This window comes from Ischnura elegans, chromosome 9 (assembly GCF_921293095.1).
Source record: "Ischnura elegans chromosome 9, ioIscEleg1.1, whole genome shotgun sequence".
NCBI lineage: Eukaryota > Metazoa > Arthropoda > Insecta > Odonata > Coenagrionidae > Ischnura > Ischnura elegans.
Window position 1 is genome coordinate 104,234,691 of NC_060254.1, and position 144,179 is coordinate 104,378,869.

At 38.5% G+C, this 144,179-nt stretch overlaps 3 protein-coding genes and 5 long non-coding RNA genes across 8 annotated transcripts in view; 7 read left to right on the forward strand and 1 right to left on the reverse strand.

Moving 5' to 3' along the window:
* LOC124165162 overlaps positions 1-2,327 on the forward strand; it is a 14,312-nt gene extending 11,985 nt beyond the window's left edge. Inside the window, exon 6 of the long non-coding RNA XR_006866137.1 lies at positions 2,223-2,327. This is a non-coding gene — a long non-coding RNA (uncharacterized LOC124165162). The remainder of the gene's footprint in view (positions 1-2,222) is intronic.
* Positions 2,328-31,112: 28,785 nt separating this feature from the next.
* On the forward strand, positions 31,113-32,709 carry LOC124165163. The gene is made up of 3 exons (XR_006866138.1): positions 31,113-31,171; positions 31,538-31,752; positions 32,460-32,709. It is a non-coding gene; the product is annotated as an uncharacterized LOC124165163 (long non-coding RNA).
* A 6,111-nt stretch (positions 32,710-38,820) lies between these two features.
* On the forward strand, positions 38,821-64,194 carry LOC124165167. The gene is made up of 3 exons (XR_006866140.1): positions 38,821-38,872; positions 39,952-40,004; positions 64,114-64,194. It is a non-coding gene; the product is annotated as an uncharacterized LOC124165167 (long non-coding RNA).
* LOC124165166 lies at positions 53,528-55,828 on the forward strand. The gene is made up of 3 exons (XR_006866139.1): positions 53,528-53,615; positions 54,189-54,324; positions 55,746-55,828. It is a non-coding gene; the product is annotated as an uncharacterized LOC124165166 (long non-coding RNA).
* On the reverse strand, positions 53,538-57,150 carry LOC124165164 (putative nuclease HARBI1). Its single transcript, XM_046542464.1, has 7 exons — positions 56,916-57,150; positions 56,414-56,650; positions 56,143-56,339; positions 55,560-55,692; positions 55,337-55,478; positions 54,369-54,755; positions 53,538-53,625 (listed from the first exon to the last, which is right to left on the reverse strand). The coding sequence occupies exons 2-6, from the start codon at positions 56,648-56,650 to the stop codon at positions 54,376-54,378; spliced, it is 1,089 nt and encodes a 362-aa protein (XP_046398420.1). The 5' UTR covers positions 56,916-57,150; the 3' UTR covers positions 53,538-53,625; positions 54,369-54,375.
* Positions 64,195-72,188: 7,994 nt separating the features above from the next.
* Positions 72,189-85,893, forward strand: LOC124165168. Its single transcript, XR_006866141.1, has 4 exons — positions 72,189-72,205; positions 73,684-73,754; positions 77,528-77,694; positions 85,717-85,893. It is a non-coding gene; the product is annotated as an uncharacterized LOC124165168 (long non-coding RNA).
* A 1,753-nt stretch (positions 85,894-87,646) lies between these two features.
* LOC124165169 lies at positions 87,647-97,943 on the forward strand. Its single transcript, XM_046542465.1, has 2 exons — positions 87,647-88,440; positions 97,632-97,943. Exons 1-2 carry the CDS (start codon positions 88,017-88,019, stop codon positions 97,658-97,660), a joined length of 453 nt encoding a protein of 150 aa, XP_046398421.1. The 5' UTR covers positions 87,647-88,016; the 3' UTR covers positions 97,661-97,943.
* A 43,319-nt stretch (positions 97,944-141,262) lies between these two features.
* LOC124165170 (zinc finger protein 593 homolog) lies at positions 141,263-142,327 on the forward strand. The gene is made up of 3 exons (XM_046542467.1): positions 141,263-141,395; positions 141,482-141,582; positions 141,662-142,327. Exons 1-3 carry the CDS (start codon positions 141,273-141,275, stop codon positions 141,894-141,896), a joined length of 459 nt encoding a protein of 152 aa, XP_046398423.1. The 5' UTR covers positions 141,263-141,272; the 3' UTR covers positions 141,897-142,327.
* The last annotated feature ends 1,852 nt before the right edge of the window (positions 142,328-144,179 follow it).

The following is a 144,179-nucleotide window of genomic DNA, read 5'->3' on the forward strand; positions in this document are numbered from 1 at the left end:
TCAGTACTGATTTTGCTCAAAGACTTCTGCGACTCTTGTTTCTAAGTGGAAGGGGGGGGGGCAGCTGCCCCACCCTGCCCTTTGCTGGGTACGCCCGTGTTCAAATTGTATTAGTCATAGAAAGTGAGAGAATCTTATTTCTCCATTTCATTTTCTCGTAGAATGACAGAAACTCAGAGGAATGATCCATGTACGCCTGTGAATCAGTTGGAAGTACATATTCATGCCTGAATGAATGAATGATTGCCTGTGCAGTGTGCATACATCAGTGCATCAAGCAAGAATGTCTTCTGTGAATGGTATAGTCACCTTTTCCCAATGAAAATAAAGGAGATGGTGATGAGTTGCAAGAAGTCTTCGACCAAGGCTCCAGTCTGGCACAGAAAAAGATTGTTTGTGGTGGTTTATCAGCCCCGGATATGAGTGGTACTTATAATTTTCATCCAGTTCAAGTTGTTCTATGTTATTTTTTGTAAAGTAGTGATTTTATCCAAAATTCAAGCACATCATCTTTTATTATCATTCAGGGGTGAACTCAACCAAAACATGGTCACCTCTTAATGTGAGATGATTTCCATGCCAAACATTAATTAAGTAATGTGTACTGTCCATTAAGAGTCAATTCTCTGAACTTAATATTATTCAAAAACAGATACCTAATCTTTATTCATTGACCCAAGTAATACATTCTCTACTGTATACAGAGATAAAACATATCAAGCCTTTTACTTCTTTTTCACTTGGTTATCATAATCATTTTTTTTTGCTGTTCATACCTAATGCCTTTTCATTTCCTTGTAGTACATCAGACTACATGTGCATATTTTCTGTAATGATACATTTAACACATTCAATGCGGATGATATTTTTGCCGAAACCTCCAGTGACGGATGGGTGATTTTCCTTCATAATGGTGGTCTTGGAAGTAATACAACAGAATTTGCAATTTTTTTTGTTTCTATTTCTTGCAATTTGTAAAAAACGTTAATGACATACATGTATGCCACCCGTCACCAGTAATTGACAATTCACGCAACTCACATTACACACATGCAATTTTCCTTGTATGAAGGAGTGAACTTTTCATATTTCCGTTTTTAATACTTCTTCTACCGTTGATTCCTTTGGTTAATGACGAAAATATCTTGGAATTAGGTTTTACGTGTATTTTTTTGTTTCAACGGCCGTAGATTTAATTTTTACGAGTCACAGAAGTAGAACACACAATGAACGGCAAGAAAAATATATATTTAAGGAAGACACATCTTTTTTTATCAAAGCAAATCTATGTTACCTCAGAGTTATTGCAACATTGAAACATTTCAATAAAAATTCTCACAAATTTTTATGATGTATTTAAAAGCAAGGACTTAGACAGAGCCCTGGTTGACCTTCACATTCTGGGCAAATCGTAGTCACTGTCCTACGGATGCCTTCACGGTTAGCGGAGAAATGAAGAGCCTGCATCATTCCTAAAAACCTATCACGGCACATTTTCTCCCGAAAATCGGTACTCGCACTAATTCTGACCTCCAATCGTTAGAAATCGTGTTATACCTAATTGCGCCCCTGTGGAGAAGAAGGCCCAGCCAAGTTTCCAGTTCTCCCTGCCCAATGGCTTCCAATCCATTATGCCCTTAGTGAAGGACCTTGGTGAAGGATTTCGGATGAAAATGCTTTCTGCATTTTTCTCCGTCTATGAGAGGATGAAAAAGTATCGCTAGGCACGCTCGGAGCACCCTAGTGATCAGTGGAAAAACGAACTCCCGAAGACATACATTTATGTCATGCGCCTGAGTGGAAAAGTCCTCATGACATATATATATGTCATCCGCACATAAAGTGTTAATTTCTTGCTAACTGTGCTGAAAGAATTGAATTCAAAATTATTTTCTCTTTTAAAAAGAAACATTACATACTACCTATAGCAACATACTACCTACACCTAAGTATTGCTTACACGACACTGTTACTGGCAATTGGCTCCTGAGAATACCATTCAATTTATAGTGGTACATCATTCCTGTCTGAATAAATTGAATACATAGGTCTGAAATGTGAAAGATGGAGAAGCAGGTATGAAGTCTTATTGCTAGAAATTATTTGAAAGTGTCCATGATTGAATGGTATTTAGTTTTTTGGTCCGAAAAAAGGTTCAAAAATTTTAGTACTGTATTTCTCCGAATATAATCCCATGTCTAATTGTGGTTTCTATGTGCTAGGTGTAGCGTTCAAATCATTTACACTACCACGAAAGACAGCACCGCCTGGAGGGAGACAGGTGAAGGACCTTTGGCGCCAGCAGGGTAATGGTACCCCGGGACAGGGATTTGGCACCCATCACCGGGAGTAGCTTACCTGAGCCCACACGATTTAGACCTGCCTGCTGTAGCGCGGAACTGGACTGAAACAGCGGCCATCGCGGTTCGCCGATTCTCTCAGTGCAACTCAATTGTATTGCTGACGCAATAAATTGATAGTTGTTCATTGTTACATAAGGCGTAGTTATTTTGCACGAAATAATCCCTATAGACCCTAAACTTGGCATTGAATTTATTGACAAATATCTCTAGGATTGATGTGTTTGCTCTTAATCCTGGAGAAAATTATTAATTAAAGCACATATTACCAGTAAAATATTTTGTGCTTACATCAACATTTATTTATGAGTAGGAAAATCTTTCAGATTAGTCATCTGTTGTTTTGCCAGAGTAGACAATGATGTGAATGCATTGATGGACTTGCATTTACATGCTAATCAATATCAGTCATATTTTCTTTATCAATTCCATTGGTTGTATGGTATAGCTAAAAAAAAAAGATATCAATATTTTCTCCCCCAATGCATTGAAGGGAGATTGTTTTATTCTTCTTTTCTGCACAAAAGAAGGCCCCCAAAACACCCAAGTACAGCTCAAAGACCTTTTATCTATTGATCCCAGGCTGACAGGGGGGATGGGAATGACATAGGAATTTTTATCAAACTTGCATTTCATTCATTGATTTGAAAGTACATAATTGTCATCGAGAAATATCAGTATAGGCTAACCCCTTACCAAAAAAGCACCAACTATCCCAAGCAAAGTTCTGCCTGCGTGTCTACACTACGTGTTCACTTTTCACATTCAGTAGAAGGAGAGTGATTGCATGAGAGAGAGAGAGAGAGACAGCTTGAAAAACTTTCATTGAGCATATCTGAAGCTTCTCCCTCAGCTGAATGAACTCACTGCTGCATCTCCTCGCTCTTGGCTGAGCCATGGGGGAGAGAGTGAGGAACCCAGGGAGGAGGAGAGAGGTGGACAAATTCTCTCTTACTTTTCCAAAGAGGCATAAGTGTGTACCGATATTATAACGGTAAAGAATGATGATACATAACATGATAAATCATATTAACATAAATAGAGCAAAATTTATACGACATGACAGCTAGGCACGATGGAATCTCTTTAAATTAAGATGAAATAATATAAATTACTTCTTTTAAAATTATTCAACTCATAGTTACTTCATCACTATTCCAATTCGTTCCATATATTCAAAGAGATCAGTATTTAAATCATTAAATCTAGCTTCCATTAATATTGGCTATGTAAGGTTCCGCAAATGAAGTAAATATAAAATAGTTACAAATGAACTTTCATGATGAAATAAAGCTGATGTATTGGAAGAATTTAACCTTTGCGGGAGGGCTGAGTTCTCTCCTTAGCATGACTGCTGGACTGAGTCCCAAGAGACCATCTCAGCAGGGACTCCACATTATCTAGGAATCCGAGGTTATTTGGACTCCCTGCTTTCCTGGTTTAAAACCCTCCTGGGGGCATTGGTTTGCTTTGGATTACCACAAAGAGACGTAATGTATGAGGAGGGGCAGAGGTATGTACCAGCTCCCAAGGGGCAAGGTGCCAGAAATACATTTATGGCATTCATTTGTTGGCATAGAAAAATCTCTGATAGACAATTCCATCATTTGTCTCCCTGGTCAAGAAACGTAAAGTCGTATATTTCTTGCGTTACTATTAGAGATGGGTCGAATAGCAGATTTCTAGAGCTCCAATATCGAATTTGAATATTATTTTGTTGAATACTTTAGTTTCAATTCAGTAAATTTTTCTTAAAGACTTTTGCGATTTTTGCTTCTAGGGGGGGCAGCTGCCCCCCCCCCTGCCCCTCACTGGGTATGCATATGTTTACATATGACAGTCTTAATCAATGTATTTAATACGATCGCTTCTTGCTTAATCTTGATTTATGTAACTTTTTGCACACAGTCAAGGCTATAAGATGCCTTAGTTCATCGCAAAAATATCTTTTTTTAAGTCTATAATCATTTTGTCCGCCCAGCATCTTCACTTTTCAGCGACTTTGCAGCGGATGAGCGTTAAAATATCTCAAGCGCATATACAGTATATCTTCTGCATTCCCAGCCGTGACGTCATGCTCCCTTATCCCCCTCACTTTCCCACTGTGCAATGTTGGCCACGGCGTTCCGCCCGAACGGTGGGTCTACTCGCTTATATGGTCTAAGTTTACGATAAACCAGGTTTTTCTCCTCGCCGATTTTTCGAACACATTGAAATATAAATCTAAGGGTATTCTTAATCACGCTAGCGGTCGTCGCGTTATTACTTTCGATACTATACCAATTGAAAGTTGAGGCAATGTGCCAAAATAGAGCACCAACATTTGCGTGATGTTTTTTGAAATTCGGTCGTAGGCTATCTCGAGGTAGGAATCCCAAGCCGCCTAAGCGCCGGTGAGCATGATACAGTTCTAATTAACTCCAAACAGGGGCGGATCCAGGATTTCTTCCTTGGGGGGGGAGTCACAAGGATACCTTGTAATACAGAACGGGGTACGTGCCCCCGTCTGGATCCGCCTATGACACCAAATCATTACAGGCAAACTCAAGGCCGTAGCCAGGAAATATTTTCGGGGGGGTTTTATGGAATAGTAGACAAACATAAAATTATTTAAATAAGATAAATAAAATAGCGTATACGGTTAGCTATATACGTATTTATTATAAACCCTTAAAGGATAATATAAACATATTATTAAATAATTAAATTTAGCCTTCTAGATTTCTTTGCAGCAAACAAATTAATTAACTCCTCGGTGTCGATATACACTCTGCGGCAACGCACAAATATATGGTATTAAAATATTGAGAAATGATAATGTGTCTTTGTGATTTTGTAATCTCGACGTAAGCTCATCAATGAAATCATCCAAAAGTGGAATCATTATAGTAATTCTAAAATAAGTCTCAAGCTCTTTTGTGTTGTAGTTCAACCTATGCTCTTGGCGGGCTGTTATTCGCGGAATTTTCATTTCCTCGTAAATAGTTCTGAGTAAGTTCTCCACGTTCATGAAGAGTTCAGCAAATTTTATATCAACATTTTGACAAACATCTTCAATAGTCTTAATAATTAAATCGACATGTTGTAAAGCTGCTGCCAAATCGCATAATGGAGATTGGAGTGTTCAGCATAGCGACAGTGTGTAAGGGAACAACATTCCTAAGCAATATAAGCTCACAACAAAATCACTTGAAATGACTGATCTTAGAAAAGAATCAGCCTTTAAAGATGTTTCAGAACCCATGTCACTGCATAAGTTGTATAGTGTACGCACAATTGCTTTATATATTTCTTTAAATCTTAACAACCCATCATGATTTTCAACCCGACGGGCCTGGCTCATTGCCGCAAGGCTTTTCATCGCGTTTCGGGGAAGTTTTTTTCGATATTCTGTTTTAGGCACTTTGATCATTTTTCCTAGGACTAGATAAAATTTCCAATCGATTTTATGATTCCAATAGCATTTCGAATAAGCTGAACCTGGCAACAGTGATGCAAAGCTAAATTCAGATCCGATTTTCAGCTATTTGCGCAATATCAGGTTGAGATTTAAAAAAATAAATATTTATTAATTTTTTTCTTGCCATTTGAAATGCTGAACAGACCTGAAAAAATCAAATTGATTACGTAATCGTCATATTTTCGAAACTGAAGCTATGATTTTAACTCTCGAGCGAGAGCGCTATAGCACGTGTTAAACACGCCAATCATTGAATACCAAGGATTTCAACATTGTACGTACATTCTGGGTTAGAATGGCCTCGTTCATTAGTATAATGTACTTTGACGGTCTATATTGCGACTCATCAAAGCTCGACGAAGTATTGCAGGTAATTTATTTTTAGATCGGCAATAGAGGAACCGACACCCGTGGCGTTCAAATTACGCCGCACGACCGGCCGTGTACATCGTTCATCGCTTTTCTTGAATGGTCTCGTGTATTCATACAATGTTATTTTCACTATCTGCAGCGTGATTTTTTTAAGTACAAATTATTGTAGAAAAATGTTTATAGATCGGCAAGAGGGACCTGACACCCGTGACGTATTAAGTATGCCGCGTGACCAAGGGTGTACCACCTCTACCATCTGAGTGCCCTTTATATGAATATCAACTATAAATGTACTAGCCTGAACTAATTTCTACAAATAAAGATAAATTTTAACAATATTCGAGAGTTATCATATAAATGCATCTATCGTGGACAAAGTACGCCACACGCCCGGTCGTGTATAAATATCAGGCGCGCCCGCTCGGTAGTTAACAAATCCAAACACAAATATCTACATACCTTCAAAAGTACGTGCCACTAAAGAGTCGTGATCCTTTTTCCAAACTTTTCTATCTCCGAAACGGCTTGTTTTATTTAATACAGTGCCCTAAAAATACAATGCCAAATTGAAGTACCTACCGATTCGTATATTAAACAGCTTGATATTGATAAATTGATAGGCATATTACACTACGCAAGCTTCACTTGCAGTGGCGCCGACTCCATGGGGCCTGAGGGGGCCCGAGCCCCCTTAAAGATTCGTTTGGGGGGCGGAGCCCCCTCAATAATTCAAGAAAATAATTTAGTTATATAATGCTTTGTGAAATCACAAAAATATATTGGTATTTTTTATTCCCCATGCTTGACGATAGTTACCTTTTAAAATAAATTCAACAATGAGTTAAAACAAATCATAAGGTAGTATGCAGGTTAACTGAAAACAAGTGATATGAATCATGATAGTGTTTCGGTGCTGAGACACACTTTGAATTTAATCTCTTCCCGGAGCAAGACCTCCGATATGGGCCCCCCCCATATCGGAGGATATGGGACGATATTTTTTATAAGTCGACGCCCCTGTTCACTTGGTACTGACTCTTAAAAAATCATAACTCACTCACCTCTGTTATAATTCACAGGACTATTATTTCACACACTGCACTGCAACTAAACGGACTGCACCTACAACTTCGCTTTGATACATATTGACTTAAGTCGCATTGGATCACTTTCCAAGACGGAACTGCCTCTCCGTGCTTGGCGGCGTGCTTATTTATTTCGTAGACGCGGCACCACGAAACATCGAGAAAAATCTCTAAGCCTATCCAATATTCCTGAATACAGCTCGAACACGACTCCAAAGTTTCGTTGCTTCCTTAGTTGGCGTAGTGCATGCTATCTAGTGACATTTAGTAGTGAGTAGTTATACTAAGTAGTATCACTACCTCATGCCACTGCGCCGCAATAACATTGTCGTGTGAGCACCAAGCAAGCATAAAGTCGGTAATATCTGTTTAATTTTTGTTTTCATTTCGGGGGGGATATATCCCCCTTGATCCCCCCTGGCTACGGCCTTGGGCAACCTGCGATTTCAGTTTTTATGTTCACACATCATAGAAAAATCAGGATTACTACCTCATGACCAAGGGTATGTGAAACCCAAATGTTACGTCACAGTTGCTGCATCTAATAGAAATGTTAAGCGGCTATTGAAATAAGACAATCTTCATAATAATGAATTTACCAAAATATCAAATAATTTAAAAATCTGCCACACTTTCAAGAGAAAAAATCATTCTCTAAGGCTGTAGGAGAACTATTTTTTAATTTTTTAAATCCTAATTTGATGGGGTATATTCAGATTTTTCTTATTGAAAGGATTCACTTGATATCTCAGAAGTTCATAAGGGCGCAGCTAAGAATTAAGGCTGGGGGGGTTTAGGCACAAATAATACTTATGGGTGTGGGTGTATTGCATACCCGCCAGGGTAAGCAGGATTGGCCGGGGCCCTCCTCCAGAAAATTTTAAGAATAATGGTTCAAAATGGCGACTTTTACAGTTTTCTGAGGGATATTTGATTAATCCTAACACTATTCTATAAGTAATCCTAATCTAATTACGTAAAATGGATTTAACTTAAATATTTGTCCGAGCTCTAGGGGGGGGTTTTATCCCACAAAACCCCCCCTCGCTGTGCCACTGCATAAGGGGGCAGCTTGGACCTTGTTACTCTTCCTCAGCACTGGCTACAACCAATGGTTTCCACTTTCATCGCTGCAACTTTCAAGGAGAGCCTTTGAAACAATCTCCCCACCACGAAATAGATGATTCTATCGTACCCCATTCCAAGACTTTCACATTGACTTCTTGAAGCTATTAGTTTTTGCCGGGAAGGGCGGATGAACGGGAGAGGGGATCACGCAGTCAGCGGCAGATCCAGAGAGGGGATAGGGGTTAGGTAGGATATAGACCCCAACTGTGGTATATCAATTTTACACTAGATAAATTATAATTTTGTTCGGACCCCCCACTACTGCTGGGAGGTTCCCTCAGGCCCCCTCTTCTAGTCCCTCCTTGTAGGGGCTGTCAGAGGTGGTTGGGGGCCCTCGGCAAGGGCTCCCCTTACCCGTGGAATCGAGCCCATCCTCCCCCGGAAAAATTTAGGAACTGCATGCTGGGAAATGGATTTTGTTTCTATTCTGGATCTTAAAAATTGGATAAAAGTTAATAAAAATAGTAATTTCATAATAAAAATAATATGGAAGATGAAAATTTCACTGCTTATAAAATTGAAAAATATATGATGCTCCTATATTATCTATTTTGTGAATTTGTTCCTTGAAACCGCACTGACATCTGAAAACCGCGTAAAGTAACCATTTTGAATAACCCTTCAAAAAAGACATACAGGTTGCTTTTTATCTTCTAACACCTTTGCTTGCCCTGTTGCGAGATGCAGGGGAGCAGCCAGGAATGAAGACAGGAGGGGGAGGGTTTAGGTGCAAATAATACTGAGGTGTGTGGGGGTATTGAATAACCTCCAGGATACGATGTAGGTGCGAGATTAGTAAATTGCAGATTTTTAAGATAAATGGTTCAAAATGGTGAGTTTTACAGCTTTGTGAGGGGTACCTTATTAATCCCTACGCTATTTTATTGGTAATATCAATCCAATCAAGTATAACGGATTAAACTCAAAAATTTCTCTGAGCTCTGGGGGGGGGGGTTATCCCCCAAACCCCCCTCCCTCTCTATGCCACTGGCTGGATCAGCTAGTATTGTATACTTTGTAAATATTTTACACATTGTATATAGTGGGTATATATTCTGGTTCATTTATTATCTTGTAACCACATAACACTGTTGTTCCTAATGTTCACATCCACTTATATTCCTTAAAATTCATCTCCAGGCTTACCAAGTTGAACGTTGGCCATTGAGGGTATCAGCTCAAACTCCTGTTTCTTTAGTTTAAACCTGAAGTTTAATGAAATTAATGACTATGTATTGAATTATAATGCGAGAATACTACCTTGTCTTTTCTTCAATCAAATTAAGAGTTTAAGTCAGGCACATTCTGATAAAAAGAAATTGAAAGGCAAATTAAAGAACCTCTCTATCGAAACATATGCTTTATTTACAGTCCTCACATTACTTCAGATTACTCCGCCTGTATTTTTAGTTTATTCTTAAATAGAATAGAAAGCGCTTTCGAAGATTGAATTTAAGTTAAGTATCTTTAGTCCGTCAAACGGTGGTTTTTAGTTAAATATACCTCAATTAAAAATGCGAATACATGAGCACATAATAAACATCCGCATCGAATCCTATGCTTATTTTCTTATCTTGGGTCATATATAGATAGACGAAGAGTATGCATATCCCACCCAGCATGCATATATAGAGCAAAAACATAAAGCACTATTAACAAGAGGATGGTGATAAATTCAAAAAATATATAGCCCCCAAACCAAAACGTATGGAAATTAAGTGTCTTTATTTCAAAGAGTTTATCACTCTGCAGTTGCACTATTTGATAAATCACATCATCATGAATGTAAACCTCAGTGGACACTCCTAATCACTCTTTATTTCCCCATCAAACTCGGATGTATATGTCCGTCAGCGACGTGAGTGGCGACTTTAGTAAACCCATTTAAATTCGCGATGGGTGGCAACACAGAGGACAAACAGAAGATCCTCTTTCTAATATTCGAGGCAAAAATTTGTGATTTTTTTACCTTTAATTATGACTTTCAGATATATGAATATTGATTTAAGAATCAGATCCTTCATTCATCAATTCATTTTATGAAAAATCCCAAATGCCGAATTAGGAGTGAAAGCACTGCAGCGCGTAAGAAAGGTGAAATGTGAAAAAAGGTGAAACCGCTGCAAAAAAACCATACCTGCATAGCATATAGTCATTCAATAGTCCAAGACTAGGGTTGACACCTTGCTTGTCCAGATACTCCACCTCATGCGTCAATAACAAATGACCTCCATATAGTCGTTGGTGGTGAACTGGGTGATCTGAAGACCTCGTGAATAACTTTTCCAAGCAAAAAGGCTATGGTAAGTCAGTTCGGCTGCCCAGGTAGAGCAAATTAAACATCATAAATATTTGCTGCACGCATGAACCCTGGCGATCACAAGTTGACAATATCGGTATGTTGACTTGAGCACACTTGGAAACTTGGACATCTTAGCAACCATACTGCTTATGCAATCCCTTTGACATCGGTGGTTACCACCCCTGGGTCCTCATTAGGGCCACGACAGTCCTATTTGATTAAAAAGTAGTGTGTTCATTTTCTCAAGACCTTAAACCGCGGTTGTGTCATTTTCACCAAGGTATTCAGAAGTTTTTCAATCTCGAAATTTTTTAGCATGCAAAACCCATGCAAAATTTTACATTTGGACCCACATTGTGAGGTCAACAATATTCTAACTTCTACTGTGTGGTGTTAGTGTAACTAAAATGAAAGCCAGGAGTAAAAATACAATTATAAATTTTTCACCAGTAAATGAGACAAACATAATCTTACAATATTGATACTCTCAGCGGAAGCCGTCAACATGGATGGCAGGTTAGAAACCCTGACTGGGCACATAATAACAGCGTCGAAGAAAAGCCTAACAAAAAAGGGATTCAAAAAGCGCAGTACTTCAAATTTTTATTAATTCAAGCTAATTCTACTTATACTTACAAAAAATAATATGCACAAAGGTAATAGAAAAATTGTTGCCATATTTTAGCATGTAGCGACAGTTGAATCATGCATTTTACAAAAGATCCCCAGTACCAACGAAAAGGAGGAACAAAAACGTATTTTACAAAGAATATGCTTAAATGGGAATATATAAGTTAATATTTAATTTTATAGAATATACCATTACACAACACAACATTATCAAGAGCAGTGAAAATGAATGAATACAGAAAATAATTTTTATAATACTTTAGTTCCTTATAAGAACACAGTAATACTTATTCACCATATCATAGTAATGAGAAAATATTAAAAAACAGTACCAAAAATTGGTGGATAAAATCAGCTAAAATAATAAAAAAGTGAATGAAAATAAATCAGTAATGTCACCATGAAGCATATTTCAACCAAAAGAATAAAAAAATGAAAACATTATAAACAGAACAAAGTTACACGAGCCAAAAATTAGATAACATTCTATCACTTCAAACCTCCTAAATACAAAGCACAAATACAGAATTTGATTTTGCACTAGGATACCATACTGCTTTAGCCAGAGGATAGTCCAATGCTGTAATTCAAGCAGGAGATGACATAAATAATTCATTAAAATCAACAATTGATTGGACAATTAGACTTTCCTCTGTTTATCCCCCTCCCCACGTAGAGGGAGCAGTTTGGATTTTGAGGGGGAGGGAGGGTGGGGAGGGATTTTTAGTGAAAGGAAGGGAGAGTTAGTGTCAGTATTGCTACTAACACTACCATTAGTACCACTACTACTACAAGCACACACTCACTCATAAAATCACATTCCATTCACTCATTCATAAAATCACATTCATCCATTCATACAGCCCTGCCTACCTAAATGCTACTTTATACGCCTGAGTTAATCAAACGCCTAAATACGGAATCGTGGCCACGATACACGAAGACCTGCCTAATCTGTGTTATTTCTACTCGACGGTAGGACGCAATATAAAATCCCTATTCTCCTGCCGCAAATCCTAACTATAGCTGGAAAAAAACATGCATTAATAAATAATATACAAAGACCCTGTACAATAATTGCAACAAAAAATGCAAAAAAACAACTATCTTCAGGCTTGGTGTCTTCTTTCTTCCTATCTTCATTCTTCATTTCTTCACGATAAAATCCTCAATTCTCTATTTGTCGGCACAGTAACCTTCAGGTGTCAATTTCATGGACCTGAACAGTTGTCTCCAAAAGCAATCGCTGTCGTTGTCCACAAGCTTGACCTGTGGTAATATAACAAAAACATTCTCATAATCCAACAAAGGAGAGACATAAAAAGTTGACTCTCAGCTCAGAAATATCATTTCGAGAAAGACGTTTAGAAAATATTAATTTTTAAGCGTGTAGAAATTTTTAAAATTAAAAAAATGCAAGAGTGTGTAATTCCAAATTCTTTGACGCTTATCAAATCGGCGATATTTCAATGTATTTTCTTTATTCTTTAAAAATTTTAAAGATATATTGGGCAATATTAAAAATTTTCCCGGAAATCATAACAGTGAGCTGAGTGTGTTATTAATATAACTTTTTTTACGACTTACTTGTACTTCATGGATATTACTAAAAATTGATAGCAAAAATTTATGTACTATTTTATGAAATGGAAAACAATAATGAAATTATAAAAATCAACACGATGAAATTATTTAAAAAGACGAAAACAGAAGTTACAAATATGGCATCCTTATTAAGGATAAAACAGCTATCCAGGAGAATGTATTATAATAATTTCTTGTGAGATGTAATTTAATATTTAAGTCTAATGATACGAAAGAATTAATATAATATATTTCTCAAGATCATGCAAAGAACCAGAGGTCTAAGTAATCACATCAGAAACAAAACAGCCGAAAAAAATGAAAAATATATACTCAATTTTCTGACACCATTGGCTTAATAAATATTTGACAGCAAGGAAAAAAGCGTCAACGGAAAATAGGTACCCAAAAATGAACAAAAATGAGTACCAATACATTATTTTTGCGACTTTTTTTTAAAATATGTCACTTATACTCGGAATATATAATTCACGGAAAAATTCAGATAGGTAGAAAATATGACCGGAATCTCATGTTTCACTCAGATAGGGTCTCCGAGGAAGTTATTACTTGAGCGCGCATGACGGATGCTGAGTTACTAAAAGCAAGGCCAATATGGAAGCCTCGACCTCGGCATTACAATGAAAAAATTAAACAGCAAAGTAAATACTTATGATAGATTCACGACAATTCCCATACCTGTCCTTCATTCGAATTATATTATTTCACAGAAATGAAGTTTCAAATCGAAATATATGAAAGCGAATGCTATCGCCGTCGCCAACCAATCAATGCCTTGAGATTCAGCGCAGGATTTTAGTTTTGTGAGTGTTACAAAAAAAGCGCGAAATCTTAATTTTGGGTGCGGTTGAATTAAATATTTTCGCGTAGGAAATGTGAAAATATTAATTTATTTTCTCAAGCAATCGTTACTTTTATCATCGAGGTTCCTGAATGTAAAAATCATAGTGTACCTATGTGATCATTAAATATTGGTTCTGAACTGAACTCAAAACTTGGAGGAGGAATGAATGAAATCTTACCGTCTGCTTGCGGCAACGAGCTGTATTCTTTCGATCTCTTTGCACGTGCTTTCATCGAGGCCTCGAGTAGTCAACTCACACAATACGATCCATCGAACTCTGTAATTGAAAAAAACGAACACTCATAAAGAGACAAACCAATACGCTTGAAAATCGGCTTCATGGCCGATTCAATCGATAAATTTTCTTATGGCGCATGGACGTCACAGTGTGAATAGGCTCACCTTTGAATTAGGTTTAAAAAACTTGTGTGAAAACGTTGAGTGAAAATAACATTTCCCGTATTGCAGAGGAAATCAAAATAACATTCTATTAATTAATAATACTTATTATTATAAAATGATTCCAATTAAATGGAACTATATCTCCCTTGAATAGGAAAAATGAAGGACTGATTTTGAAATGGGTAACCTTTCACAGGACAAAAAATAGTTAAATAACTCTGATTCAGAATGAAAAATCATGATGGAAAATAACATTTGTAATGAATAAACAGATAATTAGATACTAATTACAAATAAAAGTTATTCGGACTGCTTTATAATTTGAAAATATTTTGCGAAGACAGGTAAGGGAGGTGATATTTTGACTCGAAAACATTTGTAAAGAAAATACGTTGATGTGTTATTTTAAGTCATCCAGAAAAAAGTTGGCACAAAAAATATTTTGCCCATTGGAAATATTTTTTCATAACTTTTCAATTCAATTCAAAGTTAGTATAGATCCATGAAATTATATCACTTCCAGTCACTAAGTACCAAGTACAATTTTCAATCTGACAATGAGTAGTGAATGACTAAATTGAGGAGGATATTAAGTTCATTTGTTAATTTTAATGGCATTATGCGCAAATTAGAAGTTCAGTGTAAGCACAATTGAGTTCCGTTAATGAATGCAATATTGAACATTCTCAATCAACTCGTTAATTAAAAAATTTATATGGGAAACATAAACCAAATTTGAATGAATATTATGAGATCATACCGCTCCTTATCTGCTGCAACTCATGTAGAGCCGCAAGAAGCCGGCTCGGTGAGGTGCACCATCCCATCTTCTTCCAAGTGTCTTCTTTCTCCCTTTAGCATACCCAGAGATGGCTTGCGGACCTAGGGAGAGAGCGGGTTAGTGCATACACAAATAAATAACCCTTCCGAGGATTTGCACCACTCCAAAGCATCACACAAGAACGAGACAATGGAATCGATAGGAAATCATGAATTTCCTACTTAGTCACAGCCACATTCCTGCATGACGCAATGGAATTTGTAATGCAAAACCACGGCACAAAAAACTAAAGCTAACGCACGGAAAAAACGCCTAGCCTTACGCAAATTTATGTTCATCGGCCAAAAGGGCCCAAAGCTAAGATGTCACCTTCTTCTGGTTCCGCGATGCCATCCTATTCTGTCTTCTATTCTTCCGATGAATCTTCATTCTTCTCTTCACATCCAGCGATTGCTTGCGGACCTAGGGAGAGAGCGGGTTAGTGCATACACAAATAAATAACCCTTCCGAGGATTTGCACCGCTCCAAAGCATCACACAAGAACGAGACAATGGCATCGATAGGAAATCATAAATTTCCTACCTAGCCACAGCCACATTCCTGCATGACGCAATGGAATCCGTAATGCAAAACCACGGCAAAAAATAACTAAAACTAACGCACGGAATAAACGCCTAGCCTTACGCAAACTTTTTTTTTCATTGGCCATAAGGGCCCAAAACTAAGCCGCAAATATCGCACACGTCTTCTTACGATGCTTCTCTTCTTTCTTCCTTGAATACTTGCGTCTTCAATCTCCTCTTCTTCGTGCAGTCCTCACTCTTCCCTCCTTGATGTCCAGCGATGGCTTGAATCTGTGAAGAGGTAAGATTAGTGCATGCACAAATAAATAAATAACACTCACATGCAAGCCCTAACGCGACGCAACGGAAAAATACTCGCAGCACACGCAAATATAAATGATCACACGCAGAAAAATATCACACGAAATCACACGATAGATGAAAAAACACACGCTCTCGTATTCTTGCCGTTCTTCGAGCTCAATTTGATGTCTTCAATCTTCATGGCTGGAAGGGAAGGAGTTACAGACATGTTACAATTAAGTACAAACAAAGTAAACCCAGTTCACGCGAGGGATTATCAATGTCCACTCATTCCCGATATGCACACACATTATCTTCCCTCTTCATTCTTCGAGGCCCCCTTCGATGTCTTCAATCTTCGGGGCCTCAGCTACGTCTTCATTCTTCACTCCTGCAATAAATGCTGTTAGTACAAAACCCACCCAAATACCTTAAAAAAAACTACACACAAAAATACCCACGTGGATTTCCTGCCTAAGAATGCATTCTATGTCTCCTGGGACCGGTCTCATTCGTAGTAAATAACTTGAAAGTGCACTTTGTGGTACCTTTGTTTCAGCGCTGTTTCGAAACCTTTTCAAACTTGCTCCTTCGAGCCGTTACCTTTCGTGTACTGTTGATACCTAGAGCTCGTGCTTTGATAATCGAGGGTGAATTCACTTTCCACCAGGAGTCTTTCAAAACTCCTGTTGTGTGGTTTAGGTCGGCCCTATTTTACCATTTCACGTTCTAGATTACCTGATGTAAACCTGATGAAAATATACGGCAATGAACAGCGCCCGAGGAAAACTGCACTCTTATCAGCCTTCAACTCAAGTCGATGAATGGTGTTCATACTCTTCAATATTCATTCTGAAATTGAAAGAGCAAAAAAGAGGATTAAAATTCGAGTCAAATCTCTCTGAATAACATAAAAGGAATTAGCATTGGATGTCCCGCGAGGCCATCGTCTTCTTCTCTTCTTTATTCTTCCTGCTCCACCTTTCATTCTTCCCCTCATGTCCGGGGATTGGTTGCACCTAGAAGAGAGCAAAAAATTAAGTTAAATTCGGGGGTTAGATTATTAAACATGGGTCAATCCACCTTAATTCAACAAGCGTTTGTCCCTAAGAGACTCAGATTTTGATACCTGTATGGGTCTTCATCAACCACACACTAAATACCGTGAGATCTTTTTTTCATATGTGGTTTTAATGTACGTTATCAAATATTTTCCTAAAAAAATTGCGCTAAATCATATAAATCCAACAATTTAACTATCAAATTGTCGTAGAGACATTATTTATTGCTTATTTTACTGATAAGTCCTCTCGGTAGTCACTTTGAGTAAAATATTGCTAAAGTGCACTTATCTATTATTGTTATATCTAAATATTTAAAACATTGTTCAACAAATCAACTTTTTTCAAATAACCCATATCTCGGAAGTGGCCCAAGCATTTAATCTTTAGAATGCAGGCTCAATAATTTCCTTAGAATAACAAAAATTAAATTTAAATCAACTCCTGAATGATATTTTTTGGAAATATTTGAACGTTTACTTTTTCTCCCGTGCGGCTTTCCGATTACTTTTAATACTAGTCTATGGACGTGTACTCATAGACTGGTAGTCTATATCATAGTAATATGACCCACAGGTTCAACGGTAAACTATCAACCATGAATTCATCAAAATCTGACACCCTACGGGACAAGCTTTTTTGAAATTGAGGTGGAATGACTCAAAATATTATACCCGCCTGTCTTTATAAATCGTGGAAATGGATGCTAAAACAAAGGCTGTTTATTTAAAAAGAAGGACACCCAAAAAATTCAATGGAAATTCGCATATTTGTTCAGTGACTTTTAAACAACAGTCTATTTCTTTGGGAGCTTTCTAAAGTGATATTGAATAGGGTAGGTATATTAAAATATCTCGTAACAGATGAAATCATTGTACTTTAATGTGGAATTCTTTATATCCACTTTATTTTAGCAGTGAAAGATTTGTATACATATGTAAACTGACTCAGAAATATATAACTTTAAGTATTATAATAGCAACACTAGAGAATTCGTAGAATAAGCAGTACCAAAGAAATGCATAGCAAACAAACATTTTGGGAATTATTACACCGTATCAACTTTTTGTTTTAAAAAATAGGCAGGCAGCAAAATTTAAATATATAACTAAAAAAATTGATTTTATTGGCCACACGATATAGTATAAAATTACAAGTTGAACATGATTCTTTGAATTCCAATTTGTACAAATCCAAAGTTGCTTTGTTCCACCGAGATCACGATTTAACTTTATCTAGTTTATTTTGGATACGTTTATTTTAGATAAATTAATACGGAAGATAATTTTTAATCAATGATCAGAGTCAATATTTGCATAAAAATTTCCTTCTCTCTTCACATAAATCGTTGAACTTGATACTGGAAACAAAGGAGGCAGTCAAGCGAACCTTATTTCTATATTTCACGGGTTATCTTAGTGGTAAATAAAAAATCAATAACTTAAAACGATGACCCATATCCATGCGTTATTATCGCGACAGAATTGAAAACGTATGTTTAGTGTAAATACCATAATCTAACCTTCATTCGTTAGATTTATTAAAAAGCAATGTTTTATCATTTTTTTAGAAAAAAATTACGTGATACTTGCAAGGACCCCCTGATCCCGCACGTGAGATTGGGTGAGAATCGACTCGACCCTCTCGCCCCTCCTAAACGCCACATCTAATTAACCCTTTCGCTACTAAAAAAGTAAATATTCGCCCGGACGGTTTTTGACACGGAGGACGAAAGCCGCAAATATTCGTCATATATTTTCCGACGCAGGCCAAGGAATGCCGTAAATATCCGTATCGTTGCCCTTTTATGCCGGTCGAGGCTACGCGAAGTCTTATCTGGACCATCAACATATAAATTGTTAATGCATTAAATCCGTTAGTTAGGACGGCAGAGCTCCGTTCAAAAGTTGACAATGCACTGAAAAAAAACCGAGGAATTGAATTCGAAGACTGCAACATACGGGCAAACAACAATTGTCCATGTAGAAAATTCACATAAACTAATCATGAGTTGACCCGGAACCAATTCTGCTACTAGGGCTATCAACCCGGAAAGGAGGAAGACCAACTATACTTTGATCCCGAGATAATGCGGAAAAGTCGAAAAAGATTAGCGCTGAGGGAGTGTGATTATCCGTGAGACCCTTCTTAACCAATGTCCTGCAAAATGGTCCGTACAGAGGGGACGGAAGGGACCCTTGGGGCTCAGTCCAACAGTCATGCTAAGGCAACAACACCACTGTGTCGAAAGGGTTAATGGATACCCCCAAAGATGTAATATTCGTAGGAATTGGCTTGTTCGATACAGAGTAAATATATAGTTGACAGACGAAAGTGGTATATTTTGCTTGAATGCTGAAAAAAATGTGGAAATAAAATCCTTTGGAAATCAGCAAGGAAAGTGGCCATAGTTATATCATCGTGTGCATGCGACCAATATCTGTCAATCCTCGATTGAGTTAAATTCTTACGCTTAATATCGACAACACGCATTAAATATTCTATTCTTACTATGCGTTCTTACGTACGATGTATTCTTAGTTGAAATAGTTTTGATGATCCTAGAGGAGGAGATATAGTATATATCTATAACTACAACGCAAAGTATAATGTAGTAGTTATACATAGACGGTAGGTACAAATACTTTCTAAAGAAAGGAAAATCTAAAGAGAGGAAATTATTCGCCACGGAGCCCGAAAGAAAACACTTCCAAGACTCTTCCTCAGTGCATTCCATTTGCTGTAATTAATTCCGATTTTTCACAGACCCGGCTCCATCAGTTAAGTGGGGCTCGTGGGTGGCTACATGCAATTGAAAACTCAAATGTACAAAGAGGAGAGTTGAACATGGGCATATACTCATCACTCAGCACAAATAAATGGAGTGGTAAACGCCCTGAGTCACCGCTCCAACACAATAATCGACCAAAACAACTTTGCCGAAGAAAGGCGGAAACTAGAGGCCTTTCTGCGGGGAAATGAATTCGACGAAAGAATTATATAACGAGCACTGGTTAAGGTCATGAAAAAGAATGTTGAGGACAAAGCAGACACCGCAGAAACAGCGACCTCCTCAACAAATAACATCAGCGACCAAAAGAAAGTCTACTGCATATAAATAGGACAACGGACAGATTTGGAAATATCCTAAGAACATATCACATAAGGACAATCTTCTCTCCTCACGTGCAGATAAAAAATCTCTTAAAACCCGTCAAGGACAGAGCTCCACTACAAGTCGAAGGAGTCTACCGGATCCCTTGTCAAACCTGTGGGAAGAACTACATTGGCAGATCAGTTAGAACACGCCAGGAGGAACACGAGAGAGCAATTCAACTGGGGTAGTCAACTAAGTCCACGGCAGCCGAACACGCAGCGCTGGGCCACGCAATTTACCTTAAAGGAACAGAAATTGTCGCCTACGTGAAAGGCTTTCAAAAAATACTCGTCAGAGAAGCCATCGAAATAAAAAAGTGGAGAAGAACAATCTTAACAGAGACACCGGCCTTAAAATAATTCGTACTTGTCAAACCATAATTCGGAAAAACACTCAACAACCTACTCCTCCAACTCCCATTCCCCCCCTGAAACGAATACCAATAAATATATATGAATAAAAGTTTTTAACTGATTCTTAAATAGCCGAATTTCTTTTTTTTCACCAATACCTGGCTTTCTATCTGGGTTCACTACCAATAAATATGTATGAATAACAGTTCCTACTTCATCTGATTCACTTCAATAGGCGACCATCATTCTTCGGGATATGTTAGCGCCACCCGAAAATTGACGCAGCGACATAGACTTAAAAGTTTTTTCGTTGGCATAGTGATTATCGCTATCAATTTGTTGGTGGGGCTGTAAAGTATTAATAGGTTGAACTTTGCTACACCCTAACGGAAGAAATGATGGAAAGGATTTTAACGAAACATCCGAGAGTATTATTAAAAAAATTGATACTTTACTCACTACAGGCGCCGTAATGTCAATTAAATGCCTAAAATACTGCGACGTAGAAGGGTAGGGTCGACCACCACAACTATCCCTGTATGTCATAACTACGAATCGGCGAAATACAGTTGCCCGGAGTGGGAGACTTGTGGAGTGCAAGCTACAGATTAATACACGAAGGATCGCTAAATATTAATGCTGTAATAAGTATAATGCTTATCAAAAGCTACAATTAAAAAGCCACCAAATGTATGATGAAAGGTAGGTAATGGTTAAGATATAAAGCAAAACCCATAACTACTGCATCTCCGAATGTTTGTAAACCTAAAAAATTGCTAAGAAATGCAGAAGTGGAGTAAGTGAATCAAGATACAGCGGGAATAATAATGCAGATTAAAGGTGAAGAAAATGTAATAATTCTCGGTGAATTTAATGCCATCACTGACGAATCGAAGATGCGAGGAAAGCCGAGAAACAGGGATGATGTAAATCCAAAATGAAAGACTGACAAAGAACACAAGCTAGTGGTTTCGAATACAAAATAAAAATGATCACAGTCGAAGAAAAAGAGGAAAGTGATAGTGGACTTGATATATTCTAAGTTGATTAAATTCTACGAAGATGAAACGATTCATCGACAATAAAATGGACGGCAAAAGTGACCCTTAGACTTAAAACGACCGAGACTATGCCTCAATAGAGATGTTATATCACCAAAAATAATAAAATAAAAACATAAGAAAGCTGAGAAAAGTATTTGGTAGGCAGAAAATTAAGAAAATCGATATCAAGTGTAATTTCAGGAGGTAGAGGAGAACAAAATAGCATCGGATATGACCGAGAAGTCAGAGGAAGAGAGTCAGAAACATTATCACCATAAAATATTACAGTGTAGTAAAACACAAGGAGTCAAGAATGGCATAAAACCAGGGAAACAAACACTGGTAGCAGAATAACCAGGTGTAGAAACAAAAGAGAAATAACCAGTAGAACAGCCCAGGCGAAGCGATTATAGGAAAAAAACGACTAACGGATGATACGATAGCGAAAATAAAACAATTAAAGAACTAGAAAATTGACGGTAAAAGTTACCTTAAGGCTCTCATCAGCGACAATGCTATTTCACCCAAAATAAAAAAAATTAAAAACTGAAGAAAGCGGTGAAAAACATTTGGCAAGTAAAAAATTAAGAAAACTCGGTATCAAGTGTAATTTGAAGACGCAGAGTAGACCAAAGTAGCATCGGATGTGACCGAGAAATCAGAAGAAGAGAGTCAGAAACACTTGAGCAGTGGGCTATTGGAAGCAGCTGAAGAAGTTCTTGGGAGAAGGATAATCATCTGAATGGATCACGCAAAAAGTCTCGAATCTAACTGAGGCACAACTGAAGTACAAGAATACTTAAGCCGTGGAATTTCAAAGGAGAATAAAGAACGATATTTGACATGAAGTCAAGGAGGCCAGAGAAAAGCGGTCGAGGAATATGAAAACATCGTGCGCAAGGAAAACTAGAGGCTCGCTATGGGAATCTCTTCAAATTAATGAGCGTATGATGAATACCGTAAGTGACAAAAACGGAGAACTTTTGACTGATGACTAATAAAAACGAAGAGATGGATTGAATATCTGAATGAGACGTGTATAGAAGGGCGACTAACTAAGTACGAAATCAATTTAAATGAATATCGAATATTATACATTAGAGTGTAGCATAAGAATAGCATTAAACTAGGGAAAAAAACATTGGAAGAGGTCGACCAGTTTCTCGCCAAATTCCTTTAGTCTTTTTCTTCCTTGAATAATTTCACGCAGCAGTGGTGTGGATTAGAATTCCATGCTTATAATTTTGAATGAAGTTAATTAACAATGGCATATGAATGATCCACAATTCGTTTAAAAACACCAAGTAGGGGTAGGGCCAACATTATAGGGCCCAGCTATGAAGAATCAAGTATTGGGAGCAAAGTCAAGTGATCTGAGGCGGTGTTATTTCTCCCGTAATTTTCATAGTTTACAACTAAAAAGGCACCGATTACATCCAAGAAAAAATTGGGAGTTTACATGGATGAATATCCACGAGGAGACATGCTTATAATATTTGTAAAATAGAAAAACATTCTAGTAAAGGTGGGCAGAACAACGACCAATGCCATCTGAAAATCACCATCAAATACTAGAGTGTAGCAAACGGCAGGAAGTTAAGAATAGAATAAAATTAGTGAAAGAAAGATTGGAAGAGGTCACCAGTTTAAATATTTCGGAGGCAGAATAATCAATTGTAGAAACAAAAGAGAAATAATCAGTAGAACAGCCCAGGGCAAAAATACTTTTGGAACAAATAAACCATCAATTTGCTTAGAAAAGCAGGAAATTTTATAATGAAGTTTGGAAATATTTTATCAAAACTAACAATTCGAGTATGCTTCTCTATGGCAATGAATTATGGACAATGACAGCAGTGAAGAAACTGATGGGTATTATTCGGCTGTATGAAAATGAAATGCATCGTTCGAGTGAGGACTGCGGTATTCCTCAGAAGAGTGGGAGAGAATAGAAGCCTAGTCAATACTTAAAGTAGAATACACAACATTGCAATCGAACATATCTTGAAAACTGATCTTGATGGTCTAAGGAAGTCAATCCTCGAATGACAAGTGGTTGGTAAGAGCGGAAAATTAAGACGTCTGATTTCGTATTTAAGAAACCATAAATGAAGGATTTGAAAGAGCATTTGAGAGACCGTGGCATGTTTAAATGCTAAAATGAACCTCGCCAAATTCACCTGAACTACGTAAAATTAAAACAGCTTTAATTCCTCTTCGCCTTCATAGTCACGGATATTTATACCAGTAAACAGCTGAGAATTCGTGGCGCAAAACACTATTATAAAATAGGAAATGATGAAATATCATCATAAAAATTATCACAGAAGAAGTTAATTTTTGCGCACCGCACAGGATTTAGTTCTTAATTAGTTACTAACAGAGATATAGAGAAGTCAAATATTTATGTATTGGAATATTCAAAGGCCTATCATATGAAGTGAATGATATTGACTCACCATATTTCTTCAGTCTTCCTCTTCCTTGAAACCTCTTCGCAAATGCCCCATTCAACCCCAACCGTTTTACGGAACTGATCCGCCACCCCTATTCAATGGAGGACCTGAAAAGAAAAGTTCGCGTTAAAGGCTGACAATATTCACGCGACAAAAATATACACTTTACATGGAGCATAACTTAAAGATTATGTTGATATTAAAGGCTACAACAAATTATCATACTAACGACTCCAAAGGTGAAGTAAGTGGAAAAAATAAATTGCCAAGTGAAGTGCAGTAAATCCAATTAAGACCTCCAATATTCTATTACTTTTCCTCATCATCAAAATTATATGATAAATTATTGCGGAGTGGTTCCGGAGAGGCTGGTGCTTGTATTAACGAAATAAGTTAACTGCAATTTCCTAGGTTCAAATAACAAGGACTTTTTAAAATACCTCGTTGAAACATAATTACTTACGTGGAATAACTCGCCATTCAGGTACCAATTATGGTAAAAGCATGAATAAGGGATCCTAATGGCTAACAACTAAAGAAAACGCGGATAGAAGCTTCATTTTGAAATGTAATGTTCTCTCACAATCAACAACGAAGCAGCGTGGCTGGCATGAAATACACTGCTCCACGTCTAATGTAAATATCTTATACCTACAGTCAATGCGATAAAATTCATCATTTTGACACTCGTCAAAATAGTAACTAACCTGCTGAAGTACTAGAAGTAAGCTATCAGAGTCCCTTACGGATCATAATTACTGCAATCAAATCGATATATTTGATGTTCTAAAAACCTCGATAAATGTAAAGATAAAACTACTTACTCATTTCAAATGTCGACACATCATAACAGAATGTAACTGTCATAATTTACACATATTCCTAACGAATGTAGATGCTTTGTCAAAGGTCAAACGAATTGAATGATCGAATATTCGTTATGGCAATAAATCTAGTATTATGGAATTTCGTCCAATGACGTCCAACATCCAATTTTCACAAAAAATTATTTCAATTCAAAAGTCACAGGATTAAGAATGAAAACAGGATGGCTTTAATCCGAGAGGAGATTTCCCTATCACTAGCGTTCTTTAAAAAAACTACTCCGACACTAATATTAACTTCGGGCACATGGTAATAAAGTTGGAATATGGAGGTAGTTGGCGTTATAAATATTGTGACTCAAAATATATGCCACTCTAATCTCGATAACTGAATGGAATTGAACAAATTGAATTTGCGAAGGATATTACACTTTAAAGAGTACAATGAAAGTGAATTGAAAATAATATGAAAATGAATCACCAAACAAGTAATTAAGGTACTCACCTCTTAATCCCAAGAGAGCTTGCCGCGAACTGAAGTCCAGAATAGGAGGGAGGGGACGTTCCGACACTACGTCACCCACGTGACGTGTGCCTGTGACGTCACGATGATTTCGAACCAATTAATGTATTTAATCAACAAAAAACCGAGAAAAAGCGCTGAATATCTTAGATGTGGGTCCTTTGAAATTTTATCCAATGAAGTACATCAATAAATACGGTAATATTTTTTTTTATAATTAAAAAATTTATCGTGCGGAAAATCAATAAAACGTTCGGCCAATAAGATTCGTTCGTATGATTCCGCTATTATACAAAAATAGCGCGGAAATTCTCAAGCAGCCAACGGTCGAAACACACGTGATCAATGTTCCAGAATTTTCTAGTCATGTGTGAAGGTCATTAATTACGTTTGCAAAACACGTCACCGCATTACGAATAACAGTACATCAACGGTCCGCATTCAACTATCGTCCGCAAAGCAGCACCTCCCCTCCCCTTATTTACGAAGAAAGCACCAACCGTCCTTTCGGCAGAGTCACACTTCTGAATGTTTTCAATTTGTTGAATTCTTTTCCTGGACTGTTTTAACCGTACCTTCGTTCGTTGAAGTCACCGTCTCATTATGCCTAAACGAGGATGGAGAGCGATTATACGACGTACATATCAACAGAAATACTTAGAAGAAATGCAGCGGTTTTGACTGAGGTAAGTGAGCACAAGTAATTTTTATGAGATAGTGAACAGAGAAAGTAATTCTAATCATGATTGTCCTCATGCATTAACATGTTACTAATGTAGCTCACCATGTAAACTTACTCCATACGACAGTGATTAGCGGAGATATTTAGTGAGTTCGCGAGCGATAAGAGCTAATCACGCTATGGGATTTGTACATATGGGATAAGTATTTATGTGTTCTCAATAGCGCATAAAAATCTCTCCTTTACGATCCATTATTTGTCACAGATGTTTCAAATTTATCGAATATTTAAATATGAAAACCACACTGAGCATTAGTAGTTTCAATTCAATCATGGTTCAATGCATTGCTTAGATTAATACTCCTCTACGCATTATTTCGGTGGTAAAGATTCCATGAAACGGAAATGTTCTATCCATTTGTCCGTTGTAAGCCAGCTGCGAATGGGTCAATAATCTCCTAATTGCTGCCTTAAGTTTAATCGCAAAAAAGCATTCAAATAACACCCAAAAATATTTTCCATTTTGTTAATTAGCCGAGCGTAAACAATTAAATCTGGACAGTGCAAAACAGAGCTTTCAATTGCTTCGAAGATCTACAGTCTTCTATATGATCTATGCTTTTCAATTAAGTCCGCAATGTGATCATCTTCTTCCACTATGCCACGGATATCGATAAAATATCGAAGACTTGCATGCTCGCTTTTACATTTGTTCATTTATAATGGCGTTACTTAGTAGCTATCAAACCTTTCTTGGCCTCAAAGTAGTGTCGCTAACTAAGCCTGAATAATTATGGCATTATACTTTAATGTACACGCCGATGAAATTAGTAGCTCTTGATTGAATTATAAAAATAACATAGTAGTATTTATTTTTCTGGTCATTCGCAGATTCGTTTCCCTGATAGCCAAGTTCAACTTGGGCCAACGGATGGAGTAACCTGATGCCGTCTTCTTTATACAAAGAGATTGCTAAATGGTTCATTACGAACCAACTGAAGATATAAGTCACCTGCGAAAGTTACCACTTCAAGGATAGCGTAATGAAGGACAGATGAAATTGATTTCTTCCGTGAAGGATCTTGGTCTTCATCTTCAAATTTTACGCAAGGTAAGTCATGTCGTTATGATTTCATCATTAGATTTAATCATTTTGTAACGACTCAAATTAATTATCTTTGATATAGCAAATTTTGTTCATCAGTAAAGGCATAAAAACTGGCATCTTGAGTAGGTTTAAACATATTTTAAATTAATACAAATTTTTGTTTTATTTTCCCCGAAATAAAACCATTGTCGACTAGAATTATTACGGATTTTAGGCCCCAATTCTTGGCGCCAGCAGGCATGCCTATTCGAAGTTCTGTGTTTGGAGAGGTTAAAGTGAAGGAGATTTCGCAACAGATCATCGAAGCCACAATGATGCGTCACTAACATTCTTGCAAATTTCAAGAAAAAGCTGTACGGAAATAATCAATGAATTTCAACTTCAGCACAAGCCAAGTTCATTGGTATTAGCTTGGTCACCTTTACTAGAGGGAAATTTCAATTGACAAATTGAAACTAAATGAGTTTATGGATTGTAATCAACGCGTTTCTGCATGGGAATATTTCTGAATGTGTAATTCAGACTTTGCCAGCGTGGTTTGCTTATCAGTATTGTGTTCATTAATGATAATGGTCGTAGTCAACAAAAGCTGAAGAGATAAAAATTCGTACGCCTCATAACTTTTAAACATGAGATTAGCCGACTAAGTATTCGGTCAGTATATTAGAATATTCTTTCGCAACTCACGAGTTATGTCAGTACAAGAGGAAAGGTGTCGTGGTTTACTTCAGCTTTCAAACGGTTCCGATTTTTCTGTAAACTACGCGACGAAGGAAAAATATGGAGAGGGGTTATCTTGGATAAAAAAGTGAACGAAGCAAATGTGGCAGAAATATTGAATTAGCACTTATGGCTTGCGTTTTGTCTGAGATTTACACGGTCGGCACGTAAGGGATCAAATCAAGGTACATACAATGAAACACGCAAAACAATAGGTTTAGATTATAGCGAGTCATACGGTTAATGATCCACGTAGGTTTGCATATTCATGTTTTTAAAGCGCAGTGGGAAGTGGAGAAGAAGCTTATCTACTTCTACCAACCAAACACCTTTCTCACTTCAACTCTCTTTTCCAAAGAGGTGATTCAGCTGTACTTTTCTATTTGACCCTGTTATCACTGAACAAAAACCTTTTTGAGAACTTTATTTTCACAACACTGCTTGCACTTTCAGACACTTTACAGATTAAAAACTGTTAGAAATGGCGTATCAGTATGGGGTGTAAAATTAAAGCATTGGAACATTACGAAGTTCTATACGAGCATTAGGAATATTCATCCCAAGGCATCTTAAATCAACTTAGTCGAACCTGTAGAAATTGGTGGCCAGATCACGCGATAGCGAAAGAGCAGTACTAGGAAATGTATACCTATTGAACTAATCTGAAAATCCTTTTTTATTCACCCCGCCATACTACAAAAACCGATAGCTTCAACATTCAAAGACACTCTACGAATAAACTCCTGAAATATTTTTCATTTTCAGGAGACTCCGCGAATTGGGTCAAAGAATTTTCCTTCTCCTCAGAAAAAATGGAGCGATATCACTTCTGTTTAAAATTATTTTATGCAAAATTGTTAAACCTCCATGTTGAATAAAACTGCAAGAGGAGAAGACTCCCTACCTTTCACTTGCTTCCAGGTCCATCGACGACAGAGCTCAGCTTTAAAACAGCGACACCCCAAAATACTTATATTCACAAGCACTTCACATTGAACACAACACTGACAATGAATTATTTGATGGAACCATGACACTTTCACTTCACTCTTTAGCAAATGAGTAACACATTCTGGTATCTTCACATAATTCTAAGAGACATGCACACTGCTTTCATCGTGATGAAGAACCATTTATTATTATCCAAACGTTGAGGAAAAGGCTCGAAGAGATCGTTGGCAACTTGATTTTAGAATTGCACTGTCAATCACTGAATTAATTGAATTGTTCACTCCACCTTTTGTAAACTGTAAAAAGAACAAGAAGTAGCTTTAAGCTATAGCACTAAAAATTTGGTACTGATGAAAGGAAAGGTTCTTAATCATTATACTCGGAAGTAACATGAAGTCGAAACCAAGGATGTGGGTACAAAAACTCCAATAATTGTGTCCAAATAATTTTCCAAAGAATGTTTCCTACTTGATCAAAAATCATGAACAATTATGATTAAATTTGTAGGTTATCATGGATTAATAGGTTATTTACGAGAATAGGACTCACCCGTACACTTCTGCGAGGGAGGACACACCTCCTTACCCTATCCGAACTGCTGTGAGGCTCAAACTTAACTAGGTATGATGGAATGAGGAATTAGGGGAAAACTCAAAGTGACGCACTGCTTCTAACATACAGTCCTGAGAGGTAAAGAGGGCGGGGAATCACTTAGGATATCAGGGGATGTTGCCGTGAACAAATAGCTCAAGTCAGAGTCAAAATTGTTGGACTGATTTCGAGTCCAAGCGCATCGCGAATGCGTTCGGGAGAGGCTCGGTTTGCGCGTCGTTGGGTGGAGAGCTGGTTGTTAAGGGGAGGTATTGAAGGAGAAGGAGAGGGGATGGGGGAAAGGGAATGAGGGCGCCACAAAAGAGACCCTCAACATTCCTCTCCTGACGTCACGTACTTAGGTCACGAGGTACGCTTTACTGCGTATAGTCGCAGAGTGAGCTCTTATGTTAACTTAACTGTGTTAAAGCAAATGAAATTACAAGTACGAGTGAACACGTGAATCAATGAACCAAAGCCCCTGATATGGACGTATATTATGCCATTATGCGTAATATTACAATGACCGTGCGGTTCGGGAGCGGTGGTCCTCTTGCATGCTGCAAGATGGTGATTAATCATCCCCTGCCAAACATCCGAAAAGTGGCACGCAGAGAATTATGTTGAATTAGAAGATTTAGAACATGCAGTAATTTCTGTTCAATCGCCTGCTTAATTGGTTTGGTTACACGGTGAATTCTTAAGTTAATATATTTAAGTTTACACATTTCCTTTCACGTTTTATGTATCCTTTTACCTAACATAAACACCAAGGAGAACTTCTTAATCATTATACACGCAAGAAACATGTGATAAATGTTTTTCATGATAAGTTCTAATTCGATTATTATAGTGAGCTTTAAAGGCTCAACTCAACTATAAAGTATCACGGGATTAACTTCCATCCGAATGTGACTTCCTTTTTATAGGATGAACTGTGCTATACAGAACTGCAATACATTACTTATCTTATGCCATCACCGCTTTTATTTATTGCATAATTTTATGCCTAGGTGGAGGTTGGTGCGAAGGCGGTAGGTGACGAGGATTTTAGTTTTCTGATCCCCCGACCAACCAACCACCTCAAGTATAGATAGTTAAGATGTAATGGCTTATATTATATACCTGATTATTTTCATTCGTGTTCAGTATTTTCTGTCATCTTTTTGATCTTCCTGATTTAATATTATTTACCTGAGTATTGATTATTTTTTAATTATTCTTTGTATGTTCTTTCTCATTACCGGGGGCTGTTTTATTCTATCTCCAATGGGTCATGACTAAAAGAAAAAGTGATCGAACAAAAATCATTTCATTGCTAAATAATAAGTACACATTTGCTTCATTTTCGACGCAATGGCCTCGGGGAAGGTTGTTCTCCATAGAACGTTGCTGCGAATGCCTTTCAATGATTTTACCGCTTACCTGAATCTAATCGTCCGCTTAAAAGCGCTTTTTCCTAGCCAAATTGTCACTCCGCGAAATATGCAAGTCAAAAATCGCAAGTTCATTATTGGAAAGGAGGGTTATCGTAAACGCCCCATTGAAATTGCTCAAAGAACAGTTGGGTAGCACAAGCACATAGGGGACGGGCGGTGTCATGCATCAGAACACTTACAGAATTCAGCACGCCTCTTATTTTATTTTGAATGGCTCCGCGCAATCGGCGAGTTATTTACACCAAGCATTTGCATTTATCGTGAAACCCGGCAGAATGAAATCAAAAAGTAACACGTCTCATTTGTCCCAAAACAAAGAAGCATAATAATTCGATTGTTTGAAGATCGCCTGAATTTCATTTGTTTGCTTGGTGATTTTTAATGCCTCCATTGCTTATGCTGTATCTTTCTTTCAGGTGTCATATGTCGTAAGTATGTTATACGTCTAAACCTTGGCCACAGTTGATTTTTTTATATATCTCTTTTAAAAGCATAAAGGACAAGAAATTTCAATTCCCATTCATCAAATTTCGTTCTTGTTGCTCCATGGTTCTCACAACGCGAGAGAATCAATGGCTGTTATATTGTTAATGAGGCTTGCTACTAGCCTTAAACGGACAACTTATGTTCTCAGATGACTGAGCTTGTGGTAAGGAGGGTGTGGAGTTGCCCGCTGCCTGCAGTACCCTTCCTCGATCCATGCAATAGATTGAAATTGCACTCAGCGTCCAAAAGAACGGAAGGGCTGGCGGGCGCAGAGTCACCGATCGCTTTCTACCTTCTCCCCTCCTCAGATCCTGCATCCGAGCCAGTGGTCGCCAAAGTGGACCTGCTATCTCCCCATGTCCAACTGAGAGAACATCTGTGGCCCAAGTCCAGGACAGCGCGGCTTGCGATGGTGTTGGGGAACAGATGGTGCCGGTGTGTTTCTGGAATGAGCGGGTGATTGCCATTGGGAAGGCGGACGGATGAGGGAAAAATCGTTCTTTTCATCAAATTCTAATCTCAGGTAGTCTACCATGATACTCATACTATCTGAGCGCTACTTAATCTTAAAATTTAGAGTAACTTCTTTTCACACGATTGAATATATTTTTCATTGGTCATCCTGTGATTCTAATATGACTTGATGTCCATTGGTCTTCTTCTTTATAAAGTTATTTTAGAGTCATATGTGAGGTAGGTGCTCGAGACAAAATTAATCCAAAATTCACAATATCGTCGAAGTTAATATCTGCCACATGTTTCTGAAAGAAAATTTCTGCGCGACCTAGCCAATATAAGATAACATGAAATACTTAAAATTCCAATTTGATATAGCATAAAACCTACTTTATTAAACCATTCTAAATTTCATCTTACGCCCATTAAGTACCATGTATTTCTCTCCTATCTACCTTCCTTCAGCGGCATCTTGTCTCTCTTTTATTCTCTAATTACTAAGTCTATTAGTTGAGAAAATAAATGATTCAATCAATAATATAAATAATAAATGTTCAACTACTTCCTGAAAAATGCGCATGTGGCCATAAAACAATTGGTGTAGCAATGGGAACTTATGGGAACTGTTCTCCACGATTGAATTTAAAAATATATTGTAAATTATCTCAATGACTTGAGCCTTATTGTCTAGGCTATAACAAAAAGGACGAGTTTTTTCAATCATAAAAGATTGTTATAATGTAGTGGACTAATTCCGATTTATTTAAAACACAGCACCTCACAAATAGCATCACCATGAAATCCGCTGTACGAATAATGCAAAGGACAACGAGAGCGCGACGCAAGACAACACAGCGGACACTCTACGCCATCTATTCACCAGCCCTGATGAGGACACGGTGGTCTATTTGGGGGTTTTATCGGCTTCCCTTAAGTTTCGGACGAATACCATATCACAAGGCATCACGGAAGAAGAGAGTTCCAGATGATTTTGACTTAACCATGTTTGCCACATTGTCACTAATAAATGTATTAAATAATAGTAACTTATTGACTAGGCTTGACGACGAATAGATACTGTAGCGAGATATTTATGTATTTATCTATTGTAGCTTAATTAATGAGGTTCATGGATCAATTTTTTGGCAATGCCCAAGTTTGCTGTAAAATATTCTAACGATAATTTTTGTCGATGCCATAATTTGAGCCATTAGCATTTGTAACAACCCATCAGAATCACTTACTTGATTTTAGGAAATTAAATGTATAACAATATTTTAATAATAAATAAAGTGAAAACATCAGCCACTATGGAGGAGCAGCAGAAAGAGTGAAGAGGTAAAGAAAAAGCAGTTCCATGGTAGTTCTATCAAGTCAGTATTTGTGGTAAGTATTCATTGTTATGGCGGCTTGTCATACCCTCCGAAGAACAGAGGGATGTGTTCCAAACGCCGTCCTCAAAGTGCTACGGCAAGCAAGGTGCAATATTTGAAAAATCTCCGCCTCCACTAGCATTTGTACCCGGTTACACAGGGAGCAATTAGTTATGACTGATATAAATATATAACTCTAGTTATCACAGCAACTAGACCCCAGAGTGTTACTTTAAGAAACAATTACATACATTCTCTTTTTCCTATTTTAAAATTCATTAAATGAATGCATGTCAAATAGCTCTTAAAGAAATTCGCCGTTAGTGCAGGTTTCTAATTGTGAAATTTGTTTAAACACGTAGCTCACGAAAAGAAGGGTTCGTGTCTAATTCTAGATTTTATATCAATCGCCTGGTTTAAAAGATTCACTTTCCAACATCCGTTGAGTACGGTGATCCCCGCAGCCAGCAGCCGTCTCCGGACTGCTGGACTGGCGGATGCAATTTTATCTCCCTTTTTTATTTTATCATAGGCGGTCGCTATTTATCTCTAAGCAACACGCCCGACAGAATTCCATATATAACTGGGTAAATATTTCGGGGTAAGTCGATGATCATTTTGTATAATTGGGTAGTTTCCTTCATCAAAGAAAACGAAAGGCGTCGATTGCGATGTAAGATGTAATTTACACGGTAGAAGGAGAAACTGCTTTAAATAAGTACCTCTCGATAATGTATCGGCTATGACTATAATATATTAATTTTTTGGAACCAAGCATTGAAAATAAGATGAATATAGAGAATATACTGCACATTATCAGTTGGGTTCTAGGTTACACCATTTCCTTTTAAATTCTTGCTGACGCTAACCAAGAATAAATATTTCACCGAGTAGGTAATATAACGTGCATATCTTCATTTCGTGTCTAAATATTTTCAAAAGTAACCGCTGTGTCATCAAAACACGATACGAAAAGTATCACGTTGGTTAATTTTTCTCGCATTTCCGGAAAATGTGTTTCTCGATATATTGCAACCGAGGGAAAAAAAACTACGGGAAGTTATTTTCTTATAAAAGATATTCTAACTATTGAAATTACTATTACTAATTATTGTTTGAGTCACCGAAAATAAAGAATTTTAACTTGAAATTATATCACTGCAATATCACTAAGTAGGGGAAGATTTTTGGTCGCTGTAATACAGCGATGACGTCTAGATTACCAAATTTAATCGTTACATATCTCCTATTTGCGTAAATATGCTTGTTGTGTGCAAAAAACATATAAATGAAATACATTAAACCTGCGAATCATTTTTACAAGTATAAGACAAGAAGACTTTAAGAAGTATAAGACAATTTCATTTACATTTAATCTGGTATACTCCTCCACAGATGTCTTTAGGGTGTGTTCTTTCATTTTGACGAGGATATTCGAATCTGGTCATGATGCTGTGTTTTTGGAGGGCTGCCACTCCTCCATAATGCAGCGGCGGTGATTCCTACATCGACCAAACATCACGAGCACTGAAATGCCGAGTCCAACCCTGATAAAATAAACTCCTCCATTGTGGGGAGGTCTACCCTCCAATGAGGGTAAGGGAAGGATAGGTGTACCCTTCCTATTCCCTTCAGCAACGGTACACGAAGGGTATTTTAGAACATTGGTGGGTAGGCTCTCTCCTTCCTGGAGTGTAAGGGAAGGGTTCTGCCAGCCTCAACGAAGGGTACAGGAAGGGTAGGACTAATATAAAAACTAAAAATCCATAAATTAACATGAAAATTTAAAAAAAATAGCTAAGCAACTAAATTAAACTAATGGGGATGAATTATAACAGTGATTTCTAAAATTATAAGACAGAAAAAAATTGACCGGACATGGTCTTGAACCCAGAACCTACATATAGGAGGATAAAAAACTAGTACCTTAACAACTATCGAAGTAGTACTTAGGAAAGGCTTCTCAACGGATCATATACTACAAAATCTTAAGATGAGATTCGCACCTGAGTCTATGTGGAAGAAAGCTGTGACATTTATCAACCACACTCATTTCGTTTCAGAAAATAAGATCGGCATACAAATACCGAACATCACTCCCCCCATGTCCCATTGTCAGCCACACAAATAGGTTACATCCTAAAAATGTGAATGAAAGAACTTCTGAGCTTTTTTCACACAATTATATAATCTATTGTGTACAGTGGCGTAACCAGGAATTTCGTTCGGGGAGGGGTGGGGGGGGGGAGGTGTCCAAAACCGGGTGGGGAAATTTTTGAAAAACAGGATACTAAGTATTGGGTTTTCAACTAATTCCAACACTTTTCATGATCGAAAAAACTTCAATAGTTAAAGAAATATTTTTAAATTCATTATTTTTCAATATTTTGTTTTCTTTTATGAAGGAAAATGATTGTGTTTTTATATTTCGGGGGGCGGAGGGTACGATTCAAAGACTGCTTACGTTCTTGTACAGAACTCAATGCTCTTTAGCAGGTGAAAGTAGCTGAGGAGGCAATGTCGATATGTTTTCCTCAGTTATAAATGCTAAGTCCCAAGGAAGGGTAGACGAAGGATTTTTCTATCCTTCCCTTCCCCTTAATAGTGGGTAGGGCGTGGGTTGTGCAAGGGTAATTACCCACCATGAAGGCTACTACCCTTCCTTTACCCTTCCTTAACCCACCATGGTGGAGTTTATTTTTATCAGGGAAGAGCACAGAAGGCACGTAAAAAATAGACATTTCACCCAGTCAGCGGCGGCGGAACACCAATGGAGTGGACCGACGCACAATATTGGCTTTGACGACGCCTCTCTTTTGTACAAAGAAGGCCGCTACTACCCGAGAATAATCAGGGAGGCAATTGAAATCGCCAAAACAACGAAGAGCTTCAACCGTGAAGACGGCTACAATCTCGCTAGCGCGTGGAAAAGGGTCTTCAAAGATCCCGACCAATCAGGGCACACCTCCACAAAAAAGGCGGCAAACGGGGTGTTTATAAGATGAACAACTTTCTGCATCGACAGTTCAGTGGACCTGAGGAAGCCAACTGGAACGTTGGCGAAATATTGTCCTACAAAATGGATAAACGCGGAAGAATACCCGAAAAAATCACTAAATATCATCACAATCTCCACGGAAGCCTACTTGAAAACATCAGGTAGACTCATTAAGTGTAACTGTAGAAAGTTTTCTGCATAATGATGCTTCTAGAAGTTTATGACAACAAAATGTAATTTCATTAAAAATTCTTCAATACTAACATCTCCGCCTTGGAAAGAAGTTAAAATTTCTGAGGAGCATTACAAGATCAATTTTTCTCTACCACTCAGGCCACCGTATGACCCTTCCGGGGATGTACCCTGCACTGAAGTCAGGTCTCGTACTTGACATGTTACCCATTTCTTTTTAATTTCGAAGGGAATTTTAGTTCTTATACACCACTATTATTTAACATGAATGAGGACACATATATACCAAGACTGTTAATTGCCACGAAAAAAACATTTCGCTTAACCGGGATTCGAACCCAGATCCTCCCGTTTGCCGGTCAGTTATGTTACACAAGTTACGTATTACCAAGTAATTTTTTTTCTAGGCGAATCTTAGTCACAAGGAAAAAGAGATTCTCATATTCAAGTAAAAAGGTGGCTTTGTGGTATAATTAGTAGCATATTTGACCGGTCATCGGGGATATCCGGGTTCGAATTCCAGGTTAACCAAATGATTTTTTCATGCCGAATATCATACTTGGTGTATTTAACTATGCACTCGCGCGCGTGACTGCATACAAAGTTACTTGTTAGATGCAGTACTTTGTATGAGTAAGAGCACAAAACCTTTTGAATGTGACGCTGGAATATACTCTTTCACAAATTACTCTAACCACTGTACGGTAGATGATAATGTTTAGTTTCCGTTCCATGCTAAACAACTTAATTTGGTAGAATGATTAATGATTTTCAAACGCTGTGCATAAAAGCATATACTTAATTCAACTTACAAATAAAATCCGAAGATTCAAACGCGATTGAGCTGAATTTTTCCATATTGAATGAAACACTTGCAATACGATTATAAGAAAAGTTATTGTGACCTAGATTTCAATGTTATAACAACATCTTCAACGTACAAATGGTGTGTGATTCATTCAATGTATCTTCTTGGGACTAAGCTATGTCTGATTACGAACTAATGAATTCGACTTTGCCAACATTTGGCCCGCTTTAATTTCGTAGGGGATAATTTATTTATAAGGCCTTTACTAATTTCTTTGAAAAACTACGAGAAATATTCCTCCTTCCATTAATTATGTAAGAGATAAGGGGCATACGATCGAAATTTAGGGAAAAAGGTCCCGTCCTAAATAAAAGGATAATTATGGTAAAGCTAGAGACTAAGCCGGTAGATTCTGTAGTGGTGCATGTTAACATACCTACGACGGACTACTATCGGATGAAGAAATTTAAGGCGTCTATAAAGATAGCAGTAATGAAACAGGTAAGGGGTGAAGAAAACCTTATAATTTCAGGTGATTAGAAGGAGAAGGCTTTGAGTGTCAATATTAATGGAGAAAAAAAGTATGCTATGATTCGCTGACGGCATAGCAGTCATAGCCGAGACAGAGAAGAATATTAGTATGCAGAAAAAGAGAGGAGGCTAGGACAAACATTAAGCTAAGAAATAAAAAACTATAAGATGTGAAAGCGTATTCTTACCTGGGAAGCCGAATTACGAACGATGGACGAAGCAAGACAGAAATGGTCAGTAGATTAACGCTGCCGAAGATGGCTTACTACAAAAAGGTGGATCTTATTACATCTGATAATGCAAGCATAGATGTAAGGAAACAATACATCATACGCTACATAGGGAGTATGATTCTCTAAGGAAGTGAGGCTTGGACGTTGATAGCAGCAGAGAAGTCAAAGAGTGGAAGCATTCGAAATGTGTTGCTACCGAAGAATGATGAAGATAAAATTTATCGAACGTGTAAGTAATGAAGGTGTGCCAAGAAAGTTGGAGAAAAAAATAAATCTTCTAAAAGCCTTAAGCAGAAGACGGGAATAGTTCCTTGTCCACATTATGAGACATGATGGCCTGATTAAACGATCATAGAAGGACAGGTGGGAGGGAAGAATGGCAAGGGACGGTCCCGAATGAGTTACATTGGACAGGTTATAAAGGATGCAAAAGGGAAGAAATATGTATGGCGCTATGAAGAGGCTAGCGGATAGGAGAGAGGAATTGAGAGCTGCGTCAAATCAATCTTAGGATTGTTGACTAATAGTTATGATTTCATACCTATAATCCCTTGGTACCTAGAAGAGCAGAAATATTCAGAAGCTCCAACAACGTTAACTATTGCCCAAACGTAGCAGGATGGATTTTGTCAACACATTGGCATTAATATCTACAATTGGAATAAGAGAGAGATTCTTCTGTGGGACAATATTGGATGTAATTTTTTATTCAACGTCCAAGAGACAGCGGCAGAAATTTATTCGAAGGTCACAATTGCTCATATCAATGACGAAACGGCGACACTGATTGAAAGATTGAACACTAATCCGACGTAAATATATCCGTGTGAAAAGGGTAGATATTATTGGACACTTAAATACGCCGATATAATCTGCAATTAAGATTTTATTCGGTTATAAACAGTTTGATATTTAATCAGAATAAATAGCTTATATTCATATTTATCGAGAGGAATTGTCATGATTTCTATGCTCCGATATTAATTTTTTTAAATAACCGCCATCAAGACCACCTGTGACCCGCGGCGAGGCCCAAAGTCCCACCTCAAGAGGTAAGTGAATGTATCATATGTTTGTGTGCCTAGAAGTATTGGTGTGGACGTAAGCTAGAGAGATTTCCACCTCATGCAAATGCCAACAGGATTGAAATGGTAGACTCCCAGATGTTTTGATTCCTCTCAATGTAAAGGAGTGCCTCCCCCTGCAATCTGGATCCATTCCTGCCACCATTCAAACATGAGTGATATTCTGCCTCTGAACTTGCCTAATAGGATAGGAGAATCACGGATCATTGGACTGCTTTCCTTTTTCCATAGCTGGGAAGATTGCTCATTAACTGATTCTGGAAGTAAAATTCATTTGGATGTACTTTATTTCCATTGAAAATTCAATTTCCATGGCACTTATCACTTTTAAACAAGGAGAAGTAACAGGATTTTAATCAAATTAATTCATAATTAATTAAATTACATTTCTATTGCCACACTGATATTGAAGCTGAGGTTAACGACACTGTACATAGTTTCAGGCTGCTGCAAAGCTCCTTCAAGCACTCAGAGTAGTCTGTGCAAACTCACATTTGAATATAATTAGTTATGAATCAATGATGATAGCAATAGTATCAGCTACGAGACTACGAGCTCGTTTCCAGACTTTGCTCACATCGCATATACTTTGACTCCAATTTTGCTAGTTCCGTCACATCCTTGACCTTGGGTGCAATTAGCCTTGTATGCCAGCTATCCAAGTTTTACTGGTCTGGCCCTGATAGGAAAATTGGATGTGTGGTTTTCAACAAATTATTGAAAACAATAGTACCTTGCTGTGGGATAATCTATTCCCATGGTGGTATTGATATTGGCAAACACTGACCCCTATGTAATTATCACTTATGTCTCCCATAGTACATTTCTGAATACAAGAATTCTCCCCTATGAACACCCTTATTCTAAAAAATGTAAAGTTCTCTTGGAAAAACTTGTAATAATCTTGGATAATAGTGGTTATTACATTAAAAACACACAACGTTAGGTCTAGAATAACATTTTTCTGTTATCTTAAGATGTCACACAGTTCTAATTTTCATCAATAAATGAGGTTTATCTACAATTATATGCCTTCACTATTTCAGGGCCATAACATCAAGGACAACTCCCTGGCATGTCGGCGGCCAACCACCCAGAGGTATATGACGTTTTCAAGGTTTTCCATTGGAATTGCTGTACCTTAATTCCTAGAATAAGTATTGATCCCTCACTCTTAGATTGTAACAAGATTGAAATACTTTCTACCATTCTAATCATTCCACCGCAATTCAATTGAGAATTAAACTCAATACTCAATTGAGCATCCCCTATTCCAGTGGCGCAGCGTGGGGGATAAAACCCCTCCAGAGCTCAGAGAAATTTTTAAGTTTAATCCATTTTACTTAATGGATTTGTATTACTTATGGAATAGTATTAGGATTAATCACATATCCCTCAGAAAACCGTAATGGTCGCCATTTTACACCATTAATCTTAAGGCGGTTATGCAATACCCCCACACCCCAAAGTATTATAGTTGCGCCTAAACCCACCCCCCAGCCTTTGTCCTTAGCTGCGCCCCTGCCCTATTCCTCCTATAAAAGGTAAGAAGGGATTTTATAAATCTAGCTAACCATCTTCTACATATATTTAGAAGTGGATGTCTATTTGTCTGTCTGCTATGCGCATTACCATGGCTGCACAGATTGCTACCCAAGTTAGTACACAAGTACTTCTCATCCTACCAAAACGCCTTAGTTCCTCTTCTTGTTGTATCCCACCTGTCCTTTTTCTTGTTGTTTTTTGTCACATGTACGACATCATGCAATTTCTGTGGCTGGTCATCCTGCCGCGTAGGCACACCTCTTGACACGCCCTAAGTGAAAACATAACACAAAGGATACTATAATAAACCCATTTAAATGCACTCGGCGCAAACCTTTTAGCTGAGTTATGCGTTCACAAGACATTTTTTGCCTACTCATGTACGTAAATGCATTACAATCAACATTGTGGAGTGGGATAAAAGCAGATCCCATAAGGGGAGGGTCGGGCTTAATTACGGTGCAGTGGCCCTAAGGTCTCCCTAAGTTGGGTCTCTGGCAGGGCCAGAATGCATACGACCACAGCTATCTCACCAGTCACCTTCCTTCCCCCATGTCAGCTATAGCCGGCATCAGGTCGTTTGCGTATGAAAATGCTCGTCGATTCAACCCGACGTTTGGCATCAAAGGAAATAGGGATGGGTGAACACAAGGAAACTAGCGAACACAACTATAAAGCCTGTAGATCCAGACTTTGAGACTTTGAGGCTTGTATGCTTTATAATCTGCAAACACCCTAAAATCCATCAAATCCCCAAAATTGGAGCACTCAAATATTGTAATGCGGAATTGATTGGATTCGGAAAAGAACAAGAATGCTTGTGGATAGCACTCTTATCTTTGTTACGGTCAAAATATAAATGACTTGTACATCAATACCAGGGCCCGCTCAAGGGAAAACACAGAGCAAACTGCTGTTGTGTTGCCCTACTAAGGGGGGTTTGGTATGGAATACCCCTCAATTACGTATACCAATGAAGTGGTCCGGGGAAAGGGGTACAGCTAGGAATTAAGGACAGGGGAATTTTAGAGGGGACAATCAATGCTGTGGGATCTGGATGGTATGGAATGCCTGCCATTGTAAGCCGGTGGTGCTGGGACCTCCCCCAGAAAATTTTAAGATATGTAAATGGTTCAAAATGGTGAGGTTTACAGCTTTCTCAGGGATATTCTATCGATCCTTACACTTTTCCATAATTAATATCAATGCAATTAAGTAAGTAAAATGAAATGAATTAAAAAATTTCTCTGAATTCGGGGCGGAAGGGGTCTATCCTCCAAAGCCTGACCCCTCCCTGAGCCATTGTGTAGCATCACCTCTTTTGTGTATAATGCAGTGTACATTTTTTGTTAAAAAGAAATACCAGAGAGCATTTTCAGAGGTAATAAGAACATTTTAATCCAAATAGTTTAATAGACTTATATTTTTCAAGAACCATCATAATATGAGTGGCAGTGATATATTTTTATTATATACATGGATAATAGCCATGAAACTTTATGAGTTTTTTTTCACAAAGTCTACCTTTTCTTCCGCAAAAATAAAAATAAATTTACACCATGAGATAGAATAAAAAATAAAAAATTTTAAAATTGGAAAACAATTTAATTTTGCTGTTTGGGCGTTTGGTTGCCCCCTAGCTATACGCCACCCTGGGTAGTTGCCTGGGAAGCCCAGGGTGACGTAGGTCCTGGTAAATGCCACTGTTTAATCTTGTCACTAAAATCTAGGAGAGCAAGTTACATGCAACCATTCCCTGTGAGCGTTATAAAACATACTAGTATATTAGCATATTAGTGCATTGAAGTTTTTGAAGTGAACTTTATTTAAATATTTCCCTGAGATTTTCATACCTCATCTTTAGATACATATATTTGTAAAACCCGTAATGTGACATACAAAAAGACATTCCAGCCCTCATACTAAGACATAGTTTAGGGATAATAAATGAATAGTTTGAAGTTCAAGATGATTGTGAGTTTTGAAATCTGACCCAAATAAGGTGCTCATAATAAAAAATATCTGCATAGAGTTCCCATCAAGAGTAATTGTGAATGGTCTAGTTGGATAATACATGAGGGGAGCCAAAAATAACGGGAATTGCGCAGTAACTTTTTCATTAATCAATATTTTCTCTATAAATTTTTATCACCTTCCAAGTAATCCTCATTGACTGCAACACATTCATTCATCTAATCGTTACTTCGACACTTCAAAACAATTTTTTAATTCACTAAAATCAATGTTCTTTCGGCCTTACACCGATTTTTGTTTTACTTCACCTACCGTCCCAAAACCTTTTCCGTTAATATCCCTTTTCAGTCTAGGAAGTAGAGAGAGTAACAGGTGGCAATATCTGGTGAAAAGTGGGGGTGAACGATTGGCGTGATGCCTTTTTTTGTCAAAAACCACTTCATGGACATTGCGGTGTGGGCGGCTACATTGTCATGGTGGAAGAACCAATCACCTGTGTGCCAAAGATCAGCCCTTTTTCTCCGGATAGTTTCCCTTAACCTCTGCAAAATACCTATAAAGTTCTTCTATGGTTCGGCAACGATCTTCTTGAATGAGGGAGTGGATTTTTGCAACATTGCCGTCCGTTCTTGATGTTGACGGGTGCCCTTAATGAGGATGGTCATCAAACGACATCTGTCCATTGTTGAGATGCGAAAACCAGTCGTAGACACGTGCTTTACTTAGATTACTATTCCCAAAAGCAGTTTTAAGCATCACTAGAGTTTCTGCGGGAGTTTTCCCCTACAAAAAAAAATAAATAAAATAAACGTCACTGCCGCATGCCAGTCAGCCATCACACCTTTTCGCTAAATTGGAAAAAGTTGATTAACCAAAAAAATCCCAAAGACAAACAGATGCACTCAGAGGCGACCAGGATTCTCACACTGACTCAGAAAATATCACTGCTTGGAACCCTTTATGGGGAAAACAGATCCCTCTCTCAACCGTTACGTCCCCTCTCGTAATGTAAACATGTACTAATATGAGAAACACTAACAGGGAAATTCATGCTGTTTTGTTTAACTTGATTTGAATGCAGAAAAAATAACTCCAAATCTTGGAATTAACATAGTATAGTTTTTATGTGCTTTAAATAACACTGATAATATCTGCAGGGAAATTATTGATTGCAAAGAGTCATTTCTTAAGAAAGCGGCCTCTCTGTAGCACTGCCTGTATTTCACGCCGTGAACGGCGCACTGCTGGGCCACATTGAAATGGGTGTCGTGGTGACCAAGGCGACCGTTAACGGTGCCATCCCGTCAACTGAGCGATTCGATTCATTAAAAGACATCCATACACACGGATAGTTATTTGAATGCACAAAGTGCTAGCATTTGGGGAAGGGAAGGTAGGAACAGAAAGGACAGGAGGAGAGGGGTTCTCCTTATAAGCGGTCGGATATTCGGATCTCCACTGAGCTTCAATGCAAAAAGAAAGCATTTTGACATTGACCAAATCTAACATCTATTTCTTCGGGTGAGAAAGCCTCATTCTACATGTTTTAGGATTGATAAATGGGAAATAATTTTTCCCGTTTCTATGAATCCAATTATTTTGAGTTACATGTACTTATTTCACTGCCTTTCCTGGCCGACTGGCAACAGCTGTAATCAAAACTAAGCGATTTTGTTGTATCTAGCTGCATGTCCTACCTTCCCTCAACACCTGGGTGAGGGGTATCGAAAGGGAACCCACGACATGAAATATTTTGGCCAATTTGTAAGTTATACAGTACTACGGTAATACCGTAATTACCCAGCACTCAGTTTGAAAACACCATTATGAGAGGTTGTGTTTTGCGGTTGGACTGTTATTTATCGTGGTTCCAGCTTTAAATATCTGTGACGTTACGTCGTAAATCTGCTTGATTTTTCACGTAAGTCCAGACAGGGGAAATACTCCAACCGTCGGTCACATGCTGGATCAGGGAAAAGACTCCACAAACAAGAAAAACAGCTCACAAGAAAAAGGTAGCCAAAAATAATTTACGAGTTATTACCGTACGATATCTATTCAAAGTAGAGTATTCAAAAAATCAGAAGTATTACAGAAAACAATGATAGTAAATTCATGATCCCAAAGGAAACATTACCAGCAGAAAATTGCTCTAAAAATCTCATGGCTCACAAGACATGTGACTCCCAGCAGGTCTCGACCAGAAAAAGGGCTTGCCTATGCAAGGCGAGACAGCATTTGAGGGGAGGGCTTCTTCCAGGGAGTGGAGGGGTAGCCAGGCGAATTCAACAACCGCCCACTGATGCGTCACTGCCCCTGCAGAAACGGCCGCTCCACAAAACACCATTCCCTGGTTTTGAGACAACAGCCAGCACCCAGAATTTTCCCCTCAACTTCTGGGTTGGAGACATCAGAGGAATCGTTCATTGGAACACATGGAGGGGAAGGAGATACTGGGGTGAGGTGTTGGAGGGAGAGAGAGTTTGTGATAGGACAATGGTAAAACTTCTCACTCCAAGTGCAATACTAAGGCCTTAGCACCGATTTCCCCTTGCTTGCCAAGGAGAAGTATTTCTCCGCAGTAGTCCTATATAAGTCTTGCATTGCAGGTAGGCTGGTTCGGAGGCTGTTTCGGAGGCTGTTTCAGAGGCTGTTTCAGAGGCTGTTTCCAGAGGCTGAGTTTCCAGAGGCAGGGTTTTCAGAGACAGGATTTTTCAGAGACAGGATTTTGCGAGACAGGGCACTTTGCTACAGGGCCCCTTTGCGCAAAAAATCCTTTGCGCGAAAAAACCTTAGCGCGAAAAGTTCTTGGCGGGAGAAGTTCTGCGGATAAGTTCGGAGGAAGTTCGAGGAATTTCTGGGGGGGGGGGTACCAGAAATTTTGGGGGGGGGGGGGGGGGACACTAAAAAATGCCACATCCTCTGTGGGAAAATGACCACAAAAATAGCTTGAACTTGGGGACCAAGACACGTCCACCAAGAACTGATTAATGCCTAGAAAACTTATCGAGGCATCACAGGTCCACTGGTTTTCACTGGATGAACCCCCACTGTTTAACCCCCATGAATTTCACCAAAAACCATTATTCAGTGGTTAGAATTGAACTGAATATAAAAAGTTTATTGATTGAGACAATAGTATTCAAGAAATATCACTCAAAAATAGTTTTGAAAAGAACATACATTTTTATCACTCTGTAAATAATAACCTCAGAAGTGATGTTTGGAATTCAACAGAATTCTTAAGTGAGTAACATGACATAATTACAAGAGTGAGACAAGAAATAATTGCTGAATTGAAATAGAGTAGATTATTTAGTATTACATAGCAAGAAAATGAAATTAATAATCAATATGTCATAATGTGATGCTTGTTTCGGTGTACAGTGAATCAAAATTACAAATAATTATCATCAGCGACCAGAAGGAACTGGGAAGATTTTTATTGGTATAACACCAGGATATCTTTACCAAACTCAAATGTTCCTTTTCTCATCAGAGATATTTTGTGGTTTTTTTAAAACCAAGTAAAGCAATACAATAACCAACCACTTAGTAAATGGGCAAGATTGGGTTGGTGAAGCAGTTGGGTTCATCAGAACCCTGGGTTGTCCCATTAGTTGGGTTCAACCACCTTATCAAAAATCAACGATTGACAAAAATGGGTTTTAACTTCTACCCAAAATTCATATTGCAACCCAAGAGAAAGTTAGGGTCGACCAACAAAATATATACCCCATATTATATAATCATTAAGTACAAGTTTATTCAAAAATACGGTTATTCACTAAATAATTATTAGTTATCAAAATACCAGCAAAAATATTCAGCATAATATGTGTCTCACTTAATTAATATACATTGGCATTAGTATTTCTCCCATTTAAACCCTCCATGTTTGTAAATATTATCAGTCCATAATTAATTATCAATAAAGAATCCTCCAAAATTCAACAAGATTACGTAAATGACAATAGATTGCACTAAATTCCTCGATTTTCCAATAATTATTAACAATTTATAAGGCATATGGTATTCATGTCAGCTATTGAACAAGTACTGACTAAATTTAATCCAGATGTGTATATATATCTCTCAGTATTAATTAAACAAGTCAAAAAAGAATCATAGGCGATGCTAACAAAATGAGAACTGCATATTGCATCAACAAAAGAAATCACTCTAAATTTCACTCTTCAATTAACAATAGAAATGAGAGCTACATGCTGGTTGCGACAAGATGAAAGTTCATACTTGTCGGGCGATGAAGGTCGCAACTCAACGCCAAAAGCCACACTAAAACACAGTAGGCAGTCTTAAAATCAGCTGATCAATTCAATCACTCAGCCATCGATAGAATATTGAACACTGCAAAATCACGACACTTATCACTGTCCAGAATTGTGAGAATGTCCATAAAGTCTTGGTGGAGGAAAGGTGACACAAAACACAATTGAATCTTAATAACTGGGGCCACCTCCACAGCTTATCTGGAAACGAGCCATCTCGGGGATTTCCCCCCAAGTTAATCTCCCGTCCTCTCCCTCCAAGCACCCATAATTCCTCCACCTTACCCCATCTCACAATCACAGTAGACCAACACTAAATTACATGAGTGAATTAAGCAGATGAGAATAAGCAAGTACAATACAATATTTCAGAACAATTTCAATTACAAGCATAGAAATAGACTCATTATTCATTAATCAAAACAATATTATTAGGAATCAATAGAAATACAACACCGAAATCAAGCATCAAATAGTATTTGAGAGAGCAAACATTAGCATTCATTGAAAAAAAAAAAGAATAATAAAAAAAAAAATCAATGATATTTCTCTCCTTTTAATTACTGGAATTAGCAATGCCACCATGATATGCCTTTAAATGAGAAACATGACAAATTTTCTCTTTCCCAGGAGAAACTTCCAGAATAACTGTTACAGGAGAGAGATACTTTTTAAGGACGAAAGGTCCTTTCCACAGAGGTTCCAGTTTTGCCATTTTCTGTTCACCTTTAGAACTGACAGGATGGTTTTTGCAGAGAACAAGATCTCCCACACAGAAAGTGATTTGGGAGTGAGATTTATTATAGGATTCTTTATACCTGTTTCTGGCCTTTTTTAAATTAGCAATAACATGATTCAGGAGCCCTATTCAGTAACTAAGTCTCCTCGTTTCCGTGATTTCGGAATCGAGCTTTCCGTTTCCGTGTCCGATTCCGTTTCCGTCACTCGGAAGCGTTGTTATGCTATCCACTATGCTTCTCGGAATATATTCCGTGCCCTCCCCCCTTCTTGGGCAGAAGAGGCGGAGATTGCCGAAGTTACTGATGACGTATCCTCTCGGAGCCAATGGCTGATTATCGTCCGGCAATTGTTTATCATACCTTTGAAAATGGAACGCGGAGGAGGTAAGTGAAAATATGCTAATTTTTAATAAATATTTTTGTTTTAAGTCGCAGGCAACTATACTGGACAATTCTCACAGCATTGATTTTATTCGTAAGTAGCGAAATCGCCTAATTTTACGTTGGTATACCTAGTGTAATTTCACTTTTAAATACTGAAAGATAAGCGTAAATATCAATGGTAAACATAAACAATATTCAAAGCTTAACTAAATGCCAGTTATTCTCACGGCGACATTGATACAGCGTATTTTCTGGTGATCCATTATTTCTTACGATTGTTAATTATTGTAACATTGTTCCTTAAAATGCAACATTACGTTGCTGCGAACTAATAAAACTTTCGCATAGGATACTGCACAAGACTACTTTCACAAATGGTTCTTTCCTTGATAGTTTTAATATTTCGATGGATATTTCCTGGTGATCTAAGCTAATTTAAATGGTGCATATTTGTAATATCATATTTTGTAAGATGGATATTTCCTGGTGATCTAAGCTAATTTAAATTCTGCATATTTGTAATATCATATTTTTTTCAATAACTGAAGTTATCAAAATTCACAATAGATACTGGCGTAAGCATTAGTGCTGTGCGGTTGACACCCAGGGTGTCACAGGAGCAGAAGGAGGAGCTCCTGAATTTCATGGTGGACCACCTGGGGTTAGCCACAAACAGAATACATAGTTGGCCCACAAGCTGCTGCCCAGAAGCAGCAGCTGTGGGCACAGCTAACTATTCGCCTCAACGCCTGCTCCAGTGGAGCAACAAAGACGGCGGAGAAGTGGGCTAAGGTAATATTGTGCTTACACTAATCCAATAGCATTGTCTCTAATTTGATTTTTTGACAGTATCAGAGGAATATTTATTGGCAGGTTTGGCAGGATTGGCGGTGCGACACCAAGCAGAAAGCTGCGAGGATTATGGGGCATGCCAGAGGGACAGGAGGAGGGCCATCCCTCAAAGTGACAGCCCTCACTCCTCTTGAGGAGACATTGCTTGGGTTGTTGGGCCAAGTGGCTGTGGAGGGCCATTTAGATGTACCCGACTCCATGCAGGTAGAACTATTTGCTGAATCGTAGAAACCTATAAAATGGAGTTTGAAGGCAATAATTTGAATTTATTGAGCAATCAAATTGAATAGAAACAGAATACGATTGCTAGATAATGCTGACAGAATAATATAGATAGAGATAACAATTTTTAATCAATTTTCATAAATTATTTCATCCAAAACCAAACCATAGGAGTGCCAACATCCTATTTACACATAAGACTACATATTTCAATCTATTATGGTCAACATTAGGGGAATGGATAATATCTTTTCATGCTAATGAGAAGTTGAGTAGTGTACTATCAAAAAAAGAAACTTTATATGGCATTACTTGTCACATTACAGTGTTGGCTTCAGTGATAAAAAACAATAATAAACTATTAACCCCTCAAGCGCGGCGGGCATTTAATTAAATCCCATCTCAGCGGCCGGATGAGATTTAAATGACTTCGCCTTTTTGGCATACTATCATTCAATAATTTATATCTTTCATAATATACGATCAGTATCCTTGAAATTTTTTGTAAACTTGCTTAATATAATGCGTTACTATATAATGATTTTTCGAGCGATTTAAAAAAATATTTATTGTTTTATGTATATCCTTTTATGAACTAATGAATAAATTTTCAATTTTGAAAGATTTTTATTTGGTTTCGAATAAGCTACGAGATCTCTAACATTACATGCATTTAAAAAATACAATTACATGATGTAATTTAGTTATTTTGGGTTGAAAATTTCATAACAGATAGGATACTTTCGATAGGATTACCCGTTCCGCCTACTTGAAAATTTACCACTCCGCCCACTTCTAAGACTTTGTTCCATTGTTACCGTATCATTTCATATAGGTAATCACATGCTAATGTTTCAAACGTCAATATGCAAATATTTAAATGATTTACCTTAGAAAATCTGCTTTGTGTGACATGATTTGAAGCAATCCAAACAATCCCGCTGCACATTTTTCACACCAGTACACGCAAACTCTTCATTTCCCATATTACGCACAAACTGCACACCTCCTTTGAGACTTTGATTTCTTCCCAGCTGTAGGAATTGTCTTTAGGAAATGTATTTCTGTGAGTCTTGGTACTAAATTGTGTATTGAGTGACGGCCATGTCCAAACAGTTCGTATGACGTTGGATATTTCCAAAATATTACCTCGACCAATGGCACGCGAAATGATAAGTCAAATTTTTAGACGTGTTTTTCCTATGAACAACATATGAATTTAGGACTTTCGCATTCAATAGTCTCCTAAATAACTTCATACACCACTTGTAATGGCGTTTTCTTGCCATTAGGTACGAATGCAATAACAGGTCCTTGAAATTCACCCCAGAAATGAATTTACTATAACCTAACACACAAACAGACTTCCGAATCTCTTTTTTGCCTTTCAATACTATTTCCATTTCGTAGGATCCCCAATTATAAAAATGCCACACCCAGGAAGTACACCCGATGAGAATTTCAACACACTGCCTGAAAGCACATCACGCAACATGAATGACTCTAGTGGACTGAAGCTCGTGGTTTAGAAGCTCCCTCAAGAGACGAGGAAATATCTCGAAGGGGCCCTGGTATACGCTGACTGTTTAGATGGAATCTTATCTTCGTTGATTACTGTCCAGAAAAAAAATTAAAAAAATAAATGCAGAGCGAAGCACATGGCCCCTTCGCTTAGGACGCTAAGGACTAACGAGGGGGACCAAACACACTTGGGGGCTTGGGGCTCGAGGTGACGACAAACAAGGAGAAGACGGAGAGAAGGCATTGAGCTTAGAAGATACCATATCTCAAGCTAAAGTAGCTGACCCTTGTTGACGTCTCTCAAGCAGAATAGGCGGAAGTTTTCATGATAGAACAGTTGAAGGAAGGCGTTCAGTTTTTGGACCTAAGTCGTCAACGCGCTGGTTTAAAACGAAATTTTATCGAAGAATTTTTAAAAAATTTTGAAGGCATAAAGCCGCTATGAATATTTTATTGGAGAGGAAAAACATTTCTTCAAAAGATAGAGTAATTAGTTTTTATTTAACACACAATATCTGGCGGAGAAAAAATATTATATACAGTAGGTCAGGAAGCGTACTGGGTACGCATGACGGCGGCATACGAAATTTAAAGGGCGCGTACTGGGTACGCATGACGGCGTTGAGGGGTTAATAAGGAGAATATAAGTAACACTTTTAGTCACAAATGGCATGCAATATAGTATTGAATATGTCTGTGAGATAACTTAAAATCTCAATGAAGAGGAAAATTAACAGAAATCAATGAATAATTAGGTAATACTATCAGTTTATTAGTTCAAAAAGCTTGATACATTATAATAAATATATTTATAAATATCCCTTAAAGACAAGTTTGTTAACCAGTATGAACATATCACCATAACTACTCACAGAGAGCAAAATAGATAATATTGTGGTATTTTGATTAGACATAATTGATGATGGTAATGTGTTATTTTTATGTGGACATAGATATCCATTACCTTTTTATGATCACCTGATCAACATATGACAACATATTCCGACTGTTACATTTGTGTAATCAAATTTTTGTTTCAAACTGTTCATTTTTTGTCAATCATAATCACCCTTGAAATTAACATCATTTACATTGCCCAAGGTCACCCTAGGATGCTTTGAAAAAAAATCACATGCTAAGTAACGTAGAAGTTTTTATCTTCCATTGAGTATCATACATATTAACAGAATCAAACACATGAACCAATATTTAAAAATGCAGTTACATAATAGGGCAGGAATAGCACAAATAATATGCTGTGAAACAAAAAATACTAATTTAGCTCCTAATATGGCTGTTCATCTTCTAAAAAATTAACAGAGTGAATAATAATAAGGCTCTCTGCTAAAAAATGTTAACATTTCTCTTAAAACATGATGGTGTTGAAATAAACCTTACCTTGCAAGGAAGCATTAGAAACAGAAAATCTATATTACAATCTACACTAGTGAATGCACTTTTTTGGTCAGATTAGATACCTGTAACACTTAATGATTAATTCCAATGGCAGTACCATCAAAAATTGTAAAATAGCTGTTGTTGTAGATTTTCAAGTTCCAAAACTTTTTTGGCAGTTGTCTATCTGTCTAAAATGTCTAATGAGAAATGACTACACATATACAGCAATTATAGACTAGCTTCTTCAATATATTCCAAAAGACTGTTTGAACTGAAATTGGCCCATAAATTGTTGATTCTACAAATGTCCCATAATAGGATTTGGTCTCAACCTTGCTTGCTATAGGGTTGTAGGAAATCACCCAGAAATGAATGAATAATTTATAATATGACACGATGAAGAGATAACATTATTAAAAGCTTTAATAACCTTTGAGGGAATCTAATCTGGCCCAACAGAAGAGATATTTATAGAATTGATAGCCTTCCTCACCTCAGATGGAATAGTTGGGGACCAAAAATGTAATGACAATGACTGCTTGCTCGAAATAACTTAGACACAGCATTACATTGAGAGATAGAGAAGAAATATTAATTTAGTATGGTATATTCAAAGTTTATGCAATTTCTTGCTGATCAAACCATTTTCCCATCAAATAAAATATTTTGATTTGGTTTGTTAACTGAGGAAGAATTAATATGCCTTAATTAATTGGTATAGCATATTTTTAATTGACAATAGTAGATTTAAATATGTTGACTCATTGAATAAGAAACTCATTTTATCAATGTTGTTGCAATCACCCAAAGAAGACTGGTTTGAAGTGCCAGTTTGACTACAAAGAAATCAGCATTAGTGATATGAGAATACTTATTCATTTCCTAATTGAGAATGAGGTTGAGGTTTTCACACAAAGTTTTCACTGATGCGATTCAGCAAAAACTTTTGTATTCAAAAGGCTTTGATATTTTTTATAATGGACATCTCTAAGAAGAATGTCTAACAAGTCTTATGGTGGGAACTGGCCCAATAATGAGTATATTTTCATTTTCTCCAATGAAACTTATTGTCATATGAGGTGCATTGCAGAACGTACACTTTCTTATAGCCTGGCATTGGTGAAACCAAAATAATTCCTTATTAATGAGGAATTTGTAATGAGAAACGAATAATTCCGATTGTCTAAATGGAGGTAGGTGGATCTCATATTCAATATTGCTGGCTGTTCTAAATGAATACACTTATTATTGAAGGGCTGAAATTGCGAACTGGTGGATGGCGTGATGGGTGGAGTGGTGGGAAAAGTGTCATTTCCGGGGAAGTTTTTATCCTTCTTATTGGTGCTGTCAAATGCTGAACTGAATCAGTCAACCGGTATTTCAATACCTTTGAATATCCCAATATAGTAATAGGCCTAAGTATTGCGTAGAATCAACATGGAAAAGAATTCAATTCAAACAGTTTACCATAGTATCGAATTTACCATTGTAACCATCAAAGAAATCTGAGGCCTCATGTGTCATAAACTTTTCATTATTTCTCACAGGTTACGAGGCAATTAAGTGACGGCATTCCCGATTCCCACCCACCCATGCAACTTCCTACCCCAACGGAAATTGAAACAGTAACTTTTCCCACCACTCCACCCATCACACCATCCACCAGTTCCCAATTTCAGCCCTTCACTTTTATCCCTCAGCCCATCCTAGATGAAACAACACCGGCAGCATCTCCTCCACCTCCACAGACCAGCAGCCGTAAGAGGAAAAGGCCAGTTGCCCATCGTAAGTAAACCTGAAAATTAAAAGTTACATTAGAAATGCTGTTGTTGCTATTGTTAACTGGTAATAGTTCAGAATAACACATGAATTTTTTTCTTTTGGAGAGGGAAAAATTTAAGCTACTCCATAAAATGTAAAATCACTCTTAGATGCATTAATGAAGGAATATTTGCACTAGGATACTACTCTGAATTATGATTAGAATGAATAAGATGCCTAAATAGATCAACCAGCAACATCAACCTTTATGGTTAATTATTGATATCTATTATATATTATATTGTACCCATTATAACATAGGAAAGCTTACTTGAGGAGGGTTGAATAGTGGGAAAGTGAAATACCAGTGAGCATGTAGGTAATGCATATTGCCAATCTTTTGAATCATCTACTTTTACTCCAGCAAGTAATCAAAGACTTTCTTTTAATCAAATAATCTTTCAATTAGAAGGGGCATTTGCTAAACCTAATCTAAACCTGACCTAGATGAATATAATTCATGAGTTCAAACAATTTATGTAGTAGAAAAGAAATAAGTTCATTCATCAATATTTTCTGGTGCAATTTCCATTGCAGATACCCCACCAGACCAGTATGAGGAGAGACTGGTGAAAGCAGCGGAAGAGAGGGCTGCCGCTGCAACATCCATAGCGGAAACATTCAAGGAGACTGCCCAAGTTTTGTGTGAAACTTTGAGGGAGGTGAAGACAGAGTAAGTTAGTGGTAAAAACAAGCACATTATTTTGAAACACATACCCATAATTTATCTTCGCAAACGGAGAATAATGGACTCCCTCACATTCCTTGCTTCTCCCAATAATGCCCTAGGATGGGCAATAAAAGGCTCTGGTGGGTTGTTTGGCATTTGCCCATTATCCTCTTCCTCCTCCGGTATGGGCAAACCATGCCCCATACACATATTGTGGAGTATTGCGCATGCATTTATTATCCTTCCCACTTTGGCGGGAGCATACTCAAGTGTGCGGTGAAGGCATCTAAACCTTGACTTCAACACACCAAAGCACCGCTCCACAGCACTCCTAGCCCGCACATGAAGCTTAGTATAATTTTCCTCTGGTGAACCTTCCACAGCATCCAGTATGGGTGTTTGCAACCAAGGCTGGTGTGGATAGCCTGAGTCACCTGAACAAGCATATCATGTAATTAAACTGGAGCTGCCCAATAAGCAAAATTTGATAATATTAACTGCCCCCTTAGGGATGAGGTGTAAAAAATGGAATGTAATTAAATGCAGCAGTATTTTCCACAATATATCATTTCACACAATATTTTCAGGCATTCACACAGCTATCTTCAACAGTATGCTTTGTGAATTATGATGGGCCAAAATTTTGGCCCATCATTCAGCCTTAAGGCGGAATCTCATGTTGAAATATGCAATGCGGTGAACAGTACCATTTTTCCAGGTGTATTTTTCTCCATTTAAACACAAATTTCTATTTTAAATCACTGTTATAACATTATATTTTGCAACTTCAACTGCATTCCAATCTAAATTCTCCTTCCCAAATTCCTTTTTTTTTACTTTTCCCGCTTGGTTTGAGTCATAAAACCATTTTTAACGTACTCTTCAGAGCATGCAATAGTTACAACTTACAATTAGCTATCAATCTTATCTTGCTCAGGCATTTTCTTCAATAGTTATTCAATTTATGGGTTTCTATTGGAATGAGATTTAATAATTTGACATGAATCATAACTACCTAGTAACCAGCACCTCTCGCCACTTTCCCACACTGTCCTCATTTCTCTGCACACCTCAGAATTCCTCCAAATAAACGAATCATGTGTGCTGCCAGGATACCTAGCCACACAGTTTAAAATTCTTAGCCTGCTATCACACACCTATAAAATGCAGTATAACACGGAAAAATGAATTGAATGTCCATATAAATAAATTATTTTCACCTATTCAACAATACTTACCATTTGAGCATTGAGGGAATGGTATGATTTTCTATTAACATACAAATTTTCCCTCTCTGATGGTGCTCTTATGGCCACGTGTGTGCCATCAACAAATCCCAGCACACCAGGAAATCCTGTTGCTTGGTAATTCCTGTTGTGAAGCAGAAATCTCTGGCATTAACATCAATATATTTTTCATTTCAGATTTATAACGTATTTGAGGAGGCAGACGTAATGGTGTCTAATTTTTTATATGTATTTTAAATAAAATACTTCTACCCCTGGAAGATGCTGTGTTATTTCTTTATATTTATAAAACCTTGAACTTGTGGATTTTGTTGAAAAGAACTGGGTAAGGTGGAATTTTCATCAGCAATTGCTAGGTGCAGAAGATGCCTAAAGAAAAGAGTGTAGCAGTAAAGACTGACACCAAGTCAAAGGTTCCCGTATCCAAAATTAATGAAAATTTATGTTGCTATTAAATCCATCAATAACTACTTAGAATGGAAATGTAAGGGACATTCAAGTTAAGGGCAAATGCATCTTTGTGTTTCAAAGTATTCTTTTATGTATGCTGTGAGAGAAATCGACAATGGCTTACTCCTGTATGGCCTGCCGTCTTTCATTGCGTGTCTGTGGAAAATGAACCCAACGTGTCAGCACTTGAGGAGAGTTCATCGCCTCAGTCACTTCTTCAATTGCACGGCTGACAGCAGCTTGGCTGAGGCCCAGGTGGCAGTCACTCCCAGCAGACTTTTGGTAGCTGCCTTGCCCAAAAAAATGTAGAGCACATAGGACCTAGGAGCATTTCAGAAAATATATCATTTTGTAATAACAAGAGGCTTGCTGTGCTCATTTATGTGTATTCTCACCTTTAATTTGGTAGGTATTGATGTGCTTCTCTCAGCCTGGTGCATATGCGGCTCCAGCTCTTCAACAAGCTCGGTTGTCAGAGCCTTATTTAGCCGGTAAAGCCCTTGATAAGCAGCATCAGGCATGAGGTATGGGTCGCTTAATTCACGGAGCCGGCGCAACCTTGTCCTGTTGACTTGCCTCAACTCCCTTCTTCTCCTCTCTCTGATTAACCTCAACGCCTGTATTTCGTTCATCTAAAAATGATTTACGTCATTTAATTGCATTATGTTTGTTAATAGAATTGAGATACTTGTGATTTCATTTAACGTTGTGAAGATCTGCAGACGACGTAAGAGAATATCAAAACCCACAAGCTTTTCAAATGTTGTCAAGGAAAGATCAGATGATGAGAGTACTGGAGCCAAATGTGACAAACAGTGACAGTCATACGCCAGGAATTCCCGCAGGAAACGAACTTTCTCAAACAATCAATCATAACTTGTCAAAGATTGCACTTACCTCGCAAGATGTTCCGAGTACGAGGTACTACTAAAACAAAAATCAAGGTCCAAACGGTGCGGGGTCAAAGCGTTAATCTAATCCAAAAATCGAGGTCCAAACGGTGCGAGGTCAAAGCGTTAAGCAAATACTTGCCTAAAAACGTCAGTAAGTAGCGATTCCGATAAAGAGTAAGTCCAAGAGGTCAGTCAAAATAAGAAAGCAGTAATCCAAAATCTAGCAGGTCGAAATCCAAACACAACGTCAAATTCGTAACAACTGACTCCAAAACAAATTCATTAAGTAAATTTAATGCATTGTTGAAAAGCGTTAATGCCTTTATAAATGCATTTATTTATTTATTTCAACGGATAACACCATTTCCCAAATTGGAACTTATTAAGAAAGTTACTACAACTTGAAAAATGATAGGCATTGACTTCTTCGGTTCAACTGCAACTTTATTTGATTCCAAACTTCGTACATAATCATCTATTTACCATTGTATTTAGTACACATACCGTGCCAGTAATGCAAATGATTTGAGATTTCTTACCAGCTTCCACAGCATCACTTTATCGGTAAAAATATTCCATAACTTACCAGCTGGCATATCACTTTCCGTTTCCGAGAAACGGAAAGTCACTTAACGACACCCTCCGTCATTTCGGCCGCTCTCGGACGAGTTCCCGTGACGGAAAGTTCGGATACACCTTAGTGAATAGCTCATTCCGTAATGATGACGTCTTTCCGAGAACCAACCACGAACTATCCGAGAGATTGTCTTAGTGGATAGGGCCCCAGGCAGGCTTGTCTGTCATTATCGCTGAGATCATTCTCGAATAAAGATTTTGGAATGTCCCACTGATTAATTAAAGGATGCTTAAGTTCTCTGCCGAAAATTATTTTGGCAGGAGAATAACCACTGCTCTCATGAGAGGCAGTGTTCAAGGCAAAATTTAAGTCAGCAAGCATAGAGTCCCACATATGGTGAGCATTATTGCACAAAATAGCAAGTGCAGATTTTAGATTTCTATGCAATCTCTCTACCTGATTAGAACAGGGATAGTATGGAGAAACAAAAATTTGCTTAACCCCCAGTTGCAAACACAACTCCTTAACGGCATGAGATTTGAAAACTTGTGCATTATCAGAAACCAAATATTTTGGAAAACCGAATTTTGGAAACACTCTTTGAGTGAGTATTGAAACAACCGAACCGGCCGTAGCCTTGCGAACTGGCTCAAGAAAACAAAACTTAGAAAATCCATCAATAAGAGAAAGTACATATTGGTGTCCACCTTTAGTCAGAGGTAAAGGACCCACAAAGTCAATATAAAGTCTTTCCCAAACATCAGAAGGATTGTGCGACGATAGCATGCCAGGAGGTGGAGCATTTCTGGGTTTACAAGTTTGACACAGATGGCATTTTCTGACCAAGTCATAAACCTCTTTTTTCATGTCCTTCCACCAAAAGTGTCTGCTAATCTTATCATAAGTTTTAGCCATGCCCAAGTGAGCAGACATACTAGAGCAGTGAAAATATTGAAAAATCATAGGCCTCAAGACCGTAGGCAAAACAGCTCTTCCTCGCTTAATTTTAGAATTCCCATAACATAATAGCTGTCCCTTCAGAAAATAGTTTTTGTCGTTCAAGGAATTATTATTAATCTGATTGAAAATATCCTTTAGAACGAGATCAGTTTCTTGGTGTTTTTGAATGTCGACAAATGACAAAGGCAATTTATGTAACACACAAGAATAAGGAACAGCTGACTCCTTATGAGTGTTAGATTCCACATCTGATTGACTATTTGTAGATGAGAATGGCTCAATGCGAGAAAGACAATCTGCGACAGAATTAGCTGATCCTCGAACATGATGCACAATGAATTTATAAGAGGATAATTTAAGAACCATCCTGCCTAATTTGCCCAACTGCTTAGGATGAGAGAAAAGCCATGTCAAGGCACCATTATCAGTGTACAAGTGAAATGGTTTTACTTGTAAGTAAACACTGAATTTTTGAATTCCAAAATGAATTGCGTGACACTCCAATTCATAAGAAGAAAATTTACGTTCATGTTCCAAGAGTGCCTTACTAGCGAAAGCCACAGGGACAAAATCACCATTTACTTTGTGATTCAAAACGGCACCAACCGCCAAATTACTGGCATCGACAAATAAATGAAATTCCTCGTCAAATCGAGGGAAAGATAACACTGGAGGATTGGTGAGAGCTTTCTTCAACTGGCAGAAAGCCTCATTTTCAACGGCTGTCCATTGAAAAGGAACATTTTTACGTTTCAAGCGATTCAGTGGCATAGAAATTTCAGAATACCTTGGAATAAACTTGCAGTAAAACCCACAAAGTCCAATGAATCTGGCCACTTCCTTCACATTTCTGGGAACTGGGAATTGTTCAATTGGTCTCACTCTCTCAGGATCAACTTGCAAGGTTCCATTTGTGATGAGATGGCCCAGAAAAGTGAGTGATTCCACACCAAGCTTAACCTTGTCCTCGCACACCGTCAAACCGGCACTGCGTAGTTTGTTGAGGACAGCATTAACATGAGATACATGGTCTTCAGCAGACTTGGAATAGATACACAAGTCATCAATATATGGATAGACACATGAATATTTCAAATCGCCCAATACTTCATTAATGAGACGAGTGAATATTTGAGGAGAATTTACAAAACCAAATGGCAATCTATTATACTGGTACACTCCGAACGGCGTCACAAAAGCAGTTAATTTCTTAGAATTCTCAGATAATGGTATTTGATGAAAGGCAGAATTGAGATCAAGAACAGTAAAATATTTTGCATCAGCAAGATATTGGAATGCATGTTCAACAGAAGGTGTAGGATAACCGTCCGATTTAACAACTTTGTTCAACTTACGGTAATCAACCACTAATCTTTCAGATCCATCCTTTTTAGGCACTAGAAAAGCTGGCGAACACCAGTTTGAATTGGAAACCTCAATCACTTTCTTATCAAGTAAAGATTGGATGTGCTTCTTCATTAAATTTGCCTTTGGAGGTGACAATGAGTAAGGATGGGATCGAATCGGAGTAGAATCTAGCAGTTCAATTTCGTAGGTCATAACAGATGTGACCCCCAATTCTTGAGAAATCACATCAGGATACTTTGACAATAAACCCTTCAACTTATCACACAACGTGATTTCAGTGGACGACAGAACATGTGATTCGGACGAGTTACTAACTGGCGCCGATTTAAACGCTTCGCAATTGTCCGTAAAGGAAAAAAGAGAATTCGGGGCAATTTCAAAACTGACGTTCGCCGGACGAATAATCATCTTTGAATTACAAATGAAATCCACACCCAGTAACACGGGAAACGGGATTTTAGCTAGATAAAACGCGTGGTTCCAAGAAAACTTGCCTATTTGAACCTTGAGTGAGACAGAGGAATTAATATGAAAAGGCTGCCCCGACACCGTGATTAAATCGACGTCAACACTTTGACGAATAATTTTTCTCCGGCAACATTTCAGAGAAGCAAAGAAATCTTCATCACACAGTGAAACTGAACACCCAGTGTCAATTAGAGCCTGGCATGGCATAGAATGAAGATTAATAGATAATATTGGCAATCGAGTCGAACACTTGTCACGGACACTCATCAAACTCACGGCAGGCTGAGTAAATCGTCGTCTTTTGCGACACTCGTTCACTTTGTGGCCAGGTTTATGACAGTAAGAACAATTAATAGGAAAAGAAACTTCCCTAGGCGCACTGGAAGAGGCAACAGAAGACGGATTCCTAGAGATACGATGGAAAGTGTTGGAATATTCAGCACAGTCCATTAAATGTTTAGAAGCCTGCGTGATAACAGAGTCCAATGCTACAAATGTGTTAGGCTGATTTGAGAACATAATTGCAGATTTTGTTAAAGGATTTAACCCTTGAATAATGAGTCGCACAATAGAAGACTCGGAATACTGCAAACCCAGCACCTGAGTGGCATTACGCACAGAACACACGAAATCGTGGGGCGTTTCGCGAGGGAACTGAAATCTTTTAACTTTCGTAGTGATCAAACGATCAAACTCTCTGTCACTAACAATTCTAGCCCAAACTTTTTCTGTGATTTGAGACCATGCGAGATTCAAGTTTAACATAGACAACCAAAAATGACGAGAGCTGGCAGGTAGTTTAGATACTACAAGGTACAATAACGTTGACAGAGGAACCAAGGACAAAGAAACGATTTCATTAACTTTTAACATGAAATTAAACCAATTCTCACTGTTTGACACTTCAAATGGCGGAAAATCACTGAGTAATTGTTTGACAATCACTAACCCTTCAGAAACTGGCAATGTCTGAGAAGCAGACATTTCGTGAGAGACGTGAACATCACAGCTTTCCTCGTGCGTTGGGCGAGGTGGAACAACTTCTAAAGAAGATTCCCGTTCATTATTAGAAACTTCACTTCCTACGGACACATTAGCCGTACCCCTGGCCTTACGATCCTCGCCCGTGGTTAAATAAGTTTTTTCGTACGGGTTTTCAGTACCTCCAGGCATTTTGAAAAGTGAAGTGACGACAACGAGAAAAAGAGAGAGAAAAAGCGAGAAATAAAACTATCTCTCGATACTGGAAGAATCCAATAGAAAAAGAGGGGTGCGAGAATAACTAGCTGCTATCCAAATTATCAAGAACATTACGAGCACTACGAACATTAATGTCAAATGGCATATGACCACGAGGAAAAGTCGGCAACACTAGTCACGTAATCCCACACGAACCAAAAAGCACTTAATGGAACATAAAATAACTCACTTTTAAGAGAAGAAACAACCAGAAACTGCAAAAAGTGGAGAAATAGTGGAGAAATTGTCACCATTGTCCAGCACTCGGAGACCTCGACGAAAGGACAGGAAATCGAACCACGCTCTGCTACCAAAATGTGACGTTACGTCGTAAATCTGCTTGATTTTTCACGTAAGTCCAGACAGGGGAAATACTCCAACCGTCGGTCACATGCTGGATCAGGGAAAAGACTCCACAAACAAGAAAAACAGCTCACAAGAAAAAGGTAGCCAAAAATAATTTACGAGTTATTACCGTACGATATCTATTCAAAGTAGAGTATTCAAAAAATCAGAAGTATTACAGAAAACAATGATAGTAAATTCATGATCCCAAAGGAAACATTACCAGCAGAAAATTGCTCTAAAAATCTCATGGCTCACAAGACATGTGACTCCCAGCAGGTCTCGACCAGAAAAAGGGCTTGCCTATGCAAGGCGAGACAGCATTTGAGGGGAGGGCTTCTTCCAGGGAGTGGAGGGGTAGCCAGGCGAATTCAACAACCGCCCACTGATGCGTCACTGCCCCTGCAGAAACGGCCGCTCCACAAAACACCATTCCCTGGTTTTGAGACAACAGCCAGCACCCAGAATTTTCCCCTCAACTTCTGGGTTGGAGACATCAGAGGAATCGTTCATTGGAACACATGGAGGGGAAGGAGATACTGGGGTGAGGTGTTGGAGGGAGAGAGAGTTTGTGATAGGACAATGGTAAAACTTCTCACTCCAAGTGCAATACCAAGGCCTTAGCACCGATTTCCCCTTGCTTGCCAAGGAGAAGTATTTCTCCGCAGTAGTCCTATATAAGTCTTGCATTGCAGGTAGGCTGGTTCGGGGCTGGTTCGGAGGCTGTTTCGGAGGCTGTTTCAGAGGCTGTTTCAGAGGCTGTTTCCAGAGGCTGAGTTTCCAGAGGCAGGGTTTTCAGAGACAGGATTTTTCAGAGACAGGATTTTTCAGAGACAGGATTTTGCGAGACAGGGCACTTTGCTACAGGGCCCCTTTGCGCAAAAAATCCTTTGCGCGAAAAAACCTTAGCGCGAAAAGTTCTTGGCGGGAGAAGTTCTGCGGATAAGTTCGGAGGAAGTTCGAGGAATTTCTGGGGGGGGGGGTACCAGAAATTTTGGGGGGGGGGGACACTAAAAAATGCCACATATCGAACGATGGAAACGAATTTTAAAATTCCAAAAGCTAGTGCTACTGCTCATACCAGGGTAAGTGAGTTCAACTCAGAAGGATTTTTTGTGAAAGACAGAGCACATTTTACTGTGCTAAGTTTGCAATTAAAGAATTTGAACACACAGTCACTCAGTCAAAGAAAGCGAAGGAGGAACTTGTTGTCGCTACTGCTGAAGCATTTTTAAAGGCTTTATTTAGTGAAGAGAAACATGACAATCCAAACATTCTGGAATGGCTCTCCAAGTATAGACATATATTAGGGAGTGGGGATTTGCCATTAGCTGATCGTATATGCCAATACTACATACTTGACCATTTCCTTCATTTAGTTTTATCAGAAATTTTGTACAATCGAAATTGTGTTAAATGTTATGTAAAATGCTTAATAAAAGTATTAGTATTCATGAAACGTGTTCCATAAAATAAATGGCTATAAATGTGGAAAAATTGTAGCATTATAAAACACTGCCAAGATTTTCTATAACACAAAATTCACATGGTTTAAAAATGAATTTTAGCAAAAAATAAAACGTCTTCCACGGACCTCTATTTATAGGCCATTTGGCATAAGCAATTTTTCATACTATTTATAAAAAATTCCAGGAGCAATAATATAAGTTATAATGAGGGCCAAGTGAGAAATGGGTGGTGGAATCCACGTGGAACCCACGTGGAATCCACGTTGACTCGTGGATATATGGTGGTGGTGGATATTGAGTGGTTGGACCCACGTGGAATCCACGTTGATTTCAAGTGGATTTGTGGTGATTAACATAAAATGTTAAACAGAATTTCTAATTTGTGGAACTTAACTCTCTGGTGACATTGCGTCATTTATCATCCTGAAACCACGCTAGTTATGTGAAAATGTGTCGCACATTCTATTTTTATATAATTCCTGGAAAGGCAGCCATGAGAGCACATGAAAAATCATAGACACATATATAGAAGGTTTAGATATAGAGTGGTTGAGGTTTTAATGGTTTTAGGACAGCACCTACTGCTGTTTTAATTTTTCCACCAAATTTCCACGTGAGTTCCACGTTGATTCCACGACCAAAAACACGTGGTATCCACGTTACATCTCCACGTGGGTTCCACGTGGATTCCAGCACCCATTTCTCACTGGGGGTAGATCATCCATAGTTCAATTTAAGCTGATTTCTAAATAATATCATGTAAATTGATTTTCCAGCCATAACACGTGACTGGAACGAGTCCACTGCATAATTTGGGGAATGACCCCTGCCCCCAGCCTCTGGCAGATCGTCAAAATGGTATGAGATCTGTTTTTGTTATCATTTTTCTAGGTAATACACATTTTTTGTAAATCGGTCTCATTTCATGAAAAAAACAAATACATACACTTTCAAAATCATACACCTTTATGGTAGACAAATTCCTCCAGAAACTGATTAATGATATGATAGCTTTTTTTTACGGGAAAGAGTTTCTAGTTAGAGGTTTTGTAACTCTGAATAACTTAATGACCACCATGCCCCCCTTCTTAGCTTACCCGCCGTGGCCAGCTTTCTTCCTCTAATAACTCATTGTATATATAAGGCCATGCTCTTCCTGTACCCTTTATTAATAACTTTTCAATTTTTAATATTTTTTAATATTGATTTTGTGAATATGGATGCAAGATTTTTATTCAAATTGGTGAAAGATTCTTTTTGTATTTGAATTACTTAAAATTGTGGATTTGACCAATCACCCATTTTTACCGTTTTTGAGATGATAGCAGATGTCGTATCACAACAATGTCATAGATTGTAGGGCAGATTGTTAATGATTTTTTTTCCTTTACTGCAACAAATTACTTGCAACCATGCCCTGTGAGCGTTAGAAAATATATTAGTACACTCAAATTTTTAATGAGAACTTAATTTAAACAATAGCCAAAACATTTCAATGTTTCATCTTTAAATATATGTATGTTTGTCAAACCTGTGATTTAACATTAAAAAGACATTTCAGCCAAGGTATGTACTAAGAAACTTTTGGGACAAGTAATGAATGATTTTGAATTTCGAGATGATAATGAATTTTGAAATCTGAACAAAAAAAAGATACTCGTATAAAAATATTTCTGCATACCTTAAGAACCTATCAAAAGTAATTGTACATGGTCTAGTTGGATAATAGTGTAAATATGTACTAAATATGCAAGGGCAGATCCAGGATTTCTCTCTGAGGGGCACAAGAAAAGGATTTTGATCTGGGGGGGCATTAGGCTGCCTCGTAATACAAAACGAACGCAATGATAATGGGACATTATTAAAAATCTTGTATATTTTTTAAGGGTCTAAGGGTGCATATGCCCCTGTGCTCCCCCCCCCCCTCCTAAATCCGCCAATGCTAATATGAGAAACACTAACAGGGAAATACATACATGCTGTTTTGCTTGGAGTAACATTATATTTCAATGCAGTAAAAAAACCCAGATATTGTTATTAACAAAGTACATATATTTTTTATGTCCTTTAAAATAACACTGACCATATTCTCAAGGATATTCTTGATCGCATCACTTTTGATTTTAATTTATGTAAATTTGAAATAAAAAATGATGCAATAAATGGAATTGAATGGAAAAAAATAAAGACACAAATGAATTCGCAAAAAAAAATTTTTCCTCAAGGTACTAATAAATTTCCAAGAGTAGGTACCTATTGTCTTTATTTAAGGGTCATTGGTGTTGTATTTTTAGCCCAGGAGGGTGATAGAGATTAAATGAGCAAGCTGGCACTGGATGGCTATGTATTTATTTGAAAGTTCATACCATACGAGACATTTATTTGACATTACATATCACTTTCCCGTAATGGGGAATACCGGAAGTAACCACCAGTACCAACCTTGGGTCTTTCACCATTTCCCATCGACGGAAAGTCCTTAGATACCAACCCAAGGTTAGGTACTTTCTGCTACAATTGGCACTTGCAATTTATCATACTTATTATAACAAATTCCAGGAGCAACAACATACATAATGATAAGGGTGGATCATTCAAATAACATTTTAAGATGGTTCCTAATGAATATCATGTAAATTGTTTTTCAGCCATAACACCTGACTATGTGTGAAATTTGGGCAACGACAGCTGCCCCTAGCCTCCAGATGATCATCAAAATGGTATGTGATCTATTTTTGTTATGATTTTTCTGAATATAAATTTTTTATGTATTAGTGTCATTTCATTCAAAAAACATTTCCTCAATGCTCCTGTTAATTTCCAAGAATACCTATCATCTTCATTTAACCCTTTCGCACTGGTGGCTAGAATAGGAAAACATTTTCGTGCTACTGTGCCAAAATTTGGTCTCAAAATTGTGAAAAATATTTTCCCCCATAATGTCCCCTCGCCACTCTTGTTCTCCGAGCGACTCATGTTCGCAGAGAAACTCCAATTTAAAATCCCGCCAGCCAATCGCTGTCATCTTCAACGCTTCTGCATTTCCCCTCTCTCCCCCCTCCCTACGCTAGTTAGGGACTTCCCCTCAATTCGTGCCGGCAGTTTGGAAGGTGGGCGGACACCCTCTCTCCTCTCTCGGACATGCACCGACTAGGAGCTCTGCAGTGACGAACTTTTCCTGTCTCAACCCGTCTACGGCCGCAAGATTGCAATGATTGTATCACGGTATTTTGCCTAAGGGCACTATGTATTCTATTCTTAGTTCAATATATGCGTTCCCTTGTGGGACAATGTGGTAATTCTGAATGGCTGTCTTGTATTCATTTAATTCTGACCCCGTCTGTCTCCCCAACCTAGTCAGTTCGAATTTGAGCGACTACGAAACCATTTCGTACGTTGCACTACAAGTAGCATTAGAATATTTTAAACCTCTCTGTATTGAGCTCTGTTTTGGGGGTGAGTTGCCTGGGTATTTTCATCCCTCTGTTTTGGCACCCAGCTCAACGCCCAGCGGTTAGCGTCCATCCCTTACCCCACCCACTGGACCACACCCTCTATCCCTATCATAGCACGAAACCATGGTCAACTTACTGCGTTACCAGTGTTTTTTCAACCAAACATTGTATTTGATTTTCAATAATTTACTCTTCTAAAAGAATAACTAGTATTTTTTAAGCATTGTGGAATTTGAAACAGGTTTCTTGTGTTAATAACTACAAAGTTAGTAAATATGTATAAGGTGATAAGGCTCTAAGTATGTAAGTCTGTTATTTTTAACGCTTAAATTTGGTTTACAAATTACTTAATCTCGGATCAAAACGAAGGATTCATTTCAAAGTATTAAAAAAAATTGTAGTATGCACAAAATATATCGCGATGGTGTTTGGCGTAACATGGTGAAACTCCTTCATGATGCACAAAGGTTAAGAAAAGACTTAGCTGTTTCACAAAATAAAATATATTTGCGACCGGTTTCGATACAGCGTATCATCATCTGGCAGATGATGATACGCTGTATCGAAACCGGTCGCAAATATATTTTATTTTGTGAAACAGCTAAGTCTTTTCTTAACCTTTGTGCACAAAATATATCATTGAAAAAACTACTGACAATATAACCACCTCGCTACGGATTCCTACAGTGAGGATGATCATAAATGAGTGATTCGGCTTAATTGCTAAGGAGTGGCCCTGAGGACTCGCTAAGCTGGGTCTCAGGCTGGGCCTGAATGCATCCAACAATGGCTACCTCAGTGGTCACATCCCATCCCTCGCATCGGCCAGAGCCAATATATCCGGTCGTCTGCATTGAAAAATCTGTGATAGCTATACCTGACGTCAGGTCTTCTGCGTATGAAAATGCCCGTTGGCCACACCCAACATCCGGTGTGAAAGGGTTAAAGGCTCGCCTGTGCTGGGCGCCATCTTACAACAGTGGACGGCCATGGGCAGAGGGTGCCAGGAGTATTCAGGGGGAGGACTGGTGGGGAGTGTGAGGGTGTGGAATATAATAATTAACTTTGAAATTTATATCATCACCCTCTTGAGATTGAATTGAATCTTATGAGATTGAATCATACTACAGGCGGTCCTCGACTTTCGTACACTCGACTTTCGTACAATTCGCACTTTCGTACATTCAAAATTGACACATTTTACTCGACTTTCGTACGCTAAATTCGGACTTTCGGACGTTGGTCTGTAATTTTTTTAAAATTCCCGCGATGTTTATTGCGCATCCCAACATTCAATTGTTTCAAATGGCAGTTTCGGCAGTATATGCGAACAATACGAACATATATAATGTAGGGAATTGTTCGTAATTGACTCTAATCTAGGTGATTTAATTGGGAGAGAGACTGCCTGCTATAGGATGCTTTATCAAGAGAAGAAGAAAGCCTTCATTGAAGATATTTTTCAAAAGAAGTTGACGAGACATCATCGAATAGTTTTCAATAAAACTAGTAAGACCTTCTTTCTAATTGTGTTTTTTCGTTTGAGTGCTGTTTAATTCATATAAACCTTCAGCAACGATATTGCACGAAATATCACCCGAAGTCCGTTTGTCTTTTTTGAATAACATGCGGAATATACGCGATCACGAATGTCACCTGCCAAATATCGAATTTTGGTGTAAAAATTAAAAGGTATTCAGAGTGCGGGTTCAACAAATACATTTTGTTATGCTTCTTGATATGTCCTTTTATTTATAGTGGATGCAATAAGTGGAATGTCAACTTAAACGCCAAGAGGAAGTTTCACTCGATAGCCAACGGAGTTCTTGTTTTTTAAACTTTTATTTGCATTTTCTGCGTATTTTCGAAAGAAATTAGACGATTTGAGGAGTTTTATTAACATAATATTAAAATTAAGTCAATTGAAATGAATTCCGTGAAAAAAAAGGTTTCAGTACGTATATTCCGCTCTTTTGGAACGTAACCCCTAATTAGTATGGAAGTCAATGGTTCGACTTTCGTACATTCGACTTTCGTACAAGTTTTCGGGAACGCATTGTGTACGAAAGTCGGGGACCGCCTGTATATTAAATTATTATTTTTTTTACTCAAGACGGTGTTAATTATGCTGTTGAATGGGACATGATTCACATCAAGGGACTGGGCAATGTTGGTATTCTGACAGTAGAATTCGTCAATTTCGGAATAGGAGGGTGTCTTGGCGGCCCAACACAGGCCAGGTTAAGGGCCAATGGCATATACAATTTATCATACTATTATACATGCAAGGAGCATGAACATACGTAATAATAAGGGTAGATCATATGTAAGCTGGCTCCTAATGAATATCATTTAAATAGGGAACTTGCATATATTTCAGATATAATCAATACCCCCAAAATTATATAAAAATATGTGTTTGCATACCTCGGTGAAAGTTTTTTTATTATTTTATGACGTGGTTTACGATATTTAATGCATTAAAGTTCACGAGAATTTTCAAATGCAAGTCAGAAGCGAAAACGCCCGATGATTGGCTGGTAGTAAAGTGACGTCATAGTTCAGTACGAGGAGAGACGGCGGCACGGCCATAGTAGAGGCTGCATACTTGAATACCAGCGACGGCGTGGTTATGATTCATTTATTGAAGTGCAGACGTATCGTAGTTGTTCATTGTGACTTCAGGGATATTATTTGATCTATTTTTTCTTCATTGAAAGCGATAGATTGCGTAAGGATGAAGGAATATGGTTATTCTTAGGCTGATCCTAGCAAGCTTCCTGTTACTGATTCCATCGTGATAACAGGGTATTTTAGTGAAACTGTAGACTTCGTCGGCTCGGAAAGTCGATGCCGAGAAATGGAAAGGTAGTTGATGTGCATCTGTAATGTTTTATAGTTCATAACAAAGTGAGACTTGCGTATAATATTGGCGAAAGCGTATACTCATGTGAAATGTGTATTCTTTTGGCAGTCCGGTAGTCTTATGGTGAACTTATTTCCACCTCGAAGCTGTCGATGATACTTTCAACTTAAAAATACCTTGCCTGGAGGGCGACAGGAAGCTCTGAGGAAGCCAGACTATCAATGTTTCAATTTAGTAGCGATAATACAGACGAACTTCCAACACAATCTACCATCTTGTGACTAAAAACCCCGAAGCCACTTCCTATTCTGCAGAAAGAATCGGTCAATCGCACTTCGATCAATATAATAAACACAACGTCTTCAGGTGTTAATAAGTTACTTTTGAAATGAAATACTTCCTAAATTAGCAGTAAAATGTGCATGTTTTCCAAACAGAGTCTTTAATACATTTTGGGAGCTTTTCTCAAGATATATCTGAAACATACTCTAAAGGCGAGCTCATCGTCATTGCCATGGTACTAATATATTAGTACCATGGTCATTGCGATCGGTTGTCACTTAAAAATTCCGTATCGGAAATCCTAGAGGGATGACTTTCGACGATGACCGTGATCACCTGCACTCTCACTATCACTGGAACCCGTGGTGAAAATATCATCCCAATACAATTTCTATTTGGTTTTAACTGGGGAAAGAGCAACATAGAACTGCACATTCTTTGGGCAACTTTGGGTTTGACTTTCCCTCAAACACACCATTTCCCCTGTGGTCAGTGGCGGATACAGATGGGGGGCGCGCGCCCCTCCCTTAGGGGTCCGGCCGTATTGCCAAGCATTGCAGAACCAGAATTACGACTTTTTTATATCATAAGATGGTATTGTCTTATATATGTGTATAATTAATTTGATTAAAATTTTATTTTACTCTGCCTGTGACTTGATTACTTTTTATCACGATAAAAGTAAAGGCAACTCAATATATCTTTTGCGCCCCCCCCCTTGAGTGTTTTCTGTATCCGCCTCTGCCTGTGGTGCACATCAGTTCTATCTTTATACGATGGCCTGACAACCTTTAAATGGATCCTTGGTTTATCCTGACAACCAACTAAATGGAAATTGCTGATCCACACATGTCCATTCTTATCTCCATAGTTTCCAAATCAAAGGCCGCGGAACATTTTTCTTGTGACTCAACTTTTTTTTGAAAAGCAAGCAACGGTGTAGAATAAAATCAGAGAATGCTGCGATTCATTTTTTGTGACCACCTCTGGATTCCATTCCTTTTCCATCTACAACTTCCTTTATCTTTCGGGGTAAACTATGGGACAAGATAATGTTTAAATATTTTCATTAATTTGTAACAAAATATAAGTTCGAAAAATACCCAAAAGCCATTTTATTAATTCGCACTGATGAGTGTAAATTAATGTGGAAGATGAATGCTGTAGACGTAGTAGTTTTCCTTAGGTTGAGTTGCAAAGTTCATGAAGTTGACAAAACGGCTAATTTTTCGGTGCGCGGAGTCATTTATTGCACTGACCGTGTCTACATTTTTGAATTTTTTTTGTAATAAAATAAATCAGAATTTAGGATAAAATTTCCTTTAAAATGACGTATAGTTCATTATTATAGCATGTAGTGAAGGCAGGATATAAATTTGCAAAGTACAGCGGCACATCATTTTGACGGCGACAGTAGAAGAAAACGCTGTCTTCTTGGCTGGCACTCGAATGCATGAGGATCAACGTTGCTCTATATTTTCATATTTCCTCCCTTGATTTTAAACATCATGGAATTTTCTATGTCCTTCCGTAACTGAAATTGAACAAGTGCCTTAATAATTTGAGTCCATCGTAACGATCGTTACCATTGAGAAACTTCTATCTCGATTTTTGTTCGGAAGTTGAGTTTTTATTCTACGGCGGCCTAATTATCGAAAAATCTCAGTTTCAAGTTATTCAGTCAATGAAATATGGAAATATTATTAATATTAAAGTTATCTTCGCTCACATAGCACACGGGTTTATCATTCCATTTACTCTTATTTTTCCGTAACGCTCATCCCGACAGACGGCATGCATCGAGGCTTTTCTCCTAATTTCCTCCGTGGGAATGCAGACGAAAATTTTTTCTGGGGTGTTATTGCACAGAGGAACAATGCACCACTTGTAATTTTTCCTTATGTCACCCATGTTCTCCTTTACACGCAACGTGGCTCTTCCTAACCTGCAGTTACTGGGCTTGGATCTTGGACTCGTACTGAACTATGACGTCACAGCCAAAGATTAGTGGGGGCGGTATTTTTTAGCCCGCGAAACTCGGGCGACTTTTGGGAGTCATTTTCTAGGGTATAAACTGAATTTTAAGCGGAAAAAAGTATATTGCGGTACTAAGTGAACTGTATATATCTGTAGTATATCAGCATACTGTTTATAAAAAGTATGCAATTTCCCTATTGTTTTTCAGCCATAACTGCTGACTATGCGTCTAAACGCGACATTCGGGGAATGACACCTGCCCCTGGCTCTCAACAGATCATCAAAATGGTATGGGATCTGTTTTTATAATCATTTTTCTAGATATACATTTTTTATATATTAGCCTCACTACCAACCATAAACAAACACGTACACATTCAAAATCATACACTTCTGTGGTAGACAAATATTCCTCCAGAAACTGATTTGTGCTATGATGGCTCTAATAATAGAATGCGTAATAATTGAGCAATAGGTAATATACATAATAATAAGGTAGAAAATCCAAAGTGCTATTTAAGATGGATTCTAAATAATATCATGTAAATTGATTTTACAGCCATAACACCTGACTATGTGTGAAATTTGGGAAACTTTTGGGACAAGGAATGAATGATTTTCAATTTTGAGATGAAAATTAACTTTGAAATCTGAACAAAAAAATGATACTTGTAATAAAAATTTCTACATACTTTGAATGCATACCAATAATTATTGTGCATGGTATAGCTGGATAATAGTATTAATCAGTGACGTTACTAGGAATATGCTTTGGGGGTGCGGGGGAAATGGGTGGGATGGCGTGGGGTGGCAACCCCCCTCCCTGGCAACTGGGAAAATTTTAAAAATCGTACATGCCTAGGAATACATTTTACATCATTTAGGCACTAAAGATTTAACTTTAAGTAGTTGCAGTTATTCCATGTCAATGCTGGGTAATAGTTTTAAATATTTTCTTTTTAATTGCTCTGAGTCTAAGTGGTGTAAGTATGCGGAGGGGGATGAGGGGATGTATTCGTCCCAAAGAACCAGAGATTTAAAAATATTATTTAAACCCATTGTCTAGTTTGGACACATAACAAATGCATCCGCACAAAGTTAAATTGAAATTGCCAAAATTACGTAAAATGCATTTTCAGGCATTTTATTTTATTTTTTTATTTTCCTTAACTTCCCGTTTTCTGGGGGGTAGCCCCCACTACCCAACCTCATCCCCCCTCTCAAAGCCCCCCAATTCCCCTAAAAGCATATTCCTAGTTATTCCACTTCTGAGTCTTATTAGGGTATCTATTCCCTCATAGTTGCACCACTGGTGTAAATACTAATATGAGAAATACTAACAGGGAAATACATGCTGTTTTGTTTGGAGTAACATCTAAATTGAACACAGTAAAAAAAAACAAAATTAGTTGATAACAAAGTATAGGTTTTTTGGCTTACCTTATTATCATACTGATAGTTTTGGCTGGGAATTTCATGATTATATTTACGTTATTTTCATTTTTGCGCAAAGTTGAAATAAAAAACGATGAGTTGAAAACAACTACTGACATGATTTCATGCACAAAGGATTCCCTCAAGGCATGCGTTAATTGCCAAGAGTACATATTAATTTCAGTTAAGGTCAATTGTGCATGAAATTTATCGCACTAATTATAAATAATATAAGGACAATGACATACATATTGAATAGGATACAACATCCAAAATATATTTCAAGGTGGTTTCTAATGAATATCATTTAAATTGTTTTTCAACCATAACAGCTGACGACGTGTCCCACCGCAACATTTGGGGAATGACACCTGCCCCAGGCCTCTAGCAGATCATCAAAATGGTATGAGATCCGTTTTTGCTATCATATTTCTACATATACGTATGTACATAAAATTCTAGATATAGAGAAGAAACCACTGCTACTTAGCCTGTTTTGTCAATTAATAGAGATAAATAGAGCATCCAAGGTTATATTGACCAAGTTTAAAGTTTATCTTAAGAATTTTATGCTTTCATGATCAGTGGGAATGAACAACAAATGTAGAGAGTATGCAACCCGCGTGCCACCCAAATTGTCTGGCTGGGGTGCCTGGCGCTCACTCTCGGTGCGATATCTCGGAATCCAAAGGGCAGAAATGAAAGAAATTTGAGGTGATACTCTGCGAGTGTCTAGTAAACACCCAAATGTCCGAAAAACACCCAAACTAAGTACACTACTTTGACACTAGGTAAATAATTGTTTAACTCTATCGGTGAATATTGTAATGATGATAAAAGTGGAGTGTATGAAATGATTTGTGACGATTGTGAAACCAATTATATTGGCCAGAAAGGGAGGAGTTTTAAAACGAGAATGAGAGAACATAGATGATGTTTTTTGAATAACGATGACTCATCAGGAATTGCAAGACATTTGAATGACCAACACCACTGGTGCAATTTAGATGCAAAAATTTTACATGTACATGACAAGGGGTGGAAACTGTATTTCTTAGAACAGATTGAAATTGTTAATTGCCCTGCTAATTTTAAATTATGTAACGACCATCTGTTCCCATTCCACTCATCCCTACCTCCCACCAATCGCCCATTGATGTCATCATTAACCTTGGAATGAACACATTCCAATAACCCTCCCCCCTCCTGAAAAACTCTACCACCATAAAAAGGCTGTCATCCAAGGCTATGTACCTTGATAATAGTAATAGTACCTTGATAATGGCACGAGTTGTCAAAACCATGGTGGGTTTAAATAAAAGTGTGTGGAAACAGACAAGTGGTTTTACTAAGCCGAAAAATACCTAAATTTCAAAACTTTGAGTGCGATGCGGCATGTTTTCCTGGTATCCAATTGAAAATATAATTTTCATGATTTGTTTTCTCACCAAATGGGATGAAACTGGGGGGGGGGCATCCCAAAATAAATTCGAAAACTTTTAAAATAAGGACCACCCTAAAGTGCATGAAAGCATCCAAGTGCAACCTGTTGCATGACTGATGAATACTAATCCCTTGCTGTACGCAATTGCGTTAACTCACAAGGGATTATGTAGATGTATATTTAAATTTTCCAAAATATGCTTGTTAGAAGGCAATGTTTTAGAATTTATATTAACCTTCCAATGATGTGTAACTAATCACGTACGTTAAATGTTCAATGGACCAAGCTTGCCTGATACCACTAGGAAGAGTTTAAATTCACCATAAACAAGGAAGCAATATCTATTTAAAAAAAAAAAATTTTCTTATGCCATTTTTTCAAACAAAGTTATGGAAGCTCACATAAGAGGAATATTTTTTTGTGTTATAACCTGAAATAAAGGCTATGGGGCCCATCTCGCCTGGATAAGGGTTTAAGGTCAATGACACATGGGAATTAATACTACTATTAATAAGTACCTAATACCAGGAGCAATAACTTACGTAATAATATGGGTTGATCATTCAAAATAAATTTTAAGCTGGCTCCTATGAATATCATGTAAATATTTTTTCAGCCATAACACCTGACTATGCATCCCACTGCGACATTTGGGGAATGACACCTGCCCCTGGCCTTAAACAGATCATCAAATTGGTATGACATCTGTTTCTGTTTCCTTATCTCTTTATAAGCATTTTTTTATATACTAGCCTCCTAACAACCACAAATGAATACCTACATACACAATTAAAATCATACACTTATATAGCCGACAAATTCCTCCAGAAACTGATTTGTGCTATGATAGCTTTTGTTTACCTGAAAGAGTTTCTAGTAAGAAGTTTTTGTAGCTCTGAATAACTTAAGGACCACCATACTCTCCTTCTAGCGTTACCCACCTTAACCAGACTTACTCCTCTACCTACTCATTGTACGTACATAATAAGGCCTTAATCTTACTGTATCCTGTAATTGTAACTGAGACCGATGCACTGAGATGAAACTGGTCAATGTTGACATCATGTATTTGAAATCTACAAGGTTTTTTGATTCTACTTTAAGCTATTTCACCTAGTGATGCCTCAAGCTATCCATTTCAAAGTCTCTATTATGTATTCACGTTGGCTTACCAAAGTTTCCTGAATTGGGGTATGAAACCACAGGTGGACTTCTAATTGGTGCTTTCATTAACAAAGGGGAGAGATAAAGGGGCTGGATACTAATGGCATTCATTCGCCTGTGTTGGAAATTCTCCATTGATTATTTCTGGCTTTCATCTCCTGAGACAAGAAACGTACTGTCGGATATTTATGGCATCAGTAGCAAAATTGAAAAAGGAATAATAAATGCAACTGAGAAATTTATTGAGTACATGGAAAGGCATAGGATAGGGAAACTGCGGATTGCTGAAGAAATCATTAAGATAATTTAAGAGCAAATGATGGATGGGTAGATGAGAAAAGACAGGAGAAGGTTTGAGTAGATTAATGATACATGGCACAGAAAAAAAGGAGGCTGAAGTATATTTAGGGGAAGAGGCAATTTGGTGAAAGGGGAAGCTTGGAGAGGGAAGAAGAGGTAGGGGAATCATAAGCCAGTCTGTGTCACTATCTGGTATTAAAGGAGGACTGGCTATGCTGCAAATTAGGTTTAAGAAAGAAGCAATTTTTTGTCAAAATAATAGAATGATGCAGAATAAGTGGAAAGAATACATTGATGAACTGTATGACACATGGAATAGACCAGCAAGGTTGATCCTAAAGGGAGAAAGTGCCAGGGGCAGTTTAGTGTGACTGGGAGCCCTCGGCTAGGGTCCACTATGGGGCCCTCCTCCTGGAGGATTCAGGGGTCCCACTCCAGAAAATTTTAGGAAATTGTATGTCCATGCTATTCTGGCTCTTAAAAATAAGATGAACATTAATGAAAAATAGCAATTTCATAAGGATAGTAGCTCTAGCAAAGTGAGAATTCCACTGCTTTTAAAAATTAAAACTTTATTGTGGTACTATCATCTACTATTAAGAATATTTTTTCCTGAAAGCTGCACTGAAATATAAAAGAAACCTATATAATAACCCTTCAAATACCCTTTTCCAAAAAGATGGAAAGGCATAGGATAAGGAAACTGTGGATTGCTGAAGAAATCATTAAGAATATTTAAGAGCAAAGGAAGGATGGGTAGATAAGAAAAGACAGGAGTAGGTTTGGGTAGATTAATGAGGAATTTATTGAGAAATTGTGTCATTATCTGGTATAGGAAATGTGTAGGAAATTCTCCATTGAATATTTCTGGCTTTCATCTCCTGGGTAAAGAAATGTACTGTCGGATATTTATGGCATCAGTAGAAAATTGGTAAAAGGAATAATAAATGCACACAACAAGAAAACAAGGAAAGTAGCACTAAAAGTGAAAATTCCACTGCTAATAAAAATTAAAACCTTACTATGGTTTTATTATCTATTAAGAGTATAATTTCCTTTAAACTGCACTCAAATCTAAACTAAACCTCTAGGCCTAAAATCTAAACTAAACCATCTTCTGGCACCTTAATTTGTTTTTTATAAAATTTTTGTCATTATTTTATAAATAAAGCAACTAATGAAAACCTAGAATTTTGTAATTGCAAAATAATCTTATGTTTAAGTAATCTGAGTTTTCTATAACGCCATTCATGTACGCTTCACAATAGACTCGAGCATTGTGATGGGCCCATAAGCTAAGGGGCCATTGGCTGTCACCGATCAGCCGACCCGGCCATACCACCCCTGGATAGTGTGGTGGATGAGGATGTTGGACCATGGAATGTAAACATATTGAAGCAAAGAAGTCTTTTGAGAAATGAGGATAAGCAAAGGGGTGAGTGTGAAAATTAAATAAAACAGACAAATTTCAAAATAAAAGTCCAAGGTTAAACTTTATTATAGGTATATAATGAAAATAATTTGTATAGAGTAATACGCATGATATAATCTTAGCTCACTTTCAAGGCTCTCCCTTCTCTTTACTCTAAGATCATAGCGAGATCTTTTTGACTCTCTTTTGTTTTTTGATATGTATTTGTTAATCCTTTTTTGTTAATTACCATTTGACACAATTTTTGGTTGCAAATAATCTGTTTAGTATAAGTACTATTGTAAAACTTCAATTTAATTTTTTTTTCCATTTGTTCAAGTACATTCAAATTCAAGGGCGTACCCAGAATCATTACTAGGGGGGGACAAGCCGTGTTCTAGGGGGAGGGGGTGCAAGCCAAGGTCTGAGGGGGGAGCAGCAATAGGATTTATGAGACTATTTCCTTGAAAAAATAGCTTTATTTTAGTTACACATCTTAAACTAATATATATCATTTTTCGTGGGTTTAAAGAAAATTTGTTGAATGCTTTTGTTTCAATTCAGTACTGATTTTGCTCAAAGACTTCTGCGATTTTTGTTTCTAAGTGGAAACTGCCGCCCCCCTGCCCTTTGCTGGGTACGCCCGTGTTCAAATTGTATTAGTCATAGAAAGTGAGAGAATCTTATTTCTCCATTTCATTTTCTCGTACAATGACAGAAACTCAGAGGAATGATCCATTTACGCCTGTGAATCAGTTGGAAGTACATATTCACGCCTGAATCAATGAATGATTGTCTGTGCAGTGAGCATACATCAGTGCATCAAGCAGGAATGTCTTCTGTGAATGGTATTGTCACTTTTTCCCAATGAAAATAAAGGAGATGGTGATGAGTTGCAAGAAGTCTTCGACTCAGGCTCCTGTCTGGCACAGAAAAAGATTGTTTGTGGTGGTTTATCAGCCCTGGATATGAGTGGTACTTATAATTTTCATCCAGTTCAAGTTGTTCTATGTTATTTTTTGTAAAGTAGTTATTTTATCCAAAATTCAAGCACATCATCTTTTATTATCATTCAGGGGTGGACTTGACTATATTCAACCAAAACATGGTCACCTCTTAATGTGAGATTATTTCCATGCCAAACATTAATTAAGTAATGTGTACTGTCCATTAAGAGTCAATTCTCTGAACTTAATATTATTAAAAAACAGATACCTAATCTTTATTCATTGACCCAAGTAATACAGAGATAAAACATATCAAGCCTTTTACTTCTTTTTCACTTGGTTATATTACTGTGGCATTTTTTAGTGTTCCCCCCCCCCCCCCAAAAATTTCTGATACCCCTCCCCCCCAGAAATTCTTCGAACTTCCTCGAACTTCCTCCGAACTTATCCGCAGAACTTCTCCCGCCAAGAACTTTTCGCGCTAAGGTTTTTTCGCGCAAAGGATTTTTCGCGCAAAAGGCCTGTAGCAATGCCCTGTCTCGCAAAATCCTGTCTCCGGAAAATGCTGCCTCCGGAAAGCAGCATCCGAAAGCCAGCATCCGAAAGCCAGCACCGGAAGCCAGCACCGAAGCCAGCACCGAACCCAGCACCGAACCCAGCCTACCTGCAATCCAAGACTTATATAGGACTACTGCGGAGGAATACTTACTCCTTGGCAAGCAAGGGGAAATCGGTGCTAAGGCCTTAGTATTGCACTTGGAGTGAGAAGTTTTACCATTGTCCTATCACAACTCTCTCTCCCTCCAACACCTCACCCCAGTATCTCCCTCCCCTCCATGTGTTCCAATGAACTATCCCTCTGATTCCTCTGATGTCTCCAACCCAGAAGTTGAGGGGAAAATTCTGGGTGCTGTGCTGTTGTCTCAAAACCAGGGAATGCTGATTTTGTGGAGCGGCCGTTCTATGCAGAGTGGCGCCGTAGTTGAATTCGCCTGCCTACCCCTCCACTCCCTGGAAGAATCCCTCCCCTCAAATCCTGGCTTTTCCTGAATAGGAGAGTCCTCTTTCTGGTCGTGGCCTGCTGGGAGTCACATGTCTTGTGAGGCATGGCATATTTAGAGCAATTTTCTGCTGGTATTTAGCTGGTAATGTTTCCTTTGGGATCATGAATTACTATCATTGTTTTCTGTAATACTTGTGATTTTGAATACTCTACTTTTGAATAGATATCGAACGATAATAACTCGTAAATTGTTTTTTGCTACCTTTTTCTTGTGAGCTGTTTTTCTTGTTTGTGGAGTCTTTCCCTGATTCAGCATGTGACCGACGGTTGGAGTATTTCCCTTGTCTGGACTTACGTGAAAAATCAACCAGATTTTACGACGTAATGTCACATTTTGGTAGCAGAGCGTGGTTCGATTTCCTGTCCTCTCGTCGAGGTCTCCGAGTGCTGGACAATGGTGACAATTCTCCACTATTTCTCCACTTTTTGCAGTTTCTGGTTGTTTCTCCTCTTAAAATCTGCTGAAGACCATGTATCTCATGTTAATGCTGTCCTCAACAAACTACGCAGTGCCGGTTTGACGGTGTGCGAGGACAAGGTTAAGCTTGGTGTGGAATCACTCACTTTTCTGGGCCATCTCATCACAAATGGAACCTTGCAAGTTGATCCTGAGAGAGTGAGACCAATTGAACAATTCCCAGTTCCCAGAAACGTGAAGGAAGTGGCCAGATTCATTGGACTTTGTGGGTTTTACTGCAAGTTTATTCCAAGGTATTCTGAAATTTCTATGCCACTGAATCGCTTGAAACGTAAAAATGTTCCTTTTCAATGGACAGCCGTTGAAAATGAGGCTTTCTGCCAGTTGAAGAAAGCTCTCACCAATCCACCAGTATTATCTTTCCCTCGATTTGACGAGGAATTTTATTTTTTTGTCGATGCCAGTAATTTGGCGGTTGGTGCCGTTCTGAATCACAAAGTAAATGGTGATTTTGTCCCTGTGGCTTTCGCTAGTAAGGCACTCTTGGAACATGAACGTAAATTTTCTTCTTATGAATTGGAGTGTCACGCAATTCATTTTGGAATTCAAAAATTCAGTGTTTACTTACAAGTAAAACCATTTCACTTGTACACTGATAATGGTGCCTTGACATGGCTTTTCTCTCATCCTGAGCAGTTGGGCAAATTAGGCAGGATGGTGCTTAAATTATCCATTTATAAATTCACTGTGCATCATGTTCGAGGATCATCTAATTCTGTCGCAGATTGTCTTTCTCGCATTGAGCCATCCTAATCTACAAATAGTCATTTAGATGTGGAATCAAACACTCATAAGGAGTCAGCTGTTCCTTATTCTTGTGTGTTACATAAATTGCCTTTGTCATTTGTCGACATTCGAAAACACAAAGAAACTGATCTCGTTCTAAAGGATATTTTCAATCAGATTAATAATAATTCCTTGAACGACAAAAACTATTTTCTGAAGGGACAGCTATTATGTTATGGGAATTCTAAAATTAAGCGAGGAAGAGCTGTTTTGCCTACGGTCTTGAGGCCTATGATTTTTCAATATTTTCACTGCTCTAGTATTTCTGCTCACTTGGGCATGGCTAAAACTTACGATAAGATTAGCAGACACTTTTGGTGGAAGTACATGAAAAGAGAGGTTTATGACATGGTCAGAAAATGCCATCTGTGTCAAACTTGTAAACCCAGAAATGCTCCACCTCCTGGCATGCTATCGTCGCACAATCCTTCTGATGTTTGGGAAAGACTTTATATTGACTTTGTGGGACCTTTACCTTTGACTAAAGGCGGACACCAATATGTACTTTCTCTTATTGATGGTTTTTCTAAATTCTGTTTTCTTGAGCCAGTTCGTAAGGCTATGGCTGGTTTGGTTGTTTCAATACTCACTCAAAGAGTATTCCCGAAATTTGGTTTCTTTAAATATTTGGTGTCTGATAATGCACAAGTTTTTAAATCTCATGCCGTTAAGGAGATGTGTTTGCAACTGGGGGTTAAGCAAATTTTTGTTTCTCCATACTATCCCTGTTCTAATCAGGTAGAGAGATTGCATAGAAATCTAAAATCTGCACTTGCTATTTTGTGCAATAATGCTCACCATATGTGGGACATTATGCTGGCTGACTTAAATTTTGTCCTGAACACTGCCTCACATGAGAGCAGTGGATATTCTCCTGCCAAAATAATTTTCGGCAGAGAACTAAAGCATCCTTTAATTAATCAGTGGGACATTCCAAAATCTTTATTCGAGAATGATCTCAGCGATAGTGACAGACAAGTCTTCCTGAATCATGTTATTGCTAATTTAAAAAAGGCCAGAAATAGGCATAAAGAATCCTATGATAAATCTCACTCCCAAATCACTTTCTGTGTGGCAGATCTTGTTCTCTGCAAAAACCATCCTGTCAGTTCTAAAGGTGAACAGAAAATGGCAAAACTGGAACCTCTGTGGAACGGACCTTTCGTCCTTAAAAAGTATCTCTCTCCTGTAACAGTTATTCTGGAAGTTTCTCCTGGGAAAGAGAAAATCTGTCATGTTTCTCATTTAAAGGCATATCATGGTGGCATTGCTAATTCCAGTAAATAAAAGGAGAGAAATATCATTGATTTTTTTTAAATTTTTTGTATTTTTCTCAATGAATGCTAATGTTTGCTTTCTCAAATACTATTTGATGTTTGATTTCGGTGTTGAATTTCTCTTGATTCCTAATAATATTGTTTTGAATAATGAATAATAAGTCTATTTCTATGCTTGTAATTGAAATTGTTCTAAATTATTGTATTGTACTTGCTTATTCTCATCTGCTTAATTCACTCATGTAATTTAGTGTTGGTCTACTGTGATTGTGAGATGGGGTAAGGTGGAGGAATTATGGGTGCTTGGAGGGAGAGGACGGGAGAATAACTTGGGGGGAAATCCCCGAGATGGCTCGTTTCCAGATAAGCTGTGGAGGTGGCCCCAGTTATTAAGATTCAATTGTGTTTTGTGTCACCTTTCCTCCACCAAGACTTTATGGACATTCTCACAATTCTGGACAGTGATAAGTGTCGTGATTTTGCAGTGTTCGATATACTATCGATGGCTGAGTGATTGAATTGATCAGCTGATCTTAAGACTACCTACTGTGTTTTAGTGTGGCTTTGGCGTTGAGTTGCGACCTTCATCGCCCGACAAGTATGAACTTTCATTTTGTCGCAAACAGCACGTAGCTCTCCAAGCTATTTCTATTGTTAATTGAAGATTGAAATTTAGAGTGATTTCTTTTGTTGATGCAATATGCTGTTGTCATTTTGTTAGCATCGCCTATGATTCTTTTTTTACTTGTTTTATTAATACTGAGAGATATATATACACATCTTGATTAAATTTAGTCAGTACTTGATCAATATCTGACATGAATACCATATGCCTTGTAAAATTCAAGTACATCATCTTTTATTATCATTCAGGGGTGGACTTGACTATATTCAACCAAAACATGGTCACCTCTTAATGTGAGATTATTTCCATGCCAAACATTAATTAAGTAATGTGTACTGTCCATTAAGAGTCAATTCTCTGAACTTAATATTATTAAAAAACAGATACCTAATCTTTATTCATTGACCCAAGTAATACAGAGATAAAACATATCAAGCCTTTTACTTCTTTTTCACTTGGTTATATTACTGTGGCATTTTTTAGTGTTCCCCCCCCCCCCCCAAAAATTTCTGATACCCCTCCCCCCCAGAAATTCTTCGAACTTCCTCGAACTTCCTCCGAACTTATCCGCAGAACTTCTCCCGCCAAGAACTTTTCGCGCTAAGGTTTTTTCGCGCAAAGGATTTTTCGCGCAAAAGGCCTGTAGCAATGCCCTGTCTCGCAAAATCCTGTCTCCGGAAAATGCTGCCTCCGGAAAGCAGCATCCGAAAGCCAGCATCCGAAAGCCAGCACCGGAAGCCAGCACCGAAGCCAGCACCGAACCCAGCACCGAACCCAGCCTACCTGCAATCCAAGACTTATATAGGACTACTGCGGAGGAATACTTACTCCTTGGCAAGCAAGGGGAAATCGGTGCTAAGGCCTTAGTATTGCACTTGGAGTGAGAAGTTTTACCATTGTCCTATCACAACTCTCTCTCCCTCCAACACCTCACCCCAGTATCTCCCTCCCCTCCATGTGTTCCAATGAACTATCCCTCTGATTCCTCTGATGTCTCCAACCCAGAAGTTGAGGGGAAAATTCTGGGTGCTGTGCTGTTGTCTCAAAACCAGGGAATGCTGATTTTGTGGAGCGGCCGTTCTATGCAGAGTGGCGCCGTAGTTGAATTCGCCTGCCTACCCCTCCACTCCCTGGAAGAATCCCTCCCCTCAAATCCTGGCTTTTCCTGAATAGGAGAGTCCTCTTTCTGGTCGTGGCCTGCTGGGAGTCACATGTCTTGTGAGGCATGGCATATTTAGAGCAATTTTCTGCTGGTATTTAGCTGGTAATGTTTCCTTTGGGATCATGAATTACTATCATTGTTTTCTGTAATACTTGTGATTTTGAATACTCTACTTTTGAATAGATATCGAACGATAATAACTCGTAAATTGTTTTTTGCTACCTTTTTCTTGTGAGCTGTTTTTCTTGTTTGTGGAGTCTTTCCCTGATCCAGCATGTGACCGACGGTTGGAGTATTTCCCTTGTCTGGACTTACGTGAAAAATCAACCAGATTTTACGACGTAATGTCACAATATCATTCAGAATAAAGCGCGGAAGGCGCAGAAGGATGTTGATAAAATCAGGTCCGAGCTATGAAGAAGCAAGAATTAAGAAAGGAGTGCGACAAGGCTGTACATTGTCACCCATAATTTTCAATGTTTACATTGAAAAAGCCATTAATGAAATCAAAGAAAAGGAATTGGGAGTGAATATCCATGGAGAAAAATTAGCATGCTAAGATTTGCCAATGACATAGCCGTTATAGCAGAAACAGAGAAGGATTTGAAAAATATTCTGGTTAATATGGGTAGGGTAATGAGTAGATATCAACTGAAAATAAGCACGAAGAAAACCCAGATCTTAGTATGCAGCAGAAGAGAAGAAGTCATGACCAACGTTAAAATAGGGAGGCAAAAACTGATAGAGGCTCACAGTGGGAAAGTTAAATGTGGAAGTAAAGAAACAATTTATTAGAACCTACATCTGGAGTATGCTCCCATACGGAAGTGAGACATGGTCAATGACCGCAGCGGAGAAAGCAAGGATAAATGCCTTCGAAATGTGGTGCTACAGAAGAATGATGAAAATCAAATGGATCGACCAAGTTAGTAACGAGGAAGTCCTAAGAAGAGTAGGAGAGAAGAGAAGCCTCATGAAAACCTTAATAAGAAGATGGAACAACCTTATAGGCCACATCTTGAGACATGATGGCCTGATGAAGAAAATCGTCGAAGGACAGGTGGAAGGCAAGAATGGAAAAGGAAGAACTCGAACAAAATATATGGAACAAGTAAAGAGAAATGTGAAAGAGAAGAAATACGTAGGTGTAAAAAGATTAGCTGATAGGAGAACTGAGTGGAGAGCTGCATCAAACCAATCCTAATATTGTTGACCAGTGATGATGATGATGGTTATCATAATCATTTTTTTTGCTGTTCTTACCCAATGTCCTTTCATTTCCTCGTTGTACATGAGACTACATATGCACATTTTCTGTAATGAGATATTTAATTTCTTGCTAACTGTGCTGAAAGAGTTGAATTCAAAATTATTTTCTCTTTTAAAAAGAAACATGACATACTACCTATAGCAACTACTACCTACACCTAAGTATTGCTTACACGACACTGTTACTGGCACATGACTCCTGAGATTATGATTCAATTTATGGTGGTACGTACTTCATTCCTTTCTGCATAAATTGAATACATAGGTCTAAAATGTGAAAGATGGAGAAGCAGGTATGAAGTCTTATTGCTAGAAATTATTTGAAAGTGTCCATGATTGAATGGTATTTAGTTTTTTGGTCTCAAAAAAGGTTCAAAAATTTTAGTACTGTATTTCTCCGAATATAGTCCCATGTCTTATTGTGGTTTCCATGTGCTAGGTGTAGCGTTCAAATCATTGCACGCTACCACGAAAAACAGCACCGCCCGGAGGGAGACAGGTGAAGGACCCTTGGCGCCGGCAGGGTAATGGTACCCTGGGGATTTGGCACCCTTCTCCGGGAGTAGCATCCCTGAGCCCACGCGAGTTAGACCTGCCTGCCGTAGCGCGGAACTGGACTGAAACAGCGGCCATCGTGGTTCGCTGATTCTCTCAGTGCGACTCAATTGTATTGCTGACGCAATAAATTGAAACATTGTTCATTGTTACATAAGGCGTAGTTATTTAGCACGAAATAATCCTTAGAGACCCTAAACTTGGCATTGAATTTATTGACAAATATCTCGAGGATTGATGTGTATTTGCTCTTAATCCTGGAGAAAATTATTAATTAAAGCACATATTACTAGTAAAATATGTTGAGCTTATATCAACATTAATTTATGAGTAGGAATATTTTTCAGATTAGTCATCTGTTGATTTGCCAGAGTAGGCAATGATGTGAATGCATTGATGGACTTGCATTTACATGGTAATCAATATCAGTCATATTTTAGTTTTCAATTCCATTGGTTGTATGGTATAGCTAATAAAAAAGATATCCCTATCTTGCCCCCCACTGAATTGAAGGGAGATTGTTTTATTCTTCATTTCTGCACAAATGAAGGACCCCTATAACACCCAAGTTGATCTATTGCTCTCAGGCTGACAGGGGGGTGGGTGGGGGGGGGTGGGAATGACGTAAGAATTTTTATCAAACTTGCATTTCATTCATTGATTTGAGAGTACATAATTAACATCGACAAATATCAGTATAGGCTACCCCCTTACCACAAAAGCACCAACTTTCCCAAGCAAATTTCTGTTTGGATGTCTACACTATACGGCCACTTTTCACATTCATAAAAAAACAGTGATTGCATGAGAGAGAGAGAGAGAGAGACAGCTTGAAAAACTTTCATTGAGCATATCTGAAGCTTCTCCCTCAGCTGAATGAACTCACTGCTGCATCTCCTCGCTCTTGGCTGAGCCATGGGAGAGAGTGAGGAACCCAGGGAGATGGAGAGAGGTGGCCAAATTCTCTCTTATACGTTTCCAAAGACGCATTTAAATGTGTACCGATATCATAATGATCCTAATAGAAATTTTAAGCTGCAATTGAAAAAAGACAATCTTCATAAGAATGAATTTATCAAGATATCAAATATTTTAAAAAGCTGCCACACTTTCATGAAAAAAACTTCATTCTCTAAGGCCGTGGCAGAACTATTTTTAAATTCTTGAATTAAAAATTCTTGAAACATAAAGGGGCAGCTTGAACCTTGTTACCCTTCCTCAGCAGTGGCTACAACCAATGGTTTCCACTTTCACCGCTGCAACTTTCAAGGACAGCCCATTCCAAGACTTTCACATTCACTTCTTGAAGCTATTAGTTTTTGCCGGGAAGGGCGGATGAACGGGAGAGGGGATCGCAGTCAGCAGCAGATCCAGAGAGGGGATAGGGTGTAGGTAGGATATAGACCCCAACTGTGGTATATCAATTTTACACTACCTAGATAAATTATAGTTTTGTTCGTGTTGGGGAGAGAGTATGAAGTTGCCGCCATGCCGCGACAAAGTATCGAAGGGCAAGGTATCGATACGTGGCAACGGCAGCGGCGATGCGAGGGATCGAAAGACAACGGTGTGGCGTGGCGTGTGCAGGGATGGAACTGGGTTGGTTGGCGCGTGCTGATGTATCAGAATATACCTGTGTAATCCTGTGTGCGGCATGTGCCCAATAAAGGGAGTTTTAGTACCGTGATTCCGACTTGTTATTAGATACAACAGATCTGGCAACGAGGATAAAAAAAACGACCAGTTCCGTGAGTCATGATAGGACACGTGTCGGAGTTCAACCCCGCGAAAGAGGAGTTAAACTCCTACGTCGAGCGGCTCGATCAGTTTTTTATAGTGAACGACGTAGAAGAAACAAAGAAAGTGCCGCTGTTCATTACATTAATCGGACCGGAGACTTATAGTGTCCTGAAACACCTCCTGGACCCAGTGACACCGGTGAGCAAGTCATTCACCGAGCTAGTCGGTGTTCTCTCTCACCATTTCCAACCAAAAAGGCTAATAATCGCTGAGAGAGTTCGGTTTTATAAGCGCAGTCAGTTACCCGGCGAAACCCTCTCAACTTACATTGTCGAACTACGTAAATTGGCGTCTACGTGTAATTTTAAAGGCTTCCTGGACGAGGCCTTGCGGGATAGGCTTATCTGCGGCCTCTCTTCCGAGGTCGTGCAGAGACGCCTCGTCATGGAGCCCGGGCTGACATTCGAAAAAGCCTGTATTCTCGCCCAGGAGTTGGGGCAGGCTGAGTCTCAATCTCAGCTACTTCGAGCCGCGGTTCCGGCCGTCGCTGCGCCACCGGAGGGTGTACTGAAGGTGGAACAAGGGCCGAAACCGGCGAGAAGCAGAGGACAACGAGGCGGCGCACCACTAGGACGAGGAGGACAACAAAATCAACCCCGCTGCTGGCGATGCGGTAGAGGTCACAGCCCGGACTCCTGCGTGGTGCGGACATGGGAATGCCGACGTTGCGGGAGGAAGGGTCACATCGCCAAGGTGTGCAGAATGGACTCCGCCCGTATTCACGGAGTAGACGGCCGCCACGACGGAGTAGCAGCCGAAGGTGTCTCTCTGGAGGACGAGGGTGGTATCAACGGCATACATTCCACAGGTGAAGTGGGTAAAGTTATGGGCCCGGCGGTATGTCAATGCACCCTGCTTGTCGAGGGAATCCAAATTGTTTTTGAAATAGATAGCGGGGCATCAGTCACTGTCATGGGTCTTTCCCAGTTTCAAGCCCTGTTTCCCAAAATCCCGTTGAGAAAATGTTATTTGAGACTAAAGTCTGCTTCAGGGGCAGAGTTGGGGGTAGAAGGGCAAGCCATGATTAACGTCACCATCGGGAAAGTTAATCCGGGGGTAGAAAAGGTTTTCCGCTTGAGGCTTGTTGTCATCAAGTCAGAGCTTAGACTCCCATTATTGGGAAGGGCATGGTTAGATGAAATAAAACCCAATTGGAGAGGCTGCCTGAGTGTGAACCAAATAGAGTCTCCATGTAACTTTTTGGTAAAATTCCCCTCAGTGTTCGATGGCAACAGACAGGCAAAAATTAGTTTTTTCAAGGCCCACATAGCGCTGAAGCCGGAGGTAGCCCCCATCTTCAGGAAGGCCTATGATGTGCCTTTCAAAATTAGGGATCGGGTGAAAGAAGAAATAGATAAGTTAGTAGAGCAGGGCATCTTCGAGCCAGTAAGGCACTCCAAATGGGCTAGCCCCCTGGTGGTAGTCCCTAAGAAAAATGGAGAACTGCGGCTATGTATCGACTACAAAAGCACAGTAAAGCACAGTACTGTTATAGAACGAGATCAGTACCCACTCCCTAGATTAGATGATATTTTGAGCGGTTTATCGGGGGGAAAAGTATTTGTAACCCTAGACTTGAGTCGGGCATTCATGCAGCTCCCGCTATCAGAGGAATCCAAAGAGGCTTTAGTGGTCAACTCAATATTCGGCCTGTACAAAGTCCACCGGCTACCATACGGAATATCCAGTGCCCCAGGTATCTTTCAATCGGTCATGGATTCCGTGCTTCAGGGTACAGAAGGCGTCCAATGCTACATCGATGATGTAGTGATTGCAGGAAAAAGCCTGAGGGATTGCCAGGAAAAAACAGAGGCAGTTATGGCACGGCTTGACAGATATGGAATCCGGGTGAACTTGGAAAAATGTGAGTTTTTTAAACCTAGCATTAACTACCTAGGACACAAGATTGATGAATCAGGCATTAGATCTATTGAGGGGAAGTTAAATGCAATCCTAAATTGCCCCAGACCCACCACTGTTCAACAGTTAAAGTCTTATTTGGGTATGTTTAACTTTTATGGTAAATTTATTCCAATGGCATCCACCATTCTGAGGCCTTTGCACAGGCTAACAGAAAAAGGGGTAGCATTTACGTGGTCAGAAGTAGAAGAGGAATCCTTTGAGAAAAGTAAGGGGCTGTTCAAGGAAAACAACATTCTGGTCCATTTCAACCCAGGTCTCCCTTTGTACTTGGTCACAGATGCCTCTCCTTATGGTGTTGGGGCGGTCTTGTGCCACTTAATTGAGGGGGCAGAAAGGCCGATTATATGTGCATCTGCTACCTTGAGTGCTGCTGAGAGGAATTACGCCCAGATTGAGAGAGAGGCATTAGCCATAATTTTTGGGGTACGGAAGTTCCACAAGTATTTGTATGGACAAAAATGTTGTATTGTAACAGATGCACAAGTGCTAAGGAGAATTCTTGGTCCGAAAGTAGGTATCCCGACCTTGGCAGCTTCACGGCTGCAGAGATGGGCTATCATCCTCGCGGCTTATGACTATGATGTCATCTATAGAAAGACGGTAGAAAATGCTGACATGCTGTCTAGGTTACCCCTCCCCACAGAAATGACGGAGGACAAAGAGTGTATATTTCAAATTGAATCCCCCTTGAATACGTTAAAGATTCAGGTATCTACTGAGCAGGATACAACACTGCAAAAGGTGAAGACATATACCTTGTCGGGCTGGCCTCAACAGAACGAGGAGAGCCTGAAACCCTACTTCATCCGCAGGTCAGAGCTGAGTTTTTCCCAAGGATGCTTATGTTGGGGCAATAGAGTAGTTATTCCAATAGCCTTAAGGGAATATGTCCTAAAACTTCTACACGAACAACATGTGGGCATCGCTAGGATGAAACTGTTGGCCCGATCTCAGGTATGGTGGCCGGGGATTGATAATGACATAGAGGAGTTGGCTAGTAATTGCAAAACGTGCCAGGTGACTCAGGCCAATCAAAGTAAGGGAAGATACTAAGTGCCCTGGCCAAAAACAAATGCACCATGGGAACGGGTCCACCTAAATTTTTGTTCATTTCAAGGGTATGAAATCCTCATTTTGGTTGATAGCTTTTCCCGCTGGATCGAAGCCTGGCCAATGAGCAACACCAATGCTCAAAGCACTATTAAAAAGTTAAGAGGGTTCATGGCCATGTTCGGTATTCCCCTAGAGTTAGTCACGGATAATGGCCCTCCTTTTCAATCTAGTGAATTCATTGGGTTCTGTAAGAAAAATGGTATCAAGGTCACAAAAAGCCCCCCTACCATCCCTCTTCTAATGGCCTGGCAGAACGAGGTGTCCGCACAGTTAAGGAGAGTCTCGGTAAACAGGTAGTGGAAATGTTGGTTAACCATTTTTCAGAGACTCCACGGGTCCTGACCAGAGATGAATTGGAAGGTATGATTATGAACTTTCTGGGAAAATATAGAAACACCCCAAATGCCATATCAAGGGTTACCCCAGCTTCCCTTATTCTTAAGCACCAACCGAGGTCGTTCTTATCTATGCTTAACCCCCACTTCAATGGAAGGGGTCTCAACAAGGGTAAGGCTGAGTCAGCAAAACTAGCGGGGATGGGAACCTTCCCAAAATTCTCCCTTTTTGAGGAAGTGTTAGTAAAGAATCCTAAAGCAGGTCTGTTACGTTTTTTAAGGGGAGAAATAACAGGGTGTTTGAGCAAGACTACTTACCGGGTCCGGCTTCCCACTGGGGAGCGAATGGTGCATGTTGATCAGCTGAGAAAGTGCACAGCATCAAAAGCAAAACACCCACAGAAACTATCATCTGCCGACCCCCTGTGGTGGATGCTGCTCCCACTAACTTCACCACCCCAACCGAATGGCCCGGGCAAAGAGAAGGGTGGCCATAGTGGAATGAATTCGGCTATGCGGACTCAACTGGCCGCAAAGGGTCAGCAGCCAGTGGGACAAAGGAGAAGTGAAAGAACTATAAGACCCCCAGAGCGGATGAACCTGTGATTTTGTGTGTGGGTCCAAATTGGGCCTATTCCTGCCCCTAATCCATGTACAGTCACTTTCAAAAGTTTTAGGACAAAGTTTGTGGCGCCACTTCTGCTTCTCAAGAAAATTTAGTTTCCCTTACTCCATTTGTTTTCCTTGCTCACGCACTGCAAATATTTCGCTTCCATGTGAAGATATATGAACAAAAAGGGAGAAGTTACTTGCTAAATTTATCGTTTTGTTTCGATCTTTGATGGATTTAATGATTAATTTCGTGTGCATACTCCATGTCCTTGCTCCGGTTTTCACTGCTGGTATGATATTATGTATCACAAAAATCTCATCGTCAGAAGCCGTGGTGGCGTAGTGGAGTTAATGCGACGTCGTCATAGTAAAGGTTGTTGGATCGATTCCCCTGCTCGGAATTAAGATTTCCACTTTTTTTTTCCTTGGTAACTCCTTTTGTATTTAATAATGGGTTTCAAATAATTTAAATTCGCTGTAATCGATAAATACTTTTTTTAATGGTAAATGGTAATATACAAGTTAAGAATTGGGCAAGGCAAGGGATTGCTAGTACTCATTTTGAAAATTATGGATTTGCAAAAGGGGTAACCGTAACCCGACGGTAAGGGGCGCATTCAAACCCAGCGTTGGTATTAACTTTGCGATTTTAGATTGGCGATGAAGGGTCATACATAGCGGTTGATTATTGCATTAATTAGGTTAGAAAGTTGTTGATTATTATGATTTTCTGCAATGAGCACCATGCTTTTTCACCCGTCCCTTGAGACGGGTGATATGTGTGTCATTATATGACGTCCAACTTGACTTACATACAGCAAATAGCCTTTATAATCATCACATAATACTTCATTTGGGTTTTGCGTAGAATGTGTTTTCCAGTTTTCAATCAATGCAAAGATCCAACTAATTTGTCTGAACGGATTCATCCAAGTAATCGGCGAGCTGTTAATGGAAACCTGTTGATGTTATACCCTATTGCGAATGCACAATCTAGAATTTTATCCTATGATTAAGAAGAAGGCCTAAACAGCCCTAATAAATAAAAAAAATATCTTAAGAGACCTCTACGCCATCATCAGCGCAAACCAAAGTACTTCCAATCTCCTCCCTTCCCGCCCTTCTATCACCCACAGAAAGGCGCCCAACGTGCGCAAATATTCCGATCCACCCGCCCCTCTCTCCCCCGAACTGCCCCCCTATCTTCTTCCTCCTCAACATGCAACCGCCCAAGATGCAAGTGCTGCTTCTTGTTTCGCTCCACCTCCCCACCAGTCATCAACAAATTTTCCTTTTCTCCTTTTTCCTTTAAATACTTCCTTTAATTCCATCTACCGACTCTCCTACAATTTCTGCCCTGCCTACTACATTAGAGAATGCACCACGTCAGTATCCATTCGAATGAACAACCATCGCCTCTCCACCAAGTCCCTCCCATTCGTTGAACCAGTACTCCAACACAAAATAGTTCCTTCGAGCAGTGCTTTTCCCTTTCCTAAAGCGAAATACTAGCACACCTGGGTGGAAACAGCGTTCAAACCGCCAGGGTGAACGTCGCTAATTGCTAGCCACCAGCCAATTCCTCCCCAATTCCCCCTCACCTCCACCTACCCCTTCAACCTCCCCCCCCTAAACTCCACAGAAGACATCAGCAATCCTGTCTCACTCATTGAGAATGGTGGGTAACCCTATAGAAACGTCTGAAAAACATTTTGTGAGTGTTCCTTTTTTAGTGCTTCTATGTTATTTATTTAATTAATCTAAGTATATTTATATTCATAAAAAAGTCGTAAATCGTGTTTGTTACACTATTTATAACTCGAGAACGGCTACATATATTTGAACGATTTTCTAGATGAATGGAAGTTTTTGGAATCGTATCAACCTCGAATAGCAGAATTAACATTTCAAAATAATATCAGTTCATGGAAGAAATTAATATGGGTGCTAGGGGACATTTTTAGGAGTTGGCAACACTTCAACAGCTCAATTTCAAGTCGGTCATTCTACTTACTAAACGATCTGTTTTGTTTTTACCAATTTAATGACTGAGCCTCATAAAAATTGTTGACTATCGGTAAAGGCCGTGTTCATGTCGACGAATCGAGCGGATTTATTTCATATCCTCGGCATTTTTGCAATTTCGTTTCATCGAAAGATGAACTCCTCAACAAAGTGCTCTCGAACATGACTGATGAGCAAAATAATCACAAATTTTAGAGCGAGCGAGCAATTTTGGCGGCTCAAGACGAAGATGTGGATTACTTCTTCGAAACTTCGAAATTTGCAAATAATTGGTAATTTGCATTTACTCGAATATATTGACTGTGTTACTAAAATAGATGAAGTCACCAACTATCCATCTGCATTTTTAAACTTCTTAGATGTGACTACTGGCTTACCACCGCACAATATACAGCTGAAGGTTGACTCGGTGGTCATGAACCTTTGAAACCTAAAATATGCAATGGAACATGTTAGGTGATAAAAAACCGATAATCAATGTGATTCACGCGGTTATATTAAAAGGTAAATTCAAAGATGAGGATATTCTCATTCCAAGGATTCCCATGATCCCATCTGATATGCCCTATGAGTTCAAATAAATTCAAATTTCGGCTTCGTGTTTCATTCGCGATGATGATTAGCTAATTACTATGTCAACCTTTGAGTGTTTGTAGTCTGAATTTAGGAAATCCATGTTTTTCTCATGAACAATTATATGTGTCATGTTCAGTGTTGGTAAACTATCCGCTTCATTTGTTCGTGCGTGTAATAACAAAGCAAAAATGTTGTATATCAGAAGGTGCTAGAGCAGAATAAACCCAAATATGTAGTGTACACTCGGGCTCGTTTACATACGGGGCACGTTTACGGAGTGCACTTTTACCAAACCGAGTTATAAATGGCTCACCACGATTTGGGCTTTATCAACTGCTTTATAAAACCACAATGTCTAAATTTTGATAAGTTAAAACATAAAAATTAGAAAATTCACAGAAAGAAATTGGTCATGTGCGCCAAATATGGCAATCGATTGGACGCCGTCCTCAGGTGTGCGAGAATTTCGTTCGTTCTATGAGCTCCAGACTGGAGGCGGTTATAGAAAATAATGGCGGTATTACTCGCTATTAATTAGATAAAACCAACGCTTACGCCTTCCGAAGAATAATTTGCAAGCTTTGCCATTTTTGTATCATGTTTTGATTTTTTTACTTTTATTGGTCGATAAAAGATGTTACGAAAATTTACAATTATTTTTTATACGTATGTACTGAAAAAAAACACGGCAATCAAATTAACAATTTTAAAGTTATCCATAAGTTTTGGGTTCGCAAGTAATTATTTTTGATTATTTATTTAACTATTATTTTCACTTTAAGTCATTTTTATTTGATCATTCGGGGAGAGATGATTGATATACACAAACTTAACTTACCTGGGATTCATTTTATAATTTGTCATGGTAATAGAATTTACTTCATTCCTTTAGTTTTCATTTTTCAATATTTAAAGGTTTATCTGTTAAACGATTCTAAGTTAAGTTAGAAAAACTTGAAATTATTTAAGAGTTGTAGTGGGTTATTCAGCTCTACTACCCTCCAGCGCTATGTGCCTGCTACGGTAAGTGTATTGCATGAGTGGGTAATTTCACGGAGACAGATTTTCGTTTTGACAGTGCATAGGTAATTCTCTCCGAGGGCTTTTTTCAAAAATCTGGTGGTGGTGGACATTTTTCTGTTGAATGTCGTTCCCATCCTGTGTGGTGTGTGGGTAACACTGCAAGTACAAAATATCTGTCCGTCGCATGTGACGTTCAGACCCTTGGCGCCTTTCGTTAAGAACAAGAGAAAGCCGATGCCAGTTTTCTCTACTCCCTATCTTTTTTAACGTGCTCTGAACGCGCAAGTGAAGTTATTTGTCATTCGCCATAACACAGTACTTGAAAGAGGATTCAAATATTGGCGAATTCCTTATTTCCGCCATCTTTAATAATGATATATTGTGACATACCGACCTTATGTCACGTATTTTTTCTCGTTATGTAATGACCCGAGTAGGGGATGATCACATATGTGTGGATGAGCGTGGGTATGTCTGAGTGTGTGCGTAATAGTGTGTCATGCCCCGGGCATGAGGTACAAGTGACTCACAAATGTTCAGTGTTTGGTCAGCTCGGACCGGTGGTTGCCCCACCCAACAGTGAGGCCCAAGTGTAACCCCTCTTGTCCCAAAAAACCCATCCCCTGTGTATCATCCCCCTCCAATATCACTATAAAGCGGCGGACGGAGAGAGCCTCCAGGCGAGAAATGCTAGTTTGGTCGACGGGCGAGAAACGCTATCCTGATCGACGCAGAAAGGGATTGATGACGTGCCAGATTGGTCGTCATTTTTCTGGGTGTACCCAAAGAGTGCTGTTAGCGGGACGAGATTGTCTACGGAGGTAGCCAGCAGCGGAGAGCAAGATTGCAGACGAGCGACAGGCAGGACCAACGCCCAGAGGTCGGGAGGAAGACAGCCCCCGATCCCACGGACATTTGGGGTCCAACGTGTCGCATCATCGACGGCTCCTACTGCTCAAGGCTCCGACGAAACCGTAAGAACGTCGCAGTCAGCGACCCGTCCCCGTGCTCGTTCGCCCAGACCCGAATTAATCCCCAAACTGTGTAGCCAAAATATTTGGGTTCTTTCTCTCTATCCCGGTGCGCCGTATGTAATCACCAAACTGTTGACTCCTTGTCAGAAGTCTGATTCAGTGTTACCACGAGAGCAGCCTAAAAACTTAATTTGGGCAAATTGTAAACTCGGCCCACGAATTCTACCAATCACAAATTGTTGCTTTTTTGTATTTCTTTTGGAGGGGGGGCAATTGAACCATATCATCTTGTGCACTTTTCGTTCACCTCATTCTCATCAGGGTATTTAATTTCGATAAGTGTGTGTGTATGCTATGTCTGAAGTGGAAAATATATTTTTTTTATGTCTCAAAGTACTCAATAATCGTTCGATCATTCCGTACTCGGGACCATTGATGCCCTCCCCACCCAGTAAAATAGGTGGCGTTTTCATGTTCCGCCACAATATATATGCAGGGGTGCCCATTCATAAAAAAATACTGGGGAAGCCCATACCGGGGGTCTTGCCCAGGGAATTTTTATAAATAGTGCGTTTAAAAGTTTAATTTCGAAGCTCTATTTTGAATCCCCAGACTAAGGTTTGTGGTGATGAGCACTGTGCTTTATCACCAGTCTCAAGAGACGTGTGATAAAGCATGGTGCTCATTGCAGAAAATCATAATAATCAACAGCTTTCTAACCTAATTAATGCAATAATCAACCGCTATGTATGACCCTTCATCGCCAATCTAAAATCACGAAGTTAATACCAACGCTGGGTTTGAATGCGCCCCTTACCGTCGGGTTACGGTTACCCCTTTTGCAAATCCATAATTTTCAAAATGAGTACTAGCAATCCCTTGCCTTGCCCAATTCTTAACTTGTATATTACCATTTACCATTAAAAAAAGTATTTATCGATTACAGCGAATTTAAATTATTTGAAACCCATTATTAAATACAAAAGGAGTTACCAAGGAAAAAAAAAGTGGAAATCTTAATTCCGAGCAGGGGAATCGATCCAACAACCTTTACTATGACGACGTCGCATTACCTCCACTACGCCACCACGGCTTCTGACGATGAGATTTTTGTGATACATAATATCATACCAGCAGTGAAAACCGGAGCAAGGACATAGAGTATGCACACGAAATTAATCATTAAATCCATCAAAGATCGAAACAAAACGATAAATTTAGCAAGTAACTTCTCCCTTTTTGTTCATATATCTTCACATGGAAGCGAAATATTTGCAGTGCGTGAGCAAGGAAAACAAATGGAGTAAGGGAAACTAAATTTTCTTGAGAAGCAGAAGTGGCGCCACAAACTTTGTCCTAAAACTTTTGAAAGTGACTGTACCTAATTCCCTCCCTTTGATTCTCCTTATTATCAGCAGGGTTCCAGGCATATTTTGCAGATTTGTGACACCCCAGCAAAGAATGGCCGGGGCTCGACATCATTCTTGTGTGCCGGGGAGGAGTGTTGGGGAGAGAGTATGAAGTTGCCGCCATGCTGCGACAAAGTATCGAAGGGCAAGGTATCGATACGTGGCAACGGCAGCGGCGATGCGAGGGATCGAAAGACAACGGTGTGGCGTGGCGTGTGCAGGGATGGAGCTGGGCTGGTTGGCGCGTGCTGATGTATCAGAATATACCTGTGTAATCTTGTGTGCGGCATGTGCCCAATAAAGGGAGTTTTAGTACCGTGATCCCGACTTGTTATTAGATACAACAGTTCGGACCCCCCACTACTGCTGGGAGGTAATCCTCAGGCCCCCTCTTCTAGTCCCTCCTTGTAGGGGCGGTCAGGGGTGGTTGGGGGCCCTCGGCAAGGGCTCCCCTTACCGGTGGACTTGGGCCAGTCCTCCCCCGGAAAAATTTAGGAAATTGCATGCTGGGAAATGAATATGTATTCTATTCTGGATCTTAAAAATCGGATAAAAGTTAATAAGAATAGCAATTTCAAGAGAAAAATAATATGAAAGATGAAAGTTTCACTGCTTATAAAATTTAAAAATATATGATGCTCCTATACATATTATCTATTTAGTGAATTTGTTCCTTGAAACCGCACTGACATCTGAAAACCGCTTAAAGTAAACATTTCGAATAGCCCTTCAAAAAAACCATACAGGTTGCTTTTTATCTTCTAACACCTTTGCTTTCCCAGTTGCCAGATGCAGGGGAGCAGCCAGGAATTAAGACAGGAGGGGGAGGTTTTAGGTGAAACTAATACTGGGGTGTGTGGGGGTATGGAATACCCTCCAGGATAAGCGGTAGGTGCAAGATTACTAAATTTCGCATTTTTAAGGTAAATGGTTCAAAATGGTGAGTTTTACGGCTTTGTGAGGGGTACTTTATTAATCCCTACTATATTTTATTGGTAATATCAATCCAATTAAGTAAAACGGATTAAACTTAAAAATTTCTCTGACCTCTGGGCGGGGGTTTTATCCCCCAAAACGCCCCCTCACTGCACCACTGGTTGGATCAGCTAGTATTGTAAACTTTGTAAATATTTTACACATTGCATACATTGTGTAAAGTGGACATATATTCTGGTTCATTTGTTATCTAATAAGGTGTTTGTAACAACTACTCTTGAACCATATTGTGGCAGATGTATATTTTACGTGAATAATAATCAGATGAACTCTTATTATCTGAATTTTTCTACTTATTATCTGAATCTGACAAATTTAAATGGACAGCTGATTTCGAAAGGCTGTGGGAAATATGCTGGGAGTACAGCTTACGAACTACATAGGTGGTTAGTTTAGCATAAGGATCATCGGTGTAACTCTCCCAACTTCTGATGACATCATCCATTAATTTGTTGTAATTTGTGAGTGAGTTCTAAATATATTCTGTATTCTGCCATGTAGCTCAAATTCTTAAGGCTGCTATGCACAATGAATGAACACGCTGAATGATCACGCAAATGAAATCATTCGTGGTGTATAAGTGAAAAAATCGCGAAAGAAATAAGAACATGTTCCATTTTGCTCACATGATCCTGTGAATGATCACTGAAATGACACTGCTTAAATACCTAAATGCCATTATGATGATAAAAAAATAGTCTCACGTCTATGCTTGCTGCAATTACAATTAATGAAAATGATGTCTTATGATCACAATGAATATAAGCAAAATATACTGCCGTAACAAAGCCCCGAACCCTGGCCCCCCGGGTGGGAGTCACATACACTACCACTATCCCACCTGACCAGTGAGGGGTGTGATATCATGGAACTATAGTCTGCTTGTGAAAAGTATCGCATGAAAATTAATTAATTACAGCCACACTAAGGCCCATTCAACGGAACCACTACTAGTTAAGGGATGTGTTCACCATTCCGAAGGCCATAAAAAATACGGCATTGAAAAAGGCAGAGCTTAAGGTACGTGTTCTCCCCTTGTTAGTTAAAGTTTATCACCTGGGTGTAAGAGGATTTGCAAACCAGTGGGTAAAATCTTCAAGACAAGCATCAGTCTGTTGTGGTGTCCCATTATGGTATCCAATGCTGATCTAAAATTAATGAGGCTTCTTGTGGTGTACCTCATGGTCGTATTCTTTTTGTAATTTATATTACTGACCTCCCTAACAAGCTAAGTAAAGTAGAAGGGGCTGTATTTGTAGCAGAAAAAACCTAACCTTCGGTTGGTATCTATGGACTTCCGGTCCATGAGAAATGGTGAAAGACCCAAGGTTGGTACTGGTGGTTACTCCCGTTATTCCCCATTACGGTAAAGTGATAATTTGTATGAGCTATTAAGTAAATACATAGCCATCCAGTGCCGGCTTGCTCCTTTAATCCGCATCACCCTGCTGGACCAAAAATACAACATGGTGTAGTCGTGTGGAATCATTCTATCGTAATAGATACATATTATTAGTGACTTATGCGAGATAGCGTCAGACCGCGCCAGCCCAAGGTACGGAACTCGGAGAAAATGGCCTTGTATGTTAGACTACCGCAGCCTGATGGCTTCCACGGCACGAGGGCTTACATAGACTGGGTAAGCTTCATGAGTGAGTTTGAAAATTTCCTGATTGCCACGAAGCAAGATGGAGAAAGTGATGCCATTAAAGCCGCCGTTCTTCTAAACATCCTTGGCGGGCCTGCATTATCTCTATTTTTGACCTTCGGGCTTACAGAAGCGGAGAGGAAAGACTAAACAGCAGTAAAAAAGGCATTCGAACTATATGTGGCTCCGATAAATAACGAGACTTTTGAACGATAGGTGTTCAAGCAATGGATACAGGAGGAAGGGAGATTTTCGAACACTTTTTCGCCGACTTTCGGATGCTCCTCAATTGCCGATTCATCAGGGTGGAGTCTCAGGAAGAGTCTGTGTTGCGGGACCGCATTGTCTTCGGGGTGAGGGATAAGGCGGTTCAAGAAGCTCTCCTTCGCATTGAAGATTTGACCCATGATAGAGCAGCGGCTCATTGCAGAGCTGTAGAGCAGAGCAGACGCCAGGCAAAGGTCATCTAGTAGCCAACAATGGCTACATAAAGCGGTACTGCTGTTGAAGTTGTGAAAAAAGGAAGGCATCAAAGCAGTGATATAAGTGCACTTAAGGGCTACGCTGTGAGTAGTTAAAAAAAAAGCGCTCATATAACGTGTTTCACTGCCAACGGTGTGATTCGAGACACGCCACGTGCGATTGTCCCGCATTTGGCAAAGTGTGTGCAAAGTGGGGCAAAAAGAATTATTTTGCTGTTGTGTGCAGAATTAACAAGGTTCGCCAAATTAATGTATACGAGTGTGACTCGGATACGTCATCTATCTATTGCGACCTTGTTAGTGTCAGTGTGAGTGCGGTGGGATCTAAAAGTAAGGGCATTAGAGAAAATGAGTGGCACGAAGAGATTGAATTGAACGGTAAAACAATGCTGATGAAACTCGATACTGGGGCCCAGGTTAATTTGTTGCCTAAAAAGCTATTTAAAAGTATGAATGAAAGTGTTCATGTTCGGCCCACTAGACTGCAGCATGCTACTCGAGGCGTACGGTTGAGCCAAAGTTAAGCCAATGGGAATAGCTACGATGTGTTGTAAATATAGAGGGAAGGATGCACATCTTGATTTTGTGATTGTAGATTGTGATTCCCAACCCCTGTTGGGTTTACCGGGGTGTCTATCTTTAAATTTGGTTAAGAGAGTATGCTCAAGGAAGGGAACAACTCCTAAGAGTGAGTTCTTGAAATTAAACAAAGGTGTATTTGATGGTTTTGGTTGTTTTCCTCAAAAATGCTCAATCATTACCCAACCCAAATACCCGAACCTGTCTGTAGGCCCCCTAGAAGGGTACCCTCGGCCTTAAGGTTTCGACTGGAAGAGGAGTTGGAAAGGTTAGTTTGTGAAAACAATATTGAAAAAATTAAAAAAGTCACTGGGAGGGAGTGGATTTGTAACTTAGTCATTACAGAGGAGCCCAATAGAAATCTAAGATTGTGTATTGACCCAGTTGACCTAAATAAGTATGAAGCGTGTCGGTCGATAATGACAGAATCTTACTTAACAGAATTATTATGCATGCACGTACAATAACGGCGAACGAGCGAGCGACTGAGAGTCTGGTGTGGAATGCTCGCCGCTTATATATCATCAGGCGAAGGTTACTGAGGCTTCTAGAACTTTCCACAATATTCAAGGGAAGCGGCTGCTTGTCGACTGGGCCTCCAAGCAGTCGCTGCCTTTGACTTCGCGTGAATATCATTGCTACAGGCCGCCAGACGGTCGCCTCATCACCCCCCGGAGACCGTTGCTACGGACGGAAGAAGTCTGGAAGCTGGACACTTCGGCCGGCTAGTGATGATTGGTGGAGATGTTTGTTCCGCGTCTGTTTGCATATTAATGTGGGTAGAGGTAGGTGTTGGACATAGTTCAGACAGCAAGTGTGCTGGCTTGAGGCGGTCCACGGATACATTCACTGGTTTCCCACGGACGTTGATTCGATAGGTCTTCCCTTCACACTCCAGCACCTCGAATGGACCGGGATAAGGAGGCTGCAGTGCTGCACGGACTCTATTTTGCCGAAGAAAGACGTGACTTTTTGTGGCGAGGTCCTTAAAGACAAAAGTCCGAGGGTTGCTGTACCGTGATGCAGTAGTTGGGCGTTGCTCAGCCATGTAGTGACGTAGTTGTTGGACGAATTCTGGAGCATGGAGGCTGTGGTGCGGGGGAAAAGAATTCTCCCGGAACTCGAAGAGGCACACGCCCGCTGGAATCCCGGGTGGAAGCAATCAAGAATTAAAATCCTCCGAAAACGATTAAGCAACTAAGACGATTTCTGGGCATTTTGAATTTTTACCACAGGTTCCTGCCCAATGCAGCAGAGCACCAAGCGCCACTGCATGCCGTCTTATCAGGCCCTAGGATCGAGGGAGCACAGCCCGTCACCTAGACGCCGGAGCTACTCAAGGCCTTCGAGGATTGTAAGCACAACCTTGCAACGAGCACCCTCCTCGCATACACCATTCCATATGCACCGTTGGCTGTCGTAACCGACTGTTCCACCCTAGCCATGGGGGCAGTTCTGCAGCAGTATGTCAATAACACGTGGCAACCACTCTGCTTTTTCTCCCGCAAATTAAATTCCGCTAAAGGCAAATAAGGTCCATATGATAGGGAATTGCTGGCGATCTACGAAGGTGTCAAATATTTCAGGCATATGATTGAGGCAAGACATTTTACCATTTTTACAGATCATAAGCCCATTACCTACGCCTTTCAACAGCGTCAGGATAAGTGTTCACCCCGCCAATTCAACCAGCTGGACTTCATCTCCCAATTTACTACCGATATTCGACATGTGTCGGGACAACAGAATGTGGTCGCCGACGGCCTATCAAGGATCGAGGAAGTATCTATTCCGATCGACTACACAGTAGGGCGGATTGGAAAAATCGATTTTTTCAAATCCATCTGGCCCAATGAAAAAAAGTTGTGGGACCGATCAAAAATAAGGCCTGAAAAATTTGAGACCTCTAGGTGAACCCCTGACCATTGCTGAAATGCAATTTAGGGGGGGAGGGTCAAAATTCGAAGAATATAATATTTTATGGTCATTCCCTAAAGCGTTTGCCAAGTTACTGCTCTATATGACAAAAATTTCGTGCATTTTGACCTATCTGCCACCGTTTAGCCACAAAATGCTTAATTTGAGTCCGCGCCTGCGAAGAAAATATTCCAACGCCCACGCAGCGTCGCGGATACAAGAGCAGCAAGCCTATCCCATCCCCTTCCCGGTCGCTTCTACTCCTCCCACGCTTCGAATACAGCAGAATTCATCCCACGTGCGCTGCTAGGAGGGAGTTCATCTTTGATAATGTAAATCGGAAGATGGTAGAAGGTAAAAAAGGATGCGTAGTGAGACGACTTGTCCCTTATTTGGCGCCTCGTTGGCGTTAAACAAATCGATGTTATCAACATTTAGAGAAGCGATGAAATATTTTTAGATCTGCGAACGCAGGAAAGGAGCCTACGGTCTATGAAGACACCTCTCGAGTGGTTATGAAGGTCTCCAGGGTTACCAAGTTGAGCGCTAACCAATGATCAGCTCAAAATTCTGTTTCTTTAGTTTAAACCTGAATTTTAATGAAATTAATAATTATGTGTTGTATTATAACGCGAGAATACTACCATGTCTTCTCTTCAATCAAATTAACAGCTTAAGTCAGGCACATTCTGCTAAAAACATTTTGAAAAGCAAATTAAAATACCTCTCTATCGAAACATATGCTGTATTTACAGTCCTCTTATTAACTTAGATTACTCCGCCAGGTATTTCTAGGTTTATTCTCAAATATAATAGTAAGCGCTTTCAAAGATTGAATTTAAGTTAAGTATCATTAGTCCGTCAAACGGTGATTTTTAGTTAAATATAACTCAATTAAAAATGCGAATACATGAGCACATAAAAAACATCAGCATAGAATCCTATGCTTATTTTCTTATCTTGGGTCATATATAGATAAACGAAGAGTATGCATATCCCACCCCGCATGCATATATAGAGCAAAAACATAAAGCACTATTAACAAGAGGATGGTGATAAATTCAAAACATATAGCCCCCAAAGCAAAACGTATGGAAATTAAGTGTCTTTATTTCAAAGAGTTTATCACTCTGCAGTTGCACTATTTGATAAATCACATCATCATGAATGTAAACCTCAGTGGACGCTCCTAATTACTCTTTATTTCCCCATCAAACTCGAATGTATATGTCCGTCAGCGACGTGAGTGGCGACTTTAGGAAACCCATTTAAATTCGCGATTGGTGGCAACACACAGGGCGAATAGAACATCCTCTTTCTAATATTGGAGGCAAAAATTTGTGATTCTTTTACCTTAAATTATGACCTTCAGATAAAGAAATATTGATTTAAGAATCAGATCCTTCATTCATCAATTCATTTTATGAAAAATCCCAAATGCCGAATTAGGAGTGAAAGCACTGCAGTGCGTAAGAAAGGTGAAATGTGAAAAAAGGTGAAACCGCTGCATAAAAATCCATACCTGCATATCATATAGTTATTCAATTGTCCTTAGATCTCAGTCATTGGAAAATCAGGAATTTTAGGGGGTCAAAGAAAAAGAAGTTTCACTAAAGTTAATCACATTCTGAATTTCATTGACTCATACTTCCAAGACTAGGGTTGACACCTTGCTTGCCCAGATACTTCACCTCATGCATCAATAACAAATGACCTCCATATAGCCGTTGGTGGTGAACTGGGTGATCTGAAGACCTCGTCAATAACTTTTCCAAGCAAAAAGGCTATGGTAAGTCAGTTCGGCTGCCCAGGTAGAGCAAATTAAACATCATAAACATTTGCCGCACGCATGAACCCTGGCGATCACAAGTTGACAATATGGGTATGTTGACTTGAGCATAATTGGAAACTTGGCCATATTAGCAACCATGCTGCTTATGCAATCCCTTTCACATGGGTGGTTACCACCCCTGGGTCCTCATTAGGGCCACGATAGTCCTCTTTGATTAAAAAGCAGTGTATTTATTTTCTCAAGACCTTAAACCGCGGTTGTGTCATTTTCACCTAGCTATTCAGAAGTTTTTCAATCTCGAAATTTTTCAGCATGCAAAACCCATGCAAAATTTTACATTTGGACCCACATTGTGAGGTCAACAATATTCTAACTTCTACTGTGTAGTGTTAGTGTAACTAAAATGAAAACCAGGAGTAAAAATATAATTATAAATTTTTCACCAGTAAATGAGACAAACATAATCTTACAATATTGATACTCCCAGCGGAAGCCGTCAACATGGATGGCAGGTTGACGGCTGACTGACTGGGCATATAATAACAGCATCGAAGAAAAGCCTAACAAAAAAGGGATTAAAAAAGAGCAGTACTTCAAATTTTTATTAATTCAAGCTAATTCTACTTATACTTACAAAAAATAATATGCACAAAGGTAATAGAAAAATTGTTGCCATATTTTAGCATGTAGAGACAGTTGAATCATGCATTTAACAAAAGATACCCAATACCAACGAAAAGGAGGAACAAAAACGTATTTTACAAAAAATATGCTTAAATGGGAATACAAGTTAATATTTCATTTTTTAGAATATACCATCACACAACACAACATTATCAAGAGCAGTGAAAATGAATGAATACAGAAAATAATTTTTATATTACTTTAATTCCTTAAATGAACACAGTAATACTTATTCAACATATCATAGTAATGAGAAAATATTAAAAAACAGTACCAAAAATTGGTGGATAAAATCAGCTAAAATAACAAAAAAAGTGAATGAAAATAAATCAGTAATGTCACCATGAAGCATATTTCAACCAAAAGAATAAAAAAATGAAAACATTATAAACAGAACAAAGTTACACGAGCCAAAAATTAGATAACATTCTATCACTTCAAACCTCCTAAATACAAAGCACAAATACAGAATTTGATATAGCACTAGGATACCATACTGCTTTAGCCAGAGGAAAGTGCAATGCTGTAATTCAAGCAGGAGATGACATAAATGATTCATTAAAATCAACAATTGATTCGACAATTAGACTTTCCTCTGTTTATCCCCCTCCCCACGTAGAGGGAGCAGTTTGGATTTTGAGGGGGAGGGAGGGTGGGGAGGGATTTTTAGTGAAAGGAAAGGACAGTTAGTGTCAGTATTGCTACTAACACTACCATTAGTACCACTACTACTACAAGCACACACTCACTCATAAAATCACATTCCATTCACTCATTCATCAAATCGCATTCCACACACTCAATCATAAAATCACATTCATCCATTCATACAGCCCTGCCTACCTAAATACTACTTTATACGCCTGAGTTAATTAAACGCCTAAATACGGAGTCGTGGCCACGATACACGAAGACCTACCTAATCTGTTATTTCTACTCGACGGTAGGACGCAATATAAAATCCCTACTCTCCTGCCGCAAATCCTAACTATAGCTGGAAAAAATACATGCATTAATAAAAAATATACAAAGACCCTGTACAATAATTGCAACAAAAAATGCAAAAAAAAACTATCTTCAGCCTTGGTGTCTTCTTTCTTCCTATCTTCATTCTTCATTTCTTCACGATAAAATCCTCAATTCCTAGTTGTCGGCGCAGTAACCTTCAGGTGTCCATTTCATGAACCTGAACAGTTGTCTCCAAAGGCAATCGCTGTCGTTGTCCACAAGCTTGACCTGTGGTAATATAACAAAAAAATTCTCATAATCCAACAAAGGAGAGACATAAAAAGTTGACTCTCAGCTCAGAAATATCATTTCGAGGAAGACGTTTAGAAAATATTAATTTTTAACCGTGTAGAAATTTTTAAAATTACAAAAATGCAAGAGTGGGTAATTCCAAATAATTTGACGATTATCTTATCGGCAATATTTCAATGTATTTTCATTATTCTTTAAAAATTTTAAAGACATGATTGGGCAATATTAAAATTTTTCCAGGAAATCATCACAGTGAGCTGAGTGTGTTATTAATATAACTTTTTTTACGACTTACTTGTACTTCATGGGTATTACTAAAAATTGATAGCAAAAATTTATGTACTATTTTATGAAATGGAAAACAATAATGAAATTATAAAAATCAACACGATGAAATTATTTAAAAAGACGAAAACAGAAGTTACAAATATGGCATCCATATTGAGGATAAAACAGCCATCCAGGAGGATGTATTATAATAATTTCATGTGCGATGTAATTTAATATTTAAGTCTAATGATACGAAAGAAATAACATAAATTATTTCTCAAGATCATGCAAAGAACCAGAGGTCTAAGTAATCACATCAGAAACAAAACAGCAGAAAAAAATGAAAAATATATACTGAATTTTCTGACACCATTGGCTTCATAAATATTTAATAGCAAGGAAAAAGCGTCAACGGAAAATAAGTACCCAAAATTAAACAAAATTGAGTATCAATACATTATTTTTGCGACTTTTTTTAAAATATGTCACTTATACTCGGAATATATAATTCACGGAAAATTTCAGAAAGGTAGAAAATATTACCGGAATCTCATGTTTCACTCAGATAGGGTCTTTGAGGAAGTTATTACTTGAGCGCGCATGACGGATGCTGAGTTGCTAAAAGCAAGGCCAATATGGAAACCTCGACCTCCGCATTACAATGAGAAAATTAAACAGCAAAGTAAATACTTATAATAGATTCACGACAATTCCCATACCTGTTCTTCATTCGAATTATATAATTTCTCAGAAATGAAGTTTCAAATCGAAATATATGAAAGCAAATGCTATCGCCGTCGCCAACCAATCAATGCCTTGAGATTCAGCGCAGGATTTTAGTTTTGTGAGTGTTACAAAAAAAGCGCGAAATCTTAATTTTGCATGTGGTTGAATTAAATATTTTCGCGTAGGAAATGTGAAAATTTTTTTTTTCCTCACGCAATCATTACTTTTATCATCGAGGTTCCTGAATGTAAAAATCATAGTGTACCTATGTGATCACTAAATATTAGTTCTGAACTGCACTCAAATCTTGAAGGAGGAATGAATGAAATCTTACCGTCTGCTTGCGGCAACGAGCTGTATTCTTTCGATCTCTTTGCACGTGCTTTCATCGAGGCCTCGAGTAGTCAACTCACACAATACGATCCATAAAACTCTGTAATGGAAAAAACGAACACTCATAAAGAGAAAAAGCAATACGCTTGAAAATCGGCCTCATGGCCGATTCAATCGGTAAATTTTCTTATGGCGCATGGACGTCACAGAGTGAATTGGCCCACCTTTGAATTAGATTTAAAAAACTTAGAGTGAAAAATAACATTTCCCGTATTGCCGAGGAAATTAAAATAATATTTTATTAATTAATAATACTTATTATAATAAAATGATTCCAATTAAATGGAACACTATCTCCCTTGAATAGGAAAAATGAAGGACTGATTTTGAAATGGGTAATCTTTCACAGGGCAAAAAATAGTTAAATAACTCTGATTCAGAGTGAAAAGTCATGATGGAAAATAACATTTGTAATGACTAAACAGATAATTAGATACTAATTACAAATAAAAGTTATTCGGACTGCTTTATAATTTGAAAATATTTTGCGAAGACAGGTAAGGGAGGTGATATTTTGACTCGAAAACATTTGTAAAGAAAATACGTTTATGTGTTATTATAAGTCATCCAGAAAAAAGTTGGCACAAAAAATATTTTGCCCATTGGAAACATTTTTTCATAACTTTTCAATTCAATTCTAAGTTAGTATAGATCCATAAAATTATAAATCACTTCAAGTTACTAAGTACCAAGTACAATTTTCAAACTGACAATGAGTAGTGAATGACTAAATTGAGGAGGATATTAAGTTCATTTGTTAATTTTAATGGCATTATGAGCAAATTAGAAGTTCAGTGTAAGCACAATTGAGTTCCGTTAATGAATGTAGCATTGAACATTCTCAAACAACTCGTTAATTAAAAAATTTATATGGGAAAAATGAACCAAATTTGAATGAATATTATGAGATCATACCGCTCCTTATCTGCTGCAACTCATGTAGAGCCGCAAGAAGCCGGCTCGGTGAGGTGCACCATCCCATCTTCTTCCAAGTGTCTTCTTTCTCCTTTTCTAAGCATGTCCAGCGATGTCTTGCGGACCTAGGGAGAGAGCGGGTTAGTGCATACACAAATAAATAACCCTTCCGAGGATTTGCACCACTCCAAAGCATCACACAAGGACGTGACAATGGCATCGATAGGAAATCATAAATTTCCTACCTAGTCACAGCCACATTCCTGCATGACACAATGGAATCCGTAATGCAAAACCACGGCACAAAAAACTAAAACTAACGCACGAAAAAAACGCCTAGCCTTACGCAAATTTATGTTCATTGGCCTAAAGGGCCCAAAGCTAAGATGTCGCTTTCTTCTGGTTCCGCGATGCCATCCTCTTCTGTCTTCTATTCTTCCGATGAATCTTCATTTTTCTCTTCACATCCAGCGATGGCTTGCGGACCTAGGGAGAGAGCGGGTTAGTGCATACACAAATAAATAACCCTTCCGAGGATTTGCACCGCTCCAAAGCATCACACAAGAACGAGACAATGGCATCGATAGGAAATCATAAATTTCCTACCTAGCCACAGCCACTTCCTGCATGACGCAATGGAATCCGTAATGCAAAACCACGGCACAAAAAACTAAAACTAACGCACGGAATACACGCCTAGCCTTACGCAAATTTATGTTCATTGGCCTAAAGGGCCCAAAGCTAAGATGTCGCTTTCTTCTGGTTCCGCGATGCCATCCTCTTCTGTCTTCTATTCTTCCGATGAATCTTCATTTTTCTCTTCACATCCAGCGATGGCTTGCGGACCTAGGGAGAGAGCGGGTTAGTGCATACACAAATAAATAACCCTTCCGAGGATTTGCACCGCTCCAAAGCATCACACAAGAACGAGACAATGGCATCGATAGGAAATCATAAATTTCCTACCTAGTCACAGCCACATTCCTGCATGACACAATGGAATCCGTAATGCAAAACCACGGCACAAAAACTAAAACTACCGCACGGAAAAAACGCCTAGCCTTACGCAAATTTATGTTCATTGGCCTAAAGGGCCCAAAGCTAAGATGTCGCCTTCTTCTGGTTCCGCGATGCCATCCTCTTCTGTCTTCAATTCTTCCGATGAATCTTCATTCTTCTCTTCACATCCAGCGATGGCTTGCGGACCTAGGGAGAGAGCGGGTTAGTGCATACACAAATAAATAACCCTTCCGAGGATTTGCACCACTCCAAAGCATCACACAAGAACGAGACAATGGCATCGATAGGAAATCATAAATTTCCTACCTAGCCACAGCCACTTCCTGCATGACGCAATGGAATCCGTAATGCAAAACCACGGCACAAAAAACTAAAACTAACGCACGGAATACACGCCTAGCCTTACGCAACTTTATGTTCATTGGCCAGAAGGGCCCAAAACTAAGCCGTAAATATCGCACACGTCGTCTCTTCTTCCTTCGGTGAATAATTACGTCCTCAATCTCCTCTTCTTCGTGCAGTCTTCACTCTTCCCTCCTTGATGTCCAGCGATGGCTTGAATCTGTGAAGAGGTAAGATTAGTGCATGCACAAATAAATAAATAACACTCACATGCAAGCCCTAACGCGACGCAACGGAAAAATACTCGCAGCACACGCAAATATAAATAATCACACGCAGAAAAATATCACACGAAATCACACGATAGATTAAAAAACACACGCTCTCGGATTCTTGCCGTTCTTCGAGCTCAATTTGATGTCTTCAATCTTCATGGCTGGAAGGGAAAGAGTTACAGACATGTTACAATTAAGTACAAAAAAGTACACCCAGTTCAGGCGAGGGATTATCAATGTCCACTCATTCCCGATACACACACACATAATCTTCCCTCTTCATTCTTCGAGGCCCCTGCGATGTCTTCAATCTTCGGGGCCTCAGCTACGTCTTCATTCTTCACTCCTGCAATAAATGGTGTTAGTACAAAACCCACCCAAATACCTTAAAATAACTACACACACAAAAATACCCACGTTGATTTCCTGCCTAAGAATGCATTCTATGTCTCCTGGGACCGGTCTCATTCGTAGTAAATAACTTGAAAGTGCACTTTCTGGTACCTTTGTTTCAGCGCTGTTTCGAAACCTTTTCAAACTTGCTCCTTCGAGCCGTTACCTTTCGTGTACTGTTGATACCTAGAGCTCGTGCTTTGATAATCGAGGGTGAATTCACTTTCCACCAGGAGTCTCTCAAAACTCAAGTTGTGTGGCTCAGGTCGGCCCTAATTTACCATTTCACGTTCAAGATAACCTGATGTAAACCTGATGAATATGTACGGCAATGCACAGCGCCTGAGGAAAACTGCACTCTTACCAGCCTTCAACTCAAGTCGATGAATGGTGTTCTTACTCCTAAATATACATCCTGAAATTGAAAAAGCAAAAATGTTGATTAATATTCGTGTCAAATATCCCCGAATAACATAAAAGGAATTAGCATTGGATGTCCCGCGAGGCCATCGTCGTCCTCTCTTCTTCATTCTTCCTGCTCCACCTTTCATTCTTCCCCTCACGTCCGGGGATTGGTTCCATCTAGAAAAGAGCAAAAAATTAAGTTAAATTCGGGGGTTAGATTATTAAACATGGGTTACTCCACCTTAATTCAACAAGCGCTTGCCCCTAAGAGACTCAGATTTTGATACCTGTATGGGCCTACATCAACCTCAAACTAAATACTCTGAGATCATTTTTTCATATGTTGTTTTAATACGTTATCGAATTTTTTCCAAATAATTGCCATAAATCATATAAATCCCACAATTTAACTCCCTAATTGTCGTAGAGCCATTATTTATTGCTTAATTTACAGTTAAGTCCTTTCGGAAGTCACTTTTAGTAAAATACTTATTAAGCGCACTCCCTATTATTGTTCTATCTAAAAGTTTGTACAACTTTACTCAAATAATCCATCTCAGAATTGGCCCAAGAATTTAATCTTTAGAATGCAGGCTCATTCATTGTAGGCCTTAGAATTACAAAATTAAATTTAAATCAACTCCTGAATGATATTTTTTGAAAATATTTAAACGGTTACTTTTCCTCCCGTGCGGCTTTCCGATTAGTTTTAATACCAGTCTATGGACGTGTACCTACTCATAGACTGGTAGTCTATATCATAGTAGTATGACCTACAGCTTCAACTATAAACTATCAACCATGAATTCATTAAAATCTGAGACCCTTCGGGACAAGCTTCTTTGGAATTGCAGTGGAATGACTCAAAATATTATACCCGTCTGTCTTTAAAAATCCTGGAAACGGATGCTTAAACAAAGGCTGTTTATTTTAAAAGGACACCCAAAAAATTATATATAAATTCACATATTTGTTCAATGACTTTTAAACAACATTCTATTTTTTGGGAGCTTTCTAAAGTGATATTGAATAGGGTAGGTATACTAAAATCGCTCGTAACAGATGAAATCATTGTACTTTAATGTGGAATTCTTTATATCCACTTTATTTTTGCAGTGAAAGAATTGTATAAATATGTAAACTGACTTAAAAATATATAACTTTAAGTATTATAATAGCAACAGTAGAGAATTCGTAGAATAAGCAGTACCAAAGAAATACATAGCAAACAAACATTTTGGGAAATATTACACCGTATCAACTTTTTTGTTTTATAAAATAGGCAGACAGAAATTTTTAAATATATAACAAAAAAATTGATGTTATTGACCACACAATATAGTATATTACAAGTTGAACATGATTCTTTGAATTCCAATTTGTACAAATCCAAAGTTGCTTTGTTCCATCGAGATCACGATTTAACTTTATCTAGTTTATTTTGGATACGTTTATTTTGGATTAATTAATACGGAAGATCATTTTTAATCAATAATCATAGTCAATATTTAATTACAAATTTCCGTCTCTCTTCATATAAATCGTTGAAATTGATACTGGAAACAAATGAGGCAGTCAAGCGAACCTTATTTCTATATTTCACGGGCTTCCTTAGTGGTAAAATGAAAAATCAATAACCTAAAACCATGACGCATGTCCATGCGTTATTATCGCGACAGAATTGAATGGGTATTTTCAGTGTAAATACCTTAATCTAACCTTCATTCATTTGATTTATTAAAAAGTAATGTTTTATCATTTTTTATGAAAAAATTACGTGATACTTGCAAGGACTGCACGTGAGATTGGGTGAGAATCGACTCGACCCTCTCGCCCCTCCTAAACGCCACATCTAATTAACCCTTTCGCTACTAAAAAAGTAAGTCGTCTGGACGGTTTTTGACACGGAAGACGAAAGCCGCAAATATTCGTCACATATTTTCCGACGCAGGCCAAGAAATTCCGTAAATATCCGTTTCGTTGCCCTTTTATGACGGTCGAGGCTACGAGAAGTCTTATCTGGACCATCAACATATAAATTGTTGATGCATTAAATCCATTAATTAGGACGGTAGGGCTCCGTTCAAAAGTTGACAATGCACAGAAAGTAACCGAGGAATTGAATTCGAAGACTGCAACATACGAGCAAACAACAATTATCCGTGTAGAAAATTCACATAAACTAATCATGAGTTGACCCGGAACCAATTCTGCTACTAGGGCTATCAACCCGGAAAGGAGGAAGACCAACTATACTTTGAGCCCGAGATAATGCGGAAAAGTCGAAAAAGATTGGCGCTGATGGAGTGTGATTATCCGTGAGACCCTTCTTAACCAATGTCCTGCAAAATGGCCCGTACAGAGGGGACAGAAGAGACCCTTGGGGCTCAGTCCAACAGTCATGCTAAGGCAACAAAACCACTGTGTCGAAAGGGTTAATGGATACCCCCAAAGATGTAATATTCGTAGGAATTGGCTTGTTCGATACAGAGTAAATATATATATTTACAGACGAAAGTGGTATATTTTGCTTGAATGCTGAAAAAAATTTGGAAATATAATCCTTTAGGGAAATAAGGAAGTCAGAGTAGTAAACCAACGAAGCATTTTTTTACATTAACGTCCGAAAAATATGGCTCTGTTGTGCCTACAAGTCAAGGGAAAGTGAAGGGTCTGTCAATATATAATGAGAGGAACATTGAGAATACTATGATAGTAATATTCGGTTCTCTTATTTTTCACCTGTATAAAGGCTTTATTATCAAGTACGGACACTTAAAAGATAAGCGTGTAAACTCCAATTGCGAAAAAATTATGTAATTGAAAACATGAAATGCTAAAAATTGAATAAATATATTATATTTTTTCAAGCGTTTCAACTTCTGTGGTGAAGTATATGAATAAAAAATAATAAAAAGCACGTTATTATCCTGTAACTCATGTCATCAATGATTAGCCTCATTCACTAAATCGAATCACGTATTAGTTTTCTGTACGCAAGAGACTATTTCTAAACTTAATCAGCCTCTTCGCTTATGCTTCATGCTTTATGCTTCATGACATGCTCCGATGCTCTTCGAAAGTTTAGTTAAATTAGCGCCAACGAGAGTGAGACGTATCCCTATGTCAAATGCTAACTCAGTATAATATCCAGCCAGCATTGTGCGACAAATCCACGGAGAAAAAATCATTCACCTGGATTCGAACCCGGATCCCCCCGAATGATTTTTTTCTCAGTGCGTTTTAGCACAATTTGTGCATTGTGGGTGACTCTCGTAAAGTTATCACCGTGGCTAGTACCAATATACGTATAAAAAAGAAACACTTATCCAGCCAGCAAACTGAAAAGGTGTTTGGCAGGGTTGACTTATCACAAGCATGTACGCTACCTTACATAAATTTTTACGAAACATAATAGTAATGAAAGAGGAGTTTGATCCGTGATTTCAAATAAAACTATCGTTGAACATGTAACTTACTGCGTTCCTCCGGTCCTAACTTCCTTTCTTCGCAAGATTTATCGCTCATGGACACTATAAATTCATATGAATTTATTCATTGGCGGTATGCAAAGAACTCTGATCAATTTTGTCATGCGGCTATGTTCCAACAAATATTACAGTAAATTTCATGGGCAATGATTATTACTTCACGATTCACAATGAAATTACTAGAATGATAGAGATTTATATTATTGTATCAGCTTTAAACTAAGGAGCCCCTTTTCATTTTTTCCAAAAAATTCAGCACAGACTAATATTTCAGTTTTCTACGGACAAATAATGATTGAAAAACTAATTTTAATCAAACAGAATCACTACAATTATGTAATTTTCCTATCATTTTTCTCAGTGTATAACATATAACGTCATTTCACTCAAATCTCTTCTCTTCCGCAACCATTATTATCCTCTGTATTGTGAAATCATTTTGAACTAATATCATCTACTTCGGAAACCGCAAAGTAAGTGTTAATATTTCTGACTCTCGACAAGAAGGCAGGTGAAAAATTCTAACGGAATGAAAAGGGAAGATTACATGCGTTCTTGTAAGCCTAAAGAAAAGTATTAACTCGAAAGCACACAATACATTAATGAGCGCATTTGTAAAAATGTGTACACTAACGCATTTTATCATGAATTAATCGTTACTCGTCATCCGGGCGTTATTTAGACGGTGCTTTGCCATTTTACATAACTGATCCATAACATAATTTAAATAATTTAAAAATTGTTTTGATCACCTAAATCTACGTCTACATTCTCACCAGCAAGCCGCCTCAATAGGCATGTGGCAGGGGGTGTTAGGTCACCTGCCCTTGACAAATAAAAATGATATGGTCTATCGAAATTACGCCCAGCATTTACTAAAGTCCTTTATTGTCGACGGGGGAAAAACTATCCGTTACCTATACCATACCTATCCGTTTGGAAAAATATGTCTCTCAATTTATCGTTTGTGCGGGACCTGTAAATGTTGTAGGGGTCTGATACGACGTTCTCCGTTTTCGCTTCGAAAGATATCCATTGTCAATTGCTCAAGCATTACAAGTCTAACGCGCAGCATCCGAATCTACAGCGGTTCCCAACCTAATTCGTTTAACATCTGTGTTACACTTTCTCTGTACCCCCGAAGCAAATTACGAATTGAGCATCTTTCCTTTGTATTTTATTATCTTCACGAATTAAGGCTGTCTGCAACGGATCCCACACGCTCGCTGCATATTCAAGGTGTGGCCTGGCGAGTGCGAAATAGCACCTCTTTTTTTGCATCCGAAAATCCACCCACTAAACGCTTGACGAATACCAGGTTCTTCAGGGCTCTGACGAAAATATTTTTATGGCCTGTTTACACGGTACATTAACACCCACGGGTCTTAATGTATGAACTCGAGAATAAACGCCAAAATGCACCGTGTAACCACCAAACTTATGCGACTGGATGCACAGAAAATAGAACCTGTTCAAATTAGGTTCATGCATTCATAAGTGTTGGGTATATGTGGTACATTTATATTGCGCAGAACTGTTGTTGTTGCTGCGCATGCGCACGTTGGTGAGCGCATATACCGCATGTACATACGATAGTTGGCGGGAGAGTCAGTCACTCGCAGTCACTCTGAGCGAGTAAGTTGGTATGTGAGCCTGTGTGTTACCATGGGCCCAGGGGGCCATGGTGTGAAGTGCCGTAATGTATTTCTTTGTTGGCAATAAAGCCTAATTATTAAATCTATTAAGTTTTTACTCAATTGTTAACCTAAGAAACCTGAACATGGTAGCAGAGCGTAGTTTGCGTGGTGGTTTCTTGGTTATTGTACGAGTGACGGAAAAATGGCGAAGTACAGTGATTTGATTATACCGGTGTTTGACGGAGAAGAATACGGTATGTGGAAGAAACGTGTGACATTATTTTTGAAACTTAAAAAGTGTGACAATGTCATAATGAGAGGAAAAGTTTCATCGGAAAAAGAGGATTGGGATGAAAATGATTTAAAGGCGATGAACTATATATACGGCGCTATTTCAAATAAGCAATTGGAATTTGTATGTGATGAAACGTCGGCGTACGATATAATTAAGAAGTTCGACAGTTTATAACTGAAAGAGTCAACAGCACTGCAGATTGTGTGAAGAAATAAATTGGAAAGATTGAGACTTAGAGATTACAGTGACTTGGCGAAATTTTTCAGTGACTTTGAAAAATTGGTAAATGAGTTGAAAACCGCTGGCGCGAGTGTTTCAGAGAAGGAAAAATTAAATTATATGTTGAACACGTTGCCTGACTCGCTCAGTTACATTGGTGATTTAATTGACACGTTAAAAGAAGAGGATCAAACAGCTGACTATGTGAGGAATAAAATTCAAATGGCTGAGTTGAAAAATCAAAGATGCGAGACTTCGGCTAGGAAAAGCAACGCATTCGCGGCGGATAGAAATAGGCAAGAGCGAACATGCTTCCAATGTGGTGAAGTGGGACATATACGAAGAGATTGCAGAAGTAGTGGACAAATGACAAGTAGCAGAGGCACATGGCGTTCATCACGATGCAGGCAAGGATCCGGAAGTAGAGGCTTCGTAAGGGGGCGTGGCAGCTTTCATCGCGGGCAGCGCGGAGTATGGCACGGAGCATGCGCAGACCAAGGACAGAAGAATGAAGAATACAGCGCATGGCTTGCAACGGTTGCTCATCGTGCGGTGCATAACACTGAGATAAGTAATGTAGATCGTAATGAAATAAAGTGGCTTCTTGATAGTGGCTGTACAGACCACATCATTAATGATGATAGATACTTTGATAAATGTATTGTTCTGAAGCAACCCATAAATGGTCATTTGGGTAATAATGAAATTCTAAAAGCCACAAAAATCGGAAATGTGTTAAATTATTTTGATGCATTTGGCAAGAAGAATTTAGTTAATATGAAGAATGTATTGTATGTTAAAGATATGCAATCAAACCTGATTAGCTACAGCAAAATAACTGTGGGTAATACAATTGTTTCTAAAGGTAAAATGACCAAAATTATTGATTTTAAAGGTAATATTACAGCAGCACCTTTGGAAGTGAATGGTTTATACATTATGAAAAGCAAAGTAAAATCAGGAACTTTGGTAAATGTTGCGAATAAAAGTGTTGATTCTATGACTCTAAAGGAAAAATGGCATCGTTTATTGGGACATGTAAATTTTAAATATTTAAAAACTTTGGTGAAAAATCAGTTGCTGGACGGTATTCCGAGTGAACTTGAATCAGACTTTTTGAAATGTAAATTATGTATTGAAAACAAAATGAGTAATGTTCCATTTGAGAATAATAGGAACAGAGCAAAAGATATTTTAGAAATTGTTCATACTGATGTTTGTGGACCTTTCCAAACCACGGGTCTTAAAGGTGAAAAATATTTTGTTTCTTTCATTGATGATTATAGTAAAATTGCTAAAGTTTATACGATGAAATCTAAAACTGAAGTTTTTGATTGTCTTGTTGAATTTGTGAATGAATGTGAAAATCTTACGGGTAAAAGGGTAAAATTTTTGAGATGTGATAACGGGAAGGAGTATCCCACACAGAAAATAAACATCTATTAGATATCTAGTAGATATCTACAGATAGATAAATAGTTATCTAATAGACATCTATCATAGATATCTATTAGATATATTATTGTCAAAATAGCAGCAGTTCTAATAGATATCTACGGTAGATGTCTATTAGACATCTACTGAAGATGTCTATTAGATGTCTACTGTAGTTGTCTATTAGATATTTAATTATCTGTTTTATACTTATCTATATCTATAAAAAAATTTCTCATGCCTATGCTTGATGCAATTAACATTAGTGAAAAAATTGTCGCCGTGTGATCAAAATGAAAACTACAAAAAAAATACCGCGACATGGCATTGAACTTGTATTCCCCGCTCCGCAGCTAAACGCGCTCACCACTACACCAACTGATTTGTTGAAGAAATATTTTTGAAATATTATAAATTGTTGTAAACAATTATTACAAGTTATAAACAATTGTTAAAAATAACACTCGGAAATTAATTAATTACAGCCAAACTAAGGCCCATTCAATGGAATCATACATCTATTCATAGATGAAAATAGACAATATATAGATACAGTTGGTATAGTCGCCACGCATCGTTCTACGCGTCGCAAAGTTTTTCAAGTCCGCCATCACTCTAGTAAGGAAACAAAAAAATTGTCCCTAAATCAAATGTTATGTCGCTTCCATAGCTCACGAATCGCGTTTTAAAACACACTTTCGGAGATGTATCCAAAATCGCCCCTTGTCACCTGCACATCTAATAGATGTCTAATAGACATCTATTAGATATATATCTATTCATAGATGAAAATAGACAATATATAGATATCTATAGATATCTATTTTCCGTGTGGGATTTGAATGGTGACATTTATAATTTTACCAGAGAGAGAGGTATTGTAATTAACAATTGTCCATCATATGTACATGAACTGAATGGAACATCGGAACGGTTTAGCAGGACCATAATGAATATGGCACGTTGTTTGTTAGCAGAAGCAAATGTGCACAAAAGTTATTGGCCAGAAATTATATTTACTGCAACGTATTTGAAAAATCGTACATTAGCCAATACTATTGAAAGAAAAACTCCCTATGAGATATTTTTCGGTAAGAAACCAGATGTTTCCAATTTACGTTTGTACGGAAGTACTGTTTTTGTTAGAGTTCCAGCAGGGCTATTCCAATAATCGTATGGCCGGGCCATAAGTCGAAATCGGCCATAACTACGGCCTCGAGACGTACGTATGGCTTCGAGCGATTCTAAACTGAGCGAAAGGCCAGAAGTCGGGCGGTAGCTATGGCCTAGAGGCCGTAATATTATGACCTGCCTAGGAGGCGGTCATAACACAGGCCATACGAAATAACATTGTTCGCCTAAGAAGTTATAAAATAAATTTACGAGTACTCATCGATTATATAGCGGTTGTTTCAAGAAATTTATGAATATTGCGGGGGAGCACATACGTATTCATCGGGAATTGGCTCGATATATTAAAGGAAGACCTCGATTTCGTAACGAGGATAATGGATACAATACTTACGTGTATGTAATCCGTTTGAATACGATGATGACATTTTCATTAAATATTTCCGCGCGTCAAAAGAAGTCGTTACTGACTTTTTAAGTAAATATAGTGGATGAACTTAAAGTTCACTTGTAGTTAAAAAGTTAGAAATACCTTTTTAAATGGATGCTCTGTTGAAGTGAACGGAGGAATGGGCTTTTATTTGCTTTCTGTGTGCCACATTTTCTAGCAGATTTCTTACTTATTTGTTTCTTACAGCTGGAGGTAGCTTGAAATATCAGCTGTTAATTGATTTATATTTTAAGATTCTCGTAGCATTACGGCTCAAGAGGAAGGGTATCAATGAAACACATGGCGACATTTTTTTTGCCAGTAATATGGCAATCTTCAGTACCTAATTCGCTGTGTAAAGGACAAATGTCGTCCACAAATCAAGGAAAGAATACTCTCATATTAATTTTATACTTCTACCTAAACAAGCGTCTGATCATAAAATTAATGAAACTTAGTTTCAATTTCATTTTTAGATTTCGTTCACAGGATGGCTTTCTACGGCTTTTGGGGGCAAATTATCGCAGCCATGAGACAATAGTTACACCATTGGAAGGACAGGAAGAGGGTTAGAATTTAAATAGGATTTCATGTTCTAAATCTATCCATTACATGTACTGTATGTTCATGACATGCACAATTCACGTATATTTTAATCTTATAATACTGTACGGTACAAATTTTTTCTGCTACATCTCGCCCGTGATTTGCGTTCTTCACTTTTTTAAGATCTCCAGCGCCTGCCGCTAGATCAGTGTTTAAAGAAAATCCAAATTTATCCTTTAATAAGAGTCTATTTAGGTTAAGGAACATAGAATTATTTTTTTATTCATGTTAAAACTGACTCCCTTCTCAAAACATCACTGATGTTAAAGAAAAGTGAACTCAACTTATAGTACCAACTACAATTCTCATACCCGCCTACAGAAAGGGCGTTAAAACTTTTGGCCGGGCCATACAATATGGCTCCTCTAAAGTGGAATCGGTATAGGCCGTAATTTCGGGCCAGGCCATACGAAACTTACGGCCGGCCATACGTATGGCCCCGTTTATCGGAATAGCCCTGCAGAACAGAAAAGATCTTCAAAATGGGATAAAAAGGCAGATATGGGTATTTTAATTGGTTATAGTAATGTTGGATACAGGGTACTAATAAATGGTACAGTCATAGTAGCGCGGCATGTAGATATTGTAGAAGAAAATGTTGTATGTATTGGATTAAATGAGAATGAATCTGATCATGAGGAAAATGAAAACAGTGATTTGAAAGATGAAATTAACGATAGTTCTGAAAATGAATCATTGGAGTCAGAAACTAATCGGGAAGCTGAAATTCGTAGATCTCAACGAGACAGGAATCCTCCTAAGAAACTTGATGATTATTATGTGTACAATAGCGGTATATTTGTAAATATGTGCAGAACGGATGTACCAAATACATTTGAGGAGGCGATTGAGTCCAACGAGAGTAAATTATGGAAAAAGGCAATGAATAAAGAGATTGATTGTTTAATTAAAAATAACACTTGGAAATTGGTCAAAAATATTAAAAATAAAGTTTTAGATGTTGAATGGGTGTATAAAAAAAAACTGATGATACTTATAAGGCCAGATTAGTTGTGAGAGGTTTCCAGCAAACCGATGAAATTGATGATATTTATTCTCCCGTAGAAAGAATGCAGACTTTAAAAATTCTTTTGTCATATTGTTGTCAGATGGGTTTAGAAGTTGACCAAATGGATGTGGAAACTGCTTTTTTAAATGGCAAGGTCACTTCTGAAGTTTATGTTAAACAACCAAAAGGCTATGAAGATGGTACAAAAAGAGTATGTAAATTGTTCAAAGCTTTATATGGTTTAAGAGAAAGTCCAAGAGCTTGGTATGAATGCCTTGATGAATTTTTGGCAAATTTAGGTTTTAAAAGAAGTAATATTGATTCCTGCTTATATTCTCTTAGAAATGGAAAAGATTCTTTTTATTTATTAATTTTTGTTGATGATTTATTAATTTGTGGTGGAAATGAGAAAGAAATACAGAAAGTTAAAGTCTCACTATCTGAAAAATTTAAAATGAAAGATCTTGGGAAAGTTAAAGAGTATCTTGGGATTACCATTGAATATGAGTCCCGAAAGCATGAATTGAAATTAAATCAAACCAAGTATATTGAATCATTGGTTAAGAAATATAATTTAGAAAATAGTAAATTGTACAATACACCAATGGAAGTAAACTTAAAAATTGAGAAGGCGGATATCTGTGACAAAAACATTAAATTCAGAAATTTAATTGGTGCCTTATTATATATAAGTTCAGCTACAAGGCCTGACATAAGTTTCAGCGTCAATTACTTAAGTAGATCAATCAATCAATCAATTTATTAGTCGTTAAATGATATAAATCACAATAGACATCGTCAAAAATAAAATATATATAATAATATACACTTACAAACAATGAAAAGGATTACTACATGAAAAACAAAGTAAAAATCACATATTAAAATAATAATTGGCCCATTAGTCACAAAGACCTGTGAAGTCCCCAGACATGTATTCTTCAAAAGAATATAGGGGTTTCCTACGCATCCATTTCTGGATCGTTTTTTTTTAAATTATTAGTGTCTTTTAGTTTCACCTCTCTTGGCAGTATGTTGAATGCCTTAATAGCCATGTTTTTAAAACTGTTTTTGGACATTGACAATCTATAGAAAGGTGTATCAAGGTCTTCTTTATGCCTGGTGTTGTGTGTGTGTACATCAGACCTACTAGTCATAATTGTAAGGTTGTCTTTGGCAAATTTTAAAAGCTCAAATATATAAAGAGAATACACAGTCATAATTCCTGACTGGAGGAAAAAAGGCTTGCAGTGGTCCATATGCTTTAGATTGAAAAGCGACCTTATTGCTTTCTTTTGTAGCAATAGTACCTTATTTGCCTTGGGAGCATTACCCCACAATATAATCCCATAGCCGATGTGACTTTGAAAGTATGAGTAATATACATTCATCCATACTACCTTAGATACAATGGGCTTTAATTTTCTAAGAAGGTGCAGAACTCTACTTATTTTATTGCAAATTTTATCAATGTGGGTATCCCATGACAGCCTCTGGTCTAAGTGAAAGCCCAGGACCTTGACTGACTCTACTTCGTTGTATGTTTCTTTAAGTGCAAAAGTATATGTTGCTCTTATTCAGGAATAGTTCATTGGCTATGAACCATTCGTTAGCCCTGCTTAACATATTGTTGGCCGTTTGCCATGCAATGTTGTAATCTTTGCTGGAAGTGATTAATGTAGTGTCGTCCGCGTATAAAATGGGAGCTATTCTTAGGTAGTTGGGGAGATCGTTTGGCGAGATACCAAAATTGTTATAATGAAACGCATTTTAAGTATGCTTTAAGAATTTTGAAATATTTAATTTTAACAAAGGATTTGAAATTAAGTTACAAAATGAATGATTGTGTAAATATTATTGATTGTTATGTTGATGCTGATTGGGCAGGTGATTATTTGGATAGGAAATCCACAACAGGTTATGATATAAGATTATTTGGGAATGTTATATATTGGAAATCGAAAAAGCAAAACTCTGTGACGAAAGCTTCAACTTTTGCAGAGTATGTGTCTTTGTCAGAAGCAGTAAGTGAATTAAAATTTATAAAAGAATTATTGAGTACATTTGATGTTCAATTAATAAAGCCAATGAAGGTTTATGAAGATAATTCAGGTGCAATTGATATTGCAAAGTATGGTAATTTTACTAAAAATTCAAAGCATATTGAGGTACACTACCATTATGTGCATGAATGTGTTAGGGAAGGTATGATTGATATTGTCAAGGTAAATTCAGAGGATAATGTTGCTGATGTATTTACTAAGTCCTTGTGTCGTCAAAAGTTTGAAAGTTTTCGAAATGTGTTGAGTTTGAATTAGTGTAAGTGCAATATAAATGTAAGGAGGTGTGTTGGGTATATGTGGTACATTTATATTGCGCAGAACTGTTGTTGTTGCTGCGCATGCGCACGTTGGTGAGCGCATGTACCGCATGTACATACGATAGTTGGCGGGAGAGTCAGTCATTCGCAGTCACTCTGAGCGAGTAAGTTGGTATGTGAGCCTGTGTGTTACCATGGGCCCAGGGGGCCATGGTGTGAAGTGCCGTAATGTATTTCTTTGTTGGCAATAAAGCCTAATTATTAAATCTATTAAGTTTTCACTCAATTGTTAACCTAAGAAACCTGAACAATAAGTGCTACGCTCCGATCGACAAAAATCATTCATTCACGATACATTAACTCGTACGTGTCAATCTGTCGCCATAATGTTAGAAACATCCACAGAAAATACATGGAGTTAGTCGGACGACCCGAGCAAAAAATCACCGTCGTGCATTTGATCAGACTAAGTTCGAGTCCCCACTCTTGGCTCCACACATGGACGTTGTTTAAATTCGTTGATGGAATTTAAAAGCCAGAGTAATCACTAATATGGCGGGATGGATGGCAACGTCGCGACGTTGCCATCTTCACTTCCTCTGTAGCCTTTATGTTAATACCATCCACTGCATTAGCATGGTTATAGTTGGACGAACTCAGCAAAAAATGCACCGACATGAATTTGCTCACATTTAGTTCGAGTCCCCACTCTTGGCATCTCAAATGAACGTTGTTTAAATTCGATTATAGAATTTCATTGTCGGAGTGATCACTAATTTCGCGATAGATGACGGCGTCGTTAGCAAATAAGCGTATTTTACTGCTAATATTAGGGCATAGGTCATTAATGTATATGCCTTCCCATACAAAAAAATCTGTGCTGCGACTGCACTAAATCTGCACTGTAAGTGGACTAAACCCTGTGTTTAGCACAGTCACAGTACACTTTTCTGTACTAGACTGTACTATGGCAGCTAGAATTTGAGAAGAACTATACTGTAACAGTGCTGGATCACTGTGCTTGAACTGTGCTAGAGCTCAGACTGCACTTTGACTGGGCTGGGTAACATGACTGGAGCTGTACTATGGCTCAAACTGGACTGTGACTGGGTTGGGTAACTGGACTGGAACTGTACTATAGCTCAAACTGGACTGTGACAGGGCTATAAAACATGACTGGAAGTGTACTGTGGCTAAAAGTGGACTGTGACTGGGCTGGGTAACATGACTGGATCTGTACTATGGCTCAAACCACTGCGACAGGGCTGGGCTTAAACTAGTCATTGACAGGAGAAAGTATTTCCTATATTATTTCATATTACGATCAACTATCATTTCCATGATAATATGAATGCGTAAATTATATAAAAATTTATGTTGACATTACAGCGGCAATGCATAGCTCCAGCTTGCGTATTATTTTGGTAAAGTATGGTCAAAAGAACAACTTCCGCCGATACTCAGCCAGCTTTGTTAGAGTATTGGTTGGCATTGGTGTTGAACCGGTTGTAACATTACTTGTTTACGTGCTCTGAATTCTACGCTGTACGATGGATACGTCGATGTAAGATCGACGCTAAGAACATGAAGAAGTGAATTTTACTTCAATTACATCAAAATTAGCTACTTAGCCGGGAATTGTTCTTGCGGGAGAAGTGATATCGTCGATTTTGCTGAAATCCGTGTGGTTCGCGATGAATCAACTTTCCACGATTGATTTCGACGACTCGCAATCTACTCCTTGCGAAGCACGAGAGAGTTGAAAAAAGACATATCTTTATTTATACTCTGCTGCTGGAGGTAAGTACTCAACTTCTCTAAAATTAAATTCAGACAAACTTAAACAGTCAAATTTTGACGTAACACGTACTTTATTAGATATCAGTATGTAATGTTTTTTCCTTTTAATTTCAGGAAGGAAGCCAAAGAGGCAAATGAATTGAGCGGCCATGCCTTAACAAGACTTTCATTTTTATGTTTATAATCATGAGTATATTTGTATTTAATAAATTTCTTTTATTTTCATATCTTATTGTCATTTATTGTGCTCCACGGCGTTAGTACTGAAACTTCATCAACAAAAACTATCGAGGTGGGCATATTTGTGGCAACTAGACAAATAGCACTGAAGTAAATTTTGGTGGTTTTTATGTTGAGTGCCCGTTGATGTGCAGAATAGGATTTGTCAATTTTTCTCATAGAACCTAAGTGCTTCGATAGCAATATTTTTAGTACCATAAACTTAGTTCATATTAAGGAAGTGGAACGTAACAAATTCCGTGGGTGTCTGTTAGGAATATGGTTTATCTTTCCTTAGACTAGTCAACATTCGAATGAGTGCAGTCGTTTTGGCCACTGTTATCTCTTTGCGGTTTTCTGATTGGATCAGGCAACCAATCTTCAAACACCCAAAAAGGGAACTATATATCTCTGCTAATTGGCCTATCTTGATTTAATTCCGCTTCTTGTTTTCAATAAGATATACAGTGAATGCAATAGCCACATCAAGACTCAATTATTGATTCATGGAAAGAGTATTACAGTAAAAACTGTGCTATGGCAGCTGCACTGTGGCTGTGCTATGGCAACTGCACTATGACTGTGCTAAGGCAACTGTGGTATGACAACTCCACTGTGACTGTGCTATGGCAACTCCACTGTGACTGTGCTATGACAACTCCACTGTGACTGTACTATGGCAACTGCACTCTGACCGTGCTATAACTGTACTGTGATGTTTCAATTCAAGTGCAGTTTAAGTAGAGTCACAGTACAGCCCTTTTAGCACAGTTACAGTGCAGATTTAGTACAGCCACAGCACAAATTTTTTTGCATGGGTTATGAACAAAACGGGGCCCTTTAGGCTTCCTTGTGGGGCAACGTATGTCACTTCAACTACATCAGAGCTCATTCCGTTTCGAACTACTTGTTACTTACGATGACTCAGAAAGAAGCGTAACCAGTTTACAACTGTTTCATCTAATCCCCATGACTGTAATTAGTATTTGAGTTAATTGTGAGGTACCGTGTCAAATGCTTTCTTAAAATCTAAGAATAAAGTGTACTCATGTCTTTTCGATTCAACAGATTGAAGGACATCGTGAAAAAAGAACGCGAGCTGTGTTTCCGGAAGCCGTGTATTTATATCACATTTTCTCAGTAGTAAGGTAAAAGGATAGATTAAATCGAAATCCCTCCTCCGTTCACGGATTCAGGGCAAATTTTTGGCAGGTGGCTTCTTAAGTTTATTGAAGCCTAAGAAAATCATCTAGTTATGACAATAATAATATTTTACACAAACATTTTATTTTCGCTTCATGTGTTTTCTTATGACGTATACCCCTTTCTGCCCTTCCCGTATTTCATTTATAGATAAAGCGTTCCTAGACCCCGTCCATATCACGATAGTTTTACTTACATTAAACTAAGTCATGTATTTTGTATGTATAATGTATTCACAACAGGGTTTCAGCATTCCACGCCTACTTGAACACCTTATAAAAACTGTAACAACTGTCATATAAAGCCTAAAAAAGGTTTTAAAAAGGAGTACTGATATCCGTATAAATAATCGGTTATAAACTAGGACTCAGCAACAGCTGTCAGCTCCGAGTTCTCAACGCGACTCAACTTAACAGAAGAATAACCAGACCGAAAACCTTTTGCAGTACAAGACTTCGGAGCCTCTGATGAGCTCAGTTATACTCCCAGAACTTTTCTGTAACAACCGCGCACAATATAGACGTAGGGGAGACCGGGGCATGTTTTCGAATGAGGCACGTTTTCGAATTGGCTTCACCTCCTAAACTATCCGCTATAGTGCATCACCAATAATACTCGAATGATGCGCCTATGTATCGACGGCTGTTTTGTGAGTTTCAAGGACAGGGACTCAAGGGTTGTGGAGGAGTGTCACCTTTTGTGGATTTTTGCTCAGGTGAGTAACTTTTTATTCCCTACTTTAAACTAAAAACAAACATATACCGTTTCAGTTGTGCCTTGTTTTAATAATATATTTCGATTGAGCATTAACTGCTGTGTTTAACGATATAGGTAATGGACAAAGAATTATTTATTATCACCATTTAAGGTAGGTTTAAAGTAAAATAATGGCGACGGGGCAGGTTTTCGAATACGATACGGGGCAAGTTTTCGCCATCGAAAACGTGCCCTTTTAATCATTTGGTGTTTACTGACACCGAATTCATGCCAAGTTATTTCACGGATAGGCTTTACCCAACTGGGATCAATGTAGAAAACTGTTCCACTGAATCTAATGTGGATCAGTTAGCTGAAAACATCCCTACAACTACTGCTGCTTCTTGTACATCGCCAGAGGATGTCAGGCCGTTCGAAAAAGCTCTACCCAGAAAGAAAGCCAGGCGATGGTGGAAAAAAAGAAATTCGGCTATTTAAGAATCAGTTAATAATGGAACAGGAACAAGCTAAACAGAAAAGGCAAAAGCTATAGCTAGGAAAAAAGAAACAGAAAAATGTGAACAAATAGACCATGAAGAACGATGGAAAAATGGCAAATTCAGTAAATAAATTTCTATTCCAAACCCATTCCAGTGATGAAGATAGGATCGACTGTACGGGCATTTACTGCTTGGAAAAATTTAACAATTCCAAACCTAGCGTGCAGTAGGTCAAATGCACTCGCTGCAAAAGATGGGCACACGATTCTTGCATCAAAGGGGAATCATTATTTTATGTTTGCCTTAACTGTGACATCGACGATGATTCTGAGTTTTGCTAAACTTTCTTAATGTATTTGTGTTAAATATACAGTTAACTCCTGACATGTGTGTTCTTATTTTACATTTAGTTATATTTTAGCATAGGTATGCGAAAAGTTTTTCCAGTATAATTTAATGCTATGCGAAAACATGCCCCGGCCACGGGGCACGTTTTCGCACGTGACTCACATTTACTTCTTTATATTTTTATTAACAATTATTAATATTTCATGTGCTACAATAATTTCTAATTGTGTGATACAATGTTTCTAATTGTGTAATGAATGTTCTTTCTTGTGTTCTACACAACAAATGATTTAAATGTATTTTCATAATTGATTTCTAAGTGAATCTAAGTGAAATTAAATGAATATCTAGTAGATGAAAAGCAAGAAGAAGTCACCAAAGGCTTATTCATCTCGCAATTAACATTCATTTCTACCATCCGATCTTAGCCGTATGGTATGTTTCAATAAGCCACATGGGGATTGAAAACTTCAGTAATAAAAAATGAGCAATGAATTGAATTATACATAGATTACGTACTGTTGTTTTAAATGATACTGGCCATCATCTTCTATTTAAATACATTCGTCATTAGCGTCACTTTGATCTTCAACAGATTCGCATTCATGTATGTGCAAATATGAAATGAGATTCTTTGAAAACTGGCACTGAGATTTAGGCAACGATAGATGAAGCGCTGAAGATGGGCGATAGATGATGATTAACTAGGATACTCTACTTCACATTACATATTTTTTGTGTACAGACATTTTTTTGCTATTTGGATGCAGCAACATGAGTGATCTTTGGGCTCACGGCAAATAATAGGTATACTAAATATATTAAATTATATGTATATTACTCGCTTTGCTCGCTGGGGGGGCTCTGTCCCCCCTAGGCCCCCCCGAAAAAGGCCTGCGGCCTGTTATGCTCACTGTGGGAGGTCTTACACTTTTTGTTTGCTACTTGTTACTTAAGGATCGTTTACTTTTAAGCTGGCTAGCTTAGGTATAAGCAATATTTCCACTTTCACGTAAAACGCGCGCATGGTTCGTAGGCTACAATATGAATGTAAATATTTATAAAGAGAAACGTTTTTCTGAGGGGCTAAAAAAGTAAAATAAATTTCTACGAGTTTCTTTAACTTATTCAATTCAAATACAAAAAACGTTGAGACCACGTTCCACTGTAACACCCAATGCATACGTAATATCATAACATAACGACTTTACGAATTACAATGAAAAACACGTTTATTAATTATTATCCACAAAACTCAACCAAATTCTTGATATACGAATAAGATGTAACAGCTGTTCCCCTTCGTAAACGAATTACGTAGGGACTGAATATCAATCTCTAGAAACAAATGCACCTTAGCATGAATTGGGGCTAGTATGACGAATTTTATCGAAATATTATTTATCGTGATCGCGAATGATTTCACTTCAGAGATACCTCTATTTAAAGTTGCACAAAGGTTAAGAAAACACTTAGCTGTTTCACAAAATAAAATATATTGCGACCGGTTTCGATACAGCGTATCATCATCTGGCAATTACAAGTCTCAGTACACAGAATTTATACCCTTGAAGGCGTTAGAGGGGAGGTAGAGTGGAGGTGGAGAAAGGGGGGGAACTTCGGAGTACCCATTATTGGATGCAATTAGTTTGATTGTGTTTAGCTCCTTCATCCTGTTGTAATTCGACAATGGAATCAATCATAATCTGTGAAGCATACAATGTATTGCTGATAGTTTGTGAGAGAGGTGGTGTCTTGAATTGCGGTGTATTATTTGGTGGAGGGGGTAAGGGAAGGGAAGGTAGGTTTGGGAAGTACGTCGCTGATGGGTCACTGCACGGTGTAGCCGAGGGTTGGTGTATGATGACGAAATACCGGGAGGGGTGTTATGGAGTGGTGAGTGTCATCCGTAATGGTTTCTCAGAAAAAACATTGAAAAGTGGTGAATGGTGAGAATACAACTGCTCGTTAACTAATGTTATGTTGGGTGAGGTTTGGCCCACTAAAATTTCCAACTGCTCGAGTGCGTCAAGCCTTGGGCCGTTGTTTTCTTTATGTAGGATTATCGGTTCGAAATCGCTTGTGTGGTCGTAATCCAAGAGGTGTTTGGCAAAGTGTGAGGTTTCTTTGTTGTTAATAAAACATGAACGATGTTCCTTGGCCCGGATGTTGAAATTCCGTCCAGTTTTTCCTATGTAACAGGAATTGCAGTCATTGCAACGGAGTTTATATACTCCGCTGTGTTCTCCGGCACTAATTTTGTCCTTGGCACTGCCCAACAGTTTGCCCAGTGTATTTCTACTGTAGAAGGCAGCCTTCACTTGATCTTTAGGTAGTAATTTTCCAGTTTTGTTGGATATACGACCGAGATAGGGGATTCTACGCCATTTCGTGTCATCATCTTTCCCTCTATCTGTGTAAATAAGGTTGAGTGCGAGTCTTTTTTGTTTTTGGTGGTACAGTTTGTCAATGAGAACTTCGGAGTACCCATTATTGGATGCAATTAGTTTGATTGTGTTTAGCTCCTTCATCCTGTTGTAATTCGACAATGGAATCATACATAGTCTGTGAAGCATACAATGTATTGCTGATAATTTGTGAGAGAAGTGGTGTCGTGAATTGCGGTGTATTATTTGGTCAGTGTAACAATTTTTTCTGAAAATCGAGAATTCACATTTTTGGTTTACATTTTGAATGGTTAAATCTAAGTAATTCAACCTTCCTTCACATTCAACTTCACTAGTGATTTTGATGTTTTTGTCCAAAGAATTTTTTTCTTAACCTTTGTGCATCATGAAGGAGTTTCACCATGTTACGCCAACCACCATCGCATTCATTCTATTTAAAGTTTTAATGAATCGGGATACACAAATATCTCAGCTTTAATATCCCACGCAATGCGCAATAAATCTGGTGAGTAACGGATCACAGCCTTTGGTGTACAAGACATTGTGAATGTCAAGATTTCGATAATTTTCACAGTTGAATAACTTAGTCACTCAAGGAAACGTGATTTTCGCAAGACAAATAATTGAATAAGAAATACCTTTATTTGCACTTATCTTCCATATTGTATTTTTCACTGCCTATTCACTCCTGCAGCTCACGGATAACATTGTACATTAAAAAGGACATTAACGGAAAAAAGAACGTAAACAAAAATAAAAAGTTATCACCATCACAAAAAATGAAAATAAATCATTTTTACCTACCTATATTATGTAAGACTTGTTTAAAAGTATTTCTACTACGATCGTGTATCGCCAACAAGATACGAACTATAGTCAACAGCACGAATCATATTTCTAAATTGGCATTTAGTGCACTTGTTAACTTTTAAATTCATAACCACCACACTTTCGATGTAATATACCAAAAACAACAACTAATTTCCTACCTTATACTTCTCCGCTTTTCATTTGAATGCGCTTTGATTTAAACAGATGTTTGTTCCTGCAAAAAGAAGACGCAAAGAAATAGACACTTCAAATATTATTTTCTTGATTTCCTTCCTTATATTTATCAGAGTTTCGTTTTAATTCCTTTATCTTCTTTCCCAATTTAGCTCCTCTTGTTTGCATAAACAAATATGTTGCTTTGATTGTTCGTTTGTATGACTACCGCGCCGCCATTGGAATTTGATGGCCATTTTTTAAACTAATCCCCATACTCAATTGTATACGAATAGACAGATAAATAATTGTAAATTTAGTGTTTTCATAATTTTCCCTGGGGTTTCAGACAATTTTAGAGGGGGTCTTCATTAGACTTTTTGCCGTATCTCGTCTCGTTCACCCCAAACATTTGTATGAGTGAGTGAATGAATGAATGAGTGGTCGTTAAGGGACTCTATAGAATATAGATGATACTATGATATTATAGGTAGACATGTATTGTATTCCGTTCCTCCAGGTCCGTAAACTCTAGACATACTGCTTGTTCACTCTGTGAGGGGCCCATGACTTCTTGATCTTAATCATTAATATTCACCTTTAAATAGGCAAAATAGGTTTGCCTGCTCAGTGCATTTCTCAAGCGTCATGCAGTGGAATTATTCCGTTTGTAATAAGGACATTCTAAATAGGAAAGTTTTCAGTTAAGATGGATGCAAATAAAAACTAAAAGACTGCCAACATTGTTAAACGAAAAGAAATTGCAATGAACGCCAGAATCTAGAACAGGAATACCAATCTGATCCTACAATTTTTGTTATAGTTACATTTCATAATGACTGTCAAAAAGCAAATATGAAATTAATTTTTAGCAATATTCAAACGGAATTTATAGGTAATCTATAAAAAGGCACTTTAATAAAATGAAGACCAAGATTATGCTGTTTTTTAATGCGTCTAGACCAAGGAATGTGAGGCTAAAGATAAAGGTGGGTGGAGAATAACTTGAACAGGTGGAGCAATTCATCTATTTAGGTAGAATATTAGAGGAAAACGGATACAGTAGTGAGGACATCAGGAAGGGAATTGCATTAGCAAAGGAGACGTTCGTGAACAGGAGGGAGCTTCTGAGAGGATCGTTATGTAAGAGTATAAGGAAAAGGTTGCTGAAGAGTCTGATCTGTAGCGTTTTTCTTTACGGCGCGGAAACGAGTACACTTAGGAAGGAGGACGAGAGATATTCGGAGGCATTCGAGATGTGGGTGTGGCGAAGAATGGAGAAGGTGAAGTGTTCGACGCATTCCTACGCTGTTGGAAACGCGAGTTACAAACTTGAACGGTCTGTTGGCCAGGCATTAGTCGTCCCCAGTGAACGCACCACCAATGGTAGAGATGCGTGTGGTACCCCAAAACCTTGTTTGAATGATATTTATTTTTAATAGGGCGTCAGGTGCATACATATGATGCACCACCAAGTAAAAGTGCATCAGAGTCTCTTGAGGCAAGATGGATTTGAACAGACACAAGGTTAATTTCCAAGAAGATTTAATGATAATTCACAGTCAATCTGAGATTAACAAAAATGCTCACTATCCAAAATATTGCCTTCATTCATGTAGTTTTCTCTAGTTTACCACATACATATGGGTCACATTCACGGACAGCACTGACTTACAACACTTTGTAAGAATAAAAAGAATAAATAAAATATGACTATTGTCGTTTTACTAAGAAAATACTGCTGCTGGCACCACATACTTGGGAGAGGAAGAAAACCCTCTCCACTGCCAAATGGCGGAGTATATCTCACGGGAGAAAAGAAACTCTGGGCCCGGAAAAGAACCCTAGACGGGTGAATCGGGAGACACGGCGGGGAGGAGTGGGGGGAAGGGAGGGGTTAATGTGAAGGGAAAAGAGGGGAGGGGCGAAGGGAAAGAAGGGGAGGGGCGGTTTGAAAGGAGGGGAAGGGGGGGGGGTCTACCGGATCCCTTGGCAAACCTTTGGAATGAACTACATTCGGCGAAACACGCGGATCAGTGAGAACACGCCAGGATGAACACCAGAGATCAATTCGACTGGGGTAGTCAGATTAAGTCCATGGTAGCCGAACACGCAGCGCTGAGCCACGCAGTCGACCTTGAAGGAACAGCAATTGTCGACTATGTGAGAGGCTTATTCGGAGACTCGTCAGAAAAGCCATTGAAATAAAACAGCAGGAGAAGAAAAATCTTAACAGAGACATCAGCATTAAAATAATTCGTACTTGGCAACCCGTAATTCGGAAAAACACTCAACAACATACTCATCCAACATCCAATTCCCATACCCAACCCCCAGAAACGAATACCAGTAGATATACATTCATAAAAATCCTTACTTCATCTGATTCCCTTGAAAAAGCGACCACCACTAGTCGGGATATGTTGAAGCCACCCGAAAATTGACGCAGCGGCATAGCCCTAAAATATTTTTCATTGGCATAGTGATGATCGCTATGTCTTTGTTAGAGGGGCTGTAAAGTATTATAAGGTTGAAATTTGGTACACCCCAACGGAAGAAATGATTTTAACGAAACATTTGAGAGAATTTAAAGTTGCAAAATTTATGAAAAGGTTGATTTTAGCACAAAATGCTATCATATGAATATTGTTTCTTTTTGGGTGGAATTCGTGTCCCAGTACTGTATTGATGTGGTTGTGTGTGTTCTCTTATGTTGCCACGTCATTAAGTTCGTTCCCTGACCCACGACAGAGGATTGTAACCATTGAATTTTTACGAGGCTATGAAGGGCTCAAGTACATTGAATGCAGGGTAAATTATTAAAGGCTGTAATACGAACAATGTGAATAATATAAGGCTGATTTCTAAGGCAATCAGTAGCCCTTACTGATGGAGCTATGAAACTTCCTCCCTCAAAGAAAGATATATTCCCCAACCCAATGGATTTGCAATGGCTAAAATCCATTAGGAGAGTTGCTTTCCAATTAGGTGTATCTTTATGTTACCATTTTGGAAAATAATGGAATCTGCGCCTGAGGTAAAGGAATACCATAGTCGAACTTCCATATATATATATAACTTGTAGTTACAGCGATAAAAAATATACACTTCTCTCACTACAGGCGCCGCAATATCAATTAAACTGCAACAATACTGTGACGTAGAAGGCTAGGGTCGACCACTATTGTATGTCATAGCGAAATACAATTGCACGGAGTGGAGAATTGTGGTGTGTAAGCTACAGACTTATCGTTAAAGATCGCGAAAAGTTAATTGGAAATAGGTAGCGCAATTAAAAACGAAAAAATGTAGTGAGTGCATGAACGTATCTTGGAAATATTCAAGCAAGTTAGAGGTGAAGAAAATTGAATTATTCTCTACGAATGTATTCCAATCACTGGCGAATTTCAAGACGGGAGGAAAGCCGAGAAACAGGGATGATGTATCCAAAATGAAAGACTTACAAGGACCACAAGCTAGTTGTTGCCAAAACAAAATTAAAACAATCACAGCCGAAGACGATGTACGAGGAAATTGCTAGTATATATGAGAGATTCTAATTTGATTAAATTCTAGAACCTAGTGTGAGGTTGATTCAGGAACTAGAAAATGGACGGCAAAAATTACCCTTGGGATTATATAAACCGAGGCTATGTCCCAATAGCGATGTTATGTCACCCAAAATGATATACAAAAATAAAAACAGAAGAAAGCGATGAAAAGTATATGGCAAGCAGAAAATAAATAAAACTCGGTATCAAGTGTAATTTCAGGAGGCAGATAAGAACGAAATAGCATCGGTTGTGACCGAGAAATCAGGGGAAGAGAGTCAGAAGAACTTGAGCAGTTGACTATTGGAAGCAGCTGAAGAAGTTCTTGGGAGAAGGAAAATCATCAGAATGGATCACGCAAAAAGTCTTGAATCTCACTGAAGTCACCGCTCAAGTAGAGGAATACTAAAGATGCTAAATGAGAATAAGGAACGATATTTGTCATAAATCCAAAGAGATAAACGTCGTGTGCATGGAAAAGTATAGGCTCGCTTTGGGAACCTCTTGAAATAATGAGCGTAGGATGAATAAATTAAGTGACAAATACGGAGAACTTCTACATCTACGTCTACATAATACCCCGCGAGCCGCCTGAAAGGCAAGTGGCAGGGGGTGTTAGGACACCAGCCGTTTAAAACTAAAAAAAATGAAGTGCTCTAACGAGGTTGGGACTAGCGTTTATCAAAGTGCTTTATGGTTCGGGGGAAAAACGAATTATCTATCCGTTCGGCAAAACATCTCTCTTAATTTATCGCTCCTATCGGACCTGGAGATACAGTGCGGCTCTAACATTATGTTCTCTGTTGCTCTCTTAAAGATATCCATTCTCAATTGTTCAAGCAATCTAAGCCTAAGCAATCTAGCCTCCGAGTCTCCAACGGCTCCCAGCCTAATTCGCTTAACATCTGGGTTACACTGTCTGTACGCCCGTAGATTTTTTGGACGAAACGCGCAGCCTTCCTTTGTATTTTATTAAGTTCGCAGATTAAGTCTTTCTGCACCGGATCCAATACGCTCGCTGCATATTCAAGGTGCGGTCGAACGACAGCGAAATAGCACCTTTCTCTTACTTTCTCTTCCGAAGATCTTCCCACAATACGCTTGACGGATCCTAATTTCTTCGGGGCTATGCCACAAATATTCTTTATATGTGAACAAATATGCCGCAAATATTCTTTCGCTCCTCACGTGAGGTTCGAGGTTATCGTAACTCCCAGGTACTTCACTTCGTCTGTTGCCTTTATGTTAATACCATCCACTGCATAAACATGGCTAGAGTTTGACGACTTCCGCAAGAAATGTACCGCCATGCATTTGCTCAGATTAAGTTCGAGTCCCCACTCTTGGATCCACAAATGTACGTTGTTTAAGTCAGATGATAGAATTTCATAGCATAGAACTTGTGACTGATGACGAATAAAAGTGAAGACTTGATGGATTGAATATCTATATGAGATGTGTTTAGGAGGGCGTCTAGGAACGAAATCAATTTAAATCGATATCAATTATTAAATATTCGAGTGTAGCATAAGAATTGCATAAAGTAGGAAAACAAACATTGGAAGAGGACGACCAGTTTATCACCAAATTACTTTAATCGTGTTCTTCCTTGAATATTTCGACGCAACAGTACACAGGATTAGCATTCCAAGCTTAGAATTTTGAATGAAGTTAATTAACAATGACATGTGAATGATCCACAATTCGTTTAAATAAAAACCAAGTAGGGTGATACATTACAGTGCCCAGCTATGAGGAATCAAGTATTAGGAACGAAGTCAAGTGATCTGAGGCTGTGTTATTTCTCCCGTAATTTTCATAGTTTACAGCTAAAAAGGCACCGATTACATTAAGGAAAAAATTGGGACTTTACATGGATAAATATCCATGAGGAGAAATTAGTTCACGCTTAAAATATTTACAAAATTGAAAAATAGTCTAATTAAATAGGGTAGAACAACGACCAATGCCATCTGAAAATCACCATCAGTTATTAGAGTGTAACAAACGACAGAAAGTCAAGAATAGTATAAAACTAAGGAAACAAACATTGGAAGAGGTTGATCAGTTCAAACATTTAGGAGGCAGAACAACCAGGTGTAGAAACAAAAGAGAAATTATCAGTAGAACAGCCCAGGCGAAACGAACTTTTCAGAAAAAATATTGCACCAATTTGCTTATAAAAGCAGGAAATTTTATTATGAAGTTTGGAAACCTTCTATAAGAACTTACAATTCGAGTGTGCTTCTCTATGGCAATGAATCAATGGCATTGACAGCATTGGAGAAACTGATGGCTATTTGGCTGTATGAAAATGGGGAACATGCAGAATTTTTTTAAGTACTGAAATAAGAAGGCCTCTACCTCAAATATGCTCGTCGAAAATTTCGCGTATGAATAATGCTTTTCAGCTGAGTTATGAATCTTTAAAAATCGATCTCCATTGGCTGCTTGAAAACACGACGTCATCGGAACGTGACGTCACGGCATGGAATCCACTGATGACAGACTGTAGAAGTGGATAGAAAATCGATCTACGAGGGCTCAAATGCAAATTTGGTGAAAATAATTGCTGTTGTAACGACAAAATGGAGACTGTGAATATTTTACGGTTGCCAAGGCGTTGTTGAAATAAATAAAGGGGATTGTTTGGGGAGATTTGGTAAGACAAAAAATCAGCCGCAATAAGGAAGTCGACCAAAAGTAAACTGAGGTATTTTGCTTTCTTAAAACCCTCTTAAGTCAATTTGTCCTTTTAGGAACTACTACAAAGCTCGACGAAGATTTTTACTTCGATATCTTGCATTCAAGGCTCTACCACTCAACTCTCTTTAGCGAAGTGAATGGTGGACCGTGCAATGACGTCAGAAGGCGTTTCTGGGGCCGTATTCTGTAACTCCAAACCGATCGGTGCGGCACCGATTCGTCGGGTGCGACGTCACACCGACTCCCGGTAAGAAGTCGTGCCATTCTGTACGAACCCGGTCGGTGCGGCACCGACGAGAGGACGGGACTACTAATGTGGACACTTTGGGGCACTTTTACCCAGATGACGTAACCCCACCCCTAGCCATGGGTGTGACCCAACCCAACCCTCGTGGGACTCTTTGGGGCACCCACCCCCACCCCTACCGCCCCCACCCCCTCCATACCACCCCCTCCCGCCCTAAACCATCCCCCTCCCACCTTAAACCACCCCCACCCATAGGTGTGTCGTCAACCCAACCCGCGTGGGACGGTTCAGGGCACCCACCCCCAACCCACCCAGAATGGACACTTTGGGGCATATACCCACCCCCCACCCATAGGTATGTCATTGACCGTGCGTCCTTACGCCACCCGCCCACCTGTCGCCGCCCCGTCTATCCCCTATTGTCGAATAAATTTTGATATTAGAATAGAATGACTTGTAGTGGCCTCGAACTCGGGCATCACCGCTTGGCGTACCCCACGGCTTCTAAATCTCTTGGATGTGGAAAATTATGAGGTTGGTATGGGGAATCGCTGTTCCTCCCGTATTAATTTATTAAAGGCTTTAAAAGGGATGATTTCGTTGGTTGGGCGGGTTGATGATATTGGATATTGTGACAATGCGACAATTAATACAAACGTGCCGTCACACACACACACACACACAGAGGATTACAGGTATGACAATGGAAATAAAGAAGGCGGTTTATTTCCTTTTATAAATTATTTTATTGCAGGTATCACCGATACAATTATATATATATCCTGTTCATGAATACAGAAATAAATAATGAATCACTCTTTGAATTTAATATACATAACAATCAAGTCTTCATCGCTCTTCACCACGATTATTCTAAACATTATCTTTTTCAGTAACTAACCAATATTGATTCACTCAATGAAAATAATATACTTAATATTTATGTCTTTGCCACTTTTCACATTGATTTTTCGTTTACAGAGTCACTATTTTGTCTTATTGTCTCTTGAAGAATATCCTTTCCGTCTCGACTATTTAGGATAGATTTAATTTCTTCCGAGAGTGCTTGCACATTCAAGGAAGGTGGCGTACTGCCAAGCTCCCTGAGGTCTATTAGGGCACTGTTTACATGTTCCCACGGTACACATTCAATTTCACCAGCTTCACATTCACGTTCGTATGCAAGGATCACAGAATTCAGGTAGAGATTCAAAAGTTTTCGCGCACACGAGGACCACTCACTTCGCTCTTCCCAGCGGAGACGAATGCATTCGGCATAGTTCAAAAGTCCGAACCACGAAGATTCAGCTAGATACACGCAGGGTGGGTCACTTTTATGATTCACTTCCTCCAGCATCACTGACTTGACGCCGTATATAGTTTTGAATTTAAGAATGCACTTGCCAACGGGGATGCTATGTGGTACGACGTCGTTCCAAAAATATGATGAAATCAGTTTTTCACTTTTCACTAGTTCGCACCAATCTACGTATTCCAGTTTCACACATGACCCACCGACCTTGCCAATTGTGATGAAAGGGAGACAACTATTTCTCACATCCACTCCGACTGTAATTCTTTTCGTGTTACTGGGGTTCACTTTGAATATGCATTCAACGATGGCAAGGGGACCAGGGTGAGATCCATGCGATGGTTGGGCCGTAGGTTTGTCCTCTTCTTCAGCGGTGCGTTCGACGGAGGGTTCGTATGCCGGGCGACGATATCTCCCACTGGTCGGCGGTCGGGGTGAATACGGCCGTGTCGTGGCTGACTTGCCGCCGGTCCTTTTGTCGGTTCTCCTCGAGGTCCGAAAGTCCTTTCCTTTCACTTCCATGGCTGTTGATGTGGTACTGGCGGCGTGAAGAGGAGCGCTTTTAAATGCTTTCCCAAAAGGTGGATGGGGGGTGAGAGGAGAGGTGAAAGGGGCGGACAAGAATTTAAAATAACTCAAATCAAATATACGGGCTCACTAACAAAATCTGGTGTGTAATAATAATTCATAGTTCTTATTTCGGTGGGAAAAACTTTTGCGTAGTGCGTTTAATAGTGCGTTATCTCGTGAGCGCAATTTTAACTATTATGCCGATCCATGATTAGAGCATAAGGTGGAGCCTAAATATTTTGAATTTGCACCTACGATTCTCCTCATCATAATATTTCCATGGAAATATGAAGGTCAGTAATTGAGTGATAAAAACTTAGAAACGGCTAGAGCATTGGTGTATGATTTCTCCAAAAACCGGGTGATTCGGCCATTAAGATTCAAGGTAGGTGGCGTTAGCTATCAACTACCCATTTTAAAAATAGTTCCTAACACACATGTGGAAATTAAGAATTATTCTCCTAAAAATCATGCCTTATAGAAGGAAGAAGTATCATGATGGAGATACGCACTTGAAGAAACAATGGAGAACGAAAAGGAGAAGGAAAGATTTGGATGAGGTGCGTAACCTTAAATAGCAGACGAATCTTCATTTATGGGACAAAGAATATTTATTTTGTTAACTGACCAATTGTTTTCTCTTCAGATTGATGAGGATATGAAACCACAGAATGCTGAAAAGTTATTAAATCAAGTAGTAGATTTAGATAAACCTGGAGGAGCTCAGTTTTATTGTCTTCATTGCGCGTAAGTAGAGCCGTGAATGATATTTCTCGATCCTTCACTTTTATCTACTGGCGCTTGGCTTAATGTGTGTTCATTTCAGGCGTTACTTCATCGATGATCATGCATTACAAGACCATTTTAAAACTAAAGTTCATAAAAGACGCTTGAAAGCGTTAGAACTAGAACCCTACAGCATAGAAGAATCGGAAAGAGCAGCAGGGAAAGGAAATTATGAACCCATTAAGAGGAGGAGAGTAGAGACCCAGCCAACTGGTGGTATTGTCTCGGCTATGGACGCAATTGAGATGGAGAAAAAAGACGTGCTTTCGGACTGATTCCGGGTTTGTTGATTTGTTTGTGATATTGTCAAGAAAGCAGGATCGAAATGGCCCTTCGTACCATTTCCTCCGCGTTAGTAAGAACTAAAACCAGGCGTTTTGTTAAGATTTATTATGTTACACAAAGACGTTATTTAAGCTCTGCATTATTTATGACGGGAGATCAAGCGAAAAATAATTACGCATTCCTATCCCCTGTGCTAGATTTTGATACAAAATTTCAAAATATATCCCAATTAGAGAGAAATGTGCAGCTTAGGGGCATACCTGTGAATGTGCATTCTTTGAAGAGGATGTGGGATTTCCAGGAAGGCATTCGAATGACTAGGAATAAAATTGACCAAAGGCGCTCAGAAATAACGAAATCAATTAAGGAGCTACAGAAAAGTGATGACCAAGTGGCCCGCAGTGAAGTGGAAAAGTTAATGTTACTATCTCAAAAATTACGACATGAATATAAGGTTGTGACCGCGGCACTCTGGGATATTGAGGGAAAAGTAGTTCCCAAGTGCCTATCAATTCCAAATGTTTTGCATGATCGTACTCCCGACAGCGTTGAAGAAGAGATATATAGGTTCATGGAGTCAACTGGGAGGATTCAGGAGTTAAGTCATATTGACATAGGAAGTAGTATAGGTGTGCTGAAGTGCATTGGACCTCTATGTTGTTATTTGAAAAATGAGGCAGTTGAATTTGAGAGGAAATCAATCAAGTTTTTTGGATGTTTTATGCATTCCAATGTCCTTATGAATTTCCAAGGATTTTACTGTTGAATAAATGATATGATCAACTGAAATTTGATCGCAGAACCGTTCCCTCAACAGCCAGGCACTGATCGTAAATAAAACAATACGGGGGGAGAGTGCCTGGATGATGGCGGAATGTTCCTACGATCATATTTCAGTCATCACGTTTCAACAATTTTTCTTAGCATAGAACCTACGCATTGAAACACGGTATTTCCACTGTAGTAAAAACTCTGCACATTATAATTACAAAATTTCATGGATGAGCACGTAATATGCTTGAAGTGCTAAGAAAATTACTCCTGAGGAAATCAATAGTAAATTAAATGAACTCATGTTTGAAAACTGTCGCTTAGGAATCATCCTACGCGTGAGAAAAGCACGAAAAAATCCACAGAAGTAAGAGTTCATTAAATTAAAATTACACGAGAAATTTCATTGATGAGCACTTAATATGCCGTAAATTACTGAAACACCATTCGCTTTGAAATCTTCGTTTTCAATAATTTCGATCTTCAAGAATTTCGCTTGGCATTCTACCTTGCAGGGAAAAACACTGCTTCCTCCGAAATCACACCTCCACGTTTTAAGTGCACACAAATTTCCTTGATGACCACGTAATATAATAAAAGTTATTCAAACATTCTTCAACGAGTTTTCATAATCTCATTCTTCACAACTTTCGCTAATACTCAACCAACGCGCAACAAACACAAGAAATTTCCACCGAAGTTAGAACTCTCTAAAATATACCAGCTCACCAGCTTGCAATTACGAGCACGTAATATATTTGAAGTTACTTGAACTTTCTTCCCGTGAGAGTTTCAGAGAATTTCAATGATGTACGGCTCAAAAAGTTCATTCAGCATAGAACCGTCGCATGGAAAAGCACGATATTTCCACTAAAAATAAGATCCCTCTCGAGTTTAGATAAAAACGAAATTCCATTGATGAGCACAAAAAATTAGAAGTCATTATACATACTTCCCTTTGACATCAAGAATTTTCGGTATCTCACACTTCAAAAATTTCACTTGACATAGAAACTTGGCACGAAAACACGAAATTTTCGCTATATAAGACCTCTCTTAATCACAATTACGAACCGAGTAAATGATGATGACTGCGTATTAATATATCAGAAGTTATTCAAACGTCTATCTATACGAGGTGTCTGCAAGTCGCCATCAGGGTGCGTAGAACGGGTGATTCCACACCAGGCACGCAGCACTCCATCTAGCCTTAATCAGAAACGCGTTCGCTTGCCGAGCACAGGCCAAGCACATAGGACAACGGCACACGGTCAGACCAGAAACCATGAGAATGCTAAGGACACGAACGTGCTACCATGTGAATAAAACTATTAGCTAGTAAAAGAAATCATTGGCATGGTGAGTAACAATAATCATACACGTCTCGTAAAATAAATCCGTGTTCAAAAGGAGAAAAGAAAAAGCGCATCACTATTTTAAAATTAGATGGATACTCAGTGTTTAATAGAGACTGTGATACGTCGCATAAAATATGCATTAAT

Excerpts from the sequence above, each read along its gene's own strand:
- LOC124165170 (XM_046542467.1), top strand. The coding sequence starts at position 141,273 with ATGTGGAAATTAAGAATTATTCTCCTAAAAATCATGCCTTATAGAAGG. Across the intron at positions 141,396-141,481 it reads GAAGGAAAGATTTGGATGAG|ATTGATGAGGATATGAAACC; the intron begins GTGCGTAACCTT and ends TTTTCTCTTCAG. Across the intron at positions 141,583-141,661 it reads TTTTATTGTCTTCATTGCGC|GCGTTACTTCATCGATGATC; the intron begins GTAAGTAGAGCC and ends TGTTCATTTCAG.
- LOC124165164 (XM_046542464.1), bottom strand. The coding sequence starts at position 56,650 with ATGAACGAAATACAGGCGTTGAGGTTAATCAGAGAGAGGAGAAGAAGG. Across the intron at positions 55,693-56,142 it reads AGACGGCAGGCCATACAGGA|GAATTACCAAGCAACAGGAT; the intron begins GTAAGCCATTGT and ends GCTTCACAACAG. Across the intron at positions 54,756-55,336 it reads CGAGAGGTGCTGGTTACTAG|GTGACTCAGGCTATCCACAC; the intron begins GTAGTTATGATT and ends ATGCTTGTTCAG.
- LOC124165169 (XM_046542465.1), top strand. The coding sequence starts at position 88,017 with ATGGAGCCCGGGCTGACATTCGAAAAAGCCTGTATTCTCGCCCAGGAG. Across the intron at positions 88,441-97,631 it reads CAACGGCATACATTCCACAG|GGTTCCAGGCATATTTTGCA; the intron begins GTGAAGTGGGTA and ends TATTATCAGCAG.